Source organism: Protopterus annectens, chromosome 2.part0, assembly GCF_019279795.1.
Source record: "Protopterus annectens isolate FY-2018-M chromosome 2.part0, PAN1.0, whole genome shotgun sequence".
In the NCBI taxonomy this organism is placed as follows: domain Eukaryota; kingdom Metazoa; phylum Chordata; order Ceratodontiformes; family Protopteridae; genus Protopterus; species Protopterus annectens.
The window spans coordinates 1,987,545,902-1,987,690,080 of NC_056728.1; positions in this window are offsets into that span (position 1 = coordinate 1,987,545,902).

Sequence of the window (144,179 nt, forward strand, 5' to 3'; positions counted from 1 at the left end):
GACAGCTGCATGAAGCCATTTCTACGGTTGACTTTATTAGGTTCATAGGTTCATAGGTTCATACTAGGCTATCTGCCCTAGGGCATTTATAAGCCTAGCCAGAATGTGTTTGGCTTTCGCCACCCATTTTAAATTTATTTTGCTATACCCTTTTTCGAGGTTAGTATACTGTGCCTCTGTCTAACAGTGACACAGAAGTGATACCCGAGGTAAACCTACGATCTCCCATCCACTCATCAAGATTCCTCTTCAAGAGAGTCAATGAGGGACTCTGCCTAACCTGGACTGGGATTTTATTCCAGAGTGAAAGGAGCCTCTGGGTTATGAATCTGTCCCTCCAGCATGTCCTATTTATTTCAGTGCTGAGGTTCAAGTCTCTCGAGTGCGTGCTTCATTTATCCATGGAATATGATTTTTTTTTGGAGGTGAGCTAGTAGTAAAGTATCTACTGAAAGGATATGGACATATCCAAAGTGACACACTGACTAACTTTGAAATTAGATCATGTCTGATATTCTCTTTCCTCAAAAACTGCCCTTGTTTCTTGGAGAAATGCATTAATATAAAGGGACATTGCAAAGGCTAGGAATATGTAAATAACTAAACAATGATATGTTAGTTATTCCACTGGTTATATCTTAGTTTAGTATTTGTAATTCAAAAGTGGTAACTAGCTTGAAGGAAGGTTCCACCAATTCATGCTAATGACAAGTAAGAAATAAAAACAAATTGAATGGCACTTATTTGATTTCCACCCATTTAGAAAATTGATATAGTCTCATTGTTTTCCTAAATCAAGTATTTGTGCTACTCATTCTAGACTAAGAAATATAACTGCAAGTAACCAATTCAAAGAAATCTTGTTGCACATAAGAAAGTAATCCCATTGTTGGAAATGATTATTGTATCATGCAGTCTTATTTCCCATATTTTCAGCATCTTCCTGATTCCATGTTCCAGTGACTGAATGTAAATAACAATGTAAAAGTTTTATGCCTGACTCTATTAGGAGGAAGAATACTGGAGTAAAACATTACCTGCAATACTTGTTTGAACCTCTTAAGTTAAATAGACAGTTCTAATAAGAAGCTGGCATACAGTTTTTTTGTAAATAAATGTCCTTTAATTTGCAGTTATAAAAATCAGAGCACAGAAGAGTACGATTAGAGCAAAATTATAGCCTGCTAATAACCCCAAATCAATTAGCGACAGCAAACCATAAATGACTACTCACGTATATTTTATTTATCACTTATCCTTTCATGTAAAGTCACTTATTGCAGTAAAATTCCTTCTATCTTTTTATTATTAACAGTCTTTTTGCACTTAGGTTTATATTTTACTTCTAGAACCATTAGATTTTGTCATTTGGGGGATTTATTAAACTGTGATGCTTGCATCCCTTCTATTACACAGCACTCTGTTAATGGAAAATGCATGTTGTGATATTTTATCAGGTTATGGTGGTAGAAAATACAACACTTCCTAATAGGCAATAAAACTTCTTTGCTTTATGTTACTAAATTGAAAATACTGATTACTTCCATATCCCTCTAGAGACAAAAAAATAAAAAAGAAACGGAGAACTTTTTAAAGAATGCAAACAGAAGTTATTCAAAAGTACCACCCACTTGCTAGTAGAAAAATGTTTAACATTCTTTGTACCAGCATCAGTTAGGAGATGCACTTCTGTTCCTATTTTCTGTTTCAGTTTGTGTAGTTAGATGAAGTTCTAAGCCGAAGCTTATGTAGTAAGAAATGGTAAAGTGCGGTCAGTGCTTTCATTTGAAAGAAAGGGAGAAAAATTGCCATACGAGTGCTTGGAAGAGACACATACATAAATAATTTAATGCCTCTTTTTCAGTGATATTTGCACATGAATGCATTAAGGTAAATGCCAGAAGCAATGAACAGTTCATTGATTATGATCACTGGACCCAGAAATATATTTACATGTCATCCTTACAAACAATGCTTTGCTTGCTAATGTAGATTTTCTGTCAGTTAGAGGCAGCACAAGCACTCTGTTTTGGTAAAATAAATGAAATTAGAAAAAAAATCCTGTGAATGTTTTCTCAAGATTTTTGGGCAGAGCCAATAATAATGTGAGTGAGGTGATGGTGGGGCGAACAAAGACCCCAAAACATTGAACAAGACAAAACAGCAAACTTCTACTCCTGGATGACACTTCAGGAGGGAAAAGGGAAAATTCCTTGATCCTGATTGTGCCACAATCTCCATACAAAAGTTTCAGCATTTTGGAAAGTCAATCATATGGTCTCGACCATATGAAATTTGACTTTCTGGATCTTCAGTCTTGTGAAGGGGACCTAAAATATGTAGGTACCAAAACACGAACCTGTTACAGAACCTCACAAAATCAGAAGGAGGAATGACAAACTTAGTCTGATAAACAGAAATGCATTCAGTTTAATACATTAGCATTTGGTACAGTTATGTTTTAAAACTGATGATAATTATGGCAGATTATGACAGGTCCACATTGACACCCTGATAGTATATGTGGCAAAGGCTGAGGTAGCTAGTAGGGGTCTGGTCAATTTAAACAATGAGTGCTTTATATCATACTAGCCACCCTAGACTTTTGCCATTAAGAATCTTTATATAATAAGGCATCAGCATTAGTGGAATGGTCATTCACGTTGTGTAGTATTAAATCTCTACCAAGGTAGAACAAGAGAGAATGTCATTAACACTGAATAGTAATGGAAAAGCCCACATAAAGAGTGGGATGCCTGGGGGGGGGGTTAATCAGGTAATGTAATTAATTTTAGAGATGGTTCTAATTTCTGACAACTAAGATTTCTGTAAACTGTATATTGTGATTAGCATTGAGCTATGGAAGGGATTCACAGCAGGGAACTAATAATTCTCAGGTGGAACATAGTTCGTTCATAGATGTCAGTTTGGTCAACAGTGGTTCTGTAGCTGTAAATAAACTGAATACAGTTTCAGTGGCTTACTTACATGCTGATTTATTTATTAATGGAAACTATTGGCTGATTTATAAGTTACATATATTTACTGGGGTTAGTAGAGTTTTGCATGTTATGTATTTGTGTTGTGCCTGCAGTTCTACTTCACTTTTTTTAGAAATCATAGTTCTGCAGCTGGCAACAGTACAGATGTTACATGTGGGTAATCTTTTCCCCTTCTGTGTGGCTGTACAATCACAGAGTTAGTATAGTTAAGTATAGGGGAATGGGAGCTGCAGGGGGAGAGGGTAAAACCTGCAAAAAAACACAATCTTTCTGAACTGTAAGTCTTTCATTGAAACCTACTTTATTGTATGTGTTTGCTTCTTTCAGTTATTAGGTATCAGCATGTGCTCCCCAAGCTACATCCAAGGAGTCTGTATTGAGATTATAATAGGTTGGGATTTTCTGAAAGGCAAAGTCCCTCACTGACTTGTAGCTGAGCTATCCTCCATGCCTTTCTGATACAAGGGAGGACATATATGTTGGTCATTTTAGTTTGGGTGTGCTGACACCACTTATTTCTGAAATATCACTGGAATTTCCTTCTGTGTAGCCTGGCTAATGGCACCATCAGCATGCAAGAGGCCATGTAACTCAACACTTTGTGGAATTTTCTTGATTATATTGATTCTGCAAAGATCCTTTTGAAAGTAAAGGATCAGATAAGAGACCATGTCCTTTGGAAGGTAGAGTGTGTGGAGTTTCATTTCTAGGTCTACTCCTGGGAAGACCAAGTTCTCTGAAGCGGTCACATGTGATTTCATAAGGATGATGGTAAGGCCCAGGTTCATGAGTCAGTTCAGGATGAAGTACAGAGTCTTACATATTTTCTGCTTGGATGAGATAGTTATGCAGATAAGAGTGGATATGGATGCCCCTTATCCTGAAAAGCCAATTAATGGAGCCAGTCAAAGACTGTGGGTGCAGCAGAAAAAACAATGGGCAAGATATTAAAATGGAGATATTAACCTTTCTGAAAAACTTAGCTATGGAACTATGAAGGCATGTAATTTTTACGTCTAAGGTGACCATTAGCACCTAAGCTGGTAGCAAGGATAAAAAAAGCTTTGGAGAGTATCCATTTTAAACTTTGGAGAAAAAGAAAAACAGAAAATAGCTTTCAGAAAAAAAATAGGATAGGTCTAGAATGAATCTCCACAGGCCTCCTTTTCTTTCCATCAGTGATAGACTGGGATAGAACCCCATGCCTTCCTACCTAGACAGAACTTTCTATAAAGGCCCTTAACTGCAACTTTTCTCATAAAAGAGTAGGCATAAGATCTGACTGGTCTTCCGGTTCTCTGTATTTTGAGACTTTGTTGAACTGCAACATGTAACCTTGGTGAAGGATGTTCAGGACCCAATTGTCCAATGTGATGTTTTCCAAGTTTTTCATTTTTTTTTATTTATTTTTTTTTGTAATGCTAAACTACTTCTGACAGTCAATGAGACAGGAGTAGGAGGATGTCTGAGAGGAAGAGAGAGAGAGAGAGAGAGAGGAGAGCTGGCTATGCATAGGGATTGGGAGAGAGGGAGTACCTTGCTGGCTCATGACTATTCCCTCAGGAAATCATGGCCCTCATGCTTCTACTTTGGATTTCTTTGACATTATGTTCCCTTTTTATTTTACGTGACTTGCTCTTGATTTCTTTAGGATATAGGGGCCAAGATTATGCTGGGTAGTTCCTGATAAATTTAAGAGCTTGGGCCTGAAAAAAACTGCTTGACAGACTAAATTTTCCACTTCTTTTCTGGTGTTGTAAACTCGTTCAGCAAGAGGCATTGAGAAGATGCAAGGATGCATTAAGGAGCTCCATCTTTAAATGGTCTTGAAGGTGCTGAGTCCTAATCAAGGAGTCTCTGAATCTTGTATTCCTTCTGCTTTAGCCCTTCTCTTCTTCTTCAGTAGGGATTACTGAAAGATAAGCATGTGGTTTGGCATTTCAAAGCTCTGAAGGACAGGGTGGCAGAATTGTATACCATTTTCTCAAATGTGTCAATTCTCTCATTGACATTGGGACTAAGATTCTTGAATGGATGGAGCTGAAAAAGGGCCCTTGATAGAATATTTGAGTACCTCAGATAGATCAGCAAGAGTCTCTTGTAAAGGAAGTTATGGATTCCCTTTACTGGGATTTGGGGGTGGGTGGGAAACTTGCTCCATAGATGAAGGGTGAACATAGACTCTGGGACATCTATGACTCGGGTAACAGCAAGTAACATCAATTCAGGAAGGCAATGAGAAAGTTCTATACCTGACCTAGGCCTTTGAGTATTCTTTTAATTTCCTTTGGCATGCCTTCATTTTTGTGAAGAGTGTCCACAAAGGAAAAATCCTTTGGCAGAGATGTACAGGATAGGGTGGCCACAGTATCATATTCATAAGCAGCTGTTTAACATATTGTATGAGAATATTTATGGGCTACTGTGAGTTAGTACTTTTACTTTGCAAAATATGTATTGAAGTTTGATATCTAGATAAGGATGCTGCATTTTTGCAAATATTTAATTTTATCAGTGTAACCCTTTCCAAGTATTGTCATCAGATATTTTTATTTATGAACACTATGACATTCTCAATTAATATTTCCTTGTCTATTTTATGCAGATGGTATTTTTGTTTCAATTCATGTTCAAAACACCACTTGGTTTCAACCCTTTTTGATCAACTATTGGATTTAGCATACTTTCTAAACCTTATATTAATATTTTAAAATCATATGCTTTATTACTGAATTCTCATTTATAAAAGAAAGGTCTTTATTTGTTAACATGAACTGCTAAAACAAAGACCATAAAATATTAAGGTGTCAATTTATTTTGTTAATAATGCTGTTACTCAAAACCAATTACATCTATCCTTTAATGAAAAAGACTGTTAACTACTTGGAAAGTTGGAATGGCAAAAAGTTTTCTCATGAAGCTAAATGTTGTTTAAATGATCTTACTGCAAAAAATTCTTTATCCTGTATCATCACAAACTATTTTAGCACTTAACTCCTCATTGGTTCATTATCAGAAAAGAAATAGTGATATTTTAGCATTAGCACATTGAACCAAAAGTAACTATTACTATATTATTGTAAAGCAATGTTGCTTGTGAGACTCAGTTCCTTGATGTTTAATTTAATGGATTTGGTAGATTTGCTGTTTGCTTAAACTGCTTATTCATCACTGCTAATCATTGTTAACAACTTAATAGTGCAAAGCCATGGAAAGAATTATCATGAAGATAATCAATAGAGATATAGTAAACCTCCAGACACTGGACCCAACCCAGTTTGGTTTCGTCAAGGGCAGATCGTGCCTACTCAACCTGGTAGACTTCTTTGAGAAGGTCACCAAAGCAATGGATGAGGGCAAAATCATTCATGCTGCCTACCCTGACCTGGCCAAGGCATTTGATACATACCCAACTCTGTTGTAAGAGGTTAGGTACAAACCTGTATGTCACCCGGTGGATAGCCAACTGGTTCACAGGATCCAGGAAGTTAGAACTGGGGAGTCCACCTCTACACAGAGACAAGTCACAAGTGGAGTCCCTCAGGGATCAGTGCTTGGACTGCTCCTTTCTGGCATTTACTTCTCAGACGTCAAGGCCAATGTTAGTGGTCTCTGGCTTACTAAATTTGCAGATGATTGCAAATTAGGAGATGACATTGAATCTGACACTGACACAAATGTTCTCGAGGAGGGGCTGACACAGACATACAACTAGTGTCAGAGTCATGGACTAAAACTAAATGCCAAGAAATGCATAATAGTATCCTTTGAGAAGTCATCCATCCTTGGTAACTATCATATTGACAAGACACCCTTAGAGTTGACCCAGTAGTCAGGGCCTTAGGGACAAACATAGGTAGTAATCTAGCCTTTGGTCATCACTTGTCTACACTGGTGAGGAAATCTTTCTATGTTGCATAACTTATAAACAAAGGTATGGCATCTAAGTCCAAGGAAGTCATTGTTCCACTGTATTAAGCATTCATCAGTCCTGTCATTGAGTACAGTGCCCCCTTTGGTATGTACCTAACCAGGCATATCCGACAATTGGAATGGCCACAGAGGTCCCTCACTAAAAGAATACAGGGTGTAAGTAAAATGTCCTATGCAGACCGTCTCAAGGCTCTATCCCTGTATTCTGTCTCATACAGGCTTTTGAGGGAAGATCTATGCCTGGCATACAGGGCATTGTCAGACCCCACTGTGATGAGCCTCCTGCATATCCTCAAAACAAACAGCACCATAACTACCCTTTCTAAAGACTTAAACCTTGCCTGTGATATAAATAGGACCTGCTGTAGAGATAGGTATGTATCCCAGAGACTAGCCTGTCTATGAAACAGGCTCCCCATCCATGTCAAGCAGAGTTCCTCCCTAACCCAATCCAAGTGCAACTTGGACAATTGGATGAGAAAACAGAAATTTATCCCTGGTTTGGCACCTGTGTCTCTAATGGACACAGGCAACCTGTAAATTGTTCATCTCCCAGGCCCGTGCTTACACTTATCAAGGGTATCAGGACTTGTCAGAGATTTGGGAGGCATGACTAGGCTTAAAAAGGCCCTTGCAGTCATTACCCTAGTAAACATCTATGAGCCTGTGAACCTATAAGCGAGATGAGCTATAAGCTGAATATAATTAATGTGATATCCAGATTCATTAATGACTGTACTAAGTGTACACTAAGTGTACACAATCTGTATTGAAGAGCATCCCTACCACATTTTGTCTGCTTTCTAGTCATTCAGAAAGATTACACTAAGTGCACATGTGGTATACTCTTTGTGGTAACCTTTATGAATCCCCCCTGATATTTAAAGCTGCAAGAAAATCAGTAGAAAAACTGAAATTAGGAGGAAGAGGGTGTGAGTTATGCTTTTGTTCTCTCTTCACTCAGAATAGTGTAGGTATTAATGAATTCCAGGTATATATTTTTGAATGCTACTTTTACCTAGGCAGATAGTTAGTAAGGCCATTAAATGCCATACTCTTATTAAGGTGATGATAGATTATCTGATTAATTTTCAGTTCAAAAAATGAAACTGAAATTGTTAAGAAAATAAAAGATTTAGAGTACAGTAAATGGGAATATTTTAGGGTATTCCAATCTAAAACTGTGAATAATTATCAATTTAAGCATTTTTATTTAACTTGTTTGACTCTTTTTTTTTTTTAATTTTATTTTCCAACAGAAAGCTCAAAATATATGCAGTGTGTTTTTTTGTATATTCTCTTAAGGAAATTTGTTGGTAATTGGTAGTGAATTATGCAAATGATTAATAGCTAGGCATCTGTAATTTCATGCATGTATAATTTGGTCTATATCACATGATCGAATAACAAATAAGTGAATGCTTCTTTGTCGAACACCTATTCAGCAAACACACTGATCATCAAACTAAGTTTTCAGTGAAGTTTCCCAGGGCAAACATATGGTTGGCCACCATCTGGAATTTGCCTTTCCCCCCACTGTAGTACAACCTCAGAGTTGGAATATTTAGTTAGGGAGGGTGTGGGGGGTATACTCCCCATTTGTGTAGGTATTAGGTTTTATGGTTCTGTTTATGGTCACTATGGCCATCAGTTTGCCCTAGGAACTTTTCATTGAAAACTAAGTTTAATGATTAGTATGTTTGGTGACTAGGTGTTCGACGAAGAGGCACTTTCTTATTTGTGATTCAACAATGTGATATAGACCCATATAATTTACTAATAAATTTTGTCTATAAATTATCTGAATCCTTTTTAGGAAAAATAAATGCTGATTATTCTCGTTCAATACCTTTGAGGATTTTAACCGAGGTTTGTATGCATATGAAACTCTTTACATGAAAAACTTTACATATCAGCTTTTTGAAGCTTAACAAACAATATTGTTCCTGTAGTTTTTGAAGATGCTAGTGATGTAATGTCTGGGTATATATTATGGTGGCACATCAAAAACTGATACGAACATAGCAACAATGCTGGGCAAATGATCATGGGGACCATAAGATACCTACTGAAATATAGCTATTAAGTAGGTGATAATTTTCAAGAACTTAATAGTGCTCACCTCCCAAAGTGATCAGAGCTGTACATGGTAATCTTGGAGTAAATTTAGGTCTACACATACAATCATTAAGACTTGCCTTACAGATATGCAAAGCAATATTTTGTTTGACCTGGACTGGTAGTAGCTTATTCCACAGAGTGGGAATAGATTTGATAGGAAGCTGCCTTACTAGTGAGTCTTGCTTATTTTTAGAGGAGATGTATGTCTCCAGTGCTGGGTTTAGTAGAGCCACAGCTTCTATGAAAAAGTAAAAGGTCAATAAGGGTTGGGTTTTAATTGCTCAAATAGTAACATATAAGTCATACTAGGGTAGCCAGTAGGCTGCTAAGCATAAGCAGAGTCATGCTATTTGTTGAGATAGTTGAGTACTTTAATTTTCCTGGTTATGTCAGAATCCATTTGAGCAATATGCTTAGGTCTGTACACACTAAAGGATGAGCTGAATTTGAAGTAGGGTCTCATAAGGGAAGAGTGAAATGGTAGGATAACTTCTATGGATCTTCAATATAGGGCCTTGTGAAATTAGTTGGAACAGCAGATTTCCTGACTACAATGGAAAAATGATAGAATGAGAGGAAGTTCACCTCATGACTACCAAAAAGTGAATCTAGTATTTCCCAATACTGAGCTCCTTGTCTCTATACTTATTGTGAATAGAAACACAAAGATGTGTGTAATCTCAATGTACATATCGCCAGGTAATACATGTAATATTAATTAAGGCTGTGTCATACGCGAACTCTAAAAGGAATTAACCCCGCATCTTAATACTCTGTTCAGTCTCAGCCTCTCCACAGGATATGTGCCCATAGAATGGCGCATGGCAATGGTGGTCCCACTACACAAGGGTGGGGTCACAATTGACCCTGGGAACTACCGACCAATAAGCCTGACCAGTCTGATCTGTAAGGCTATGGAGCGAATCATTATGGAACTCATAAATGGAGAGATTGGGAACCTCCAGTCGCTGGACCCCATGCAGTTCGGCTTCATCAAGGGCAGATCATGCCTCCTGAACCTGGTGGATTTCTTTGAGACAGTTACTCAGGCTATAGATAAGGGAAAGGAGGTACACATGGCTTACCTTGACCTTGCTAAAGCATTTGACTCCATTCCCCATTCAGGTATTATTGATAAGCTCACCAGCCTGGGCATAAACCCTTATGTCACAAGATGGATCGCACACTGGCTCTCAGACAGATCCCATAAAGTAAGAGTAGTGGGATCTATGTCTGAATCCAGACCAGTAATGAGTGGTGTGCCTCAGGGCTCTGTCCTGGGGCCCCTCCTGTTTGGCATATACTTCTCAGAAGTACAGGCAAGCACGGAAGGGCTGTGGCTGACTAAGTAGATAGTCAGCTTTCCTTTGATAACCATGTTGCCAAAGTGGTTAGAAAATCCTTCTATGTGACCCATCTGATCACGAAAGGGTTTGCATCAAGATCTAAGGATGTAATGGTGCCCCTCTATTCTTCCCTCATCAGACCCATTATTGAGTACAATGCATCAATTGGAATGTACCTGGCTAGACATCTCCAGCAGCTGGAGAGACCACAAAGGTACCTAACCTAGAGGATTACTGGCCTCAAACAGTTGCCTTATGCAGCACGATTGAAAAAGCTAAGACTGTTCTCTGTTGCATACCGCTTTCTCAGAGGTGATCTCTGTCTAACGTACAGAGCCATGTCCAACCCAGAATTGTTGAACATGCTCCATCTTAGCAAAACCAAATCTACTCGAGCTACACGCTCTAGGGATATAAAGCTCAATACAACAATGAATAGAACATGCTGGAGGGATAGATTCCCTTCGCAGAGACTTCCCTTACTATGGAACAGGGTCCCGATCTACATAAGACAGAGCCCCTCACTATCACTCTTCAAGAGGAACCTTGATGAGTGGATGGGTAACAGAAAGTTCACACCGGGGATCACACCAACAGCACTACTAGATAGGGGCCAAGGGTACTAGCTGCTATTACAAGGGTCTAGGGAACTACCAAAGGGGCGGTGAATACCGCACAACGTGGCTGGGCTAATATATGCCTTCGGGCTGATAGCCCAGTACCAACCTATGAGCCTATGAACCTATAATGGATGATGTTCTATCCTGGGTCTCTACCAGATTAACTTATTAACACTTATGTGGTGTGGAATATCACACTTTTTGCAGCCTACACACATCTTGCATGTCAGAGCATTTTCTGAAAAATCAAATTGAAAAGTATAAGAAAAATAAATGTAAATAATTTGTGTATAATAAAAGCTATTAATCCATTAATTCCTATGTGGCTTGGAATGTTACACCTCAAGCAGGCTACTCACAGCTTGCATTCCTGAGCATTTTTCAGAAAAATAAACTTAAAAAGCATAAGATAAACAGAAATATTTCGTGAACAATAAAAGCTATTAAACTGTACAGATAACAATGTTATCAGTAAGATGTATTATCTACAGTGGTAATAGTGCAATCATAGTCTTTCCATAAATATTATAATGTATTATAATGTACACAACCCCCAGATTATACCTTTTGCTAAACATTCACAAACCAATTCTTATATCTTGGAAACTGTACTATCTAGACATAGATTGTTAAAAATACTTTTGTTATACAAACATACGTTTTCGCATGATAAGAAATTTCTCAATGAATGCAGAGATATTTACAGAAATAAGAAAACATATGCTTTATTGTATAATTAACAATAAAAAGCACTGAATAGCTCTGAAGATCTGAAACTTACAGTGCAAATTTCAACAATAGTTTTCTTCAACAACATCTAATGTTTCACCTGATGTCATGCAAGAGTTTGTAAGTTACTTGTTTTTTTAAGTGTGGTGCTGTGGTAGCACTGTCGCCTCACAGTTAGACGTTGCCCATTCGATTCTCAGAGCGTCTTCTGTGTGGCAACATGTGTGAATGGGCTTTCCTTCATTGAAGGTTGTGTGTTAGGCCTGGCAAGCCAGCACGTAAAAAAAAAATCTACTGCCAATCATTAGCGGACCGGAGTTCCGCTGTGGCGACCCCTAACCGGGAAAAGCCGAAAGACACAAACAATTTACATATGAAAATGTTTATTTTCTTAATCAGTAACATACAACTTGCAATATTTCAGGTATGTTGTGATATAAATTGACATTGACAATAAAGTTCCCTGGCTACTACCATCATACCATACTACTCAATAACATGTAGGGCTCGCAATTTTGAAAACATGAACATTTGAATAATAAGTAACAAATAGTTATTCATTTCTTTACTGCAGCATATCATAGATTAACAGTCTTTGGGTCATTTTGTTAATAGCTTTTTGCACTTTCTAATATTTCATATTATTAGCTGCTAAGATGCTTAGTTAAATAAGCCAGAGCCAAAAAAAACTTCTGGATGTCATACAGAGTTATGGGTGTGAACTGGAAATATACAAAAAGGTGTTTTATGCTTGAATGAGTTGAAACTATATAAAAAAAAACAGTGTTATCAGTAAGAAATGTCCTTTACAGTGATGATAATCAGTGCATTCATGGTATTTCAATAAATACTATAATATAGTAATAATTCACACTAACACAGAATTATATTTTTGCTAAACTTTCACAAACTGTTATATCTTGGAAAATGCACATCTTAGGCATGTATGGCTAGAAAACTTTGAATAACCTAACATATGCTTTCTCATGACCGCAAGGAATTGCTATCTGAGTGTTTATTGAGATATTTACTGAAATATGAAAACATTTGCTTAATTGTTTAATTAGCAGTACAAATAACACTGTCTCTCAAGATATGCAGCTTAGGGTGTAAATATCAAAGGAGTTTTTTTCAACGTAATCTTAGGTTTTACCTTATGCCATGCAATAGTTGTTAGACACTTGTTATTTGAAATACTAAGTACATATGAAAATATTTCTAATTTTCATAATTACTAACAAACAACTAACAATATTTCCAGTATAGTGCGATAGAAAAGAACATTAACAATAGATTTTCCTGTCTTCCACTATGGTATTTGATACCATACCCCCTCAATAGCATGTAGGTCTCTCAGCTGTGAAAAATGATCATAAATATGAAAATATGAATAATAAGTGGCAAACAGTGATAACTTTCTCCACTGCAGGATATCACATATTAACAATCTTCATTTTAGCTGCAACTAAATTCTTCCTGTTTCTAATACTGACAATTATTAATTGGCAAGTTACTTAGTTAAAGACGCCAGACCCCAAAAAGATCTGGATGCCATAAGAAGCTATGTGGGTTAACTGGAAGTATATAAAAAGGCACTATAGGCTTGTTTGAGTTAACTTATGAAAGTCTAATAACAGGAAACAATATTAAATGGTGCTCCTGCAATCCTTCTGAGTACTCCTTACAAACAAAAAACGTGCGTAACCCATGTCAGTTATTCTCTTTCATCCAAATAATAAACACCATAAATCAGCTCTAACAAACCTGCAAACCTGCAACCATCTTTAACTGGATCCTTAGAAATGACCCTAACAATCACTTTAAGTGACCATCACTTCACAGTTGTCATTTGTACACACACTACTACCAGCATTATATACATATACATCATTTTTTTCTAATTTCAGCAAATGTACTTTCATAGATACTCTACCTCAATATATAGCACTAAAACTCTATCCTTGCATGATGGCATTCAGTACTTTAATCAAATATGTTTAACTATTCTAAATGCACAGGCACTCACTACAAAAAAGGTGTGTAAAACCCATCCCTGCTGTTTGGCTATCACTATCTACCAAACAACTAATGAAACAAAGAAATGAAGCCTGGTATGCTAACAAAACCCTCAACTCTCAACAAACCTATCCCACTTTAAAAAACACTATAAAAGCACAAGTTATACAAGGCAATAAAAACTTTCACTAGCTGTCAGAATCGTCATATATGCTCCCCACAAAAACTGTGGCCAGGACTATCACTCATCCTCAGAGCCAGAAAACTCTTCAAACCCTGCCCATACCTCATGGAATCTGACTATACTATTGTCTGTGCTTTCAAAATGAATTTCATAAACTCTCTTACTGCACTCACTAATTCCAGTCCCACACCTGATACACAATATATTCCAACAACCTGCAGCATTTCTACTCCTCCTTTATTCAACCTGTTCCAATATCAACAATTCAGCCATATGTTTCTAAGTTATGTCCCACTACACAAGATCCAGATAAACTACTCACTAAGTACCACAAACTAGCTGTTAAGGCCACTGCAATATTATCTTCATCAATACATCAACTCATAAAATTTGTTCTAAACATCTGGAAACAATCCCATATCTTTCCACTTCACAAAGGCAGCTCCTCTAATGAGCACAATGAGTTCATACCCATTGCTATCCTACTTCCGTTTCCAAGTTACTAGAAACGTGCATCCATCCCCAGCCACTGCACTTTCTCCTAACAAATTCTGTACTCTACCCACCCCAGCAAAATTTCAGACCACCACACAGAACAGACTCTGCTCTTTTATTATATATTTATTTTTTGCATTTTTTTTCTCAACCTGGATTCATCTTAACAATAGTCACATTTTCCCACATCCATGTTGTGGTCTACTGGTTATTCTAATTTATCCATGGTCAATTACCAAATCTGATGCTGGGAACAGCACGGATCCTAAGGGTGTCATTGGAGGTTGGTGCTGTCCAGTCCTCTCTGCTTATTTTCACTGATTCTATCATGTTTTATCTACATTCCACTCATAGCATATACTTGTGAACATTTATGTGTTGTTCATTTACTTAAAAAACTTCAGGTTAATCCGGAGGTGGTAATCATATTAATTAAGAAGAATTTCACTAGGGCATCAGAGAACATCCCCTACTCTTGGTAGTCGGGGAAGGTTTTGTGTGTTATACATCCTGACTTCCTGTTTCTTGCCCAGATGTGGCGGCAGTCAGGAGGAGCAGGGAGAAAACATGGCTGATTCAGCTTTAGCTGAAAATAGAGTGAAAGTTGCTGAAAATGTAGTTGAAATGGTAGAATCACTTCCCAAAGATTTTTCTGATAATGTAAGTGCAGAAAAAAGTGACATTGGATGAAATGGAAATTGTAGCTGTAACTGAGATGGATTCAGAGGAAAACTTTCAGAGGATTTTGTTTGAAGGAGAGATAGTTACTTCTGAAAAATGCATAATTACAGCCCTCCAATCAGGGTGGGGGTGGGGTTGCAGGATGATTATTTGGAAGAAATGATAAACCAAAGTGAAACAGTAAGTGGAGCAGCCAATTCATGGGTGACAGCATGGAAAAACAGAAGAAGAGACTATGTCAGTAAAAGTTCCAGAGGGAAAAAAAAACTTATGCACAAACTGTTGGAGAAGGAGAAAAGAAAAAAGAAGAAATAAAAGAAATAAAAAGAAGTATACAGTATGTGTGAGCAGTAGTAAAGTAGAAAGTTTGGACAGGTATGAGGTTTTGGACTCTGTCATAGCACCTCTGCATGTCAAAGCAAAAGAGATAAGAGCATTTATTTGAATTAATAGACTTTTTGTGACTTGATATTTGAGACTGGGTAGGCCATGAAACTGTTTGGGTGCATATGAACAAAAGAAAATATTTATCCATGTCAGAATATGCGGTGCAAGCTTTTTATAAACAAAAAAAAAGGAAAGAATAATGAAGTTAAAGCAAAAGAACTGAAAGAAGATCTGTTAACTATATGTAAAGAATATATAGTATGCATATATAGTATGTAAGTATGGGATTAGATGCTTAATTACATATAGTCATGATGTACAGAGAATATGTACTATCACAGAGAACAACTGGAAAATCCTAACTTTGGACGAGGCAGTGAAAAATATAGTAGGAGAAAAAATGAGTTTTTGTTTTAAAAATAAACAGAATTTAAGCAACTGTTATGATGTGAACACGACAAAGTGCAAAAAGATGAGACTAATTAAAGAAAGGGAACACGTAAATGTGGGAGATGTAAGGCATGTAATTGCATAGATATAAGAAATAATTTAAACATCCAATCACCAAGAAATGCTATCAGTTTTATACTTATGCTGACTGTAATATGAAAAATGTAGTTTACATTGCTACCTGTAAATTATGGTCTAGTTTCTATGTGGGAAAAATGTACTGTCCATTTAAAGTTTGGATTTTGAGACATCTAAGTGACATCAAATTTAAAAACAGAGAGAATGCTCTGTATCAACAGCTTGATAGTTAAGTGGGACACCAATTTTATTTCAAAGTAATAGAAGTTATAATTGCTAACTCTAGGAGAGGAGATTTGGTTAATGCTACTGAGTTAGCTGAAAGTCACTGGATCACTGAACTGCAAGCAGATAAAACACCAGGGCTGAATGGTGTCTTTCCTTTAAGACCATCTTTATTGGGATGTAGACTTAAGAAGCATGTCTCTTTGGTCACTCCCCCTACAATTTTATCAATGGAGGCTACCACAAATATATGATTGGTTACACCTTTTTGCCTTCATCAATGGAAGTTAATTTTGATTGGTCCATTCTCTTTTTTTAAATGAAATACCTGTTAATGAGCTTTACGAGATCAGAAGAAGGTGAATAGCCAAAAGCGCTCATCTTTTGTTTTTATATAGAGTTTTATTGATATTATTTAAGTGCATTAAAGTTCTTAAGTTTTATGTTGTTTTATAATTGATAGTGACAATGTCCTATATTCTGCAGTTCCATGGTGCTATACTTGAGGTCTCTCTATGTAAGTATAAGTAAAGAGAAAAATAAAGTATTTTGTTTTGAAGGTATGATAGAGAGGTATTGAGTTCAAAGAAAAATGTATAGCTATATTGGGAATAATATTTGGAAGGAATGAATACAGACAACAACAATGGGATAATGTACTCAAGGAAGTAAAGGATATGTCTAATTTTTGGAAATCATATAGGTTTCCATATAGAAAAAACACACTTGTTGAACACCATGGTAATAGAAAAATTTGCTTATGTCGCTAACATCTATATGAGTACTATTAAGTATGAAAAGGAACTAATGATGATTATATTTTCTTTTATATGGGGTTCTAGACTGAATTCAGTCAAGAGAGGGATTCTATATATGAAAGGAGAGCAAGGAGTCTTGGGTTTACATGCAGCATCTTTAAATGTGTATAAGGTATTAAAAGGAATTATGAAGGAAAGTAAAAACTTGATAGAAATGATACTATATTATAAATTTAAAGAACTATGGGAAGTAATGGAAGTTAAAAAAGAAGTAAAAGCATTGTGAATGAAGAACTGAAAGAGTATAAAAACAAAATTGTGTTATGGAATATAAAAAAGAATATATATGAGAAAAATAGAAAGGAATGGTACTTAAGTATTATAAATGCATTTCATTGCATTGATCCATGGAAAGATTTAGAAATATATAAGAAAAAATCCATAATAATGAGATATAACTATAAAAAGATTAGGGAATGTAATGATTTTTATGGAGATTGTTTATTAGAGAATTGCGGTTAAGGCAAATATGCCATGCAAAAAAAAGCAAGATAGAATATGTAATAATTGTGGAGAGTTTGAGACTACTGAACATGTGTTTTTGACATGTGAAAGAGTTAATTTGTGGAAAGAAATATGTAATATTTTGAATGTAATATGTTGAAAATTCTGTTAAAATTTGAAGAAATAAATATGGACATAATAGAATTTGGTTATTATGTTGCACAAAAACAAGAAGAAGTTAAGAAAATGGACAAAGTAATATTTTATGCTTCATGGACTGTGTGGAACAAGAGACTAAATGAAGTGAAATACAATGGAAAATGGACTTTGGCAAAGATTTTGGAGAAAATAATGTTTTGGTTGTGGAAAAATGAGTGGGAAGGGAATTCTTACACTGAAGTTGATAATGTATGGAGATTTGTAAATAGATGTAAATAATGTAAACATGTAAATATGTAAATAAGTAATGTATATATCAATAAAAACACCTACTCATTATTGTTGAAAGACAGACCGATTTTGGGTTCTTTCAAAGCAGTCTTGGAGGGCTTCCATAGCCTCCTCGGGTCATACCCTGATTTGTTTTTTTGTGGGTTTCTCTCTAACCAGTACAGGTTTGTAAGCTGGTGATAGCAAGATGGTATAATAGTCAGAGTTTTCCATTTGTGGAAGTTGCACTGCCTTATAAGCTTTCTTTAAGTTTATGTACACTTTGTCCAGGATATTACCGCTTCTTGTAGGAATATCTGCATACGGATGGTAGTGTGAGAGTACTTCTTTCAGATCTGCTTTATTAAACTCACCAGCTGCCATGTGTACATGTCAGGATATTTGCTTTGCAGCTCACCCATGTGATTGCATAGTTTATTTAAATCCTCAGTGTATTAGTACTTGGTGGGATATACACCACTGTTATACCAATCCCATTCAGCTCCCTGGGCATGTAACATGCTTTACATTTAATGGACAGGACCTCTAAGTTCTCATAGCAGTGCGATAGTATGATTTCACAGTTGCTGCACCATCTTTTGTTAACATAGATGCAGACTCCACATCCTCTGGCATTTCCACATAGTGCATGTTTTCTGTCTGCATGAAACAGCATAACATTCTCATATTTACTGTACTATCATTTATCTTGTCATGCAGCCACGTCTCAGTAATTGTAATTTGTGATTGTAATTCTGTGAGAAAAATAGAAAGAGAAAAGCTTTACATGTACCAAGCCTGGTAAAGGTGGAAGGGAACAGGGGAGTTGTAAAATACTGGGGACAATCCAAAACATGCTTTTTGTAGAAAAGAAGGACATTTGATAAGTAATTGTTATGAAAATATGTGAAGGCTGCCAGCCTAGCTAGATAGAATTTTGTAGATAATTCTGTCATTTATAAATATTAATATAAGCCATGGGCTTGTTCTCTTAACTATGAAAAGACTGCATTGGATGTTGGACTGCAAAAATGTAACAACCATGCACTCTGCTTTAAGAAGGCTGATAAGTCAAGCATGTTATGACTGTTTTTGATCACAGGGCTCAGAGCCATGGTGTGTGAATCAGCAGCATCTTTCTTTTGTTTTGAGACTACAGTTGATTGCTAGATTTTACATATATAATGTCTTTAATTACTGTGGTTTCCTGATGAGGTGTAAGATCAAAGCAATGTAAATGCAGAGTTTCTGTTAGCCCGGGTACCAGAGAAAAAATTATGTAATCTGAAATCAGTCAGTAGTACTATGTTATCAATTTAAGGACAGAGAGACTCAGAGCATTTTGCATTTATTTTCAGAACTGACATCACCAGCACTGCTTTGTTCTATGTTGTTGTTGTTTGTCTTTTGGCCTTTCCCGGTTAGGGGTCGCCACAGTGGGTCTCCTGTCCGCTAATGATTGGCAGTTGGTTTTTATGGTGTCGAGTTGCCAGCCTGATGCATTGCTCTATATGTAAGTTTATTTTAGAACTGCGTTTGCTCTTTGATATAGATAGAAAATAGGAAGTCTAGTCTAGCTGTTTTTCTGTACTGATTTCAGAACTATTCTGCTGTATTATTTTAAGCATCTTCCTGTGATCTCTGAACTCTTAACTAGCACTGTGTAGTAAGAAGTATTGTCTTGTGTTTTTATTATTTATTATTAAATAGTTTTAAACCTTTCAACTGTGGTTGTTTTATATAGCGATAATTTAAGCTCTAGCGTACATCGCATGTATATAGTGATACTGTAGTAAGCCACTGCAAATAAGCCTTGCACTTCAGTTACACTTACCATTTGGATAATAATATTGCACAGTAAATATTAGACACCCTTTGATAAGGGCCTTATTAGTAGCTGATATTTGGGTCCTGGTGGCAGTGATTACTACCTTATATCCTGGAGAGAAGGGGCACAGCTAGTGAACCTGTGCCAACCTTCCCCAGAAGTGGCTGTGTGGTTGTATATAAATCATATCTCAAAGTGTGTGTGTGTGTGTGTGTGTGTGTGTGTGTGTGTGTGTGTGTGTGTGTGTGTGTGTGTGTGTGTGTGTGTGAGTGCCAGCTACTTGGTCAGGGACATGAAGCACTGCTTGGACAGAGAGAGTGGTAGGAGAGAACCCACTCTATAGCTGTGCCAGTGGGGAGTCTTATTGGGGATCTGGAGAGAAAGGGAGAAACTAGCCTCAGACTGACTGTGATCTCTGTGTGCTGTTAAGGGAAACTGTACATTACTGTGTGTGTATTTGTTATCCTTCCCAATGTGGATGTCCCTAACTGGTGTTAGTGGTGAAGATTGAGGCTCCTTGATTGCTGGGACAGTTTACAGGTGTCACATATTAATTGGTGGCAGTGGTGGGATAGTGAATTCCTGTATCTTGTGTACAGACATCACTGAAGGTGTTTTTGTACTCTAAATCAGCCACACAGTGAATATTCAAAGTTCAGATCACAATTGTTTTATTTCTTTTGTGAACTTAGTCAGGGAGTGCAGGCAAGCATGTCAGCAGAGGAGTATGGAAAGCTGACATGGAGCCAGTCGGCAGAGATGTGCCAGGTTAAAGGACTGCTGCAGTGAAACCTGACTAAGGCAGACATGATTGCAACTTTGGTCATAGCTGCATCAGAAAATAGCAAACAGGAAGATGATCAGACTGGCCGTGGAAATGTACAACACTCAGGGAATTGACAGCTCAACCTTTGAACAGAGGACTTAAAAATCCATCTGGAGCTAAAGAGACTTGAGTTTGAGGCCAGCCATTTGGAAATGGAAGCTGTGCAAAAGGAGTGGCAGGGGCAGCATGAAAAGAAAATGCTGACTGTTCACCAGAGTCATGGAGATATAAGAAAGGGAGTAACTGGACCCCATAAGCACAAAAGATCAGTAATTTTTTTTCTGCAGTTTACAGAGAAGGATACTTTTGATAGTTTCATTCATATGTTTGAGAGGGTATGTAAACAGTATGATGTTGACCAAAGGCTCTGTGTATGGTTCCTGACCCCCTTACTCCATGGTAAAGCTAACTATTTTGTCCAGAATGTCTGACATTGACTGTTTTGATTTTACTGCTGTTAAGAATTGCTTGGTAGAATTTTTTAGGCTAACACCTGAAATTTATAGGAAAAAAGTTTTGGGAGCATAAATGCAAGGCAGATGAAAGTGTGCATCAATTTGTTGCTGAATTGAGCACTTATTTTCATAGGTAGGTGAGTTAATGTCAGGTCACCACTTTTGAAGGGCTGGCAGACCTTTTGGTGAAGGAACAAGCCCTTAACACTTTGCCTGAGGACATGAGGATCTGGTTAGCTGATAGACAATGTGCTACTTCAGTGAGGTTGGAGAAGAAGGGAGACCTATACCTAGCAAGCAGGGCATTCCTGTACAGGAAAGGGACCCCCAGTACTGCTCATGGGTCTAAAGGAACCCATAGTGGGCAGACCAGACTGCCCCAACAGAATCTACCAGTAGCAAGGGAAGCCACTAGTCCAGGTACACGTCCAGGACCTAGGGTTAAATATTTTGAATGCAACCAGTGGGGCCATGTGGCATATAGATGTCCAATGAGGCAAGGTAGGGAACAAAAGATGAGTGATCCAGTAAGTGGGAAAGAGAAAATGTCAATAGTAGGTTGTGTTGAGGCAACAGGGGTACTGAACTACCATCCTGCAGATGTCCTGATAGGGAAGGATTTGGATGAGGCAGTATCATGTGCTTATTCAGTTATAAGCAGTCAAGCTAGGTCTGGTAGCCTGAGGGAGACCCAGACAGACCATATACTTGCAGCCAGGACTGGTGAGGTGGTTACTTCAGAGTGGGAGCTACTCTGTATTAGTGAGACTGAAGGTGAGCCACAGGTGCTTGTGGGTAGTGATGTTCCCTTGGACAGAGTGACTGCAAAGGTAGAGGTGAGTAATAGTACCAAGGCTGACAGTGAGGCACTGTTGTCAGAGGATGCCAGATTTCCTGTGGAAGGGGAGGTGGGGAGAGTTACAAAGAGAGAGTTGAGACAAGCTCAGCTCTCAGACCCTACATTGCAAGGCCTGAGAGAGGTAGGCAGTGAGGGATATGATTCTCAAGGGAAGGGGAAATCTGTATACTGGGACAAAAGGTTACTGTATAGAAAGTGGACCCCTGAGGGAGGGCTAGAAGGTGAGAGAATACAGCAGTTGGTAGTGCCTAGAGCATACCTTTTGGTACTTCTAGCCATAGCCCATGATATTCCCTTTGCAGGTCATATGGGTATAAAACATACATAGATATGTATTATGCAAAACTTCTATTGGCCTGGAATTTCCAGAGATGTAACGGTACTGCAGGACCTGTGAGCAGTGCCAAAAGGTAGGGAAGGCAGTAGACAGGGTGAGAGCTCCTTTTCTGCCTTTGCCTGTGATTGAGGACCCACTTCAGATGGTAGCAATGGATATTGTGGGGCCTCTGAGAACCCCATATTCCACAGGTAAAAAGTATATCTTACTGGTGGTAGATTATGCTACAAGATACCTTGAGGTACTGGCGTTGTCCTCCATTGAGGCAGAAAAAGTGGTAGATGCTTTGTTAGAGATTTTCAGCAGGGTAGGTTTCCCAAAAAAAAAATACTGACAGACAGATGTGCCAGTTGAGAGGTTAAACTCTACAATCAAGTCCATGCTATGGGCATTTGCAGACCAGTTTAAGAGGGAGTGGCACAAATATTTTCCCCATCTCTTGTTTGCTTTCAGAAAGGTTCACCAGGAATCCACAGGTTTTTCACCTTTGAGTTGTTGTGTGGCCATAGGGTGAGGGGACCTCTAGATTTAATTCATGATGAGTGGGAAGGTGAGTGTGAACCTCACAAGGAGTCTGTTGTGGCATAAGTCCTAAACCTTAGGACAAGGCTCAGGGAACTCATGGGCTTTGCCCAGGAGAACTTGGCTGAAGCCCAACAACAGAAAAAGGTCTGGTATGACCAGAATGCTCGAGCCAGAGATATGCTGTAGGGCAGCAGGTAATGGTTCTCATTCCTGTCAGACACAACAAGCTGCAAGCAACTTGGGAAGGACCTGACAAGGTGGTAAGAAAGGTAAGTGATGTTAACTACATGGTGGAACTGCTAGGCAGGAGGAAAGAGCACAAATTGTACCATGTTAACATGATGAAACCTTACCATGATAAGGAGGCCACTGTGCTAAGTATTTGCAGTGGACTGCAGGAGGAGTCTGAATGAGATCTGGTACCTGATCTCCTCAGTGAGGTTCAAACTTGACATCTCAGTGGAAGGGGTAGCAATGTCCCAGCAGCTCTCCCCTATCCAGGTTCGAGAAATCTGAGCAGTGTTACAGGAGCTTGGGGACATGTTCACTGGGAAACCAGGGTGCACCCACCTGGTGCAGCACCAAGTGGATACAGGACCCCAAAGGCCTATTAGGCAGGCCTCTTATATGGTTCCTGAGAAAGTCAAACAGACTCTGAGGGAGGAGATACAGGAGATGTTGGAACTAGGAGTAATTCAAGAGTCCAACATTTCCTGGACCTCCCCAGTGATGCTGGTGCCAAAGAAGGATTTCAGCACCAGGTTATGTGTGGACTACAGAAATTGAAATAGTCACACAGAGTCAGATGCATATCCCATGCCTAGGACAGGTGAGGCCCTAGAGCATCTGGGTGGGGCTAAGTATCTTACCTCCATTGATCTTACCAAGGGTTACTGGCAGGTGACCTTGACTCCCAGCGCTAAAGAGAAGTCAGAATTTGTGACTTATTTTGTCTTGTATGAGTTCACAAGATGACTTTTGGGATGAAAAATGCCCCAGCATCTTTCCAGAGGCTGGTAGATCATATCCTAATAGTAGCAAAAGGGTTTGCTTTTGCTTACCTAGATGATATTGCCATCTACAGCCATTCCTGGCAGGAACACCTTCAACATGTCAAGGAGGTGCTGGGCATACTACAGAGGGCAGAGTTGACCATTAAGCCCAGGAAATGTCAGATGGGAATGGCAGAGTTCTCCTACCTGGAACATAGAGTGGGGAGAGGTAAGATCAGGCCAGAACCTGCCAATGTAGAGCCATTCAGGCATGGCCTGCACCTGTCTCCAAAAAGCAGGTGAGGACACTCTTAGGGACAGCAGGGTACTAGACAAAATTTGTCCCCAGTTATAGTACCATAGCCACTCCCCTCACAGACCTGACATGGAAAAACAGGCCAGATAAGGTAGTGTGGACCCCAGTATGTGAGCAGGCATTCCAGAAGCTTAAAGAAGCTTTGGGAAAACCTCCTGTGTTAGCCAGTCCAAATTACAGTAAATAATTTGTTGTGCAGGTGGATGTTTCGAGCCATGGGGTGGGGGCTGTACTTAGCCAGATTTCTTCAGAAGAAGAAGAGCACCCAGTGGTTTATCTCAGTTGTAGACTCAAACCCAGGAAGGAATGCTATGCAGATGTAGAAAAGAAATGTCTAGCCATAATGTGGGCACTGCAGAAACATCAGCCTTATCTGTATGGAAGCAAATTTGCTGTAGTGACAGATCACAACCCCTAACATGGTTAAATAGAGCCAGCCAGCAAAATGCCAAGTTTCTAAATGGAGCCTAGGGTTGCAAGCATATGATATGTCAGTGCAGCACTGCAGTGGGAGTAGCAATGCCAATGCAGATGGCATCTCAAGACAGGGAATGGGGTAAGGTATACTCAGAACTCACCCTCTCAAGCAACGTTTCTCAAGGGTCACTTGAAAAACTAGCTTGATTTCCCCAGGGGAAGGATATGTGAAGATATGTGAAGGCTGCCAGCCTAGCTAGATAGAATTTGTAGATAATTCTGTCATTTGTAAATATTAATATAAGCCACAGGCTTGTTCTCTTAAATGTGAAAAGACTGTACTGGATGCTGAACTGCAAACATGTAACAACAGTGCACTGTGCTGTAAGAAAGCAGATAAGTCAAGCATTTTATGACTGTTTTTGATCTCAGGGCTCAGAGCCATGGTGCCTGAACCAGAGGATTCTTTCTTTTGTTTTGAGACCAGAGTTAATTGCTAGATTTTATATATATAATTTCTTTAATTACTGTGGTTTCCTGGCCAGATGCCAGATCAAAGCAATGTAAATGCAGAGTTTCTGTTAGCCTAGGAACCAAAGAAAAAATGATGTAATCTGAAATGAGTCAGTAGTACTGTGTTATCAATTTAAGGGCAGAGAGACTCAGAGCATTTTGCATTTGTTTTCAGAACTGACAACATCACCAGCACTGCTTTGCTCTATATGTAATGTAAGTTTATTTTAGAACTGTGCTTGCTCTTAGATATAGATAGGAAATAGGAAGTCTAGTCTAGCTGTTTCTCTATATTGATGTCTGAACTATTCTACTGTATTATTTTAAGCATCTTCCTGTGATCTCTGAACTCTTGACTAGCACTGTGTAGTAAGAAGTTTTGTCTTATGTTTTTATTATTTATTGTTAAATATTTGTAAACCTTTCAACTGTGGCTATTTTATGTAGATATAGTTTAAGCCCATTGCATGTATATAGTGACACTGTAGTAAGCCACTCCAAATAAGCCTTGCTGTTCAGTTACACTTACAATTTGGATAATATTGCACAGTAATAATTGGGCACCCTTGGATAAGGGCCTTATGAGTAGCTGACATTAGGGTCCTGGTGGCAGTGATTACTACCTTATAGCCTTAACAGAAGGGGCACAGCTAGTGAACCTGGGACCGCCTTCCCCAGGAGTGTCTGTGTGGTTGTATATAAATCATATCTCAAAGTGTATGCGTGTGTGTGTGTGTGTGTGTGTGTGTGTGTGTGTGTGTGTGTGTGTGTGTCAGCTACTTTAGCAGGGGCATGAAGCACTGGTTGGACAGAGAGAGTGCTAGGAGGACTTGGCTTGGGACCCTGACTAAGGACCCCACTTTATAACTGTACCAGTAGGGTGTCTTATTAGAGCTCTTTAGAGAAAGGGAGAAACAAGACCCAACCTGACTGTGATCTCTGTGTGCTTTTAAGGGAAATTGTACTTTACTGTGTGTGTATTTGTTATCCTTCCCAATGTGGATGCCTCTCACAGGTGTTAGTGGTGAGGACTGAGGCCCCTTAATTGCTTGGCCAGTGCATGGTCATCATGACTGCAGCAAAATAAAATGTTATATTTGTGGGGAAATGGGACATGATGCAAAAAATGTGAATCAAAATGTTCTAAATGTAACAAAATTGAACATTTATGGTTGGCTTGCAAAAATGAAAAAAAGATTAAGGAAAATGAAAAAGAAAGAGAAGCAAATGAAAAAAGAGAAGATATTTTAGAAGTAGTAGAAACAGAAGAAAGATTAGAAAAGAATAATGAAGAGGACATAGAAGAAGGTCCAGAAATAAATGATGAAGAAGGCATAAACTGGGAGGTAGTGAAAGAAAAAATATCGGTAACAGGGTAAAAGACAGAAAAAGAAAGTTTAAAGGGATAAGTGCAAAAGAAAAAAAGAAAGCAAATGGATGAAAAACATATATCCAGCTAATGACTGGAAGTTGGCATAATGGTGAATGTATTTAACTCACAAACACAAGGTACAATTTTTGCTTCTCACCTTTGGGGGGAAATTGGCTAGGCTTAGAATGACCTGTTAAGGAAGTTAGCATAGCAATTAGCTATGAATTTTTGAAATCATGAATCAAAGGAAAGGGGAAAATGAAAAATTTGGAGTGCTTTCTGTAAATGTGAATTGTATTAAGAATATAGTAAGATGAATAGGGATTTTAGAGTGGTGTAGTACATATGATGTATATGTAATTATATTAGAGGACACAAAAGTTTTAACAAGTGAAGAAAGATTACAAACAGAAAAAATACTGGGAGGGAAGATTATCTGCAACTTGGAGAATGAGAGATGTTCTCGAATAACTGTAATTTGCAGAAATACAGTAAATATATATTAGCTGTAACTTTAACAAAAATGGGAAGATTAACCTTTGTAGATTTAAAATTAAAAGAAAACGTATATAGAATTATACTATTATATGCTTATACTAATTGTAAAGAAACGGAAAGGATATTTAATCAGATTTTAGGTTATATAGTAGTAAATATGAATATTATAATAACAGGAGACTTTAACTGTAATTTAAGAGGCAATGTTAAAGAAAGGAAATGATAAAAGAAATATAAGTTATATGATGTGGTGAGTTAAAACTTAGGGACAAAAATAATTGATTTACAAAAGGGGTATTTATTGAATTGAAAGATATTATTTTACAGTATCAATAGTTATAAGAAAAGGGGAGCCAATGGAACAGGATTTTCCTATCATCTTACAATATGGCTAGAGATTAAAAAAAAAACAAGGAATATAATGGATAAGTGAGAAATCATGGAACACAGAAAGTAAGTGATTAGTAATACAGTTATAGAAAGATCATAATTCTAGCAAAACATTTTATAAAAACTAATCTGAATGGTGGATGATATTTAAGGAAAAATATATACTAAAATGTTTTTTACAGTGGCAATATGATGTGAGAAAAGTAGAGAAAGAAAAATATGAAAGAACATATAACAATGCATTGGAAGATTTAGAACATAATGACAGAATGTACTTTGACAAATAAAAAGAATCATATGAAAGAAATCAAGAAAAATACAAGGATTGTTATATAAGCAAAGATATATGTTTACAAGGAAAAAGAGAACTATTGAGTTACTTAAACAGATTACTAAAGAAAGATGGTAGTATATTGACAAAAATAAAACATGTAAAAGGAGAAATAGAAAGAACTCAGGAAAGGATTATGAATGTGATAATATAATATGTACAAGAAATATTTAAAGAAAAGGAGAAGGGAGTATAAAAAACATGGAAAGTAAAAAAGATAACTAAAAAATAAAATAGAGAGCTGGAAAATGAGATTTCTTTAAATGAGCTAAATTAAAGTATTAGGGCAAGTATATATAAATTCAGCTGCAGGACCAGATGGAATAGGGTATGAAATATATAAAAATTTAAAGACTGGCAAAAATATTTTTTAAAGATTTTGAATGAATGGTTAATAAAGGTTTTGTGTATAAAGAATTATGTAGTGCTGTACTTAAATTCATATGGAAGAAGGAAGATAGAAGTCAGTTAATAAAGTGGAGACCAGTAGTATTGAGTAATAATGATTATATGATGTTTATGAAACTAATATTAAAGGGATATGAAACTAAAATGAACAATATTAATTATTAATAAAACAGAAATAGTGATGATATCATGAATAGAAAAAAAGAATTGAAAATCATGATAGGAGATCTTAATAACTCATTAGATACAATTGGACATGAAATCTTATAGATGATAATGAAAAAATATAAGTGAGAAAATTAGGAAATATATTTGTCAGCGTATAATAATAATAAAGTTAAAATACTTGTGAATGGCTGGTTAAGGCTTGAGGTACATATTAAATGTGGTGCAAGGCTGGGATGTCCAATGAGTTGCATACTCTTTACATTAGTTATAAATGTGAAAATATGTGAAATAGATTACAAAATGAAGGAGGCGAGTATATAACACCTGAAGGGTTAAGAATTCCAGTTCTGTAAACATATGCAAATTACATTATAATAATTACAAAAAACAAAACTCGGATAAAAGAAGTAATAATTTTCACAAATGAGAATCCAGAGTGATAGGGGTGATTTTAAATAAAGAGTAAAGTAAAGATTTGGGTGATGTAATAAAGATATGGGGTATTTATTTAACAATGAATGAAATCTCAATTTGGAATAAAGATGCAAGTAGAATTCAATGGGGGTAAAACAATAGCAGAGATAAAACAAACCTGTTTTTTTCTAGAGAATATACTAATTATCATTCAGAAAAAAAGGCACATTTGATAAATTCAGCACTGATAGGGAAAATAGTATACTTGACAAGTGTATTTATGTTGCCAACAGCATTTGTAAAGGAATTATTGCAGATATCGTTTTTATTTATATGGGGTTCTAGATTAAACCCAGTAAAAATAGAAGTTTTATATGTCAATTAAGAAGAAGGAGGTCTAGGGTTAATTAGCCCAGTAGTATATGCTGTTTCATTAAATTTGTACAAAGTGTTAAGGTGGCTAAATGAAAAAAACACAAGAGATTAGTAATAAAACTATATAAATATAAGTATGATAAATTTTGGGATGTGGTTAAAAATAATAAAAGAGAAGAAGAGTGCATAAATGAAGAAATAAGATGTTACCAAGAAAACGTATTTTTGTGGAAAATAAAAACTGATGATATAGAAAAAGATAAAAAAAGTATGGTAAAATAATGCAATGTTAAAACTTTACTATGCAAAATCTTGGGAAAATCTAACAGATGAAAAAAAATAAAGCTATCAAAATAAGACGCAAATGGTGTAATCAGAAATTAGAACTTCATGATTTTTGTGGAGACTGGTATTAGACAAATTGCCAATAAAACAATATATGCCATAAAGAAGAAAAAGTGTTAGAATATGTTTTCGTTGCCAAGAAAAAGAAACTATGGAACATGTGTTTTTTGAAATGTAAACGAGCAACAAAAGTTATGCGGAAAACTATGTAAAGAAGTTTTTTGCAATGGTATACAAGAAGTGGATGAAATAAACAAGGGTATTATTAAATATGGCTATTATAAGAACAGAAATTAAGAATATGTTAAAATAACAGATCCTAAATTATTTTATGTTATATGGGTTATATAAAATGAAAGAATAAATTAAATTATGTTTAATGGTAAATGGATTTTAGCAACAATATTAAGTAAAATCAGATGGTGGTTATGGAAAGGAAGTGGGGAGTCTAATAAGGATAAAAAGTCAAATTGATTGTAAAGAAAATTATGAACATGTGTGCACAGATCTGTATATCTATACAGTTGTATATTTGCAAATATTTGTAAATATGTGCATATTTTGTAAATAAGAGTTCTTTTGTGTGTGTGTGTGTGTGTGTGTTTGTGTGTGTGTGTGTGTGTGTATATATATATATATATATATATATATATATATATATATATATATATATCTATAAAGGACCCCTACTCTTTTTGATAAGTGCAATTGGATCTTTTACATCTACCTGAGCTACAACCAGTTCTAGCAGATGGATCCTCAGTTTATCATCTCATTTAAGGATGGCACACCAAGGGATACAGCACCATGCTTATGCTGCACTGCAGTATTGCAAAATTAATCTAGCTACCCAGGGTTGTAAAAGAAGCCACAATTTTCTGCAACAAAGGTGAGCATGCTGCCTGTTATGTTACTGAGGCTGTAATCTGATGTGTTTTGCAAGGTTATGTGCCATTCTGTGTAAATTTTCTCATCTTATTGCACCTGTTGGAGCTTTTTTCCTGGGTCTCCTCTATAAAGGGGTTTCTTAAGATCAAGTTGGACTTTCCTAGTAAACAAATGTAAAAAAATAAATAAAGCATTAAAAATGAATACAAAATCACTAGTACTATGAAGAATGTGTAATTCAGTATCCTTCACATGAGACATTAAACTGAGTTTCATGCTGCTTGTGATGGTGGCAATTTAGGTGGATATACAAATATCTCACTGTGTATTTTTGAACAGAGAATGGAGATTCTATGCAATCTAGACCACATTACCCCAAGTCAGTATCACCTTCAGTGTCTAGTAAAAATATTCCATATCTAGTGGGTCCAACTCAGTCAACAAAAGCAAGCACATAAATAATAAATACATAAATTAATGTGGCTTTCATTTTAGGCAGATACGTTTTATATATAGGAAAGTTTGCAAAGAATAAATAAAAGTAAACATAATTAATCTTTTATCACAAAAAGATGAAAATGACTTTGAAATGAAAAGGATGAGAGGACATTGTGACGTAGAAAGTTGCTTTGAATGCAAATATCTAAACACTTCAAGTATATAAATATTATACTCTACCTGGTAATTAACAAAATCAAGCAAAGGGCAAAATTTGGTAATCTCATCTTTTCTGTGTAATATGACTGTTGTGCGTCAATGAATTATTTCTCACTATTGAGAGTAATTGCACTGTTAATGAGACATGAGCAGTTACTTAGTATGTCATTCTTTACAATGGTTGCTGACTGACCACTTCATACAATGAATATGGTTGATAATGGATAAGATTTACAGTATAGTATACTTATGAGTAGGTGCAGCAGAGCTGTTTGGGAGAGGTCACAGAGTACTGGGTACATAGCAGTAGAAGCTTTATGTCCATTCATGTGATAGGATCAAGAGATATCTAAACGACATTTTAAATTTAAGAAACACAGCTGTATCAGGTTTGCAGTCATGCTTTCATACAGAAGCAGAAGCAGTGGGTATGACAAGATGTACAGTTAAAAGGCAGACAGAAGAAATAAGGGAAACACCTAGCTGTCTGCATAATTCAGAGCAGAAAAGCAGCAACTGACTGCTGGATTAATTCTGTAGTCTTAATTTTGATTGCTGTTACTTCCGGATTAAAAATAAATGTGTCCGAGCATGTCCCTTAAGCAGACAGTTTTCCCAAATCACTACAAAACAGGCACATATGACCAGTGGGTTTCCAAATATTATGCAATAAATGAAACAAACAAAAAATATGTTGATATGGTGCTGTTAGACATTGTTGCACATGAAAAGCATCCAAGGTCTTGACAGCATTTTCAGAGGGTACATAAGAAGGCAATAGTGTATATTGTCTTATGTGAACAACATGAATTGTGTTTGGGGTGTGCTGTTAGGACAAACAGCAGAGTGTCATTGTGTACTCTTTTGTATAGATGGCACAGAATAAGTATTGCATATATTCCGAAGTTCCACAGCAAGGCAGCACTGTGCACCCTCTTGTGTCTTCTTTTCCTTTCAGCTTTTCCCATTAGGGGTCACCACAGCAGAACGACAGTTCAGAGAACAATCGACAGTGGAATTTTACAGTGTTGAATTGCCAGCCCGGTCCCTAACCTTCCACCAAAGGCAAAAACACACACACACACACACACACACACACACACACACACACACCCACACACACCCACACACACCCACACACACCCACACCCACACACACACACACCTATCTAGGGCCAATTTAGAGTGTCCAATCCACCTTCAGCATGTCTTTGGAATGTGGGAGGAAACTGGATCACCTGGAGGAGGCCCACATGACCTCAGGGAGTACATGCACACTCTACACAGATAGCATTCCAGCCTAGAATCGAACCAACCATCTTCTTGCTGTGAGGTGGCAATGCTAACCACTGTACCATTTCAGCCACCCTCTGCAGCCTCTTGTGTGAATAGCTGAAATTGTGCTTTGGATATATACAGAGGGTACACAGCATGGAATTACTGTGTAAGCTCTTTTATGAATAACACAGAATTTTCTTTCCTTTTCAACTCAGTTTTATTGTAACATAATGAATATATCATACATAAAGAGTTAACAACATAGCCCTTATTCTCACCATAGTTCAACAGGAAGATAAACAAAAAATTAGAAGCATTTTTCATAAATGTCACACTTTCTAGTCATGAACTTTTAACAGTTATTGGGCCGAATATTAGAAAAATGCACCAGTATTCATTTAACAAAAAATAAGTAGAATATTTTTTTGTCAATTACATAACTTTTGATTGTAACATAACCAGATTTTGAGATATGTAGCACACAGGCAATTTCCATTATCTAAAACTGCATGCAGATGGGATCGTAACTATATGTTGGAGCCTAGTACATTCGGCTACTGTCATGGTAGAATTTTCTAAGAATAAGCCTAATAACCAGCACTTGGTGTATTGAAGTGGTGGGTCCTTTCCCTGCAATGCATAAGCTGTTGCATCATATACTTTCTCCTATAATGGCTAGATCATAGGCCAGGGCTATGGTAAATGCACATAATCTGCCCTGTCAATTCTTTATCGCCCATATAACCCATCCCTCTTGCCCCTTTACATAAGTTATAGTGGAGTTAAGTGCCAAAAATGCAGTTTTTTGAAATTTACAGATACCTAATATAGCAAATGCTATCTAGTACTTTGCATTATTGTGATTTGCCATTCCTAGAGTTCTATTACTGTCATTAAGTACCTCTCCCAGTGCTGTCGGTCTTTCTTGAAATTGCCAGAGGGCTGACAGTAAGCAGAGTTTGGGTTCCAATATTAGAAAGTTACCAACTGTCAGCCTATCTAATATATGTAATTTTGCTCATACTGCCTAACTGAAGATGCTGCCACCATCAAAACATGGTCTTTTGGTTTCTGTCTGCTATAACCATGAGTGACAAAGGGGTCCACAAGTCTTACTGGTGTAGATCTCGCCAAAATATTATCCCATATTTTAACCAATGTTTCCAGAAAATGGGTTCAGTGTCTACCACTATTTTTGAATTTGTCTAGATCCACCCCCATAGGCCTGGTGTGCCTTGAGATAGGCATTTCTTGCACAGGGCTTTCCAATGGCCCTCCACCTTCAATCCCCCAGGATTCCAAAGCTTCCATTTTCCTTTTGTTTTACATCCATAAATTCAATCCATATCAAATATAGTTCCACTAGAACCATTACTGGTTTTGGTGAAGTCATGGCAGTTACAGAATGTGTCATATCAGTTGCAACTGCATATCTGGGAAGGTCAGGTAGTCCAAGTTCACTATATTGAAGGGAGGCCATAAGTTTCTTTCTCTCTATTTGGGGGAATTTCTCATCCTACACAAAGTTCATAAGAGTGTTTTGTAACCCCAGGAAACAACTTACAATAAATAGGAATTTGGAGAGTATACACCTTCAGATAGCTGTGATTCTTGCCATTAGAGCAAGTTTTATATCAGCCTATTGGCTGAGATTAACCTTGCAATAAATCAGCAGCTGGATTAAGTTGTGAGAGAGGATCTCCTGGAAAGATTGTATGTGCTGTATACCTAAACAGGTATAAGATTGTCCCCATTTTAGCCCCATTTGTGTCACTCTATCCTTTACTGCTAGGCAGACCTGGTTGAGAGGGAACGCTACTATATTTTCCTAGTTTACTGTTAATTCTGAAATATGACGAAATTCCTCAGTGTAAGTATTTCCTGTAAGTATAACTGTGGGTTGACTACCCGCAACATGCAATTCTCTAGAAACCACGTTAGTCAGAATTTTTCCTGCCAGAACAGGTGTTTTCCAATGATCCCCTTGTTTTTTTTTTTGTAGCAATTTAGTGCTTCCACTGCAAATATAAAGAGAAAGGGAAAAAAGGGGCAACTTTGATGAGCCCCTCTTTATAAATAAAAGGCAGAGGAGATTATTTTGTCAGTTATTACTTGTGCCATAGGCTGTGAGTATAGCAGCTTGCAATACTGTAGCAACTCTCCCTCTGTGTCAAAGTTTTCCATTACTTTCCATATATAATAGTAATACACCAGGATGAATGCTATATTAAAGTCCACAAGTATAACTGCAATGGGCACATTGCATATTGCACCAAATGTATAAAACTCAATATGTCTTGTATTCCTGATATGAACCCCATGCTAAGTATCTTCCACTATAGAGGGCATGACACTGTTCAATCTTGCTGTTAGTATTTTTGTCTAATCTTAGTTTCCACTGGCATTAATGAGTTTGCTCAGTAATTTACTGGTTTCTTCAGATCCTTGCCCTCTTTAGGGAATGTTATGATATTGGCAGTTTGTGCTCGCACCAACTGTATTTCCCTTTACTTTGCTATCTAAAAAATGAGTGCAGTATGGTATTTTTGCTAGATCTAGAGTTTTGTAGATCTCTATTCTTACATCATATGGCCTAGGGGCTCTTTACCTCTTCATTGAGTTCATCAGCACCTTAACTTCAGTCATGGTAAGTGGTGCATTTATTTTCTCTCTTTGTGAGTGGCTGAGGGATGGCCAATCTATCCTGTCTCTAAAAGATTCCAGTTTTTTGTTCTAGTTGTATAATGCTGTCCAAAGCAACCCCTCATTATATCATTTATTCATTGTGCAGAATAGCTTAGAGTCCACCTCTCATTTTCTCATACTAGGATTGTATGCTTCTGCTTACACTTCCTAAGTGATCATGCAAGAAGCTTGGGCAAACTTATTGACTTTTCCCAGTGTAATTCCCATATTTTCCCCATTTGCAGTGCTACCTTTCAAAATAAAGTTGTTTTATTTCCTTCTTTACTGCCCAAAGTTTCTGTTTAATTCCCAAATCTCTGCATCATTTTCAGTTTAGTTTTTTGTAAGTGTTGTTATGCACCTCTGGTATTTACCTAGAATGGCTTGTACTGACTATTTCACATGGGTGCCCCAGTAGCTCAGATAATTCAGTAATTGGATTATAAATGTTCCACAAAATGCTATAATATTTTCTGGTTTCCCTCTGTAATTTACCAGGATATTTGAGACCAGTTTTTATGTTCCTCATAATTTCTATGCTTTTCAGTATTAATGGGCCAAACCATTTTGCTTTGGTGGGTAAACCAGTTACCATAACGATATTCCTTCCTTACCAAGCAATGATCAGACTTTACATTATCTACTTGGTGATGACTGAGTAAATATCTTCCAATCAACCCTGTCTTGAGCTGTATGTGGATGGGAAAAAAATATCTTATATCAACCAAATACATTGTATATATCCCCTCTTTTACTTGACCCCTATGTTTGGATAATCTAGGTTTTGTTTTAGCTATTTTGTCTACCTCATAACCTAAAACCACATTCAAATTCCCCACGATGACAACAATTAAATAAGACCCCCCTATTTCCAATAATCTTTCATGGAAGTTCATAAAAGGTCTTCTTCTTCTTTTTCTACTTCTTCTTCTTACATTTTTCTGTAGAACGTGCCAATTAATATTTTACTCTGACCAGCCTGCATCTCTGTTAGCACCCATCTGCCTTCCCTGTCAGATCTAACATCTAGTTTATAATCCAAGATCTTCATTTACTAATGTTAATATACCCCTCAATGCCTTAGTATTGAAGGATCCTTCATGACATCTTTTCCCATTTGCCCATTCTGAAGTATGTTTCCTTTTAAATTAACTTGGCTTTCTGCAGGCAAAGAGCATCAGATTTAAACTTTTGTATATACTGCATTGTGAATGAAGCTTTAACATGGGCATTTAAGCCTTTTACATTCCATGTTATGATCCTAACCTGGACTAAAAATGTTGTCATAATCCATTTACTAGACTGTTGCAGACTAACTGATGTTAATAGAAATTTCCCAGTAGCCCCTTACAATATTTGTGTAACTTAGTAATTTAGTCATCTATTGCAATGAGACACAACTCATCACAGACTGAGCCCAACCATGAATAACATTATCCTAGTCATGTACTCTGCTCAAATTTATGTTGCACTACCACAGACATTTCTATCTGACTATAGTGTTTATTTACCTTCCAGCTAAAACACACTCTCTGCCCCATAACACCCAGTATTATCAACTGTTATGGGGCACTATAGTTGCCTATGTATCATAATTATGGTGTTGTTCAGTAGTTAAAAGGAAGAGCAAATTAAAACATTACCACATTGACAAACAGATAAAACATAGTATAATCTTTCAAACACATAAATCAGTCTATTAGTATTAGTCAACTCCCGACATCACTTAGGATGGGGGTAGATAACTATATTGCACATAGAATCTTAGTCCCCAAGTTCTCTGATGAGTTAAGTCACCCTTGCATGGCTTTTAGGAGGTCAAGTCACAGCTGCATGTAAATCATGTTTGTGCCAGTACAGACCTTGCATCTACTATGCATATTGTGATGAAAGAAAAAACTGCCAAACACAGCTAGCTGGAATTTTGTAAATAATTATATATCATTTGTGAATATCAACATGATCTATATAAGATGCTTGTTTTACAAATGTATTAGAACTGTATGTCATGTGTATATCAAACTGGTCTGTACAGACATATGTGTTAAAAAGGTATTTTGCAAAGTACTGAGCTTAAAGATGTATCCACAGTGTGCCCTGCTGGAAGAGAACAGCAATGTACATACTCAGTTATAACTGTTTAAATGTATATATTTTAATAGTGGAAAATGGAAGACAGAAGGTTTACTTCAGAAAAATAGCTGAAATTAAATTACTTTATGACAGCTAGAGACAGAATGTCTATACTGCATTGTCTTTAAGGTGAAATAATTACTAGTTTGGAATGTGAAGGAATGCAAATGAATTATGACTTACAGCATCTGCTAAAGATCTGAGGTCTATGTATTTTTAGAGGTACCAAGCAAAAACTAAACGGAAACCTCGATAAGACCAATAAGTGTACGATTTCACTTAAAACTTCCAAGCAGAACAGATTTATTGATAAAAATACAAACTGGATGTTAAGCGCTTTCACTCATAAAACAGAGCTTCATCAGAACATCCTTTCATTGGTAAGAAACATTGTTTAAATACAAGAATTGGCACCAAAAAATACATTAACTGCTACTCCTTCCTTAAAGAAATACTGCTACATTTCGTAACTTCTTCATATTTCACTACGTGAATAAATGTTACTCATAATAAATTACATACAATAACCTAATGAAAAAATTGATGACTATGTAAAAATTGGTAAAATAAATAAATAAATACCATAATACTAATATGCCAAGGACATAAAATATATATTTGTTGAACAATCAAAACCTAAAATTAAAATTAAAATTGTCTGTGTACGACATAACCATTTTGTGCATAATGTAAATGAAATAAAACTTGTTCAAAATCTATTACAGTACTAATAAATCAAAACTGTATCTATATATGTATATTATATTGTTAAATAAATGAATTTATATAACAGTTTTGATGACAATTTTGATAAAAAATATAAACAAGTGAAGAAATAGATGTATGTAATAAAGAAAATAAATATGAATATAAATATAAATGTATATAAACTGACTGGAATTGCAATTAATTACATTTATCTGAGATCAAATTCAAGGATGGGTTTATATGAAACAAATTCATTTAAACCTGGAAAGTTTGCTGCATTAAGGTAAAGTTGCCACCAAACTTCCTTGAAACTTAATAGTTTCTTTGGGTCCCCTCCTTTGGGATTGTTGTAGATAATATCCAAAATCCTGAATTTGAACTCGTGTTCAGCCCCCATTTTTTCCACATGTCTAGATAGTGCATTGGTACCATCTTTTCTAGATATACTATAAATATGATCATAAATTCTCTTTTTAAAATTCCTTTCTGTTTTTCCAATGTAATAGCTAGGGCATCCTCCACATTTGGCGATATAGATCACCATTCTGGTGTTGCAATTCTCATTTTTCAACTTAATTATTGTAGTAGAATTGTTGAAAATGCTTAATTTGTGTGCATCTAAAATGTGTTTCCACTGATTACACATGCCACACTTCCTGGTACCATCCAAAATGTGGTTCCTCATTTTATGATTCCTAAAATTCTGCTGGTCATAAAAATTATGCTCAAGAAGTTTCTTGATGTTATCTCCCATTTTATATACCACCCCTGGTCTTTTTCCTACTATTTTCTCCAAGTTAGGTTCAGAATCTAATAAAAACCAAAACTTGTTAATAGTTTCCACAATTTTGTCGGACATTGGGTTGTATGTTAAAATGAATGATTTTTGATGTATGCTTCTATCATTTTTCTTAGAAATGGAATTTGATTCCTTATTGCTGACTACTCCTGTTCCTAATATGGGTTTGTATTTCAAACTCCATTCGTTTACCACATATTTTCCTACATTATGCAACATTGAAGGGGGATAACCTCTGTCCCTAAACAATTTTGTAATAAATTTGATTTCTTCCTGCATTACCAGATAATCTGAGTTCATACGAGTGGCACGGATGCATTGTCCCTTAAATATCTTCTTCTTCTTCTTTCGGCTTTTCCCGGTTAGGGGTCGCCACAGCGGATCACCTTGTCTGCACATTGATTGGCAGTGGAGTTTTACAGTGTCGAGTTGCCAGCCCGGCACCCAACCTTCCGCAGAAGGCACACTCACACACACACCTAGGGCCAATTTAGAGTGTCCAATCCACCTGCAGCATGTCTTTGGGATGTGGGAGGAAACCAGAGCACCCAGAGGAAACCCACGTGACCACAGGGAGGACACGCAGACTCTGCACAGAAGGCACCCCAGCCAAGGATCGAACCGGAGAACCTCTTGCTGTGAGGTGGCAATGCTAACCACTGCACCACCGTGGCCGCCCATGCATTGTCCCTTAAATATATTCTGTTTTAATTTGGTAGGATGAAAACTGTCATATGCCAAATAGTCGTTAGAAAATGTCTTTTTCCTATGTATTCTGGATCTTAGATTGCCATTGTGTACATATATATAAGTGTCCAAGTAGGCTATTCCCTCATTACTCATATTATATGTGAATTTCAAAAAATTACTACTCTTGTTAAGAAATTCAATAAAGGTGTCCAATTCTTCGTTGGTACCACTCCATAAAATATAGATATCATCCAAAAATCTCGAGTAATGGAGGATTTTGCTGAAATGTGTGCTGGGGAATAGATGAGATTCCTCCCAGTCAACCATGACCAAGTTAGCGAATATGGGAGCACAAGCTGCTCCCATTGCTAAACCTCGTGTCTGTTTAAAATGTTCTCCCTCAAAGGATATGAAGTTATTATCCAAAACCATAGTCATAAGTTCCATAATGAGACAAGTCTCATCCCATGTCAAACTCGTATGGTTGTTTATGCTATTACAAAATGCTTCCAGTCCCTCATTTTTGGGAATGCTAGAGAACAAATCAATCACATCAATGGTGATGAAATAATGATCCTTCTTCCATTTGTTTACAGGGTATTTACTTAAAAATTCCCAAGAATCTTTCACCATGTAAGGGATGTTATCGTATACTGACTTGAGTTTGATATCTATGTATTTCCCTATGTAATATGTTTTTGAATATTTATCGGACACAATAGGTCTAAATGGGGGGTCAGAAGTACTCTTGTGGATTTTGGGTATTCCTATAAAACTAGCCAAAGATGGAAACTTGACTTAGATATTCTTCCATCTATCAGAAATTCTTCTAAATAAGAATCAATTCTTCGATGGAAAATATTCACTTCATTGATTGAAATAGATTCATAATTTCCTGAATCATGAAGTATGTCATACATTTTCATAATATATTGAATCTTGTCATAAATAACCACCCCACCCCCTTTGTAAGGTTTCATGACTCTGACCTGAGAATTTGTCTTTAAGGCTTCTAATGTTTCTCTCTCCTGGTCAGTTAGATTGTTGTCAACCTCAGACTTCATTCTATCTTGATGTAAAGTATATATTTCTTTAGCCACAATCTTCTCAAAAACATCAACTCTGGGGTGGAATGGTGGAATAAATGTACTTTGGATTTTAAAATCACTATCCTTGATCTGATTGTCACCTCCCTCTTTGTTTGTGGGCTCGTTTGAAACTAGTTTGTTGTTGAAAAATATACTTAGATTGATTTTCCTTGTGAATTTTTTGAGCTCACATAAACAATCAACTAGATTGAACCTGGGAGTAGGTATAAATTTCATACCTTTGACTAGCAGCTTGAAGTAACTGCTGTTGATTTCCAAGTTCGTAAAATTATATATTTTGAAATTGTCGTAAGTGTGTATATTGTCTTCCACTATAATACCATTATTGTTGTTTCTCTCTATAATGGTTTGAAAACCATGGAATGTATCTGGTTCAATTAATTTCTGTTCCAATTCCCCCCCCAATTTCCCTTGTGATTCCTCCCATACCATCCCTGCTGTTTCCTTACTGTATTCTGATATGGTTGGCCCTGTGTGTTCCGTTCCATGTGAAAATGGGGCCCTTCAGAATCATAATGTGTTCTGTAATATGCTTTGTTGTTCTCATGATAATTGTCCCTACCCTGTGTCCAGTTCCTATCATGTTCCAACCAAATGTATGCTTCACCCTTCTTATATTGCTGTATATCTCTAATCAATTTTTTCCTTTTCCTTTCCTTTATATTGATTATCCACTTCTCTGCTAACCTGAATTGTTTAGAATATAACTCTTCCCATTCTTTGAACAACAAATTATTGGAAATGTTCAAATCCAATTCCTCTGCTTCCTGAATCAAACTACTTAATTTAGCATCATTGTGTTCAATGAGAATGTTTATGAATTTCAACCCACACTCATCAAAAAACTTGTTAAAGTCAAATATGGAATTTTCATCAAGAGCAATACCCATAGGTTTCTTAAACAACCTTAAACCTTGTGGAACAATCTTCATTTCAACACATTTCTGCAAATACACATTGTCAATTTTCAAGCCATTGATTTGTTTTAACATTTTACCTAATGCAAAAATCATTTCCTTTAAACTGCCTATACGAAATGTAGCAGTATTTCTTTAAGGAAGGAGTAGCAGTTAATGTATTTTTTGGAGCCAATTCTTGTATTTAAACAATGTTTCTTACCAATGAAAGAATGTTCTGATGAAGCTCTGTTTTATGAGTGAAAGCGCTTAGCATCCAGTTTGTATTTTTATCAATAAATCTGTTCTGCTTGGAAGTTTTAAGTGAAATCATACACACTTATTGGTCTTATCGAGGTTTCCGTTTAGTTTTTGTTTGGTATTGATTGTTGCACATTTTCGATTATTTTTAGAGGTAGATGCTAAGTACTACTAGCTTCCAGCAGTGGGGGTTTCACCTGGGATAGAGTCAAATGATGTCATTCTGCAAGATAACCCAGCATTAATATTTGAGATATTAATTTGAAAAGTCTCCTAGAGAGACACAGCATTCTGTATTTCATCTTGGACCTGACATGAACCATTCACCACAAATCTGCCTTGTTTTGATGTGGTAAGTTTCTTGGGAATAGTATAATTCTCTTGGATATAATCAGGGATATAGCAAAACTTAGTTCAGCTATTTTTCTTTATTTATTTGAGACTGTCCTGCAATGTTGTTTTAAATATTCCTGTGATTTTGAACTCTGATGTTACTATGAACGTATACTGAGTATTTTCTTGTTATTTTATTATTTATTATTAAATATATTTAAACCTTTCATTGTGGCTGATCTTTGTGAGACATATTTAAGTTTTGAAAGTACTTGCGTATTTATTTGGTGACACTGTGCACCACTCCTAATAGCCTTGCTCTTGTTCAGACTACCATTTGTAATATTAATACTGTACAATAAGACTGGGCACCCTTTGCTAAGGTCATTAAAGTAGATGATAAGGAGTTGTCTGGTGGCAGTGATAACCTACCTTATAGTCTGGGCAAAAGGGGTCATAGCTAGTAAACCTGTGCCAGCCTTTCCCAGTTGTGTGCATGTGTGTGGGGTGTGTGTTTGTGTGTGTGTATGTGTGTGTGTGTGTGTGTGTGTGTGTGTGTGTGTGTGTGTGTGTGTGCGTGTGTGTGTGTGTGTGTGTGTGTGTGTGTGTGTGTGTGTGTGTGTGTGTGTGTGTGTGTTTGTGTGTGCGTGTGTGTGCATGTGTAAATCAAACCTCAGAGAGTGTGTCTGTCAGCTCATTAGGCAGGTCCACAAAGCACTGATTGGACAGAGAGGGTGCTGGAGGTCATAGCTTGGCCACTCAGCTGAGATCTCAACTCCATGTGTGCTCTTAAAGGAAATTGCACTTGATTCAGAAAGCTGCATTGTGTCAATCTTGTCATCCTGTCAGTGTTCATCCCCCATGAGGATTAAGGCTCCTTGGTTACTGGTGCAGTGGTGGGTCATCACACCTATAAACACTCTGGTATTATATCTTTAATGCTCTACATGCCATACCTTCTCTGGGGCTGGATAGGGCCCTGTGAAATCCACGTCCTGTTTTGTTTCCTCCTCTACCAAATTTATTAGAGGTAAATATCTGTTAGTAGTGTTGCGAATCTGTGATCCTGTCAAAGCAGCTGCAACAAAATACAAGGACTTTTATACTTCTCCTGTGGTATTTGGGGCTTTGTCATGAGTTTTCGTTTTGCCTGATGACACCATTGTATCTTCCAGAGATATATGACCTTGCTCTTTATGTCACCTCCCATGCCATCTTTTTTGTGCATATTGACTCTCCTCAATGGAACATGCTTCAGGTGCTCCACTGCTTCCTCCAGGATGTTGGAAAACAGTGATAGATGTTCATTATGACAAGATCATGGGATCATAGGATCATAGGATCATAGGAAGTTACTAGGCTAATGGCCCCAGGGCCCTTACAAGCCTAGCTAAGTTTAACCTGTGTTGCCAGGGGTGTCTGGTTCAAGCAGATACTAAAATCAGCACCTATTGCCCCTGTTCAAGATAGAGACAGGTGGAACCCCTATGGTGAATTTCCAGTTACCTATCCAATCATCCACATTACACTTAAATAGAGCCAATGTGGGGCTTTGTTTAACATGAATGGGAAGCTTGTTCCAAAGGTAGGGCAACCTGTGTGAGACAGATCTGTCTCTTCGGCAAGTTCTGTTGATGTTGCATACCAGGTTAAGGTTCTTTGAGCGAGTGACTCATGTGCCATTTGACTTGCGAATATGCATTTCTATTAAAGCCTGTCCAGAGATTGCTCTATATACAAGGCACAGATCATCTCTGAGCAGTCTGTACGACAATGAGTAAAGTGGCAATGATTTTGAAGACCCTGAATTTTCTTTGTAAGGAAGGTTTGTGGTCTCTCCAGTTGCTACAGGTGTTTGGAAAGGAACATACCAAAGGGAGCCTTGTACTCTTTTATTGGCCTGATGAAGGAAGAGTGCAGGGGTTATAACCTCCTTTTTTCTGGAGGCAATGCCCTTACTTGTGAGATGAGCAATATAAAATGCCCTTATTACCACTGTGGAGACATGGTGATTGAAGCTAATGTTGCTGTCAACCTGTGTGCCCAGATCTCTAACCAATGAATGTGTGCTTAAGGTGTTGCTATTGATGTGGTAGTTTGCAGGAACATCACCCTTGCAGAAGGGGGTGGTAATGCTTTTTTTGCATTAAGTTTAAGACCATGACTTTGGCACCAGTCATTACTCTGTGTAAGACCTTCTTGAAGGATGTTGGTATCACTAGGTGTTTCAATGATTGCTCCCAGTTTGCAGTCATCATCAGACTTTGTCCAGCCACAGTCCTTTAGCTTTAGCCTGTACTTTGAAAAAGTAGGTTCCAAACAGTATGGGTCCCAGAACCAAACCCTGTAGAACACCACTGGTCATGAGTCTGCTGGAGGAGGTGGATTCCTCTATTTTGACTGTATCGGTTCTATCAGTGAGCCACTTTGCAACTCAGCTGACAATATACGGGTTGATACCCAGATGGGTGAGTTTATCAATGATGCCTGAGTGGGGGACTGTGTCAAAGGCCCTGGCTAAGTCTAGGTTGGCTGTATGCACAGATTTCCCCTCATCTAGGTCTTTGGTGCCTGTCTCAAAGAAGTACACCAAGTTTAACAGGCATGATCTCCCCTTGACAAAGGCTAACTGGGTGGGGCTGAGTGTTTGGAGATTTCCTGTACCTTTGTTAATAAGGTCCATGATGATTCATTCCATGGCTTCACAGATAACGTTGGTCAGGCTGTTGGGTCTACAGCTTCCATGGTATGTGGATGCACCCCCCTTTGCGCAAAGGGATGACAGTAGCTATTTTCCATTCCACTGGGATGAATCCAGTGCTTAAGCTGTGATTGAAAAGCATGCCCAATGGTGATGCTAATTCCTGTATTATCCCATGTAGAAAACAGCCTGGGATGTTGTCTGGTCAAATGAGGCTGTGTTTTTGACCTTGGAGAGGGCGTTTAAGACTTGCTCCTTGTAGATACTAGGTGAGGGACAGGTGTTAGGGATGATTTAAGGGATATGTGACGAGGAGAGGGGAGTGAAGTTTTCACTGAACCTGTTAGCCAGCAGGTTTGCTATATCCATAGTTTTTGTATATGTAGCACCATTAACTATGAGTTCAGCACAAATCTGGGCCTTACCTTTGAGTTTACAGATGTAACTAAAGAATGCCTTGTGGTTTCTCCTTGGCTAGGGAAGCTTATTTGGATTCATAGTTAGCTTTGGAGGACTTCACTAGAAATCTTATTTGCTTGTTTAAGTTGAGGAGAGAGTGTTTTCAGTTTTGAGACCATTCCTTCCTACTCTACAACAGTTTCTTTCTCCTATTGTATAGCTGATAAATGGCATTCACTGGGAATTGCAATTGCACTTGAAAGCCTTGATCCACAAATTTCTTTAGCACAGGAACAAAAGCTTTCTGTTTGTGAAAGGAGGCACTGTGGTCTCGTGTATATCTCATTGCTTCCCCAGAGATCAGCCAATTTGTTCCTAGTTCTTTTGCCAGCTGAAGCACTTGTTCCCTGCCCTCATAGTTCAAAAATTTTATAAGGTGCTAGGGCAGGTTTGTGGCTGTTTGTGTTGATATTCTATGTGTTCACTGCATGGGTGGTAGACCCACTTTTTTACTAATCTGGACAGTTCTTATTTCATGAACTTTGCTGGACTTTCTCCCATTGGCACTACTATTAGTCACAGGTTGTTCTGGCCTGACCAGTTTTTAAGATCATCAGGCTTCATGGATAGCTTTTTGTGTGAATCAGCCAGTAACCTTATTTGTTGCATATGAGTGTTCAACAGTTTATGATGCACCAGCATAGTAAGAACACACAATCACCCAATTAAAAGACCCCATTGAAGAAGGAGAGAGCAAAAAACATTTATTCCATTAAGCACTTTTGTCCAAAACAGGACTTTGTCAGAATAAAATACAACAAAACTTCACAGTATTTAAACTGCAACCAACCAATCACAAAACATCAACAATTAAGCAATTAAGTCCTTTTTCACATTAAAAAAAAAACAACTTCATGAAGCTTATTATAATAAATCATTTATTTAACACAATTACTATCTTTTAGCAAACATTTAATATTAACACTTTCATTCAGCCCACAAAGTTTATCTGCCTACAATTTTATTTTGCATAAAGTTTCTTTCTTTTCAAGGTTGTTATTATAGCAAACCCCCTGTAATCCAAAGCACCACCTTCCGATACAGTAGAATAAAAATTCCTAAAAAAAGAACATACACACCTGGGTGTGGATAAATAAAGCATTATTTTCATCTTTTCATTTAATAGAATACAAATGTTCTTTAATCATTTTATATAGCTTGTGAGTAGTCATATATACATAAAAAAGCTTCACATTGTTAACAAATAGCAATATAAACAAGTCTTATGGAATTACAGTTAAAATGTTCTCCAATCTTAATTGAAAATACACATCTAAACATGCCATTTTCTTTAGTGGTATAAAGTGCATGCACTTTGGTATTCTCAAACTGTAAGTTTTGCTTAATAGCCCTAGACTTTTGTAAATAAAACAAGGACCAGAGCTGGTGATTTTATACACCTGTTTTTCACCTTGAAAATGTTCCATTTAGCAAGAACAATATTCTTAATGCCCAAATCATCTACCATCATTTGCAAGGCAAAAATATTTTTTGTAATTATTAATAACAATATTAGTAGACTTAATAGGGACACACGCCAACAGCATAGGGGGAAAAACTCTTTCTTTTTTGTATAATTTATTGGCTGTAGACTCTAATTTACTGCACTTATAACCTCTTATACAAAACATGTCTTAAATCATTGATACAATCCAAAAATATGTTCTTTACTAGTTAGTCTTAAAAACCTAGTCATCCTCCACAAGGTATATTACTTTAATAAAACTAGGGTGAGCATTGATATAATGTATATAATCATTAGAAAAAAACATGGTTTTCTAAACATCTTACTTGAAAATCTGCCATTAACAAAATCACAACTAACTAATTCATCTAAATATGGCACATTTTGACCCACTTGTCCCAATATAAAAACTGAAAAATTAGTACTGTTATTCAACTCAATAACAAACTGTTCAATATCTCCCTTAGAACCAAAAGTAATAAAAAATAAATCATCAACAAACCTCTTTTCTGCTTTAAAAAAGTTATACTACTTAAAATTTGAGATTCCCACCCTCCCAGTAGTAAATTAGCAAAGGAGGGTGCTACGGTCATCCTCGTGGCAAAACCGCTGAACTGCTGATGATACTTACCATTTAAAATGAAAAATGATTTTCCAACATCACTTCCCTAAGTAAACAAGTATTAATCATATTATAAGAAATATTAGTCATACCAGACAAAAAATTCTAATATATTCAAGCCATTATTAATAGGAATACTCATAGAAAGGGACTTAACACCAAGAGTAAATAATGTAAACTGAGTGGTTCCAAACCTAAAAGGCATTAGAGAATTTAAAAAATCCCATGAATCCTTAATGTAACTATCCAATTTTTGTACCCAATGATTAAATATAGAATCCAAAAAAGTTGATAACCCTTCAATAATACTACACGAAACTGAAACAATCTAAAAGGTAGAGGAAACTGTTTATAATGTAACTTAGGTATACCAATATGCATGGCTATCTCACGAAATTCCACTCTCATGAACTCATAAATATCAACAGCAATATGTTCATTAGCCAGCAACTATAACAATATAGCAGTAATATATGATGAATATCTGCTAATGAGACTAACTTATACTCACATGAATTGTCTAACATTTTTTCCATATCAATAACGTAATCAGTATGATACATTATAACTATTCTACTACCCTTGTCAGCTTTCATGAACCTTAAATTATTGCTCTTGGTTAATTCCCTTAGCATATACTTTTCTTTATTAGGAAAGTTAAAATATCTATTCCTAGATTTCATATTACACATACTAATAATATCCCTTTCACTGGAATAATGAAAAGCCTTGATAGTGGACTGTAAGGGTGGATTAAATGTTGTAGGGTTTCTGAATGTCTTTATATAATTTAGCACAGACTCTTTAAAAGGTGATGGCAAATTCAGCTTCCTAAAGAACAACTTCAAATCTAAAAGTGTCCCAGATAAATTTGCATGATTGCTAGGCATAAAAGGCACCCCTTTTTTCAATAAACTAACTTGATCTTTATTGAAAATTTTATTAGCAAAATTGTAGATATTGTCAGCCATAAGAACATATTTGTCTAAAAAACTTAACACTGTATTACAGTCTATTTGTCATGTCTTCAATCCCTTCCTCTTCATGTGTTGGACCATATACATTGCAGGTATTGCGAGCTGGTGATTTTATATAACTTTACTTTGCCCTTGAAAATTTTCCAGTTATCAAGAACAATATTCTTAATGCCAAAATCATCCACTATCATTTGCAAGGCAAAAATAGTTTTGTAATTATTACTAACAACATTAGTAAACTTAATAGAGACATGCACTAACAATATATATGGAAAAACTCTTTCATTTTTGTATAGTTTATTGTCTGTAGACTTTAATTTACCACACTTACAACCTCCTATACAAAACATGTCAATTAATTCATTGATACCATCCAAAAACATGTTCTTCAGTAGTTAGTCTTGAAAGCCTAATCATCATCCACAAGGTATATTACTTTAATAAATCTAGGGTGAGCACTGTTATAATGTAAATAACTATTAGAAAAAACATGCTTTTCTTAAAATCTTTCTTGAAAATCTGCCATTATCAAAATCATAACTACCTAATACATCTAAATATGGTACACTTTGACCCACTTGTCCCAATATAAAAACTGAAAAAGTAGTACTGTTATTCAACTCAGTAACAAACTGTTCAATATCTACCTTAGAACAAACAGTAATAAAAAATAAATCATCAACAAACATATTTGCTGCTTTAAAAAAAATTATATTACTTAAGATCTGAGACTCCCACCATCCCATTAGTAAATTAGCAAAGGGGGTACTATGGTCATCCTCATAGCAATACCTCTGAACAGCTGATAATACTTTCCATTAAAAGGAAAAATTATTTTTCAATGTCACTTTTGTAAGTAAACACGTATTAATCATATTATACAAAATATTAGTCATACCAGACAACAATTATAAGATATTCAAGCCATTATTAATAGGAATACTCATGTAAAGGGACTTAACATCAAGAGTAAATAATGTAAACTGAGTGGTTCCAAACTTAAAAGGTCTTAGAGAATTCAAAAAAGTCCCATGAATCCTTAATGTAACTATCTAATTTTGTACCTAACGATTAAATATAGAATGCAAAAAAATGATAACCCTTCAGTAATACTACATGAAACTGAAACAATCAGTCTGAAAGGTAGAGGAAACTGTCAAAAAAGTAACTTAGGTATACAAAAATGTATGGCTACCTTACGACATTCCACTCACATGAACTCATAAATATCAACAGTAATATGTTCATTAACCAACAAATCTAACAATATATCAGTAAAATATCCATATTTATGATGAATATCTGCTAATGAACTAACTTATACTCACATAAATTGTCTAACATTTTTCCATATCAATAACGTAATCAGTATGATAGATTATAACTATTCCACTACCTTTGTCAACTTTCATGAACCTTAAATCATTGCTCTTGGTTAATTCCCTTAGCATATATCTTTCATTATTAGGGAGGATAAAATATCTATTTCTATATTTCATATTACACAAACTAATAATATCCCTTTTACAGGAATCATGAAAAGCCTGGATAGTGGACTGAAAGGGTGGATTAAATGTTGTAGGTTTTCTGAATTTGTTTATATTCTTTAGCACAAACTCATTAAAAGTGGATTGCAAATTCAGTTTCCTACAGAACAACTTCAAATCTAATCATGTCCCAGATAAATTTGGATGCTTGTTAGGTATAAAAGACACCCTTTTTTTCAATAAACCAACTTGATCATTATTGAAAATTCCATTAGCAAAATTATAGATATTGTCATCCATAAGAACATATTTGTCTAAAAAATAATTAATGCTCTATTACAGTCTATTTGTCATGTTTCCAATGCCTTCCTCTTTCTGTGATGGACCATCTACTTTGCGGATATTGTGGTCGCTGATCCTCCTGAAACAATTCTAAAGGCCACAGGGTATTGGGCTGCTTATTTTCTAGTCACTCTGATCTCCTCAGTTGATCCACTGATAAAAAATTGTTATCCCTATCACTTTCTAAATTTCTAACAGTTCCATAGCCTGAGGGGTAGGAACTCCATTTCAAAATAATTTATCAACCAGTGCTTTAATACGTTGAGTATTGCCTCAAGAACTAAAACAGGAAGCCGATAGATGGTTCTTTCCTTATGCACTGTAGTATCCCTAACTAACTTCCTTTTTTTTATTTCTGTCTCTTATAGTGAAAGCCTCTCTAGGAATTTTCATGAAAACACCATTGTAATCAGATGTAACCTGATCTTGATACAAAAACTCGAAAATACGTTGATCCAAATCTTTCAATTTAAAATTTTATATTTGAATAAACTGCTCATTATAATCAATAAGCATTTTAGTAGTTCTAAACCTGAACTGTTGAAAAATCCAGCAATTCTTGCAAAACAGGTCTTGTAAGTCTAAAACATTAGGAAACTTGTAGACTCTAAGACCCTTAGGAACAATTTTCAAAGCAATATATTCACGAAAATAGTGGTTCTCATAAATAAGATTTTGAAACTTAAAAAGTTTTTTTCTCAAAATCTTTTAAATGGTCTTTAATACAAGCAGTCTCATTGCTAATACTTTCAAACTGATTAATGGAACTACAGTTAGCAAAAGGATTTGACATATTGGCAAAAAATGTCCTAAACCAGTACTCACATCTCCTGATAACTTAGACAATTTGGAAGATGAAAGTAACACATTATATGATCTCTTCCTGTGGACCATGACTCCGGGAACAAATATTGAGAATGAAAAGTATTACACTGTTGACTGAGTTGACCAGAAAATATAGAAATTAATGATTTCAAACATTCAAGATTCAACTGCATGCTTGCAAACGTGGAATACATCTCTTCTGGGACTGAATGCATAGTCAACATAGCATCCAGATCCCCTTCTTTGCAACACGCTATAAACCAAATCTCCAGCCAAAACTATATGGCAGGTAACTCAAATGTCAAGAAAAGATAGGCTGAATTAAAACCAAACTTAAATAAAACGCGGATACAAAGCAACCACCACTGGTAAAAAGCACAATCCATGGCCAAAGAATCACCAGGACCAGGGAACAGTTGATTCAATAAAATGAGAAAATTTAATGAAACATCCACAGTTGAAAATAAATCAAGGGCTTTCGCCCGGGCTCTCCCAGGCTTTCTCAAGATATTGAGAAAGCCTGGGAGAGCCTGGGCGAAAGCGCTTGATTTATTTTCAACTATGGATGTTTCTTTAAATTTTCTCATTTTATTGAATCAACTGTTCCCTGGTCCTGGTGATTCTTTGGCCGTGGATTGTGCTTTTTACCAGTGGTCAATTAAAACCAAAACTAAAAACACAAAATATTCCAAATAAAACATGCCACTAAAGAAAGAGAAAGAAAGAAAATTATATTCCATTACGCACTTTCATCTAAAGTAGGAATTCATCAGAATAAACTACAATAAATATTCACAGTCTTTAAGCTACAACCAACCAATCTAAAAGATTGACAATTAAACAATTAACTCAATCTTTTCACATTTTAAAAAACAACTTCATAAAACTTAGTATTCTGTGACCCTTTGACTGCCCCCAAACTCATATACAAATTAACTATCATTATTCCTATAATCATAGACGCACAACCATTTCTTTCCCCTTTCACAAAAAACTTCTCTGTTCTAGTTCTATTCCTTATCCTATCCCAAACAGAAAATGTTAAGGTTTCATAGGTAAATAACCTGGTGTAAGGCTAATTGCCTTTACATGGCATTTTAAGCCTAGTCAGTTTCCTTTCAAAGGTAAACAATCAAGCCCTGTATCTTTTTTCTGTGAAGTAAACACCTTAACCATCATGGTAACCCCTAGCAATCCTTTGTATCTTGCCCAACTTTTAACTTGAGTTGAGTCTATATATATATATATATATATATATATATATATATATATATATATATATATATATATATATATATATACATATATATTACAATAAAATAATATAATGAGAAAATTATCATTCTATCCACCTTTATTTAAGGTTCTTCATTCTCATAGGCCACGCATACAATAATCTGTCCAGTTACTTTCCATTATTTCATTACTAGATGGGTAAATCATGAATAGTAAATATTAAACTCTACCTTCAGACAATGACAGGCATCCCTTCCATTATCTTGATCAATTTCTGCCCAAAAAATATGACAGTTTTAACAGGGTGATGGCACAGTCCTATTTCTGATACAGAATAACTATTAAATTGAGAAATAAAGTCTCAACAACTTTTCACAATCCTATATAGTCATCATCAAATAATTCCAGACTGTTTTTTACTAGCTTCCTATGTTTTACTTATAAAGAAAAAAAAACATCCTCAATATCTATGCCTACAAAACCAAAACAAACAGATATGGGACAGCAAACTCCCCTGCTTGTCACTCTTAACATACATTCCTTCTCTGAAGCCTGACTACCCCCCCCCAACACTGATATACACAGTAATCAATGCATAAGGTCTTCACTGCATTCATATGGCAGCCCTCCCTTCCCATTTGCTCAGCATTGCTCACCAAAGTTCAGTCTGTAGTATCTAAAGTGTTCTTTTTCTTTTTTTTTTCAAAATGGTCGCCAGCTAGAAATCAAGTAGTCCAGAGAGCTCCTAAATGAAACTGTTAATCTAACCAAATCAGGGGGTCGGCATTACAAAATAAAACTCCATTAAGCAATATTCTAGATATTAAATAAATAACAATCAGTGGAAATACAGGATTTCAAATAGGAATCAAATACTTACCTCTTTAGAACCATGGAGGTTGCTGCACAAGGGGACTGACATATGCATCTGGGCCTGCCAGCTATAACAGAAGTACACTACAATAAACATAAAAGGAACACAGCTAAAAACAAAGAAATGGATCAAATAGAAACCCAATCTACAAAGATTAGATTATCACTATTAACATCACAAGACAAAGAGGTATCCACAAAAAGATTGAAAATTACTAAACAACAAGCTGACCCACAAAAACAAAATAATAAAAAAACAAGCCTGAACAACCCCTTATCATGGATGAATTAAAAGCTGCTCTAATACCACTTCAAATGGAGATTTAGTCATTCTCCTCAAAACTAAATGAGTTCGGAAACAACCTGGAACAAATCCTAACCAGACTGGAGAGAAACGAAGCAAAAACTTTAAGCGACGAAATAAAAATAGATGAAATACAGAAATCTGCTTACAACATGGAGAAATTGTTTACAGAAATCCAACAGAAGCAGATCGACCTCGAGGCAAGATCAAGGAGAAACAATGTCCTGATCAGAAGTATCCCTGAGAAATTTGACCAAACACAATTACCCTCTGTAATCAAAGAAATCTTTGAAATGCTTTTAGAAGATGATAACCTGTCCCAATAAATCATAAAAGAAAGGGTCCATCGTGCACTGAGGAAATTGCAGATAGCAAGGGCTCCTAGACAGATCTATCTAAGAGTAATGAATGCTTCCCATGCACACTTAATCATACAGGCAGTGAAAAATAAAAAATACATAGTTTGGAGAGGTCACAACTAACCATTGCTCAAGACCTACCTCTACCTATTAAACAGTAGCGACAAGCACTATCTTCATATTGTGCCTACTTGATTAACAAAAAAATCAAGTTTCAAATGAGATACCCAGCTACATTAATTTTTCAAAGCAATGGTAACTCTTTTTACAGTTACAGTGCCGACGAAGCAAAAGCTACTTTTTTAAAAGCATTCAGTGAGTTGCCCAACAAGTGATGGTTCAGTATCTACAATGTTCACCACCATCTCCCTTGCCCCCCCCCCTCAGCTAGGGTCAAACAAAAAACTCCAGAGCTGATTACAACCTCCTGAGAGAAGGTATAAACAGCTTCACAGACCCCTCCCTCTCCACAGAAACTGGCACATATGTCCAAACTTACACCAAAGTACTAAATGAGCATTTATATAGCTGCATGCAATCAGGAATACCAAACAGGATGATATCATCCTCCTCAAGGAAGAGTAAACCAATCTGGTGGACATCTACAATAAATAAACTCTATAATAAAAGGAAAAAATTGCTGTCCAGGACCAAGAAGAAGCAGGTGTCTAATTGGAAGAAATATCTCCTTAGTCTGAACAAGCAAAGCAGAACATTAGTGAAATCCTCCAAAGCAAACTTTGAGTCCAAACTGGCCACATCTACTAAAGACAATCATAAGGCTTTCTTCACATAGTCTGCAATCTCAAGGGAAGCACCCAGATCTGCTCAGAACTGGTGGTTAAGGACACCACATACACAAACCCTGTAGATATAGCCAGCCTGCTGGCAGACAGATTCAGTAAAAACTTCACTCCTCTGCCTCTCAATCAGTAAAACAGGACATCCCCAGTACTTGCCCCCTCACCTTATCTCTAAAGAGCAAGTCATCACTGCCCTCTCAAAGGCAAAAAATACAGCCTCCGTGAGACCTGATAACATCCCAGGCTGCATCTTACATGAACTCAGGCAGGAATGTGCAGCAACATTAGGCACCCTATTCAACCAAATCCTGGGTACCAGCTCCATCCCAGATGAGTGGAGAACAGCTGCTGTCATCCCTTTGCACAAAGGTGGAGCATCCACCAATCCAGGAAATTGTAGACCCATCAGCCTAACTCACCTGATCTGCAAGACCATGGAGTGGATTATCATTGATCTCATTAACAAGGACATTGGCAACCTCCATTCTCTTGATCCCACACAGCTTGGTTTTGTCAAAGAGAGGTCATGCCTGTTAAATTTGGTTGACTTCTTTGAGACAGTCACCAAGGCCATAGATAAGGGGAAGATGGTGCACACCACCTACCTTGACCTGGCCAAGGCCCTCAATGCTACTCCCCACTCAGGTATATAGATAAACTCTCTCAACTAGACATCGATCCATATGTTACCAGATGGGTAGCAAACTTGATCACTAATAGAACCCACCTAGTCTATCCTACACAGATAGGCTAAAAGCCCTGTCTGTCTACTCAGTCTACTACAGACTCCTCAGAGGTGATCTCTGTCTGGCATACAAAGCAATCTCAGTCTCCGCCCTGATGGGACTGCTGCATATCCTGAAGTCAAGCTCTACTCAAGTAACGCACAAGCGAGACCTCAACCTGGTCTGCGACATCAATAGGACTTGGTGGGACAGATTTGTGTCCCAGAGACTCCCCATGTTGTGGAATAGAGTCACTCTCCATGTAAAGCAGAGTATCTCATTAAAGCTTTTTTAAGCACAACCAGGATAATTGGATGGGGAACAGAAAATACACCCCTGGGATTCCACCTATGTCTGTGCTGGACAGTGGAATAGTGTGCTGACTTGTTGGAACATGGGCTAAATTCTTGGCTAGGCTTGTAAGGACCTCAGTGCCAATAGCCTAGTAACTTCATATGATCCTTCCTATGATCCTGTGAGAAAAAGAGACAGAAAATAAAAAAAAAAACATTTACCCTCTTCTGTGTCGGTTTATCTCAACAGAAGTGCTTTATTAGGCTTGGCTCAGGGTCTTGCATAGGCTATTGACCCTTCTTGTAAGGTAGCTTCTGGTAGAAAAATGAAAAAAAAGACTCTTCTTTTCCTAAAGAGGTTCAATGTGTAGAATCTGTAGGGGAATGTGAAGGAACAGATATAGTTCTCTTGCTTTAGGTTTCTGATTCAAATTCTGAGGAGAGTATGATATCTTAATCTTGCCATGAGGGATGCTATGTCTCTGAGTCTATTCCCTGGATAAGCCAGTGTTTTCAGTGGGAGAGTACTGAGGTTTTTTAGTCCCTCAGAAAATACTACAAATTGTTACAACTGGAATTTTCAGATCCCTCACCCCCCCCCCCACCCCCAGTGTAGTCATCATTGGAGAATGTGTTTGTCACAGCCTGTAGTTTCCCTGGCAGCCATAACTCTCATCCTCTTAGAGAAAGAAATCTGGACAAAGTCATAAATAAAAGTGGGACAAAGGCCAAAATATAGGACTAGTTTTTTAAATATTGCTCTTACAGACTTAGAAAGTTTATAGAATTACATGTTTGTAATAGCATACATTTTTTGAAAGGTAAAACTCAAATGTCTATTATTTTCTAACTTCAATCTTTAAAGATTTGCCACTAATTTGCCAGAAAACCACAATTTTCTGAAAAATGGGCCAAAAATATGAGGCAAAAATTTGAACATTCTGCAAAAATCTGTACAGTTGAGCAGTAGGACAGCCTACATGCTACTCCTAAGTAGGGAGAAAGTACAAAGTTCCTCAGTCTTTCAAGTTTTTTAATATACTAATCCCAGACCTGATAAAATAGCTATAGCTTTAGTTATTCCAACTGCTGGCAAGAATTTTCTTAATTCTAATTTTCCTTCTTTTGAAAATGATGGTAAAGCTATTGATACATTTGGGGAAAAGTGTTCTGAATTGTCAGGCTTACATGTTAAAGTTTACACAGAATAATTGTGAAAGTATGAGGAATGTTTTGGTTACAGTTTCCTCTTGTGAGGAAAAATCTGCTTTGTGCAGTCTAATTTCTTCTACGTCACAGGTCACTATTCATTGTTTGAATTGTGTTTTGACTTTGTAGATGCACCTTCTAAGACTGTTGCCCCTAGTGCTGTTTTGAGGAGTTTCACCTGGCTGTTTTCTCAGAATATCCCAGAAGATTTTAAAATGAGATTATTAATTCTCCTTTGGATAGAGATGTAGGTTTAAGTTTCGCTGCTGCAGAGGTTATCAAAAAGTATAATGAGAGAGGTAAACTAATTCAGGGGAATCTCTCAGATTTTTCAGCTTTTCTCTAAATTGTCCAAGGGATTTTTTTTTTTTTTTTGCTTCCTAGTTCAATTTTAGCAAGAAATAAAATAAATACTCTCAGCAAGTGAATTACTTATAAGTAATGGCATGGCATCCAGGTCCAAGGAAGTCATAGTGCCATTTATTCAACCCTTCTTAGACCAATTATTGAGTATAATGTCCCCTTTGACATGTACCAGACCAGACATATGCCACAGTTGGAATGTACAAAGGTTCCTTACCAGGATAATCCAGTGTATAAACACATTGCCCATATGGATGGCCGTAAAGCCATATTTCTATACTCTGTCTCCTACACACTATTGAGAGATGCTCTATGCAAGGTAAAAAAAAAAAAAAAATATATATATATATATATATATATATATATATATATATATATATATATATTCTAAGCTTGTTTCCTGCCTTTCCTATACATTGTCTAGTCCAGATACAGATTTGTTGTATCCAGGACTATTTGTAAGCTTCTGGGCCCCCAAGCCTTTCTGTGTTGGAGGGAAGCCTTCTAGTTTAATTTTGTTTCTTAGAACTAGCCAGTTTTCTAGTTTTAGCACTCAAATCTGTTTCTTTGAGCTCAGCCCTTGTTCAGAACTCATTGTAAGCACTAAATAAGCTACAAATTACTACAGCACTCAACATTCCCCACTTGTCTGGAGGAAAACAGTTTTTAGTACTTAATAAATAAGCACCTATCCAGGCATGTCTAAGGGTCAGCTCCCACTGTTTTCTCCTGTCTACCTGATGAGTTTGGGCATCTTGGGGCAATGCAGCAAATGCCTCTTGTACACAGACAACCCTCTCCTCCTACCACCCAAGACTACAACCTGTGAGAGATGCACTTATATAACCAAACTGAAAGCAAATCTCTCTTCACCCAAGACTGGACTAGACAGTCAAGAGGAGAAGGTAAACACTTGCACCACATCACACTCATCACATAGTCCCTCAAAACCTACACCACCAAAGCATGCACATAGAAACACAAAACACACACCTACATTCACGGAGGCTCTCAAAAAAAATCTAGCCAAGCAACAGGGACCTCCAAAGCAGAAACGCAAGCAACCCCCCCAACACAACCCAAATGACACATAGCCCACGAACTCAGTGTGCCACTCAACCACAGCCCATAAGGCATAACAATGTACCCAACACTCTAGTCATAGGTGACTCTATAGTCAGGTACACAGATGTGCCACTCACCAGGCTAAAAAAGGAGAAAGTTACTGTCAGCTGCCTGTCAGGTACCAGGATCCTCCACATAACACATGCACTCAGGTCACTCCACAGCAAGTACAAATATGACTCTGTCATTGTCCATGCTGGTGTGAATGACCTGAGACGTACCTCCCTGGACTACATGAAAAGAGACATTGAGGAGCTTTCTGATCTTGTAGCCCAGGCAGGTATGACCCTAGCACAGAGTAGCATCATGCCATCACCCAGAATGATACCACAGTACAAGGACAAAATGATTGACTTCAACAATTGGCTAATCTTCTGGTGTCATTCTAAGGGGATCCAGTATCTGTCTGCCTGAGATGGCATGATCGAGAAACCATGATGCTTTGCCAGAGATGGGCTGCACCTGTTGCCCTTGAGATTCCAGATACTGGCTAAGGCTCTTGCCACCCCTATAGTGCCTTTTTTAGGCAAGATTCAAATGACAAATTCACCACCGTAACAGGTAAAAGCAAGCAAAATCTGATGGTAATGCTACTTAATGCTAAAAGTCTAAACCTCAAAATGCACTAACTCTAGGCACTCCTCAAAATGGAGAACATCGACATCTGTGCAGTGACAGAGACCTGATTCAAGGCTCCAGAGAGCACCCCTGCATTACCAGGCTATAATTCATACCACACCTTTTGGCCACTTAACCTGGACCGAAGCACTAAAGGCGGAGGTGTGCTCATATTCATTAAGGATATCCACACCTCCAGGCTAGTTGCTCAGCATAATGCATGTGAGATTATCCAAGTGCAACAAACTCTGGATAAGACCGCAATGCAAATTGTAGCTTGCTACAGATACCCCACCATGCTCCAGGATTCCCACTCCTCATTTCTTGATACACTGGAAAAGATTAGGATACAACCTAACACCCTGATAATGGGCAATTTCAACTACCCCACCATTAACTGGAAAAAACTACTCATGTACCAACTCTTGTGCTCAAAGTTTTCTGGAATTCATAAATTCCAATGCCTTGGATCAACTTATCCACACCCCCACCAGGGGCAGCAATATCCTAGACCTGGTCATTACCAACATGGGCAACCGGTGTTCCACACCAGAGGTCAATTCCTCATTAGTCAGATCCGACCACAAGCAAATCACCCTAGACATCCACATCCCACCCCCACCCCCATTAGGGAAGCCACCGTAAAAAATTACTCCAAAGCCAACTTCGTGCTTCTTAAGACAGAAGTGACAAACTTCACAACACCCATGCTGATGGACAATAGAGATATGACTGCTGAATCCTATACAATTGCACTTTATAAGCACTTACACGAGTGCATGGATCGTGCAATCCCTAACAGAACCAAGATGCTATCCTTCAAAAAAAGGAAGCCAATCTGGTAGTCCCCTGCTATAAACAAACTCTACAACAGAAGAAAGAAACTGTTCAAAAAAGAGTAAAATCCCATAATTGGAGGAACTGCGTGGTCAGTCTCAGTAAGAAGCTGAGATCCCTGATAAAATCCTCCAAAGCTAGTTACGAAAACAAAATTGCCACTGATTCTAAAGACAACCACAAAGCATTCTATAGCTATGTTAAGAATCTCAATGGCAACACTCAGATCAATGGCACTAAATATACAGAACCATCTGATATTGCCAACATCCTGGCAGATCGGTTCAGTGCTACCTTTACCCCTCTCTCATCCCCTAAAGGGCCTATCTCTATACCAAAAGAATGCAAAGTACCTGTAATCACGGCTGATCAGGTAAAAAATACACTCTCCAAAGCCAAGAACACAGCATCCATGGGACCTGACAACATCCCAAGCTGCGTTCTACATGAACTACAGAATGAACTGGCACCCCACCTAAGTACCATGTTCAATCATAGCCTCACCTCAGGCTTTGTGCCCACTGAATGGTGCACAGCAACGGTTATCCCACTCCACAAAGGGAGAGCCACCACGGACCCCGGGAACTACCACCCCATTAGCCTGACTAGCCTGGTCTGCAAGGCTATGGAGCATATTATCATGGAACTTATAAACAATGACATTGGCAATCTCCAAACTCTGGACCCTACTCAGTTCAAGTTTGTAAAAGGCAGATCATGTCTCCTAAATCTGATAGACTTCTTTGAAGCGGTCACCAAAGCCGTAGATGAGGGTAAGGTGGTACACACAGCCTATCTAGATCTCGCTAAGGCTTTTGACACCCTCCTCCATTCTGGAATTATAGACAAACTCACTAAACTAGGTATAAATCCCTATGCCACATTGTGAAAGTAGCAGACTCTAAATCCAACTTCAGACCAGTGACAAGTGGAGTACCACAGGGTTCAATCCTAGGTACTCTCCTGTTTGGTATCTACTTCTCTGAAGTACAGGCTAACACAGAAGGTCTTTGGCTAACAAAGTTCGAAGATGACTGCAAACTAGGAGCCATAATCAAAACTCCTAATGATGTGGACATCCTACAAAAGTGCCTCACTGAGACAGATGCCTGGTGTCAAAGCCATGGCCTCAAGCTCAATGCCAAAAAAGTGCATTGTCATCCCTTTTGGTAAAAACTCTGTACCCGTGAACTACCACATAGGCGATAATCTACTTAACAACGAAAGTATGATAAGAGACCTTGGTACACAGGTGGACAGTAGTCTCTCCTTTGATAATCACATCACCACAGTAGTCAGGAAATCCTTCTACGTGGCACACCTCATCACAAAAGGTTTCTCATCCAGGAAAAAAGAGGTCATTGTTTCCCTCTACTCATCACTCATTAGACCTATTGTAGAGTACAATGCCTCTTTTGGTATGTACCTCACAAGACATCTACAACAACTGGAAAGTCCACAGAAATACTGGCCTCAAACAGATGCCCTACGCAGACCAGCTCAAAAACCTCCAGCTTTACTCTGTCGCATACAGCCTACTCAGAGGTGATCTCTGTCTAACATACAAAGTTATGTCAAACCCAGAGCTGTTGGACATGCTCCATGTAAAGAAATCCCAATTCCTCTGAGCTACATGCTCTAGGGACCTAAACCTTGTCACCACAATAAACAGAACATGCTGGAGGGATAGATGCCTGTCTCAGAGACTTCCCATACTCTGGAACAAACTACCTATCTATATCAAACAAAGCTCCTCATTAGCACTCTTCAAGAAAAATCTTGATGATTTGATGGGAGATAGGAAATTCACACCGGAGATCCCTTCTGTGGCTCTGCTTGACAGGGGCACAGGAAAATAATTTTCTTGGGTGGCGAAAGCCAGGGTACCATTTGGCTAGGCTTATATAGGCCTTAGGGCCAATAGCCTAGTACCTACCTATGAACCTATGAACCTATACAAGGCATCCTCAGGTCCAGCTCTGATGGACCTTTTGTACATCCACAAAATGAACATCATCAGAACCAATAGATCAATGGATTTAAATTTTGCTTGTGACATAAATATAACATGTTGGTGAGACAGATTTGTGCCCCAGAGGATCCCCATGGTCTAAAACAGGATTTCTATCCATATAGAGTCCAACCCTAACCCTATTTAACCATAGTCTTGAGCAATGGCTGGGAAGTCAGAACTTCACACAAAACAAAATAGGAGCCACACAAACATAGAAGCTGAATTCACTTTATAAGTATCTGGTACCTCGACATTTCACTTTGAAAGATAAATTATAATCACATTACAGCTCCTTTTGTAAAACAATGAACCCCAGTGATTGGTTGAACTACAGACATTTCAAATACATTCTTCATTAAGAACATATAAATATTACAAAGTCGACATAAATACTTTATAACATTCACATGTTAAAACATTTTTATACTCCCTTATACAAAAACCTTTTACAAAACCTTTTATGCCTGCTTACTGACACATTCAATTATTGCAATTTTATCCCATTGTGCAGTTTAAATTCACTGGTTCTACATTCACATTTACCTCAAGGTTAGTTATAGTGAACAATACGTGTTTAAACAGTCTGATAATGGGGAAACTGGGTGTTTTTACCTAAGGCAAGTATAATGTCATGGTTAGGAATTTATTGGTAAATGAGGAAGAATATGCCAAATTGTCTAATAATCCAATTAAGCACTTTAATGCATAATTGCTGGAACTCTTGGAGGGGGGAAAGACTTGTTTTTTTTTAATCTTGCTGATGTTAAGAGTTTTATGTTGTCCTTGTTGTAATCCATATGTTTGTCCTTGTTCTAATCCTGACTAGCACCCCCACCCTTACCTTCCCCCGACCTAGACTCTTAACCCAACTATACTACCGCCACTACTAACCACAGTCAGAAATAGCTAGTTGTCTTTACATACTTTAAAATCTTGTCTGACAACTTTGTTACTAATATTATAAAAGACAAGAAACTATCTTAACTTGCAACATTTACTGTATATACTGTTGATAATCAATATCTTGTTATTGTATTAAATCCAACAACCTGTAATGTTGTTTACTATTGCTGCTACTTTGTATCTCTATCATGTACATGATGTGGAGCTTTTCTCCCCGGGCATCTGCTGAAAAAGGACCTGCGTCCAGTCGGAATTTCCCGGTAAACAAATGTAAAGAAATAAAGAAATAAATACATATGTTGCTAAGTCTGTTGATCCAATATTATATGCCATCCTCAAGGTGCATAAACGTTTATCTGACCCACCTTGAAGACCCATAGTGTCAGGGGGTAAACTTATATTTGGAGAATGTTGGCATTTTTCTTGACTCTTTTCTTAAAAAATACTAATGTATGGTGCCTGCACATGTGAAAAATACCCAGGAAGTAAGCCAGTTGGTGACTGAGGTGGAATGACAGAATGATTATTATTGGGCTGTTGTGGATGTAAATGCTTCATATACCAACATCAGTATTAAATAGGGTTTAGAGGTTATTTGGAATATAATGGGTGAAGGTCCGTGGACTGCCTTTGTGGTCAGACTTTTGGAATTTTGTTTGAGGCATAATTATTTTTTGTTTGAAAGTGAAATTTTCTTGCAATAGAGAGGAACTGTTAGGGGTGCACCATATCCTCCATCCTATGCAATTCTATGTATGGGGGACTTTGAGAAAAGGTTCCTCTATAATACTGATTTTTTTAGAAAATAAGTCATCTTATATAAAAGGTATATTGATGATTTGTTTTTTGTTTGCTGAGGACCTATGGGTGAATTTACATTGGGCAGGATTCACAAAGCCTCCGTGTAAGAGATACAAGGCTTACACGGAGGCTGCAGTTAAACGGTGTGACGTCAGCATGTCATGCATATGCATGAGGGCATGCTGAATCACACCTGAGGCTAACATGGTCTGTGGAAGACAGTAGGGGCGTGTCCGTAGGCCGAGCCCTGCAAGAGGATACGCCCCCAGAAGAGTAAAAGTGCCCAAAGTGAACCCCCATGACAGAGTACATGGAAATGTGAATAAACACAACACATGCCCCCACAGACTATGAACATAAAATTATATAAATGAACATGTTATATTTTTTTTTAATTGTAAAGATGTTTGCCTGTGAGTGCGCTCATTTGTGCGGGCATGCCCATAGCTCAGCCACAGTTAGCAGTAAGTGGAAAAGCATATAAGAACTAACTATGCAAAGTAAGCCAAAAAGCAATAGCGTAGCGGTAGAGATGTCGGCTGAAAAGCAGGCAGTCATGGTTCGAGCCCCCACAACATCAATTGTTATTTTTAGTGAAATAAGCACGAAACAAGTCCCTGACATATATGTACACATATAAAATTACATTTTATGTAAAATGTAATGAAATAGGCCATTTATTTTGAAGAAATGTGAGATAAAAAAAATAATAAAAAATGCCAGATGTGCTCATAGCTGAGCTATAGTTTAACAAATTGAGTGCATCTACCCGTAGGTTAGCAGTGGTTTAACAGGTGCAAATTGAGTGCCCGTAGGTGAGCAATGGTTCAACAGGTGCAAAATGAGTGCCCGTAGGTGAGCCGTGGTTTAACACACTGAAATTGTGTGCCCCTAGCTGAGCTGTGCGTAATATGCGTGCTGACAGCCAAATGAAGCATAAACCAGCATAACCCATTTGCGCGGAGCTGCGCACCGTGCCAACAAGCTAACTTATGGGCAACATTGAGCAAGCTGTAACAAAACTGCCTTTACACAGACACACCCCCTAGCCTGTCTAGACAGTCATAAAATATAAAAAGCAGTGGACAGGTTCGAACCCAGGATACCATGCACCATAGTCAAAGTACTGAACCACTAAGCCATGACAGCTGTACTTAGAAATGCAGTAATAGCAAATATATAGGAATGAATAGAAAGAGGAGAATGACAAAGCAGGATTTGTGAAGCTGATACAATTCCAAAATGGCCGATCACAGATAAGTGCGAGAAAAACGGCATATATAAGCCCCATAGGCGGGAATACACAGCATAACCGATTGTAGAACTAACTTGCAGCCAGAATGTCAGGAGTAGGTGAGGGTAGTTGCTTCCGAGCACAGAGTTGGGGCCTTGAGGAGTCCAGATATATGGTCTGGCTCCTTGTCCACAATTATGAGGCCCAACTCATGCAGGGCCAGGTCCTGTGGGGAGCATATAGGGCTGAGGCGTGGGACTGGTTGGCTCATGATCTCACCAGTGCCACAGGGATTCCAAGGACTGTTGAGCAGGTCTGTCACCTCCATGCAGACCTGAAGAGACGTAAGCAGGACCAACTGAACCTTTGGATCCAGGAGGCCTGGCAAATGCCCAACGCCCCACTACTGAGTAAGTTACATTTAACCAAAGGGAAGGGAAGGCACACAGTCGTGGTTAAGTAGCTGAAGACTATTTAATCCACAGTAAATCCAATGTATCGTAAAAAATACAAATAATCCAAGGTCAATAATACGCTCCAAATTGTAGTTTATTTATGAACAAACATTACAAACATTACACAACTTGCGTCGACCTAGGTTTCGTCCGTCTCCACGGACTTCTTCAGAACACAAGTTACAACTTCAAAACATGCCGCTTAAATATACACACATAATTGTTTGACTGATCAATTAATGAATCAATTCAACAACCGTTTAAAATGATATGTATTTTTTACCAAAATTTCCCTATTTTATATACCCTGATATGTAATATATTATATTAAATTAAATGATGTGCATTGTAGTGTGTTATGTATATCCAACAAATACATATGTAGTGATATAAATATATGTATGTAAATAATGTGTATATAATATATAAAAAATATATATGTTGATGAACATCCTAGGGTTTCATAACCAAAATATGTGTATTTTTTATGAATTAATTTCTCCACGATAAGCATTAAGTTATTGGTATATTTGGTTCCTGGTTTAAGTTACATTTAATTATGTATGTAAGAAATTAACCTAGCTGATATTATGGAGATGTGTATTCCAATATTACTTTATTTATATTACAGCTGCAGGTGTCCGTTCTGTGAACCGCAGTGCCTATGGCGATAGGCTGGTGCGGTTGCGCCACCAGGCAGGTCAGTAATCCTCTCCCTGTAACTGTAAATAAATATAAAAGTATGGCAGTTAGCAAGAGTGTAGTGTAGTCACTAAGTAATAAAATGTGCAAGTAACAGTTTAAGAGTGTTTGCAAGTATTGCTTGATTACAAAAGTGTGTTGCAGTCTGTAATCCAAACAGAAAAATGAAAATGTCTGAAATAAAGTCTGAAATAAAGATGCCCCACCTGTAATATAATAGTACACAACCTGCAGCAGGCTGAAAAGTACAGCTGCAGAAGATGAGCAAATCACATCTCTGAAATATATCCCTGTTGAAATACTGAAACATGACAGAAGTGAGACTGTTGAAAAGGATTGTAATAAAGCCTAGAAGTAAGTACCATCCTGAATTGTAAAATTAAAACAAGTGAGAGAGTGTGAGAAAGAGTTATGAATCCACCAATAAAGTAGTAATAACCCCTGAATAAAGTATACTGCAGTTAGTACAGAATGAAATGAGTGTGACAAGCAGAACCAAACTGCGAAATGTGTTCAAAATGTTCCTGCAGCTGGAATGTGTATCCCAAAATCTGGATATGTTGCTCTCAGTCTGCAATATGCAGATAGTATGAATGTCTGAAATACCAAACATCCATATTTGTCTATAGCTATATAAAGCAAATGTAGCAGGATGATGTAGCTGAACAAAGCCAGATATGAACATGTATGAATAACAATAAAATGTGTATTGATGTAGCAGTAACAGTCCTATCACCAACTTGAAGTAGTTATCACATAGGAAGCGGTAGGTAGAACAGTAGTGTGTATATATCTGCAGCTATTAGAAATGTACAGCATATGTATTGGTATTTGAAGGTGTTAATTATATTTTCTTCACCCTACCCTATAACCACATATAATTCATTCCACGTGAAATTGGTATGTGCAATCACAATTAACACCCCTGGACATTTGTCCTGTTGGGTCATACATATTTGCATGTACGTTGATGCATCTGCCCTGTTCATACATCCAAACCTGATGGCCTGTTGCCATCAATCAACCCGGCATGTTGTTGGACTGTGTATTGCTGTTCAAATTATGCATGTGTTATGCTCGCTGTTCAATGGTGTGAATATCTGGGTGTTTGGTTAATGGGAATACTAATGCATGCTGTTACAACTAATTGTGAATGGTATTGTATGTTACTAACCCAAACTGTCATGACATAATGCAAAACATAGGATGACAGGGAAGGCGGGTTCCAGCGGACCCACCTCTCCCACCTCAACTGCCGAGTGCACCTGGCAGTAGTGCCCAGTCCGGACCCTCCTCCGGTGGCCCTGTGCCACCTGTGGGTGGAAGCGCTGCAGGGGATGGGGCTCGACCCCCTCTTGCAAGTGTGGCCGGAGGAGAACCACCACTCACCCTCCGTAGCATCCAGACTGTGGTGCGTAGGGAGATCCAGGAATCTGTTCTTTGGCCCCTACGCCAGCTTGAGGCACAGGTGGCATAACTTACGGGCATGCCTGTTGCCCAGCCTACACAGCCCCCAGCACAGCCCCATCCTGGGCAGTGAAGGTACAGTGGCAACTGCCCATGGGTGGGGATATCAGTTCCACTGTTGCCATCTGTGGGCTCATGGGCTCTGGATATCCAAACATCCGTCCCCATCAATTGTGTAACCCCCCCCACACGTGTCATACACTGCCCCTGTATGCGTCTTGTTTGTCTTGTCTGTTGACCTACTCAACCTACCTCCCCAGCTATACCGACTTCCTTTACCTGACATACCACTCTCACCTGAAAAAAAAAAAAAAAAAAAGGGCACTCTGTACCCACAAAAAAAATACGCCCCGTACATAGCTGCCCATTTTGCACACATGTCTGCTGGACATGGAAACTGTCAATTACAATTGGCTGTACAACAAGTATTATTTTTGTCCTTACACCTCTCTCAGGGGTGGAAGGTATCAAATGTCACACCAAATTACAAACATATGCACAGCTGTCATTGATGAAGAAATGGGCAGCTATGGGCCTTACTTACATCCTTCCTGCAAAACCCAAGCTTGTTTCCCTCTTTGTGACTCCTTTATCACCACTTTCCTGTCTCCCCATTTTCATTTCTTTCAAAGAAAATAGTGAGGGTGTGCGCACGAGTAAGCACTTTTAAGTGGTTGTAAGCGGGTGTGCGCGGAGCTGAACACAAGTGCGCATGCGGGAGCTCCGCACAAACCAGGGCTAACCTGGTTACAATTGCTTAAAAGTGCCTTAGTCACTCTGAATGACATGTCCTGTAGTCAGTTCAAAAGCAAAATAAAATCCTACTGTCAGTCCCGAACCCAGGAAACAGTAGTCTGCATGACTTACCACTAAGCCATGACTGTTATATAAGAACATTGTGCTACAATAAATATATCATGTAATAGTAGGAATGAATGTAAAGGGAATATAGGATGTGTAGTACAGAAAGCACGTCATGTATATTTACTGTCAAATCTAGTGGATTTCTATAATAGTAGTGTGTGAACAGAAACAGCCATGCTAGTTGGTAGCTAGTAGGTAATAATGTCAGTTATTATATATAGATAAATATATGTATATATATATATATATATATATATATATATATATATATATATATATATAGTTGTAGGTGTCAGTGTACATACACACTTAGTACAGGAAACAGGAGAGATGAATGGAGAAATGTTAATCTACAACACAGCCTGAATTATGAGAGAGATACTAATCTTTACACTCACAGAACAGTGTCCACAGCATACCAGCATGGTCCCCGCCCTTACAATCTGAAAGGGCAATGCCTATCTCACATACCCTTTTATAGCACTGTCCTGAAATCACAGTAAGAACTGCAATCAGTACACAACTGGCTGCATGCAATCAGCAAATGCTGGCTAACAATTGGTGCAGAGGCCATCACATGGACATAGGCAGATACCTACAAAAGCATCCTGTACTCCCAGTCGACGCATGCAATACTTTCATTGCACCATCTGGAGGCAGAGAGAGAGAGAGAGAGAGAGAGAGAGAGAGAGAGAAAGAAAAAAAGGAAATAAAAACACAAACAAAAACTACACTTAAGAAAAACTAAGTTGAAGCTGTCATCAGTGACAGTATCAAGCTGGGCTAGCAGCAGCAGGAACCTATACTAACGGTAACGCAACCAGCTGTGACAAACACAGGTAATGTAAAGTAACAATTTAATAGTCTACATACTGTGAACCCTCCATATGTGTTATTGGTCTGTATCTATATGTATGTCTATGTGATAAGTTGTGTGTACGTTGTTTTACCCAAAGGGGATGACTATACATTTCATGCCATTCAGTGTTAGGCCATGATTCTGGCACCAGTTGTCCGTTTCAGTGAGGCCTGTCTATAGGATGTGTGTGCCAGCTGGTGTATCGACTATGGTGCCTAGTATGCAGTCATCTGGGAACTTTGTCATCCACAACCCGCCCATGTTTGCTTTCACAGCTGAGAAGTAAATGCCATACAAGAGGGGTCCTAGGACAGAGGCCTGTGGGATACCACTTGTGACTGGCTTTGAGTCTGACATGTCTCCTGCAATGTTGACTTTATGGATTCTGTTGTTCAACCAGTTTGCAACCCATCATGTGACATATGCATTAACATTTAAGCTGATGAGCTTGTCTATGATGCCTGAGTGGAGTATTGTGTTGAAGGCCTTAGTCAAGTCCAGGTAGGCTGTATGGATTGCTTTGCCCTCATCAATGGCTGTAGTGACTGTTTTGAAAAAGTCAACCAGGTTCAAAAGGCAGGATCAGACCTTCACAAAGTCAAACTGGGTGGGATCAAGTGTCTGTAGGTCCCCAATATTGCTGTATATGAGTTCCATAATGAATCTTTCCATAGCTTTGCAGACCAGGCTGGTTAAGCTTATGGGGCGGTAGTTCCCAGGGTCAGTGGAGGTGCCTCCTTTGTGGAGTGGGACCACTGTTGCTGTATGCTAGGGTTCAGATACATATCCCGTAGTAAGGCTAAGGTTAAATATCAGTTTTATATGCGGTTGTAGCTCCTCTTGAAGTTCACGTAGCACACATCCAGGGATACCAGCAGGTCACATTGATGCTGTGTGTTCTGCTTTGCTGAGGGTGGCCCTCACCTGGACATCTGAGATGACAGGGAGGTTACATTCAGCTGTGATAAGTATTTCTTCTTTTGGGGGAGAGGGAGGGGGGATATTTGCACTGAACCTGTCTGCCAGAATTTTGCCAATATCTGTGGGTTCAGTGAATTATATGTAGTTGTGTACAAACTCTGAGCATATCTGAGGCTTTTGGTCCATGTTTCTAACAAAACTGAAGAAGGCCTTGTGGTTATATTTAGTGTCCTTGGCCATGTCTCTCTCAGAGTTGGCCTTGGATGTTGTTATGAGAGAACTTAGCTTATTACTAGTGCCGACCACAGATGCCTTCCCTTTATGTGATTCTGCTCTGTCCTGCAGTAGCCTCCTTCTATCGTTATACAATATGTCTTTGGCTGGGGTCCACCAGCCAGGATGCTTAACCTTTGTGCATAGGGTCTGGGTTAGAATTGTGTGTGCATGTTCCATGCATTCTTGGGGATGTCCGTGGTAAGCATTTGCAAAGGGGTCAGCATTGTGGGTTGCGGCTTCCACTGGCCCAGTGGGCTGCATGGATACCATCTCAGTCCTAACAAGTGAAGATCTGTCTATTCACATATAGTCCAAAGTAGTCTACTGTGCTGGTGGTGGTGGTGGGAAATGTATATCCAGGCCGAGTATTTTGTGTCCAGATCACACTAGTGGATGACGTTCCACATACAGTACCTTGTTATGAACCCCTAGAGTGAGGTGGTGCATTGGACCTGTCTCAGTGTGCTGACTGATGGGGCTTGGTACTATGTTGTATGGAATGTGGCAGGTATTGTTGCACAGGTGTCGGCTGAGCACTGATATCTGGCCATGTACATGTGTATCCACCAAGAGACACACACGTGCTACATATGGGAGTAGTAGTATATCACTACAGTTGAGTATCATGTATAGTATGTGTGTCATATTTTGCTGACATAGTTTGCTGATATCCTGTTTGTGTTCTCTTTCAGGGACATGGCGTGTCAGCGAAATCCTGCCTACTCTGCTGCAGAAGATGAAGAGATACACCAGCGCCTGGTGCGGGATTATGACATACTGTTTTCCTGCACCAGCCAGAATCAGCAGGAGAGGGCTACACTGTGGCAAGACCTTGTCCATAGGGTAAATGACATTGGCACGCATAATAGGACATATGAGCAGGTACAACATCACTGCAGTGATTTAATCAGAAATGTCCATCAGCGTGCGTCGGATATCCACAGGCAACAGATCGCCACAGGAGGTGGGGTGGCCACACATCCCCCCTTCACCAGCCTGGAGGGGCTACTCCTAAGTGTTGTGGCTCCAGCCCAGGAACATCAACAGCAACACACCTGCATTATGATGGAGGCTGCAGCCACACAGCAACACGACATGGAACATGCAGGTAATATGCCATATGTACACTTGACTGTTCTGCACACTGTTACTTTATGCATGTGTAAGGTGTGTCCTTGGTATGTAGCTGTCAACATAGTATGTTATTGTGCAGGTGTGATATTGCCAATATCAGCAGCTGACATGTGAAAGGCAACTGTTGTACTACTGAACTGTATCATACACAGTATCAATGGCACAGTTGTGCCCACTGACACTAATCCCCTCATTTCTGCAGGTCTCTCCGGTGTTACAGCAAGGCAGCCCAGCCATGCTGGTGAGTGTGTTTTAACAATACCTATAATAGTCCTGATAGTGCTAGTAATAATAGTGTACCTCAGTAGTGCTCTGTGTGTATACTGCGGGTTGTGCATGTGTGCATGTGTGCATGTGTCCACGTGTGCATGTGTGCATCACTGGCAACATTGTGTAGACATTGTAAACTGTGTTTCTTGTCTTCCTCCCACAGGTTCTGGTGCTGCTCTGGTGTCCTGCAGCAGGGAACCTGAATCTGGTGCCACAGGTACTGATAATGATGATATCTGTGTAATGGCACAGGAAGGTGTGTCAGGGTCCGTCATTGGTCAGCCAATTGACAGTACACAGCTGTCAACCCCATCATTGCGCACAGTCATCCTGCCAGTACATTCTATGTCACCAATGTCCCTAGGTGATGGACAGGATTCAGTGGGCATTGACCAGGGTAATGTGGTATCTGTGGCACATGCTTCCCCACACAGCAGCCATGGGCAGGGTCCTGAGATGGTACCACAAAGACAGTTGCCCATGGGTTCACGTGGGAGCATCCGTGGGCGTACTGCTTCTGGCACACATGCCCAAAGAGGTCTGTCAACTTCAGCTATGTTTCGGGCTGTCATGCAGGCACAGTCACGTATGGAAAGGTACACCAGACAGGGTCTGAGGGAGCTGAGAGCATGTCGCACATCCATGACTGACAGTATGCGTGACATCGCGGATGCTATCCGTAATTTCACCGATGTCATAGACAGACATTGTGGGGACATATTACAGCAGTTCCACAACTACATGTCCATGAGCCAGGGCAATGGTGGATGGTTGCGGCATCGATGTGGCCATATGCCAGCAACAGCAGCAGTTGGCAGTCGGCACAGACGACAACAGGCACGCGAATGCCCCCATAGTGCCAGCAGCAGCTCCAGCAATGCTGGGTCTGTGCTGTCATCAGACCACCCCAGGAGACCACGTGCATGTGGCTCTGGACAGTCCCAACAGGGACCTGTGTCCAGTCAATGAACACCCGCTTCTGATGACAGTACCCAGTCTGGCTTAGTACTGGATATGGTCCGTAGCACCCCTGCCAGGCACAGGTACTGTGTCCGTGGCCACAGACACTGATCTGTATGACTTGCCAGGTGCAGTCTGTGGCTGTCCACAAACTCCAATATATGGCAGCCATGAGGTGGAACTGTGTGCATGCATACACACATGCGAAATGTTAACACCTAGGGCTCCCACATACACGGACACACCACCAACAGTGCCCCACCCTGTACTGCTGTCCCTCACCAACACACATACACATACATATCAATTGGTGGTATCAGTGGCAGACTCAAGCATGCCTAGTTCACACCCTGTGCATATGATGAAACTGTGCCACCTCCTGCAATCTCCAACATCAGTGCAGGAACAGATTAACATGTTGCTGATGCACAGGGTGACTACATAGAAGTGTATTACTACTATCATGTTGGTAACAGTACGGTGTCCTGATATGATTGTGTGTATATCCCAGCATGCCTGATGCAGTAACTGTATGGCAGACCTGAATTGTTATCTACACCCATAGTAAGTACCATAGTGTAACAGCTGCACATTATTGCATACCGGTGGTAAGGATGTCAACAGATAGCCACATACATAGGTAGCACAGGGGAGAAGGTGATGCAAGTAGTGATACGCAATGATGGACATGTACACTAATGGTGGCATGTTGCCCACAATGACTATGCAATGTGGATGTTTGTGCATGTTGATATGTGTGCAGTACCAATTTAATGTAAATTAAATTAAATATTAAATAATATCAGTTTTACCATGGACATCTGAGCTGTGCATCCCTGGGTACATGTTTATAGTGCCTGCATATTTGCACTGTTACCTACTGGAAGTGGTATCCCTTCTTTGTTGTACAATGGACTACTTCCAGCCCTGCTTACTGTAGCTTTGTTTGCATGCATGTTTGCTTGAGGTTCCCTGGAACACTGATTCCACCTGCAATGCAGATTTACAGAGCTTCAGTGGATTCCTAGTGACATCTGCATAGCGTACTATACTTATGTCAATTTTCCACTTGACAGAACGTCACTGTCTGTCCTGTTCGCATGTACGTTGCCTGTGACACATTGCATATGACTTACCTGGCATTTACCCACATGTGCAGTCATAAATGCCAGCGCTATGAAATCAGTAGCAGTACACCCACACATACTCACCTTCAGTATGTTGTTCCCCATTGGCCCTATGTGTTGGTAATCACCATGGCAATCACACTACTATGGTAGTATGTGCAAAGATAACCTGTGAATCACCTCTATGGTCCAGTTGTGGTTTATGTGAGTCATGTGGCAATGTCACAGCTGCCACATGTATGCAGTCAACCCTCTCCCCTGGCCAGGAACGTACAACACATGTGTGGGATGCAACCACATAGCCAATTTGGGGACTGAGCACTCTGAACCCAGTACTGCCATACCCTGTCAGATGGCATGACATACTACAGTGACTACAATACCAGTCTGACATAGATCTGCACTGACAGCAATTTGAACACACTGGGGCATACTTGGAGCCTCAGAATAGCATCCTGCCTGAGCATCACACACCTCCGCAGCTGGCACACAGGCATACGTTAAGTCGGAACAGAGCACATTCCACACATAGCACACACATCCTGTGTGCCACACACTCACAGCCTGTAGGGCTACACAACACACCTGCTACAGATGTGTCAGGTACCTCTCTTGGCCAGTGTAGTGGGGTCCCGCTCAACAGGCTGTACATGGTGAAGGTCACAGTGATATGCCCATGGGGCACTATGGTCCACCACATAACACATGCATACAGGTCAGTCAGAGGCATGGACACATATGACTCAGTCATTGTCCATACCACTATGGATGACCTGAGATGTACCTCCCTGGACTACATGATAGGGAACATAGAAGGGCTCTCTCAGCATGTGGCACGGGCTGGTATGAGCCTGACCTTGGTTGCCATCATACCTTCACCAGGTATGCTACCACAATATGTAGGAAGGGTGTTCTATGTCTACATTCTGCTCAATCTCCAATGTCATTCATAGGGTATCCAATGGCTGTCAGCTTGTGCTTACATGCTAGGGAAGCCACAATGATTTGCGAGGGGCAGCTTGCACGTGTCACCCATGGGCCATTGTATATTGGTGAAGCCCCTTGATACACACATAGTGCCTTTTGCTGCAGGGCACAGATTACATAGCCACCTCCGCGGGTATCACACGGGATAGGACACTAACAGTAATGCTACACAACACCAGCAGTGTACACCACAAGATGCATGCACTGGACACTGTCCTCAGCATGGTAAACTGCAATATCTGTGCAGTAACAGATTCTTGGTTCATGGCTCACAGGTGCAACCCATCACTGCCAGGTTATACCTCATACCATGCCTGTCGTCCCCTACACATGTACCACACATGAACAGAGGGGTGGTATCTCCAGGCACCACAGATACACACACCTCCAGGTTGTTGGCACAGCACAAAGCATCAGGGCTTATCCATGTGCAGCTAACAGTGTGTTGGACTGCCTTCTGGTTCATAGCCTGGCACACACAACCCTCCCATACACAGGAAACCCACCTGTCCTCCCTAAACACACTGGGAATATGACGGTCTCTAGATATGTCTTTATATGGCTGGACTGCATCCAGCCGAACATTGTGTGTGAGCATTACTGTAGCTACAACACACTAGCTGAAAGGTTGCCAGCATGTAGTCACTGAATTGCAGTGGAACAACATGTTACTAATCCCACAACAGGTGGGAATATGCAGCACCTGTTCATCGACTACATGTAGACTATATGGCCCAGACCAGATGTGTATCCCCCGCTGTTAGGATGATACCATATATAACTCACACTGTATATACACATACCGCATGCAGCCCCTGCACAGTAAGACACAGTCATAATGTTATGCAGTGCAAATACCATTTAGTCACTTGAGGCACGTGTCAGACATGGTAACTATTGAAGGTCACAGGTATATATGTGCATGTGTCACACACATACATCATGTGTGCATTGCCATTGCTGGTTTAAGCAATGTCATGCATTGTTATGAACAACAACCCACACATGGTCATTTTGTGTGACACAAACACACGTGGCAGTTGTGGGTTTCCAAAACATACCTATCTGTGCTCTGACAGTAGTAATAGACCCAGTAGCGGAGCACACTATTGGCATTACTGGGCAATTAGCTCTGTTTGGCTGTACTGATAGTGTGGTGACATCACCTGTGTTTTCTGGGGGAATATGCAGCATCTGGTGTATTGTAGTAGATGCCAAAAGGAACTGTTGTCTCACACTTGCAATTACACACACCCCAAGGAACTGTTATCTCACACTTGCAATTACACACACCCTACTACCCCCCCCATGGTAACTATTGAAGGTCACAGGTATATATGTGTATGTGTCACACACATACACCATGTGTGCATTGCCATTGCTGGTTTAAGCAATGTCATGCATTGTTTTGTTATCTCACTCTTGCAATTACACACACCCCAAGGAACTGTTATCTCACACTTGCAATTATACACACCCTACTACCCCCCACCCCACCACACCACACCACACCACCACACCACACACTTGCAGGATTCATACCCCTACCTAATTATGTTATGACACGTGAGAGAGACACATTAGCGAAGCACACTATTCGGGTTACTGGGAGGTTCCTCTTCTCTGGCTGTACTTATAGGGTGCTTATAGGGTGCTGACATCATCAGTGTTTGGAAAGGGTAATGTTCATCATGTAGTGTGTTCTCCTAATTGCCAAAAATCACATATTTTTCATACAGACTTGCAGGCACACAAACTCCTCTCATCCACACTTGCCATTTGCAGGATTCAAACTCCTACTCCTGTAGTGTGTTCTCCTAGTTGCCAAAAGGGACATTCTTTTCATACAGACTTGCACACACACTAACCCCCTTCCACACACACTGGGCATTTGGAGAATTCAAACCCCTACCTAACTATGTAATGACACTCGAAACGGACGCATTAGCGGAGCACGCTATTCGCATTACTAAAAGGTTTCTCTTCTCCTGCTGTGCTTATAGGGTGCTGACATCATCAGTATTTAGAAAGGGGAATGTGCATCCTGTAGTGTGTATGGACGCATTAGCGGAGCACGCTATTTGCATTACTAAGAGGTTTCTCTTCTCCTGCTGTGCTTATAGGGTGCTGACATCATCAGTATTTAGAAAGGGGAATGTGCATCCTGTAGTGTGTTCTCCTAGTTGCCAAAAGGGACATTCCTTTCATACAGACTTCCACACACACGACCCCCCCCTCCACACAATAGGGGTATTTGCAGGATTCAAACCCCTAACTAACTATGTTATGACACTTGAGACGGACGCATTAGCAGAGCACGCTATTTGATTACTGGGAGATTTAACTTCCCCTGCTGTACTTATAGGGTGCTGACATCATCAGTGTTTAGAAAGGGGAATGTGCATCCTGTAGTGTGTTTTTCCAGTTGCCAAAAGGGACATTTCCCTCACACAGACTTGCACACACAACAACCCCGCTCACCCACACACACTGAGCATTTGCATACCTAACTATATTATGACACTTGAGGGAGACGCATTAGCAGAGCGCGCTATCCGAATTACTGGGCATCTGTTCTGCACCTGCAGTATTTATAGGGTGCTGACATCTTTATTTCTACAGAGGTATGTACATCTAGTACTACCTGTCAGGTGGGGGATAGCATATATATGCATTTGCAGCAACCTACTTCTGGGTCAGATATGCACATCGCACTGGCAGGTTATGTTCTATACCATGCTTCATGACCACAAGACCTGTAACACACAACACAACCAGTCCAGAACACCCCTCCCACATTCAGGACACACACTTTGCTTCCCTGGGAACAGTGCCAGGATATGCAGGTGTTCACATACACCATTCCAGTTGTTAACATCAGGTACAGGCATATTGTGTGTGGGAACTACTCAGGCCTCTACAACATTACCCTACAGCCACTACATTTTGTGGGTCCATGTGCTATGGCAGAACCACTCACCACAGCCACATGGGGGAATACATATTGCACCTGACCATCTGCAACATGGGTACTCACTGTTCCACACCAGAGGTAGACCACCATTGTTGATATCTGACCATACCCACCTTTCCCTGGACATCCATATCCCATCCCCACCCCCAGGCAAGGTTGTCACTGCAAACAAACTGTATTTATCACAAGCAGACTTTACACTTGTGAAGACTGGGGTGGAAGACTTCAAAGGACCCATGCTGGGGGACTATACTGGTCACTCTGCATAATCCTTGACAATTGCATTCTATGAGCATGTGGACGGTTTGCATTGATCATGCTATCTCAAATATACCCATGACTGCTCCACAACAGGACACCTGTCAGGTGTACACCAGCCATATATGAGCTGTCCAACAGACAGAGTGAGCTAATACATTGCAGAGCTGTAGCCCACAGAGGGAGGACATCTCTGAACAATACCAGCATGACACTTCAATCCCACATAATCATCACGACACAGTGTTGACAGTGAAATTGTCCAGACAATGCAGATAAGGCTACCCTCAGTCTTATTGATGCCCACTTACTGTTAGAGGTCCTCAGCAACCCTCTTCCAGCACACACCAACAACATGGATGTGGCTTAGCACATTCAAACCCTGGGATCTCCACTGTGTCCCTGCTTGACAGAGGCACAGCACACTAGCCTCACACGATGCCTTATGTGACCTACTTTACAGTGGCACAGTAGCCTACTGTACTGGGGAGGCAGACGCCAAGCACACTCTGGCTAAGCTGTCATTCCCTAGGGCAAACAGCCTAGTGTTGACCTCTACACCCATATGTTTAATTGTCAGATGCACATTATTTGTTGCTGATAGACTGTTTGCAGGTCTTTATTGCCATAGCATTCCCTGTTTGTATGAACAATGTGTGTATCTGTGGAAGATGTTTGCATATGGGAGGGATCCACTATATCACGTATGTCTCTGTAGTCATTTAACTGTGTGCACTGGGCAGATTGCTGTAATGTGGTTGGTTCCTGGAATAACATGTACACATACCAGATATGTGTGGCCAACTGCTAAACTGTGATTTGGCCTAAGTGTGTGCGCATGCCCAGTTCAGCCTTCCCATGGCATGTTGTCTGACATATGTCTCATTTATCAAAGTGTGCGAGCATGCCCAGTGTGTGCTTTCCATATGTTTAACTCTGCAGCCCACCACATTTGTGGATGTGTGTGAACTTCAACAATATCTCCCGTTTATGGTTGTGTGTTGTGTATCATGTTGTGTAGTTACTGTCCAACTGCTTTGTGTGTGAACACAACAGGGATTTTACTGTGCCTGCAGGGTTTGCATGGGATACTTTGCATACAGTTGTCAACATCCTTTCATACTGACCTAACACTGTAGTACCGTATAGTGTACTGGTTCAGTACTTTCACTGTGGTGGACAGTATACTGGGCTTTAGTCCTATCACTGCTTTACATTTCCATAGTGAGCACAACAGCCTGGTTAGGGGCCAGTTGTGCACATCTGACCATGTTGCATTATGTTCAGATATGAACTACTGATACCAGGCTTGTCCAACATTGGTAGTGTATACCATAACATAGGTGTACATTGGCAAACAGTAGTCATGTGCCCTAGGCCATATCTAATGCTAGTCAGAGAGTGCGTTTGTCCTTTGACACACATTGTAAGTGGAGTTTGCCATAACATATGTCATGGTTAGTATACTGTGCATCCGTCTACCTGTGACATAACAGTGATACCCAGGGTAAACCTACCATCTCCCATCCACTCATCATGATTCCTCTTGAGGTGAATCGATGAATGACTCTATGGATAACCTGTACTGGGAGTTTACTTATGAGTGGGGTTGGCTTCTGTGTTATGGATCATGCAGTACAGCTTGTCCTATGTATGTCAGTGCTGGGGTTCAGGTCTCTCATGTGCATAGCTCACTGCCATTCAAATTGTACATGGTGCAGCATGTTCATTGATTCCAGCTTGGACATGGCTTTATACATCAGGCACAGCTTGCCTCTGGGTGGGCAGTATGGCAGTGTGTGGAGCTGCAGTTTGTTTAATCAGGCAACACATTGCATCTGTTCAAGCTCTTTGCTACTCCTGGTGAGGTACTGTTGGGGACTTTACAGTTGATGGAGGTGTCTGCTGAGGTACATCCCACAGGGGCTATTGTAGTCAATTGTAACGCTGATGAAGGATGACTGCAGAGCCACAATGACCTCCCCTTATCTAGAACTGACAACCTGCATGATTAGGTGGGTATATGGTATGTTTCTGTGAACACTACAGCCACATGTTTGTCCAATGCAGGATATCTATCACCTTGTGTCCCCAGGTCTCTCATTACATGTTAGGTACATAATGGGTTAACACCTATGTGGTAATTGGTGGGCACTTACTGTATATCCACGGGGTTGACTATACACTTTTCTGCAATTAGCTTGCTGACATGGCTATGGCACCAGTTGTCTGTTTCTATGTGGCCCTTTTGTGGGATGCTTGTGTCAGCTGGGGGTCAGATATGGTGGGCAGTTTGTAGTCCTCTGCATACATGTTCAGACACAGTCCTTCCATGTTGGCCTGTACCTATGGGACATATATACCAAACGAGGGAGGTCCCAGGACCAAGCCTTGTGGGATGCCACTTATATCTGGTTTGTAGTCTGACATGGCTGCAGCATGTCTGACCATGTCAGTTCTGTCCTTGGTCTGGTTTGCAACCCCTCTACTGACATAGGGGTTTATATTTAAGCTGGTGAGCATATCTATACTGAACACCTAGGGTATTGTATGGAAGCATTTGCAAGGTCCAGCTACGCTGTACGGACCACATTGCCCTCATCAATGACCTTAATGACCATTTCAAATGGGTCAAACATGTTTAGGGGCAGGATCTGCACTTAAGAAAGCCACCCTGGGTAGGGTCCAGTGTCAGTAGGTCCCCAATATCTTTATGTCTGCGGTACATGCTGATCCTTTCCATAGCTGTGCAGACCAAGCATGTCAGGATTCTGGGGTGGTAGTTTGCAGTATCCATTCAGGCAACACCTTTGTTGAGAAGGACCACTGTTGTTGTACACTGCTCTTTGGGTACATATCCTGTGGTAAGGCTGACATTGAGCAGTAGTGTGATTTGGCATTCCATTCTTCTTGGAGTCCATGTTGGACTCAGCCCAGGACACCATCTCATACCATTGCTGCTGTGTGTTTTGCTTTGTAGATGCTGGCTGTTACCTCAGCATCTGCAATGTCAGGGGGGCAGCAGTCTGCTGGGATATATATTTTGCATTCTGGGGGGGGGGGTGCACTGCACCTGTCAGGTTGTATGTTGGCAATATGTGTGTGTGTTTGGTATGTTGTTTGTAATATTTCTGTGATTCAGAGCATATCTGTGAATTCCCAACATGGTTCCTACCATCAGTTGAGTAAGCCTTTGGATTATCCTTAGTGTCCTGTACAATTTGTATCTTCATAGGTTCATAGGTTCATACTAGGCTATCCACCCTAGGGCATTTGTAAGCCTAGCCAGAGTGTGTGTGTCTTTCGCCGCCCCTTGCTATGTGAATATTATGGCCATTTATGATTTACTTTACTATGCCTCTGTCTGGACGTGACACAGTGAAGACCCCCAGTGTACATCTACGATCATCCATCCACTTGGCAATATTCCTGTTGAAGAGTGTCAGTGAGGGGCTCTCCCTAACATGGAGTGGGATCCTGTTCCAGGGTGTGGGGAGCCTCTGGGTTATGTATCTGTCCCTCCAGCACATCCTATTTTATTATGTGTTGAGGTTGACATCTGTCACTCTCACAGCTCCAATGGCTTTGATTTTTCTGGGGTGGAGCATGTCCATTACTCCTGTGTTGGACATGGCCTTGTACAACAGACATACAATGCCTCTGTGTAGGCAGTATGTGACTGCATTCAGCTGGGGTGTCTACAGCCAGGCAGCATATGACATATATTTGAGACCCTTTATCCTCTTGGTGAGGTACCTTTGAGGTCTTTCTAACCGCTGCAGGTGTCAGGTAAGGTACATCCCAAATGAGGCATTGTACTAGATTATGGGTCTGATAAGAGAACAGTACAGGGGCACAATGACCTCTGTTGACGTAGATTGGTCTTTCATGATACGCTGTCCAATATAGACAGTCTTCCTAGCCACATTGGCAATGTGAGTGTCACATAACAGGTTACTTTCCACTTGTGTCCCTAGGTCCCTGATTACTCCTTCCATACATAATGGTTTACCACCTATGTGGTAATTTGTGAGTACCTTGTTTGGTATTTGGTGGGACATTCATACTGTCCAGTGCCTTCAGGACATCTGGGTGGGGTTCCTGTGTTGAGAGTGTGGTCTGTAGCATGCTACAGGCTGTACAGCAGTTTTGACTATGGTTAGGTGCACATGGGTGGTCTCCGATGCTTCGTGCATTGTTAGTTACCTGGATGTATGGGTGTCTGTGCTGCATATGGATACTCCCCCTCCTTTTATGTTTTGGTCCAGGTTTTGGGGCCATAACGCATGATATGAGGTATAACCTGGTAGTGCTGGTGTGCTGTCGGTTTGCTTGCAGCAGGTTTCTGTCACTGCACAGACATCGATGTTCTCCATACTGGGGAGGGCCTCAGGAGCATGCATATTGCGGTTTACACGTCTGGCATTGGTCAGCATTACCCTTATGTTTTTTACCACTTATGTTTTCTAGGGTGGTGGGTTAGTCTTTTCAGCCTTGCCTACGTACGGCTCTATGGAGGTGACAAAAGGCTTATCCGATATCCAGACACCCAGGGGTAACAGGTGCAAGCCATCCCTGGAACAGCAGCATGGCTTGTCATGCATGACATCCCAAGCAGACAGACATTAGATCCTCTTGGACTGACAGCTGTAATTGTGCCACCTGTTAAAGCTGATCATTCTGTGTTTGTACTGTGGCATCATTCTTGGTGAGGGTAGGATGCTGCAAACGGCCAGTGTCATATCGGCCTGGAGTACATACTCAGAGAGCTCATCCATGTCTCTTTTCATGTAGTCCAGGGAGGTACATCTCAGGTCATTCACACCAGCATGGACAATGACTGCATCATATTTCTACTTGCTTTGGGGTGACCTGCGTACTTGTGTTATGTGGCGTATTGTAGCAGCCTACAGGCAGCTTACTGTACCCTTTCCCTTTTTCAGTCTGGTGAGTGGGACAGCAGTGTGTCTGCCTATAGAGTCACCTATTACAACTGTATCAGGCATGTTGTTTCTCCTTCTGGCCTGTGACTGTTTGGCACACCAGCTTTGTGTAGTATGTGTTGCATGTGCTATGTTTGGAGGTTGTGGTTGCTTGGGGGTCTGCTTTGGAGGCCTCTGTTGGTGTGGTGTGTTTGTAATTAGTGCCTCCGGGAATGTTTTTCTGTGTTTATGTGTTTGGTTTACAGTTGTGATAGGTCTATGTGGGACTGGGTCTGTGGTGTGTGTGGTTACCTTCTCCTCCTGACTAGTTTTGACAGTACTGAGTTGAGGGAGCTCAGCCTCCAGTTTGGATAAATGGTTGCATCTCTCACATATATTTGTATTTATTGAGGGGAGTTGAGGGTTGTCTGTGTACTTGGGGCAGGTGTAACATTGCCTCAGGATTCACAGATTCTACTTGTTGTAGCTGGCCTTAGTGGATTGTATGTGTGGACATATTTTATTGCCATACTACTGATCAGTGATTACTTCCCTTTTTATGTTTGCTCTATCATATAGTAGCTTCCTCATTCTCTTACATGGTTTGGTAATGGCTGGAGTCCAGCATGCCAGATGCCTGTATGTATGGCATTGTGTCGTGTTGTTATTTGTGATTGCATAATCCAAGCATTCCTGGCTGTGTTCATGGAATGCCTGTATAACAGGTTCTGCGGTGTGTCCCATATGTTGCACCTGCACAGGGCCTTTAATGGATTGCACATCAGTTTGGAGGGGTGCAACTTATGCTTTACACATGTTTTTCACTGTGGTTTTCTGGCCAGGGACTGTGGTCAGGATGTGTATATCTGGTGTGATTACTCTATGGTCTGGTCTTACCAGTGAGGGATACACTTCTCATCTTGCCATCCAGTACCCATGTTGCTGATTATCACATCCAGTATGCTTACCCCTCTTGTGGGTGTGGTACGTTGTTCCTGGGCATTTTGGTTTATGGATTCTAGGAACTTTTCTCCTACAGTGTTGGTGCTAGTATAATGCTCCCAGTGTATGTCTGGGTATTTTCAGTCAACCAATATAATGTGGTTTGGGGGGCTTGATATATTCATGTATTCCAACATAGGCCAAGTGCAGTTCCTGGTGTTAGGATGGTAGTCTGTAGCAGGCTATAAACTGGGAAGCAGTTTTAGCCACTGTTACTTGACCATGGCTAGTCCATGCTGCTTCTTGTTGTGGTTCCAACATGGGGGTGTGGTTATCCTTGACAATTATTGCTATTCACCCTCCTTTTGTAGCTTGTTCCATGTTTGGGCTGTGCAGCACAGTATGAGGTGTAACCTGGTAGTGTTAGGGTGTTGTTGTGAGCCTTTACCCAGTTTTCTGTTACAGGACAGATATCAACATTCTCCATAATGGATGCGTTTACACTGCACGCATCTTGCTGTTTAGACTTCTGGCATTGGGTAGCATTACATCTAGGTTCTTATCCCTTGTGGTACCTATGGAGGTGGGTTTGTGTTTTGAGCTTTACCTATTCAGGGCATGCTGTGGGTAATGACAGCCTTTGCCAGTATCCATGAGGCCTGGACTGATAGGTGCACGCCAACCCTAGCAGGTGGAGCATCATGTCATGCTCAGCATGTCATCCCAGGCTGGCATACATTGGCTTCCCTTTGACTAACTGCATTATGTCAGCCAATTATTGCAATTGATCATCCCATCGTCATATTGTGGCATCATGCTTGGTGAGGGTAGGATGTTAGTCAGGGTCCTCAAGTGTGCATATAGTACATGGTGTTACATTACTTAACACATGGCATTCATGCCTCAGGTGGTGCTGCAGGGCTGCCTCTGTCGGATGCACATATTACACTCCCTGTACATGTTTGAGAGCAGGTTATGTCATTTTAGGCATCCATGTTATTATATGAGTGAGTCAGACAGGGGTATCATTCCCAAGGTTCCTACTGAGCCAGTGTATGTGCTATGCGTTGCCTCTTTGCCAAGGCCAGGGCATACTGGGCACGCCTCCTTCTGCCTACTGGGGCAGGCTCAGGTTGTTCCTCCTCTGAGTCACGCTCTGCCTGTGATGGCCTTGGCAATGGTGGGGGGCTGTTTGGCCCGGCCCTATGCTGGTCCTGCTGCAGCTGTTTTCGCAAGATCATATTATGTAGCATAGCACATACCATGACAATTTGGGTACATGTAGTTGGTGAGTACTGCTAGGCTCTACCAGATGTGCCCAGACACCGGAACAGTGATTTGAGCAGCCCAAACACACGCTCTATTACATTACATGTTTGTGCGTGTGCCTCATTATGGCGTTCCTGTTCAGGTGTATGTGTGTTTCTGATGGGTGTCATCAGCCACGGCTCCAGTGCATAACCTGCATCCCCCACTAGGTGTCTATGTGGGATGTCCCCATTGGCAAATGTCTGGTACAGCTGTGTCAACTGCCAGATATGGGAATCATGGTAGCTCCCAGGGTACCCACACACACATTCATTATTATGCCCTGGGCATCACACACAACCTGGCAGTTGATGGAGGGGAAGACCTTCCAGTTAATGTAGCCCCTACCCCGCTCACCGGCTGGTGCTTTGATGCGTATGTGCGTGCAGTCTATTGCATCCACTACCTCAGGGTATTCCGCTATTTGCTGGAAGAGACGCATATTGCTGGCCAATACCTCGCGGGCATTGGGGAAATATACATGATCACCGACATGTGCTGACATGGCATCCAGGAACTGGTGCAGTACCCTGGAGGCTGATGCCTGTGATATCCCCATCATATCACCAGTTGGTCTCTGGAAGGTACCTGTTGCTAGTATTCTTAGGCCAACACATACCTTGGTTTCCACTGGGATGGGTTCCCACTGTTGGTTCTGTGTGTGAGGCGTGGCCTGCACAGCTCGACAATTTGCTGCAGGAGGTCTCTGTCCACTCTATAGTGCTCTACTATCTCCAGCTCATGTAACCCGTGGTAGGTGACCCTGGGCCTGTAGACTCTTCTCCGTCTCCTCACTGTGGGTTGTCTGGCACCATCTGCATTGTCACCACCCTCAGCAAGTCGCCTATGTCTCCTTATGACAGCTATGGCAGCCCCTAGCATTTCTGCTCTGAGTTCAGCTTTTTCAGTTTTCACTTCTAATAGCTTACTCCTGTCTTGCAGTGTCTCTTGAGAGATACATCCTGCACTGCTGTTTGCAAAGTTTTACGTGCTTGGCTGAGCTACTATTCTGCCTGTGTAATTGCCTGCTTCTAATTGTTTTCACCTGCTAGCTCCAGCAGTATTCCCTGCTAGCTTCCTACTAATTCTGTTACTTCCTTTTTCCTTTCTGTTTCCTCAGGGGGGAGCAACGTGCATACCAGCAAAAACACGCTCACAGTGGCTTATACACGCGCACACATGCTTACACAGTTCAGAATCTGCTTATTTGGGTTAAAACGCACGCACACCAGCACAAACAGTGTTACAAGTCTGCCAACAGGCTCCCACATGCTCAGTCTGCCCTACACGTGCACACACTAGCGCAAACAGTCTTACAAGTCTACCAACACACTCCCACATACATCATATGCATTCTCAGGGGTAATAGAAGCTCTTTCTCCTTCCCATCTTGGGAAAGGATTTTATTCAGGAATACCTTCAGTGCTAAAGAAAGAAAATTCTCATAGACCAGTTTTGTATCTGTCTTTTCTGAATTAGTTTGGTGATAGTGTACAAGTTCAAAATGCTTTCACTTCACAATCTGTTACCCTTTCTTCCTCACTTGAGTATTTTAGTAACCTTAGATTTAAAAGATGGTTATCATCATATTTCTATTCATCCAGATTTCAGACATTCCTTAAGGCTTTGTGTATCTGGATCGCATTATCAGTTGTCTTACCCTTTCTGCTATCCATGGTTCCAAGAATGTTCACAAAGTGTCTAGCTCCTTTCATAGCCCACCATTGTATGGCATCAACATCTTTACATATTTAGATGCTTGTTTATCTTTGCAGAATCTTTTTCAAAGTGACAGCAATCTCTCACTTCGGTAACAGATCTCCTGCACAGGTTGGGATACCAAGTGAACATTCAAAAAACATTTTTTTTTGACTTGTTCACACAGGATTGTGTTTCCTGGGTGCCTGCTAAACACCTCACAACAAAGAGCTTTTCTTCCATGGGAAAAAAATAGATCTATATTTGCATCTATGCTAGGGGGTTTCCACTCAAACTTCTGTCTCCGTGAGGAAATATGTCAGGATTCCGGGTCTCATGGCATCCATGATTCTCATGATACCTCGTGCAAGACTCCACTTGACAAAGGTACAATGGTATCTGGAGTCTGTTTGATCCCCGCATCAACAACCATTGACTTTTCCAATTCCAGTTCTGGAGTTTTTTAAAAATTTAAACCACTTGGTGGAGACATCAAATATATCTGACTACAGAACTCCCATTCAACTCTCCTACTCCAAAGCAGTCAGTCACTACAGACATCTTGGCCTTTGCTTGGGGAGCAGTGTTGAGGTGAATAAAAGTGCAAGGTCACTGGGATAAGAAAGATAGACAAAATTACATAAACATAAAACAGATGCTTTCTCTTATAAAGACTGTCAACTGTCTGAGTCATCTGTAATTCCCAGGACCTCTTCAAGTAGTTTGAGACAATGCCAAAGTAATGTGGTAGCTAAATAAGCAAGGGGGGACCAGATCTTACCCCCTCTTAAGACTAACCATGATAGTATGGGGTATTGCTTCCCTGTACAATCTTACTCTATGGGCATCCTACATTCTGTTAGAGCAAAACTGTGTGGCAGACAGACTGAGCAGGACAAAGGCAGACCCTCACAAAAGTAAACTGCATCAAGGGATCTTCCAAGTTTAGAGCCATCTGTGGCAATTCCTCAAGTAAACCTTTTTACCTCCACTGTAAACAATCACCTGGCAAAATTCATTCTCCATGACTCCATAGAAGAACACCTCAAAAACAGATGTTGATTCTTTTGCTTGGATATGAATGTTCATTTATGCTTTTCTCCTCTTTCCACTAATCCACTGATATTCAGGGTAATTCTGAAGATTCAAAAGGACTCCCCAAAGATCATTATGATGACACTTCTGGTCCAGGCAACAGTACTTCTATCTTCTCAACACCAAATAACTATAACTGACTGTAGCTCTTAATAAGCTTGATACACTTGTTTTCTGAGGACCTGCAACAGGTAGTAATTGATGCAAGAAAGCCTGCTAAGAGAAAATCATATATAAGCAAATAGAAAAGGTTTTCTGGTCAGCACTAACAAAACAACCAGCATCCATTCAGGGCTAGTGTTTCTCTGGTTTCAAAGTATTTGTGTGAGTTACTATTCTATGGCCTGGCCTAATCTTACATCAAGGTTCATTTGTCAGTCATTTCAGCATGTCTGCACATGGATCCCCCTTTTTCAATGCAATCTTATTAGCAAATGTTTTTGAAAGGGATGCTACATAAAAGCCTCCCAGAAAACGAGTGGCTCCTCTTCGGGATCTTAATTTTATGTTAGAGAAGTGAACACTTGCTCCATTTGAACTAGCTCATCAGGATGACTTGAGTTTCTTAATATGGAAAACTGTTTTCTTGATTGTTGTGATCTCTATAAGAAGAGTATCTGAGTTGAAGTGCTTATGGTCGGTCTGCCTTATCTCATCTTCTACATTAGAAAAACACAACCAGCCACAGCTGAAGATTTCAAAAGTAAAACACCACAAACAGCAGCAGTTGTTTATAAAATAATTTTAGTCGCACCAAAACACCATCTGGTACATCAGCCTTTCACCTTCAAGGATCAGGATCTTGAAGGTGAAAGGCTGAGGTACCAGATAATGTTTTGGTGTGACTAAAATTATTTTGCAAACAACTGCTGCTGTTTGTGGTGTTATTATTTTATTGACTTAGTTTGTTTTTCCTGTTTTCTTTTAGCAGCTGGCCTAGTACAGTTTTTCTAACTCACAACCTTGTATTACTTTGTGTCTACCCCTCTCTCCCGCCTTGAACCTGCTCAACTCCCTACCACTCCTGCTTAACTACAGAGGTATCTTCCTTTTACTGTTCTGTTCTGGCTAGCCCTATAAATGGCTTCTGCAGTCTTGAGGACTGGTGTAGCCCCACTCTGTTCACCTCGCTATGCTCGGCTCACTCCGGTCCCATACCCAGCTCCCATTTCCCATCGCCCCCACTACCTCTGCATTTACTCTAACCCCAGATCACCTGACCAGACCCTCCTCCAATCAAAGACCTCTTATACACACTGTCTATCAAATTTCTGCCTTATAAAGGTACGTAGTATCTACTTGCCATGCATTCACACTCAAACCCATACTTGAACCCCAAAACCACTAAGATCCAACCACTACTCCCTCATAAAATACCATTAATCCTAGGATTTCTCTTTCAAACCCTCACATACCTAACAAAGATCACATCATTATATACAAACACATCACTAGAAAACACATCATTCCACATAACACTTTCTTAAACAAATATACACTCACACATTTTCTTTCCTAGCTCTTCTACATTATTTAAATACAGCTTAATACTGCACATTCATAAGTCTCACATAACACCATCTTTCACTAGAAAAACATCATTTGGATCCAACATAGACATAGTGCACACAATTAAACACATGCTGTTTATCACTAAAATCTACTTATATCTGGAGACTTGCACCCAAACCCTGGACCACAAAACTCTCTACTCTCTGCTAGGCAAATCTCTGAGCTGTTGATTCTGAATGTCAGCATCAGAAGTATCTCTAACAAACTTTCTGACCTACACACATTTATAGCTCACTACTCCCCTGACATACTAACCATTACTGAGATGTGGCTAAAACCTAGTACCCAAAATGAAGAAATTCTCCCATCAGGATATAATATCCTAAGACTGGATAGAGTGGGAAAAAAGGGAGGTGGAGTTGTATCCTCTACAAAAATACAGTCAACATCAAACCTCTACAAAGCCCCATACCTAAATTTCAAAATGCCTAAACCTTAGGTTCAACCCTAAGCATAAATGGCACATAAACTATCATCATTCTCTGGTGTTATATTCCCTCAAGTAATAACTATCCCATCATTGAAGAAATGTTAAAATGGGCCACAGATAATCTCCCCCAAGAAACCATGTTACTAGTTGACCTGAAAACTGATTGGTCAGCATGGCCTCTAACAACTCCACTAACCATATTAATCTTTACAGTTTTACCCAACTTATCCAAGAACTCACTAGAATCGACAAAAAAACCCACAAACAGTCTATTCTAGAGTGGACACTAGTTAACTGCTCCAAAGAAAACAATCAGACAGGATGCCTTCCTGATGGTCTTAGTGACCATCTCCCCACCTTCCTCCTGCGGAAATGTACCAACATAGGCAAACCCATTGTTTTTAGACAAGTCCGAGATGATTGTAAACTAAATATACAAGAACTATACAGTATTCTAAAACATAGTAACTGGAAACCACTACAAACCCTAAATCTAGACCAAGCCATTGACTACTTCAACAATATTCTCATCAATATCCTTGATAGACTCCCACCAATTAGAAGTATAAGATCCAAGGCAAACTATGCATCATGGCTAACTAGGGAAACTAGAGCCCTTCTAAAGTCAAGGGATAAGGCTTGGAAAATTTGGAAGAAAGATAATACTAACCTAGCCAAACAATGGTACCTACAACTTAGAAATCAGGCCAAGAGACAAACTAAACTCAGTAGACAAAATTACTTCCTCAATATCCAAAACAAACATTGAAAAGATCCCCAAAAGTTTTGGCATGCCATTAACTCTCACATATAACCAGGCAAAACTACCACTCCCACTCCTAACTCCATGAATGATAACAAGGACATTGCCTCCCAATTCAATCACCACTTCACAGAATCCATCTTAGCACTATCCTCCCAACTATCCAAAAACAGCCCTACATATAACCCAACCAAATGCCCTGACAACATCCCATCCTTTACGCTCTCACCCATTCCCACCTCAACAATTAAAAAATACCTCCTAAAACTGAAATCTATCACCCTTGCCGCTGACAGTCTACCAGCCAATTTCCTAAAAATAGCTGCTGAATCCTTATCCTACCCTATTTCTATTCTTATCAATCGCTACATACAAGAAGCATATGTCCCACAGCTATGGAAGGTATCATACATTATTCCACTACATAAAGGCGGAAACTCTTATGAATGCTCAAATACTCAAATTATCATCCCATTGTCATTCTATCCTCCTTATCTAAAATACTAGAAAAAGTTATACATTCAAAGGTAACACAATTCCTAAACTCACACCATCTCCTCTCCCCCACACAGCATGGCTTCTGACAATACCATAGCACAACCACCGCTCTGCTGTCTTTCACCAATCTGATCAACCAACACAGAAATAATAATAACTTTGTAATTGCAATATTTCTAGATCTCTCTAAAGCATTTGACATGGTTTCAAATTCCTTACTACTAGACACCCTGGCATCCCTATCCTTTGCCCCTTCTGCTATAGCCTGGTTTAAAAGCTATCTGTCAAACAGGCAACAATCTGTCCAATAGCAAAGTGCATTATCCCCCTTACTCCCAACTACCATATGTGTACCACAAGGCTCCATATTAGGCCCACTTCTTTTCTCCATATTTACCAATAATCTCCATACCACCACACAACATGCTTCACTTATACAATACGCTGACAATTCAGCTCTTATCTGTTCAGCTCCATCACTTTCTACCCCTACAGCAACTCACCCAGGAATCCTTTAGCTCTGTGGAAAGTTGGATCACTCAGATCCAACTTATCCTAAACCCTAATAAAAAGAAATTACTACTTTAAACCCCCAACAAAACCATTTCCACCTCTCTATCCTTTACTATCTCCTCCAAAAATGACACTGTTATCTCTCCTGACCATACCAAACTCCTAGGCATTGAAATTGATAAAAATCTACACTTAGGCATCCACATTTCACAAACTATCAAAAAAGTCGATAAAAAATGGGAACACTATATAGGCACAGGAAATCCCACTCGAAACAATCACAGATTACTCTAGCCCAAACTCACTTCTTGTCTGTCCTAATGTATGCTGCTCCAGTTCTTATCCAGGTTAGAAAACTTGACTCAAATCATGTTATAATAAAATTGCCAAGTTTGCAAACAACTCTACCTTTAGAACCCACCATTGCCAGGCTCTAAGGGAACTGCAATAGCTGAAACTGCCCCAGTTACTAATCTATCACCAATTAGTCATTGCCTATAATGTGGTAACACATTCAGAAAAAACCCTGCACTAGGCCAACTTCTCACACACTATAATACAAATCGTCCTCTCTGATCTTCCGACAAACCTGTCCACTGTATCTCTAGGGCTAACAATACTGCAGGAAAAGCACTGTTCTCCCACTCCATAGTTAGAACCTGGAATAATCTCCCTCCTGTTCTGATTTCTGCCCCTACCTCTTTTCACTTTAAAAACTCACTTAGAACACACTTAAAGAATAAGTGGCTATGCCCATGTATTACATAAGTTCTCAAATTATTCCACTTATATACCTCACTTCCTAATATACCTAGTGTAATATATATTGCAGTCTAGACCCAGGATTTACTAATCTTCCATGTAAGACTAGATTAGTCTTTCATGGAAGTGCCAGTCTAAGAGTATGATGGCAGCGCACCATACATATTAATGAGGGCATGCTGCCTCAACCCTAAAGCTTATACAGAGCATGGACGAGTGTAGGGGGCATGTCGGACTGCCGAGCAGTCCAAAAATCCATGCCCCTGCAATGAATTAATGCCACAATTTCAAGTTACATGAGCGAGTCCGCTCACATGTGCACAATGTAACACTACACTCCCCCATATGTTAAACAACTGACAAAATTAAAAATAGAAAGATTTTGTTTAATTTTTTTTTATTTCATCCAATATAGCTGCCTGTATTTGCGTGTGTTTGCGCGGGTTTGCCCATTGCTTAGCTGCAGTTAGCAGCTTAGACACCAGAAGAGGATAATAAAAAAATATATGCAAATTAAGCAAAATAGTGATAGCGTACTGGTTAGAGCCTTCGCACAAAGCGGAGGCATTCACGGTTCGCGTCCCAGTACTGCACGTTCCATTTTCTTTTGGAAATCTGTATACAAAAATATTTCCTGACATTTTTATGTATAAGTATTGTAATAAACATTGAAAAGTTAAAAGTAGTAGTGAACAAATTATATATATATGTATGAAGGTAAAATGGTTATGCATTCTGAGGCATGAGTACCCTATTTTAAGCAATATAAAGTACTGCTAAGCACATTTTACCAGTATTGAGCATATTTAAATCCAATTGTGCATAACTGCACACACGTTAACCAGCGCAATGTCTTTGCCCGTAGCTGCGCACCACGCTAACCAGTGCAATCACAACATATTTGCGGGTAGCTGCGCACTGCGCTAACCAGCGCAATGTCGGGCAACATCGAGCAACTTCAAGCAATGTTGAGCAATGTCAAGCAATGTTGAGCAACATTGGGCAAAGTCGGGCAAAGTTGAATAAAGTCAGTTAAACATGGTCACACCTCCTTTACTGTACCTTAACCAGTCAGGTCTGCCCAGTAGGAAAATAAAAAGCAGTGACAGGGCTCGAACTCAGGATACTGTGCACTATAGCTACAGTATTTAACCACTAAGCTATGACAGCATTTCATAAACATGCACTTTCAACAGACACATATCTATCAAAGGAAATTTAAACATTGCCAACATCAGATAAGCAGGCATGCCTACAACTGAGTTTTTCCAAAACTGGCTAATCACAAATAAGTGAGGGAAATGAGGCATATTTAAGCTCCACAGGTGGGAATACTTGCAATAACTGGTTGTAGCTTCCTTCTGCAGTCAGCATGGCCAGTGTTGGAGAAGGCACTCGAATTAGTGTGCAAGGCTGGGGCATCCAGGTTTCCAGAGTAATGGTTTGGCTCCTTGTCCACAATCATGAGGAAAGACTCCTGTGGGGCCAGTACCAGGGTACCCAATATAAAATGGAGGCCTAGAACAGTCTTGCCCATGATCACACCAGTGCCACTGGTGTTCCTCGGACTGGTGAGCAGGTCAGGCACCATTATTCTGATCTGAAGTGATGTAGGGAAGATCAACTGGACCAGTGGATCTAGGAATCCTGTGTGATGCCTAATGCCCCAGTACTGAGTAAGTAGCCATTGTATTAAGTAGCTAAGAATTGCTATGTTTGTCTATACTATGGATAGGTATGTCTCAATATCACTGCATTTACTTCACAGCTGCAGGTGTCCGGGCTATGAACCAGCAAGCCCATGAAGATAGGCTGCAAAGGCTGCATCATCAGGCAGGTTAGTAATTATTCTGCATGTACTGTTATATAAAATAAATGAGAGAGCCTTCAAAAAGTGTTTTAACCCAGTAAATAAAGGTGTAATAATCCTTTAATAAATGTATAATTCCTGGAGTGCGTCTGTGTCATTTTCTTTGATATGTTGTACTGTTGCATTCTACAAATATTAGTGTTGTATTAAGCAGTGTCAACCCACACTTGGGTAGGCCCATATAATGTGGATGAAGGGAGTGCCAGTAGCTTTTATGCATATTTACAGCCCTCAACTGTTGGTTCATGCCCAGCATGTACAGGTTAATCTGGCACATGAGTAGTTTGGTATTGTGTTCCCCAGAAATGTCAGTGTGCTGCCAGAAATGTAGGGAGCTGTTAACATATAACTGATACTTTCTGTTAGAGTGCGCTCAACAATATACTAAGGTTGAAAATAACTTTGCTACAAATATGCAACATAAATAAGGAGTAAGATAAAGCTTGCTTAAATGTAGAAATAGAGTTTAGTAACACGTGAATGGCATCCATACTAAATGATTGTGGCTTAAAAAAATTATGAATTTGCTTATGAGTATATTATACACACATCAAGAAAACTGACTTCTTACAGACATGACAAGAATGTAATCTGCTTTCACTGGACAACAGGACATGTTTTTCTAAGAAAGTTTAAAAATATGCTTTTCTAGTTATGTTAGGGGGTATGGTAGGGACACGTTTGTTGTCCTGAGGTAAATGTTATATCTCTCACATCATCTGTACTATATGCGAAGTAAAGTGGAACAGTACTTTAAGCTGCAACGTTACTCTGTTTGGTTTATTATAAAAAGTTATTTGTTATTGCTCTAAAGTTGATGCTGCAAAGTATATTTTCTCATCAATGTATATTCTGCAAGTTTCTGTATGCAACAGACAGTGAATGCAACTATACCCAAACTTTGATTCCAGCCAGCAAGACTGAGTGTCTTAAGAAGACTTCAAATCCCACAGCAAGCAGCAAGTAAGAAGTGCCATATAATTTTTCAATGGCACGCTAGCCTGCATTTGAACCTATAATCTGCATTCAAACACAGGGGGAGTGATGATAAGCCCTGCAGAGGGTTACTTCAGTTAAATTGCAGTAACTAACATTTGTACGTATGTGTAAATCCTAAACAGAAGTATTCCAGTTTATGCAGCTTGCAGTAGTAAAGTTTTTTTAGATGTCTACATCCGGAGTGAGACTGAAGTTCCAGTTGCAGTGTCATAACTTCTCTAACAAAAGGTGGATATCTACTAGCACAGCAGTCCGCTGCCTGTTGTGCTTTCCCAGCTTCTCGAGTGACTTTGAAAAATATCCAGCCATCTGCAACAACAGCCTGATCACCTGTTTTCTTGCTCACTGGTAAGACTTTTTTCTGCGTCACATTTTTTTTTAGTATGGATGCTATCAGGCAGAATTCTAGCAAATGTAAGCCAAGTTTTACTCTTAATGTAGCAGAACAACCAAATACAATATGGAGTAAATTACAATGTTGGTATACACAACACATTAGTAAGTGTAAAACCTTGTTAGGGCAAGTTGGCATACAGGCATTATGTAAGTGGATTATAACATTTGATTGATATTTGCAAAACAAAAATGAAGTATATCATAGTAAATGTTTATTATATGATTCAAGAGAAACTGCATTTTGTATCATATGCCATAAAAAGTCTTGCATGATATTGCTAAAAAAATAGACTGTGCAGACAGATCTGTTCATGATAAAGAATTAATGGGTACACAGTTTTCATTATATCCAGATGTAAAGCAGTTATGTCCTGTCAGTACATTAATTTCTGAATTACAACAGCAGTCAAATCTGTTATTGACAGAGTCCCCTGTAGATCTTGCAACTCCCTTTAAAAATGATGTACAGTCATGGAATGATGCCACGGCTACACATACAGATGAGGACAGAAACAAAGCTTATGATACATTGACAGAAGAATTTAATAAGTTTTTAAAAGAGAAACAAAGTGAGTTTAAAATGTTCAGAAATTACATCCAAGATCTCTGTCAAAAGTGCATAGGAGCCCTGCAGTCAACAGAGGAATCCAATAACAGGTATCACACATCCCTTAAACACTTACAGATAGAAATGACAGACCTTAAACAGCGTCTGAAGGAAAAGGAAGCAGAATTAGATGAATTAACAGAGACTAACCTCCAAAATACTATTTTGATATCCCAGCTTAAGGAAGAGTTAAAAAACACAAAACCAGTCCAAATTATAGAACAGGGACAGGGAACCACTACAGATTTATATACACAGTCTAGATTATTTCAGAGTTTACCACAGTGGAATGATTAAAAAGGCATATTTTATAACATGCTTACATTTGAAGAATGGGTGGCGTATACAGCAGGATCTGATATATGGACAGATGCATTACTTAGATGTTTCTGGATTTTCATTCCCAAATGTTTTAAAACTTTCATTCAATTAAAACAAGATGATTATCAATTAAACACTAAAGTAGGACGTATGACAGCCGTTTTAATGGCATTTACACAAAGGCAGCCTCTCACAGCCAAATTATTAGATCATTTTAAAATTACCATCACAGATAAATTAATGGAACAAAGTGATCATTTTAGACTTGCATTTCAAATCATATATAAAAAAAAACAGACAGAGATATGGGAAAAAGAGACATACAAAAACAGTTAATACATTGCTTCTTAGAACAAGTCAAAGGGGTTCCAGGGGATATTAAATGTATCCACGAAGAAAATTATGATACCCTCAGTGATTTGGTACAAAAACTAATGAGGGGACGGACTATGGCCGATGATGGGACATTATACTCACACCATATCTTTGCATTTGAAGATAATAGTGAGCCATTTGAAGTAATTGGTGAGGTAAAAAACAGGGAAAGGCAAAGGTGGTGTGACCAACCACCAGCAGAAAGAGCTGCAACAGCACCCCCAGCTCCTGCCTCTATGCTTGTAGTACCAGGATCAAGCACAGGTAATGAGCAAAAGGCACCAACATGTTTCTTTTGTAAACAAATGGGACACGTTAAGCAAAATTGTGATCATTACAAAGCCTGGGGCAAAAAGAAGGAAGAACAGGGGGTGTTTCCAAAAAGAGAGCAAACAAATTTACAAGAAAAGTCAGAAAAGCAGGATTATGTACAAAAACCTTACAATATTGGCAAAAACAGTTATAAGAGCCATCAATATACAGGAAAAGGGAAAGTATGCCCGGTAGGTTTTCAAACAGTTTCACCTGTAAATCCGAAATATTTGATAGAATATGCAGAAGGAATAGCTAGGCAACAGTTAATAAAAGAGATTGAAAAACCTAAATATGTAGATCATTCAGATACAGAGGAAGATGACAAACAAAAACATGAGGTGTGTCATATTGCATTTGATAATAAAGGAGAGGATGAGTGGATTTCCTTACAATAGGGATGTGCCCCCCCCTACTCTGGTATCTTTCCTGACTACCTTTAAAAAGGGTCGAGATGGATGACCACTGATTGATATTTGGGTAGAGGGGTCACTGTGGAAAAATGTCTTAATAGACACAGGAGCAGCAGTATCTGTCACAAACAGACAGTTACCAGCAAATCCTATGAAAAAGGTTTGCATTTCAGCATTTAATGGCACAGGATGCTATGCAGTGAGTAGCCAAAATGTGGACATAAAATTTAGTCAGAAGGGACAGATATGGAAGTTTGCATTTTTAATGCATCCATCTTGCACAAATACCATTATTGGTATGGACATTCTAGGACCTTTAGGCATAGTAATTGATTTACCTAATGAAATTCTGTGGATGGGAGACAAACAACAAAGAGAGGAAGAGCAAAATACAGGTTGCTATGCAGTCCCCCTACCTGACAAACCTGAAAAGTCTACAGGCTATGTAAATACAGACAGTGAGGATGTATGGAAGCATTTACAACAGCAATTCCCAAATCTGTGGTCCAAGGGTCCCAGTGATTGTGGGAAACTAGAAAGCCCAGTAGGAGTAGGAAGTGATCAGGACTATATACCACCTTTTCAAAAACAATATCCTATTCCTAGGGAAGCAGAAGAACATATGGAAAAATGTATTGTAGAATGGGAAAAAGAAGGGATTATACAAAAGGGCAACAGTTATACAAATTCACCAATCTGGCCAGTTAAGAAAAAAGATGGTAGTTATCGTCTTGTTATTGATTTACGGAAGATTAATCAGTACACCATTCCTAGAGCACATTTGATTCCAGGAGTCCCAGAGTTGGCTGCACATATTAGGCCACAAAGTAAGTGGTTTACAGTAATAGATTTAGCAAATGGCTTTTTTGCAGTTCCACTCAGGAAAAAAGATTGGCCAATATTTGCCTTTACATTTAAAAAACAGCAATATGTTATGACAAGGTTACCACAAGGGTTTCAAAACAGTCCAGTTATTTTTCATCAGACAGTAGGATCCATTCTACAACATTTGGAAAAGGATGATTCAGTAATACATTACATTGATGATATTTCAATTCAGTCAGAAACAGTAGAGGAGCATGTATAGCTTCTTAAGAGAGTTTTTTATACCCTACAGCAAGCAGGGTTTAAGGTTAAAAGTGAAGAAATTCAGTTTATGACACAAAAAGTTAAGTTTCTAGGTACTATTATAAAACCAACAGGAAGATCTCCTTGCCCTGTATGTGTACAAGGCATTTTACAAATGGAAAAGCCACTGACTATAGCAGACTTACATAAATTCATGGGAATCATGAATTACAATAGGAAATTTATAGAGGATTATGCAGCCGTGGCTGCTCCCCACTACAAAATGTTACAGGAACAAAAGAACTCCACCTTTTTAAAGTGGGGATCTCATGAAGAGGAGGTATTTTTACAGATAAAAATAAAACTAGCACAAGCTACAGAACTAATAGCACCCACACCAAGGATACCATTTCTGTTACAAGCAGCAGCAGGAAAAAAAACACTGTCTGTGGTACTATTACAGGAATGGCCACATGGTAGTGACAACAGAATGGAAAAAACATTATGCCCAGTCACTTTCTTTAGCAGGAAGATGACTCCAGTGGAATTGGGCTACCATCCATGTATACAGCAGTTATTAGCCATTTGCTGGGGTATTAAACAAACTGAATATTTGACCGTATTTTCCAGCATTATAGTACAAACACCACATCAAGCTGTAAAAGCTTTGACAGACAGTTTTGAAATGAATAAAATTACAGATGGTATTAGTCAGGCAGTCTTTGCAAAATGGATGGCACTTTTTGGAATGAAAACTGTTACTATACAGACAGGGGATAAATATTATTTATCAAACCACATGGGATATGAAGGAAAACAGCATAACTGTTTAGAAGAGATAATGTCACCTGAGGTGCAATTTTTAGCATCTGATTTTGATCACTTTAAGCCATCCATCTTTGTGGATGGAGCACGATATTGGGACCAAGGCAGATACTGGACAGGATTTGCCATAGTTCCAGAGAATCCACAACTGGGTTCTCCTGAACTAATCAAGTTACCAGGGCATATGTCAGCTCAAAGAGCTGAACTGGAGGCAGTACTGTATGTGCTAAAGTATTACAATCCTATTAACATTTTTTCAGATAGTGCTTACATAGTAAATTCTTTGAGATTACATATGGAAACCTGGGTAAGACGAGGATTTGTGGATAGTGTAGATAAACCATTACGACATGTTGAAGTATTAAAAGACATATATAAAGTTATAACAATGTCAAAACAACAAGGACAGTATAGCATCTTAAAAGTAAAAGCACATCAAAAGCCAGCCAGTGAAACTTACAGATTAAATGTGTTGGCTGATACTTTGGCAAAACAAGCAGCACAAAATGGAAAAGAACTTCCAGAATATGAGTATACCAGTGTAGAAGTTAGTGTCTTAAAAGAGTTAGATAAAGAGTCAATAGAGAAAGAACTTGTAAATATACAAAAACAACAGGGTTTAAAAGAAAAAACCCATTAGTGCAGGTTGGCAGGTATACCACCAAAGGAGTACTATGCATACACCACCTCCAAAGGGTTACAGTTGCCATATGTACCATTTCAGTTGGCACACCAGCTGGTCAAGTTAAATCACCAAATACTGGGCCATATAGGAACTGATAAGTTATGGGCAGTTGTAAAAGAAAAGTATTGGAACCCAAATTTAAAAAAGGTCTGCAAACTGATTATAGAATAATGTTTAATCTGTCTACAGGTAAATGCTAAAAGCAAAAGGCCTCAGTTACATCGAGTACAGCCAGTGGATGGGCCATGATATGCAGTTCTAATAGATTATGCAGGTCCATTACCAACAACAAAGGGAGGTTACAGGTATCTACTAGTAGTAGTGGACGTCTTTTCAAAATGGGTAAAATCAATTCCTACCAAAACCATGACAGCAAAGGCAACAGCAGAAGCCTTATGGAAAAATATTTTCTGTCATTGGGGATGGCCACGGGTCATAGAGTCAGACAATGGCCCACAGTTTGTTAGTGATCTCATTAAACAAATGTGTAATTTGTTGGGCATACAGCAAAGGTTTCATGTATCATACCATCCACAATCTAATGGCTTTGTAGAATGTATGAATCGGACGTTAAAAGAACGTCTAAAAAGGCATGCTTGGAAAAGGGCAGTACATGGGTACATCATCTGCCTGGTATTTTAATGGGTATTCGAGCAACACCAAACAGCAAAACAGGTATTTCCCCATATGAAATAATGACAGGCTGCAAAATGCCCATACAATTACCATTTGATCCAGATTTACCTAATGGTAGGCCCATGCTAGAAATCAGCAAACATCAGGAATGGCTAAAACAACTTACTAGTATATGTGACTATAATGCAAGGGAGCAAGCATTCCATCTATGGAAAAAGGTGCCAATATTACCAGCTGAAGAAAACCTTCCATGTGGAACCAAAGTATTGGTAAAAACATTCCAAATAGAAGGACCATGGGCTAGCAATTGGCAAGGCCCTTTTGAAGTAGTGGAACAAATTGGACCATTAGTGTACAAAATCAAAGGAAAAAAGAAAAACAGAACAATGTTGGTACATAAAGATCAACTAAGACTGATCAAAAATAGTGAGCAATGTAAATCTGATTAAAAGTATTCTTTTGTAGGTTTCCAACAGAGAAAACCATAATGAAATTGACATGGTTTAAAGTGCATCCTTTTGGAAATCCAGTTTCGGATAACCAAAGGCAAAATGATTCAACAATGGAATTTCTATTTAAAGGATGTTTTTTTAAATTGATAATAGCTATCATACTAACTATTATTGTATTGCTTAGTATTAAATTATACTTACAACCTGTTAATCAAACTGTAAAGTTACATAATAGAAAGAGTAAAGAAATGTGAAAAAAATGAACAAGACTGGTCACCATCTTTTAACACTTTTTTAGCAAGACAATGTTGGTATGCAAAAAGCATGAATGTTTCTAATTGTTGGGTATGTAGTTTAATACCAAAAATAACAGGGGTAATGCCTTTAATACCTATTCCACTAAATTCTCATAGTAGTTGGAGGGTATTAATAAATGAAACAGGAGATCAAGTTATAAATGTACAATTACATAAAGCAGGAGTACAGTTATCTGCTATAGTGCAGGGGATCACATGTTTTCAACAAAATGGAACTGTTCCAGTGGGTAATAGCAATTGTATTCAAACAATTGAAATGATAAATTTTCACAACCACATACCAGTACGTGGAGTATTTTCTCATGGTTTTCCTTTTTAATACCAATTAAGGGTCAATTAATAATGATAAAAATGAGTGCAAAACCAATATTACATGTTGGAGAAGTAAAACAGATAAAAAACTTTACAGTTGTACATGATAAAACTCCTACTATGGGGCAAGTAAATGGCAGTCTGGTAAATAGCAGTGTTGCTCTATCAGATGGGTTATATTACATCTGTGGTAAATAAGCTTATAAATGGTTACCAAAGGGATGGGATGGCACCTGTTATATAGGATTAGTGGTACCTGCAATGCATCATATAAAGGAATTACCAAAAGGAAACATTAGAAATGCAAAAAAGAAAAGGGATATGTTACCTGTGATTGAAAGTCCAGAAAATCCAGTAGACACCTTAGATACATCACGTATAGATCATCAAAATCTTGATTATATTAAATTAAAAGATATGGATTTAGGAGATGATGTAATCTCTGGAGCAGGTATTTTCCCTTGGTATGGGGTTGCAAAAGCCATCTGGGAGCTGAGAAAACTATCTAAACTAGTTGAGGTATTGGCAAATGCCACTTTTAATGCAGTCCTTGACATTACTGTTGAACTGACAGCAATACGAACTATGATTTTACAAAATCGAATGGCAGATTACAGATTAGCATCCCAAGGGAGTACATGTGCTTTAATAGGAGAATAATGTTGTACATTTATTCCAGACAAAACAGAATCTGTAAAAGCACATTTAGAAGTGATTGCACAAGTGTCTCAACATACTGGAAAAAACTGGAATGATGACTGGAGTGAATGGTTTAGTAATCTATTTACAGGATGGACAGGAAAAGTCATTTTATTGTTACTGTAATGCTTGGTTGTATATTATTTACATGTATTAAAATCTGCTTAGCAAAAGCTAGTCAAGTTACTGAATAATGAAAAAGTATTATCAAATAATGCTGAATTTATTTCTCTAGTTTAAAATAAAAAAAAAGAGGGAATTGTTAGAGTGTGCTCAACAATATACTAAGGTTGAAAATAACTTTTCTACAAATATGCAACATAAATAAGGAATAAGATAAAGATTGCTTAAATGTAGAAATAGAGTTTAGTAACACGTGAATGGCATCCATACTAAATGATTGTGGCTTAAAAAAATAAGGAACTTGCACATGAGTGTATTACACACACATCAAGAAAACTAACTTCTTACAGACATGACAAGAATGTAATCTACTTTCACTGGACAACAAGACATGTTTTTCTAAGAAAGTTTAAAAATATGCTTTTCTAAGAAAGTTAATCCACAAGGGGTTTCCTTGAAGACAGTTTACTTATCAGCATTTGCACAAGAACAGATGTGTCAGCATTTGCGTCATCAAGGCAGTATCTTTCCAAAACCAAGAGGGTGTGTGTTTTACTAAAATATATATAAAGCCTGTATTAAATCTAGTTATGTTAGGGGTATGGTAGGGACACATTTGTTGTCCTGAGGTAAATGTTATATCACTCACATCATCTGTACTATATAAGAAGTAAAGTGGAACAGTACTTTAAGCTGCAACGTTACTCCGTTTGGTTTATTATAAAAAGTTATTTGTTATTGCTCTAAAGTTGATGCTGCAAATTATATTCTCTCATTAGTGTATATTCTGCAAATTTCTGTATGCAACAGACTGTGAATGCAACTATAACCAGACTTTGATTCCAGACAGCAAGACTGAGTGTCTTAAGAAGGCTTCAAATCCCACAGCAAGCAGCAAGTAAGAAGCGCCATATAATTTTTCACTTTCACCTGAACATATCTAGATAATTTTATGAAAGTAGAGCTGTCAGTGTACCATCTTAGCAGTAGTGTATCTGAGCAACTCTCAAAATATGTTGCAGTAACATCTGCATCTTGGACAGTTTGTATTTAAGATACAGCTCATGTATATAATGATCTAGCAAAATCCAACTGCACAATATAAGGACATTGGGTATTGTAATAATACATGAAAGGGACATATAACTGCAGTTAATAGGAATGTAGTGAAAACTAGGATATATAAGTTGTTAATTGAGCTATCTTTTTCCACCCTACTATATGCGCATAAAAAATGCAATTCCACACCTCAATCGGTATGTCTAATCTCAAAACATTTATAGGGACATATACCCTATTGGTTTATAAATATTTGCATTTATTTCTATGCATGTGCCCGGTTTAAATACCACAATATTGGTGGCCTGTTGCCATCAATTCAACCTGCATGCTGTTGTAATGTCCACTATTGTTCTATATATGCATGCGTTATGCTTGCTTTTCAACTGTTGAAAATCTGGTGTGTTGGGTTAATGGGAATACTTCTGCATACTGTTATAACTAATTGGGAATGCTGTTGACTGTTACTAACCCATATCTTTATTAAACTCTCCAAAACATAGTTTGCATGGGAAGGCCGGTCCCAGTGGACCCACCTGTCCCACCTCAGCTGGCCATGGCACCTCTAACCAGCAGATCTAGTGCCCAGACTGGGACCTCCTCCTCCATTGGCCCTGTGCCACCTTTAGGTGGAAGTACTGCAGGGGATGGGGCTCAGCCCCCCCACATGCAAGCGTGGGCAGAGGAGGGCCACCTATCACCCTTCAAATGGTCCAGGCTGTGGCGCATAGAGAGATTAAATGTTCTGTTGCAGAACCTGTACACCAGCTAGAAGCCAGAGTGGCACAACTTCTGGGTCAGCCTGCCCCTCCTACACAGCCCCCAGCACAGCCACCCTCTGGGCTGTGAAGGTGCAGTGGTGACTGCCCATGGGTGGGGCCTCAGTCCCACTGTTTCCATCTGGGGGCTCATAGGCTTGCAATTTCCAGACATCCCTCCCTGTCAAAGGTTAAAGCAAACAAACGGAAACCAGTAAAATGCACAAAAGCAGTCTGGACAAGCACCATAAAGCCCAAAAAAATGTTAAAGTCCTTATTGTGAAGGCTGTTTGCAGTATAAGCTGCAACACTGAAATTGAAATCCACTTGCACGTATAAAGCCACACTGAAGTCGGAAAAAAACTTGGACCTTAACGCACTTTATTATTAAAACAAGCATTTTCGCTGTGGTTAAAACTACAGCTTCATCAGAGGCAGAAGTAGAATGCAGTGTCAGAGTCAGGTTTTTATACAACACATCCTCGCCTTAATTAGTAATGCAATCACAATGAAGGTGTGTTAGCAGCATGTCTTGCACAAGTAAATTCAGGGAATGAAAGCTCTGTTTAGGAGCATTCTCAAAAGTGTGTAGTTTCATACTTTTAAAACAGTTGGAAACCATGAAACATTGATGCATCAGCAGTTTGTTACATTCATACACCAAGAAAATGTGCATTAAAAGCATGAAAGTGTGTAAGAAATATATACACAATAAAAGCAGTCTAAAAACAATGCATAACAGGTCTGCATATAAAAATGTTTATAGAAAAGTGTTTGTAAAAAAGTATCTAGTGAAATCACTACCTGCAACTATAGTTGGAAGCCTTGCTAAGTGTAAGTCTTGAAAGTAGTGAAAAGTATATGTTACTACAAGTTACTATTAAAGTAAAATAAAATGAAGTGAAAAGTGAAGTAAGACAAAAGTAAAGGAGTTATCTTTTATAGCTCCTCATTTTCAGGACACAAGCTATATTGCAATGTTCATTCAAACCTGGGTACGAAAATGAGTCTAGTAATATTTGCCATTCTAGCTCCTTATTCTCCAAAAAGAGAGGTACTGGACCCCCTCTTTCTGTTTTCTTGACCTGGTCAATTGCAATAAAATGAAAGCTATATCCTTGATGTTTCATTACGTGTTTAGCTAAAGCGTTTTCTTTTTTCAGTTTCCTTATGGCATAATGATGTTGGTACAGCCTGTCCCGTAGTCTCCGGTCAGACTTGCCTATGTAAAATGCTTCACAGCAGTTACACTTAGCTAAATAAACTATAGATCTAGAATCACAATTAAGCTTATGTGTAATGTGGTACTTTTTGTTGCGTATTACAAAGGAATTGGAAGCCTTCACAAGATGGCAATAGTTACATGCCCCGCACTGAAAACAGCCTTTTGTTCTAGTCATTAGCTCCGTCTGTTTACTTCTTTCTAGCAAAGTTTTCAAATTATTGCCTCTCCTATATGCTATCAGAGGTTTTGTGCCTAACTTGTCCATGAGTTCCTCATTATTTGTTATGTAATACCAATTTTTCTAAAGTATAATTTGAATATTCCTCGAGTCAATACTGTAATTTGTGATGAAACTATTTACAAACGAGGTCCCTGTTATCTCAGTGTTGGAGGTTGCCCTAAAAAGGGGGTGTTCTCCCCAACCCTCGGATTAGCCTCTAAGTCTTCCTCTTGTCCACTGAAAATTTTGTGTGGAAGTAAGGGTAGAAATTGACCTTCTCTTCTTTTATTATTGATCTCATCCAGTATTTCTTCAAATAAAGTATTTGGGTATCCTCTGTTGGTGAACATTACTTCCAAGATTTTACATTCTTCTTGGAATAGTATCTCATTACTGCACATCCTGGCTGCTCGAATTATCTGTCCCTTTATAATAGCCTTCTTTTTCTTGAATGGGTGGCAGCTGTTGTAATGTAAAAAGGAGTTGCAGTAGGTTGGTTTTCTGTATATCTTTGAAGAATATTCACAATTGTTAACTTCTTTATACAAGTGAATATCAAGGTAGTCAGTGCTTAGCTCTGAGAATTTAGATGTGAATTTTAAAAAGTCAGTTGTGTTATTAATAGAAGAAACAAATTAATTTGCTAGTGTCTCATCGCCATCAAAAAGGATGAAAATATCATCCAGGTATCTTGTGTAGAACTTGATGCGGTTCGTTGTGTTAACGTCCTTAAGAATGTTGTCAACCTCCCAGTAGGCCATAAATAGGTTAGCTACTGTAGCACCACATGGGGACCCCATAGCTACGCCTTGTTTCTGGAGGTAATATTTCCCATTAAAGATGAAGAAGTTGGACGTAAGTATGATGTCTAAAAGTTGGGATACTAAATCAATTTCATTTTTGGGTGCTCCCAAATGATCTAACATTAGTGAAATCCATTCAATAGCCTTCAGGTGAGATATAGACGTGTATAGATCTATGACGTCATAAGTAAGGAAGTTCAGTGAGTCGCTGTAATCAATTTCACTTATCTTTTTTAAAAATGTCCACGAGTCCTTGCAAATGTGTGATATTTTCTTAATATATTTGCTCAGAATAATTTCTACAAGTTGGGCACAGGGGTATGTAAAAGAGACTCGGCTATCAATCAATGCCCGGATTGGTGGATTAACCAAGTTTTTATGAATTTTTGGTATACCAAAAATTACTGGTGTCCTAGGCATTGTGATGTCAATGTAATTGTAGGTGTCAATATCAATGCACCCACTAATAAATAGGTCCCTTAAAAAAACCCTAGTCCTAGAAATTGACATGTTCATCTCATTCAGTGACGATGAACTATAAGCTGGACTATCGAGGACAGTTTCCATTTTACTAATATATAGGAAGTTGTCAAAGATTACAAGCCCACCTCCTTTGTCAGGTTTTACTACCCTGACTGGTGCTTTACATAAGTTTTCCAAGCCTTGTAGTTGTTCTTCTGTGATGTTATAGTCTAACCGGTCATTTTTAGTGTGTGAAATAGTGACCATTTGTCTAAGGTCCAATTCACAAGTTTTTTCAAAAAGTGTTAAAATGTTGTGTAGTGGGGGGTTATAAGTACTAGCTAATTTCAAATTAGTATTCATGTTAGTAACATCATTGTTAAACATTACATGCAAATTCAGTTTCCTGACAAAGCATTTCAAGTCAATCAACATCTTAACAAGGTTACATTTAGTTGTAGGAACAAAAGTGTTCCCGAATGCTAATAGTTCTATCAGGGATGGAGGCACGTGAAAGCTAGAAAAATTATATATTTAAAGTCGGCTTTTTCATTCGTTAAGATACTTAAGTCACCTAACATGTTGTTGTTAGTGATAGGCGTTGAATTGGGAGTAGAGACACCTGTTACTATCATCTGGACCAGTTCTTGTTGTAATAAGGGCGCTGTTTCGGGTTCCCTAAAAAATGCCTTCCCTGATTTTCATACCATTGTTGGTTGTGTTGTTGCCCACTCCTGGTGTTGTGCACTTTCACATAGTTGCCACGTGGAGGTGCACCTGAGTTAAAGTTCGTTCCTGTTTCATCCCAGTCATCACCTCCACTTAGGTTTGGCTCATTGTTTTCATTCCCAGTTTCTGTAATAGTACTGTCAACTTGAATATTAGTTGAAGCCATTAGTTTAGGATAAGCTGTTCCATTAGAATAGCTCAACCTATCCCTTGCCAGTTTTTTATTTTTGTTCACTTTTAACTTATCCACTAAACTGTCAATACTGGAAAAAATACGAGAGTAATCGTATTTGTATCTATCAAAGTGCAAGTTTTGTTTTAAGGAACTGTCCAGTTGGTTGACTTCTTCAATTAATCTCGTAATATGTGTGCTGTAATGTTTAGAGATCAATTCCATAAGCTCAATTCCTTGTTTGTCAAACAATGTCCTTAAGTCAGCACAAAAACCATTATTTTTAAAAATTCCAGTAGGGTTAAAAGAGGACCGCAAGCCTTTTGGAATAATTTTCTCTGAGATACATTGTTGAAAATAAACTGTCTCTAATTGAAGTTTTTTCAGCTTCAATAGTTTATTATCAAAGTCTTTTAGACTGTCTGTTATTGTGTTCTCACTCACCGTAGAGTTAGATAGCCCCATAGCCGGTTGTTCCAGAGGTGTACCAAACCTCAAGTTGTCTGTGTTTTGAATCCAAATCCCAAAGTTCGGAACACCAATAAGCCCTGGTGGCATTGGTAAAGAAACTCCGTTCCTTGATGTTGAAGGACTACCAGTTAGGATGTCCCTAAAGGAATGAACACCATTCGGTGGTTCAATAATGTCCTCGTTGCGGACAGGTTGACCTGGAGGTATGGAATCCAGGTTCAGCAAAGAATTAGTGTCAGAAGGAGTTCCCATCACTCCTCTTTGTAATCCTCTAGCAGGTAAGGCTGGGTGTAGATGATGTGATACGGCGACTTGTTGTGTGGTAAAATTGACGCGCTGGTCCAAAGCGTCAAGTTTGCTGACAAGAGAATCCATTCTTTTGTTTAATGCACAGATTAAACTGGTAAGATCATTACTTTCATCCACAGTTACGTTGTTGGATGCGAATAATCGTGGACTAGTCGGACTGTCAGGGCTGCCAGAAGACATACTGTTAAAGCAAACAAACGGAAACCAGTAAAATGCACAAAAGCAGTTCGGACAAGCACCGTAAAGCCCCAAAAAATGTTAAAGTCCTTATTGTGAAGGTTGTTTGCAGTATAAGCTGCAACACTGAAATTGAAATCCACTTGCACGTATAAAGCCACACTGAAGTCGGAAAAAAACTTGAACCTTAACGCACTTTATTATTAAAACAAGCGTTTTCGCTGTGGTTAAAACTACAGCTTCATCAGAGGCAGAAGTAGAATGCAGTGTCAGAGTCAGGTTTTTATACAACACACCCTCGCCTTAATTAGTAATGCAACCACAATGAAGGTGTGTTAGCAGCATTTCTTGCACAAGTAAATTCAGGGAATGAAAGCTCTGTTTAGGAGCATTCTCAAAAGTGTGTAGTTTCATACTTTTAAAACAGTTGGAAACCATGAAACATCCCTGTCAAAGGTGTTCACCCACCACGTGTCATATACCGTCCCTGTATGAGTCTTGTTTGTCTTGTCTGTTTACCTCCCAAACCTACCTCTCCAAATATACCTACTTCCCCTACCCCACATTCCACTCTCACCTGAAAAAAAAGGGCAATCTGCTCACAAAAAAAAAATTATGCCCCATACATAGCTGCCCATTTTGCACACATGTCCACTGGACACGTGAAATGTTATTTAATTGGCATTACAACATACTTTGTTGTCCTCACCCATCTCTCAGGGGTTGAAAGCTTCATATCTACCTCCAAATTTATTGCATATGCACAGCTGTTGCTGTTGAAGAAATGGGCAGCTATGGACCTTCCCTACACCCATCCTGCACATCCCGAGCTATTTTCCATACTGTCTTTCCCTCTTTGTGCCCCTTTTTCTCCACTTTCCTATCTCCCCATTTTTCTTTTCTTTCAAAGAAATGAGCACGGGGTTAGCGGGAGTAAGCACTATTAAGCAGTAATTAGTGGGTTTGAGCGAGTTTGTGCTTGTTTGCACTTGGCTAAGCAATGCCCAGAGATGCACAAACCCATGCAAACACGCTTACAACTGCTTAAAAGTGCCTTAGTCACTCTGTATATGAGAGCCCTTGTTCTGCTCAGGAGCAAAATAAAACACCTCTGTAAGTCTTGAATACCGGACCTTGCACACACTACATAACATAAAGTACCACTAAGCCATGGTATATATACATCAAGTTGATGCTTAAATAAATATATCATGCATCAGAATGAATGAATGCAAAGTAAAAATAGGATTATCATATGACACAACTTGTCCTGTGGATATTGACCAATAGTTGTTGTGGGATTACATTACATGACTGTGATAAGAGAAGCAGCCATTCTAGCAGGAAATAATGTTACACCATAACTTTACAACCCTACACAGTATCACAGCTGGACAAACACTGGCATATCTGTTTAGGGCAGAGGCCATACTTCCCAAATGTCCCTAATTTTCAGGGATGTCCCTGATTTTGAAACAAATTTTAGCTCCGTCCCTCTGAATCCCTCCAAAAACTACTGACTTTGGCCATAAAGGTGGTGAATTACACTTAATGAATAATGACAATAATTAAGAGTGAGGCACTTCTTTTACTTCAGAAAAGATGTATTAATTCATATGCTCTGATTCTCTCAATGTCTCAACTTAATGGCACTAATATTTTAAAGGTGTCCCTGACTGTCCCTGACTTTTTCTTGACTTTTCCCTGAGTCTGTTCAGATATGTACCTGATTGGTTGAGAGGTCTGGAAGAGGCAGAAACACAGTGGCATATTAGCCTTTCTGCTGTTACACACTGTACAAATAGCTTTGGAAGGAGTTTCGGAAGCATACCCTTATATAGGAATACAACACTGAAAAACAAATGGATGTAGCCATGTACTGGTAGCAACCAACTGTAAAAATGCCATTGCTCTATTGCTGAAAATACCTGTGTGGTGCACAGACAAAAAATAACAGGCTATTCTCTGGCTATCATGTGGATAGGTCTACAGTTGGGAGTTACGCAGACAGACTACTTGCCTTGATAAACTAACATGTACACAGCAACCCTGTAAGTCCAGCAAGATAAAATACACACAATAGTACTTATGCTGTCTGTACTTCTGCAACCCTACCCAAATGTAGAATACACCTGTGTGTGCAGGGTTTACCAAGCATGTAGGTAAGCATACTCACAGTACTGAAACGTGTCCAGTTTTTCTGAGCAGCTTATGCTAATGTCAACACTAAAAAAGCACAAACTGTTTAGAACTGAGTAAATGAATATTCACAGTATAGCAGTTCACAAACAATTCTTGTGCCAAAGGAATACATCTCAATAACTAGCTTTGTATGGCAGTTAATTGTAACAGTTGAAAAGAAAGTATATCTTTACATGTATCTCGGGGTAGCATTTTGAGGGGTGATTGCATTTCTACACTGACAAGTGGGTACTGGAAGCAGCAACATTAGGTCTGAGTACAAAATGTAAATCTCTGGCTACACTCCTGGCTTCTGATATAAGAACTGTACCAACCATCTCTCTTAAACAATGATGTCCACAGCAAACAAGGATGATCTTCATCTTGGAAAGCTGAAAGGGCCATGCCTAGATGAGTCAGCAATTTATAGTACTGGGTTGCTATGACAGTGATTACTGCAATTACTGCCCACCAGACTACATGCAGTTAGCAAATGGTGGCCACTAATTGGTGCACAGGCCATCACATGCTCATGTACAAATTCCAACAAAAGCAGGCTGCAATCTCTGCCAACAAACTCAATCACTCTATTGCAGAGACTGACAGAGAGAGAGACAGAGAGAGAGAAAGAGACAGAGAAAAGGAAAAAGAAAAAGAAATATTACCAAACCATACAAAGGAAAGGTATGTGACACATATGTATTTACTGGCATGTAGTAGATGTTACTGAAGAATAGTCTATATAATGTGAACCATTCATGTCTGGCAGCAGTACGTCTTTCTGCACAGATGTTCTGCTTAACTACTGCTATGGACAATACTGTGTGTACCTGTAGGCAGTGGGACATGTCTGTGAAATGTGTAGCTCAGCATTAAATGTCAAAGATCTGATCCATGTTATCTGTGTTCTGTACAGTAGTGTGGCCAATGGCTGTTGGGGGGGATTAGCGCTGACATTATATAAACATGGGTGTGACAGAACAACAATGCATGATAGTCATATTAAAGTGTAGCTTAGCACTGGCAACTGCTGTAGCAGTCTAGTATGCTTATCTAGCATATGTAGCCATATATACCCCCCTAAAGTTAGTGTGTGTTCATATGTGACACCTGTTTGTGTTGCAGAAAGGCCCAACAGTTCAGCTGTGAGGTCCAGGGACTTACATCAGTGTGGACACATACAGAGAAATATATATGTGTCATATATATTCACATCTGTATATGTGCATAGAGCAGGGGACATATTGCAACTGTTTGTGAATGGTGGAGTTATATATGTTGGTGAAGGTTAGTATGCACATATTTGTATTTAGGTTTTAGTGTGTGACAAACAAGACAGCATACAGTGCTGGTATATGACATGTGGTGGTTAAACACTGTGGGTGGTTTGTTCAGTTTGCAATGTTGAAGCCAGTAAGGCCTGCTAAAGCTACCTGGGCTGTGAATACCTTCAATGCATTTATCCCAAGACTGTGCGATTTTATTACATTACTGTACACCTTACATCATTTGTATAATTGATATTCTCACTATGAAATGTGAAATGTTTATGTGCCTACATATGTAGACCAATGGATGTGTATATGTACATATATATATATATATATATATATATATATATATATATATATATATATATATACTCATGCACACCTACATCTACTTGTTGCAATAGATTCTCTGCACTGTTGACTGACTGTGATGGTCAATATGTTTGTGAATACATCAAAGATATGTATCTGTGGGATAGCTTAGTGGGAAACTGTTTATGTCATGGTATTATGGGTCCTTGCTTTGATCCTAGCAAAAGCTGTGTATTCTGTTGCTAGGCATAACAAGTGCTATTGCATACAGTGTGATTAAGTCCCTTGGTTTTAACTAGGGTCTGTAATTGGAGGCTAAAGCACTACATCTATGATTATTGATTGGTACCGATGTTGAATGCAAATCCTGTGTGTACTGTAGTACTACTTGAAGCTCTGGGCCTGTACAGCAAAGTATGGTGTATGTCCACATTGCTTGCATCAACTGTTTTGTGTGGTCCCTGTATTCATCACAGATTAAATTTCTCAAGATTAAGGTTGTGTAAATACTGACACACAGTACTGTATAGTACACACTGAAGCTTATCTGGGTTGTCATACCTTTGTGTCCTGTAATTATGCATGATGTGTATGTGGGCATGTCTGTAACATCATTTGACATGTGTGGTAAAACATATAACTGCGTATCTAGCAACATTCATAGTGTAGCACAGCAGTATGTAACCTATATTCCCAATTGTGCACATATTTTGGCCATGGGTTTGCCATTAACAAGTTGTGTGGTATAATAGTAATACATTTACTGGACCTTACACTGATTGTGATGGATGATATATTTCTTTACACATCAGCTTGATGTATATCTGCTGTGGCTATGTGGTGCATCGTGTTGCATACAGTGTGCCAGGTACTCTTGTACAGTCTTATATAGTGATTTTATTTTGTTGCTGTGCAGAACATGGTTCATTAGATATAGAGTGAGAAAGACACTTTCAACCAGTTGTGGGGTGAGCAATGATAAGTGGCAGTTACAGTGTTTAACTCTTGGTTAGCTTATAGGTTGCTATATATGGCAGTTCAGTGATATCTGTACTGTATAATGTTAAATGTGCCATATGACTTGCTCAGACATATTTTTGTATTTATGTCTTTCAGGGATCATGGCCCATCGCAGGAACCCCAGTTACAGTAGTGCTGAAGATGATATCATTACTAACAGTATGATTCAGCACTACCATCTCATGTTCTCATGAACCAGCCAGGACCAGCAGGAGTGCACTACAATGTGGCAAGATGTTGTCTGCAGGGTAAATGAGGTAGGCCTGCATAACCGGAAATATGAGCAGGTACGCCACCACTGCAGTGATCTTCTCAGACATGTCCGTCAGCGTGCTGGTGATGTGCGTAGACAACAGCTTGCAACAGGAGGTGGTGTTAATATCCATCCACCCCTCACCAGAGGGGAGGAGCTGCTCCTGAGCCTGGTGGCACTGGCCCAACAACAACAGCAGCAGATATACACCATGATGGAGGTTGGAGCCACCAGCAAGCACACATGGAGCATGCAGGTAGCATTGCATATCTGTAGACTATGGTTATCTGTATTGGTAGATCATGCATATGTGAGATGTGGACTGTGTCGTTCAAAGATGTGGAGCCTGTTGTTGTGCAATACTGATCATTTGGAACATAATCTGTAGCCCTGTGAATGTAAACTGTTGTTGTACTGTAAGATTGCAAACACACAGTAGCAAGGCCACAGTTGTGGCCACTGACAAACTGTCTCATCTCTATGTAGGTCCCTCTGGGGTGACATCAAGGCAGCGGACAGATGCTGGTGAGTGTGTTCTACATTTATTATTGTAAATAAAAAGTGCATGTCATAGTTAAGGTGTAGGCCATGTACACATGTAACACACCTACCCATAATGCATGCTGTGCATGTTTGGTGTAAGAGCACGCACATCTCACTAATGTGATTAGCTGCCTCAAACACATGCAATACCCAGACCATCTCAAACAAATCTGGCTAGACTGTAGTGACCATTGGATAGGCACAGTTGTTACTCAACATGCACATAAGATACATGTCTATGTCATACACAGAGCATTTTAACATGCTACACATAAAGGATTCCCAAACCTTCTGTAAAGACACACGCCAGTATCCAAAATCTCATCCACACATTACACATAATATACCTGAGGGGTAGAGGCCTATCATGGGGCATTTAAACACTCTACAACACACTACACATTCATGTCAAGGAATGTACCTTATTGGCCTCCTTACAAACTCACGTAATAACTGGTTATGAAATGGTGAATTTAGCCAAGGTCATACAGTTCCGGCACAGCATGATTAGTGCTGGTTTGGGAAACATTTGTAGCCTTGAGTGACCACTCGATGCTTCATGATGATGGCCTATGGTACTATACCCCATCCAGTTATTGTAACCACAGTACTACACATAGTTTTCATTGCTATACACCTTAATGTTGCGTGTGTGCACATATATGCACCACTAAAAAGTATGCATATCAATCACCATTTGGACAACTGACACATATATGTCTTGTGATGCAATTGAGTGACTAGGTCATATGACACACATTGGGTATGTGTAGTGTTTAAATATGCAGTTGTGTTTTAGCATGCCATGTCAAGGATGAGACTGGCATGTCCACAATATGATTTACACTCACCATAAGTACTGTACATTGGGTATGTGGCCAAATGGTATTCCATCAATTATCCATGCACCACTGATGATGTGTGAATGCTCATCATGCATGTGCTAAAAATGTGTCCACAATTATTTGCTAAAGACACAGAGGCTGTAATCAGCATTGGATACCTATCTGACATACAGATACTCATCCAGCAATGGTATGTACACCTGTGAGTTATGGTGCACAGTACATTACAGGGTTATAAATACCTGCACAGCAATGTTGCGTCCATGTATGCATTGTGTTCCAGGGGGAGGACCATCACCTAATAACAAAACACATGCATCAAAGCCATGTTTACTGTTAGTAACAAGGACTGACTACACTTGCACTGCATGCTGCTGAGCAACACATGTCCTGCATGCTGACATGTGTGATATGACTGTTTTTCTTGTGATACTGTACCCCACCATCACCTGCAATTGTGTATGTTCTGTGATTGCTGGTGTTGTGTGTATCTGCTTTAGGGAGGAGTGTATATTTGTGTGTGTGCCTGTGTGCATGTGCGCATGTGTGCATGTGCACATGTTTGCATGTGCGCATGTGTGCATGTGTGTATGAGTGCACGTGCACATGTGTGCACATGCGCATGTGGTCTGAAGTCATGTTCAGGTCTTAAAGTGTGTTTCCTGTTTTTCTCTCATAGGTGCCGAGGTGAGGCTGGTTCAGTACAGCAGGGAACCTGATGTCACTGAGACAGACAGTGATGATGAGGATAGGTGTGTTGAGGCACAGGCAGGTTTGTCAGGGTCTGTTGTTTGGCCACCAATTGACAGTACTCAAGTCTCCACCCCATCCAAGCACACAGTCATACTGCCTGTACATCCATCATCACCATTGCCCTTAGCTGAGGGACAGTGTACGGTTGGCACTGGCCAGGACAGTGTGGTATCTATGGCACATGTATCAGCACACAGCAGCCATAGCCAGATGTCTGGAATGGTACCACATAGGCAGATGCCCAGGGGTTCTCGTCAGAGCACTGCTGGTCATCATGCCCCTGGCAGATGTGCCACACCTCTTTCTACCACACGCATGTTCCAGACTGTCATGGAGGCACAGACATGAATGGAGCAGTACACCAGATAGGGACTAAGGCACAGAGGGCTCATAACACCTCTGTAAATGACAGTATCCATGACCTAGAAGGTGCCATACGTAACTACACTGAGGTCATTGATAGACGTTGGGTTGAGACATTGGATGTCCTCCACAATGTCATGTCCATGTGTCAGGACAATGCGGGATGGTTGAGATGTCGATGTGGATGTATGCCAGCAACATCAGCAGCTGGAGGTCACCATGGACGTCCAGGTAGTCACAGCCGCTCCTGTAGTGCCAGTACCAGCCCCAGCAATGTTGGGGGGGGCTGTCCATAGACCGTCCTAGCAGACCACGTGCACGTGGCTCTGGCCACTCCCAGCAGGGACCTGGATCCAGTGGATATATGTCGACCTCTTTAGATAGTACCCAATCTGGATTAGTACCTGATACTGTCTGTAACAACCCTGCCAGGGACAGGTTCCGTATCCGTGGTCAGAGATGGTGATCTGTAAAGCCTGCCAGGTACAGTCTGTAGCTGTCTCACAAATCCCCATATATGGCAGCCACATGATGGAACTGTGTGCATGCAGACACACACGCATAAACCAGAAACCTAGGGCAAACACATACCAGCACACATTACATTAGCACTGGCCCATAACAGTACTCATGGCCCTCACACACACACTCACACACACATGCCGATTGTATGGCTCAGTGTAGGCCTCTGGCAAACCAACAACACACCCTGTACAAATGATGAAACATGTGCCACCTCCTGTCATCTGCAACATTGATGCAGGAACAGGCTAACATGGTGCTGATGCACAGGGTGACTTTAATAAAGTATCGCAATGGTTGGATGTGTAGCATGTTGTCAGCAGTAAAGTGTAATGATATCCTGATATCCTTGAAGGTGTAGCTGAACAGGCATGATGCATTAAAGCTGTAATTAGCAATGTTGTATTGTTTTCACCAGTGTTTATTCCAATTGTGTTTTGTTTGCCCATGTGCCACTTGGCTGATGTGTGTAGTTCTGTCAGCATGTGTTATACAGTGGACAGTAAGTGTGGTGTGTGTGCAACACAGATTTGCAGGTGTCCATTTGTGAACATGGTGGAGGTGCACTGTCTGCATGTACATGCATATTGGACACATGGGCAGGGTGACATGCCCTGTATTGGCCAGTGTTAACACTCCATAGTTTTTATTGGTGGCCAGTATGCATTGTACTACGCACATTTTGTAACTTGAGTACACATGTGTGTGTATGACATGGGTTGACACTGCGCTGTGGGTGATGCTGTTGTTGCTATCTGTCATTGGTTTCCGTTACTAAAGTTAACACCGTCCCAGCTGCATAATCCTTTATTAATGCATACTGTTCACCTACAGGGTTGCATGGACCGTGCTATCACAAACACAAAAAATTCTCACTTATACAGTAAAGGTGCATTAGTCTCATGGACCCCTGCCATAAACTAAATATATAATAGAAAGTGTGAAGTTGTACCAAAAAAGAGTTACATACCAAGAAGGGATAACCTCTCTGGTCAGTATCATTGGGAAAATACAATCCCTCAATAAACATACAAGGCAAGCTTCAAAATACAAAATGGCAAGGATTCCAAAGACAACACTAAAGCTTTCTTTAGTGTTGTGTATAATCTACAGGGGAAATCTCAGATCGGGTCACAGTTTATGTAAATGGTCACAAAGTACACTTATCTGACTGACATTACCAATTTCTTGTCAGACAGTTTGAATGTGGATTTCACCACCCTGTCACTACACAAGGGTCACATTTCCAGACCTGAATAATGTAAAACCTGATGATTCAAAGACACTCTAGTTAAAACATCTCTTTACCAAAGTCCAAACCACAGTGGCAATGCTACTGGACAGTGTCCCTGGCTGTGTCATACAAAAGCTGGCATATGAAGTCACCACTCAGCTAAGCACTCTGTCCAGATGCAGCCTCTATATGGTTAGATACTTGTGGAATGATACATGGTAATGGTGTTCACAGTCCACAAGGGTTGAGCTACAACGTCTTATTCTACTCCTTTTGGATGCTCCCATTAGGGGTCGCCACAGTAGATCATCTGTTTCCATTTCTTCCTGCCCTCTGCATCTTGTGCTGTCACACCATCTACCTGCATGTCCTCTCTCACCAGAGCCATAAACCTCATCTTAGGCATTCCTCTTTTCCTGTTGCCTGGCAGCTTCATCCTTAGCATCTATTTCACAATATACTCAGCACATGTACAATCCAACTTAATCCTGCCTATCTGGCATGGTGTACTAACCTTCAGACCTGGGCTGACTCTCTAATATACTTATTCCTAAACCTGTCAACCCTCATCACACCCAGTGCAAATGTTAACATAAATTGATTAAGGGTAGAACTACAACAGATCCTGGAAACTCTCACCCTATAAGCCAGACAAATGTTATTGGGAAGGCTATGGAGCACAACATTATGGAACCCATTAACAGAGACATTATGAACCTGCAAACACTGCACCATACCCACTTAGGTTATCTAAAGGCCAAATCATGGCTCCTACACCTAGTAGTCTTCAAGCCAGTTAACAAGGCTATCGGTGAGGGAAGGGAGGTCCACACAGCCAAGCTATAGCTCACCAGCAATTCATACTCATCCCACATTCTGGTATTATACATATCCTCAACAGACTGACCATAAACGATTGTTAGATGATGGATTGACAACTGACGCACAGATGTAGGATGCACAATAACATTTGCAACCTCCATGTACAATTCTATGCCAGTAACAAGTGGTATTCCCCTGCACTCAGTCCTGGGACCACTCCTGTTTGGCATATAGCTTTCTTAGGTACAAGCAAACACAGTAGGGATATGTCTGCCCACGTTTGGTGTAAATGCATACTGTGGGCTATACTTTATTCTCCAGATAGGTTCATAGGTTCATACTAGGCTATCTGCCCTAGGGCATTTACAAGCCTAGCCAGAGTGTGTTTGGCTTTCACCACCCCTTGGAATGAGTTTACTGTGCCCTTTTTAAGGTTAGTTTACTGTGCCTCTATCTAGCAGTGACACAGAAGTGACCACGGGGTAAACCTACGATCTCCCATCCACTCGTCAAGATTCCTCTTGAAGAGAGTCAGGAGGGGCTCTGTCTAACATGGACTAGGATTCTATTCATGTTAGACAGAGCCCCTCACTGACTCTTTTCAAGAGGAATCTTGAAGATGACACACACATCCACCAAAAGGGTATCATAGAGACAGATACCTGGTGTCAAACTCATGCTATAAAGCTATAAGCCAAAGAAAGCATAGTTATCCACTTTTAGAAAACAAAGTATCCCCAGAGTACAACATAGGTAGTAGCCCCCAAAATGTGGAACAGGTACTAATGTATACATAGAGCCATGTGTTTAGTCATCTCTCCTTTGTTAATCACATTACCAAAGGGTTTTGGAAATCCCTCTGTGCAGCACATAAGCAATAATGGGTTTGCATGCAGATCAACAGAGGTTGTTGCACACCTATAATGATTAGTCATCTTTGCCAGACTTTGCTTGCTTTGGAACAGGATTCAAATATACCTCAAGCATAAACCCTCACTCACACTCTTCAATAGAAACCATGGTGAGTGGATGTGAAACAGAAGACGTAGCCCAGGGATCACTGCAGTGACTAAGCTTGTCACTAGCATACAGAAGTGACCTAAGGTCTGGAAAGTGCCAGCATGCTCTGGCAAAGATAACAGATACATTCATGGAGAAAGCAGAGTACCCACCTATGAAATAATTGAGGTCACATGTATGTATATGGCTTTGCCCCACAGCTACCTTACATGTGTAATGCACATATAGTTGTCATTGTGATATGTCATATACTAGAAAAATCAAAACCCACTCCACATTGACCAACGGTGTCACACACCTGGGACACACACAGTCAGCAAGTGCAAGAGTCAAACTCCTTCCTAAGTACATTATGATATTACAGCAGTACACATTTACACAATGCACTATACACATTACTAGGGTTTTGCTTTTTCACAGGTATATTTGTAGGATGCTGACATCTTCAGACTTAAAAAGATGAGTATACCACTTTAAAGGGGTGTGAGTAGTCTCCAAGAAGATTGCTCTTTCCCAGAGAGAAACACACACAGCAAGTGCAGGATTCAAACCCCTATCTAACTACATTATGATATTAGAGCAGTATGCATTTACATGACAAGCTATGCACATCACTGGCACTGCTTTTTTCCACAGGTATATTTGTAGGATGGTGACATCCTCAGACTTGACAAAGATGAGTATATCACTTTTAAGGGGTGTGAGTAGTCTCCAAAAAGGTTGATCCTCTCCAGGAAGACACACACACTTAGCAAGTCCTGGATATGAACCCCTGCCTAATTGCATTATGATACGACAGCAGTACACATTTACTCGATGCGCTATAAACATTACTGGGAGTTCTTCTTTCCACAGGTATATTTGTAGGATGGTGACATCATCAGACTTAACAAAGATGAGTATACCACTTTTAAGGGGTGTGAGTAGTCTCCAAAATGGCTGCTCTTCCCCAGAGAGACATACACAGGTGGCAAGTGCAGGATTCAAACTCCTACCTAACGATATTATAATAGCACACATTTACACGATGAGCTATACATATTATTAGGGCTCATCTTTTCCACAGGTATATTTGTAGGATGGTGACATCATCAGACTTGACAAAGATGAGTATACCACTTTTAAGGGGTGTGAGTAGTCTCCAAAAAGGTTGCTCTCTCCCCAGGGAGAGACAGACACACACACACACACACACACACACACACACACACACACACCATACACACACACACACACACACACAGCTGGCAAATGCGGGGTTAATCCAAACTAAGTACGTCTTTACACTTCAGAAAGCAATATGGAGTTACAGGGTGCAATACAGACATTACTTGCTGACAGTTTGCCCAAAGGTTTTTTTCACATTTGCTAACATCAGCAGGCTTATCATACTAGGTGTATTGTAAGTGTATTGTATGCATAGGCCATGACCATATCATATATGGGTTGATGCAACACATGCTGGCACACACAGGATCAAACCAATGGCTAAGCTCTGTCAACCCAAAACTGGACAGTACAGTTAGGAGGAGTAGGGTCATACAACCACAACACCAACTGTCTCACATAGACCTACAATATAAGCACCAGAAAAACACACACATAAATACACATTACCATACTCGGAGAATACAAATATCAATCTGAAAAGAGAGAGTGTCCTCCTAAGCAGACAAGCAAGCAACATGCACCTCCAAGCACATGCCAGAAAACACATAATACACCAAAGCAGTGTGCCTCACAACAGGTCCTAAGGCAAAACAACATACCCAACACACTAGTAATAGGTGACTTCATAGTCAGGCACACAGATGTTCCACTCACTCGGCTGGACAAGGGGAAGGTTACTGTCAGTTGTCTGTCAGGTGCTATGATCTGCCACATAACACAAACACTTACATCACTCCAGAACAGGTGCAAATATGACGTGTTCTTTGTACATGTCAGTGTGAATGATCTGAGAAATACCTCCCAGGACAACATGACACGGGATATATATTAGCTCTATGATCATGTAGCCCAGGCTGGTATAACCCTGACCTTGAGTAGCATCTTACCTTCACCTACATGATACTGCAATATAACAGAAAGACGATAAACTTCAACAATTGGCTGAGCTTCTGGTGTAATTCATAGGGAATCCAGTCTCTGTCTGCCTGTCATGACATGATAGACAAGTCTCGTTGCTTCGCTACAGAGGGTTTGCACCTGTCGCCCCTATGCTTCTGAAGACTGGCCAAGGCACTTGCTGTCCCCATATTACCTTTTTTAGGCAAGGCTCAAAGGTTCATAGGTTCATAGGTAGATACTAAGCTATTGGCCCTGGGGCCTATACAGGCCCAGCCAAAAAGGTACCCTGGCTTTTGTCACCCAAGAAATTTATTTTCCTGTGCCAGTGTCGAGCAGAGACACAGAAGTGATCCCTGTGGGTGAATTTCCTATTTCCCATCCAATCATCACAATTTTTCTTGAAGAGTGCTAATGAGGAGCTTTGTTTGATATAGATAGCTAGTTTATTCCGGAGTATGGGAAGTCTCTGGGACAGGAATCTATCCCTCCGGCATGTTCTGTTTATTGTGGTGACAAGGTTTAGGTCCCTAGGTAGGTTCATAGCTTCATAGGTAGGTACTAGGCTATCTGCCCAAGGGCATTTATAAGCCTAGCCAGAATGTGTTGGATTCACCTCCCTTTTAAATTAGTTTCCTGGGCCTCTGTCTAGCAGGGCCACTGAAGTTATCCCAGGGGTAAATTTACGATTTCCCATCCACTTGTCAAAATTCCTCTTGAAGAGAGTCAGTGAGGGGCTCTGCCTAACATAAACTGGGATTCTATTCCACAGCAAGGGAAGTCTCTGGGACAGGAATCTATCCCTCCAGCACATCCTGTTTATTGCTGTGCTGAGGTTTAATTCACTAGAGCATGTGGCTCAAGAGATTTAGTTTTCTTGAGGTGGAGCATGTCCATTAATTCTGGGTTGGACATGGCCTTATACATCAGGCATAGATCACCTCTGAGCAGGCAGTAAGCAACCGAGTAGAGCTGGAGTTTCTTTAGTCGAGCTGCATAGGGCATCTCTTTGAGGCCCATGATCGTTTTGGTGAGGCAATTCTGTGGTCTTTCCAGCTGTTGCATGTGCTGATTAAGGTACATACCAAATGGGGCATTGTACTCTATTATGGGCCTAATGAGTGATGAGTAGAGGGGCACAATGACCTCTCTTGATCTAGAGGTGAACCCGTTCATGATTAGGTGGGCTACATAGAAGGAATTTCTAATCACTTTGGCAATATGATTATCAAAGGAGAAGTTACTATCTACCTGGGTCCCCAGGTCCCTAATTACATTTTCCGTACCTAGTGGATTACCACCTATGTGGTAATTCGTGGGCACTTTGTTTTTTCCAAATGGGATGACTATGCATTTTTTGGCATTCAGCTTGAGGCCATGGTTTTGACACCAGGTATCTGTCTCTGTAAGACCCTTCTGGAGGATGTCTGTGTCAGCCGGAGAGTCAGTTATGGCCCCCAGTTTGCAGTCATCTGCGAACTTGGTCAGCCATAGTCCTCCTGTGCTTGCCTGTACGTCCGAGAAGTATATACCGAACAGGAGGGGTCCCAGGACCGAGCCCTGTGGGACGCCACTTGTGACTGGTTTAGAGTCGGACATGGCACCCACACCTCTGACCATGTGTGTCCTATCCGTGAGCCATTTGGCCACCCATCTCGTGACATAGGGGTTAATGTTCAAGCTGATAAGCTTGTCTATGATGCCAGAGTGGGGAATGGTGCTGAAGGCCTTAGCGAGGTCCAGGTAGGCTGTGTGGGCTACTTTCCCTTCATCTATGGCCTTGATAACTGTTTCAAGGAAGTCAACTAGGTTTAGGAGGCAGGATCTGCCTTTAACAAAGCCTAATTGGGTATGGTCCAGAGTCTGGAGGTTCCCAATGTCTCTGTTTATGAGTTCCACGATAATTCACTCCATAGATTTGCAGACCAGGCTGGTCAGGCTTATAGGGCGATAGTTCCCAGGTTCTGTTGTGGCACCACCTTTGTGGAGCAGGATAACTGTTGCTGTACTCTATTCTTTGGGAACATAGCCTGTGGTAATACTGAGTCTGAAGAGTGAATTTAGGTGAGGGTTTAGTTCCGTTTGGAGCTCGTGTAAGATGCAGCCTGGGACACCATCCGGTCCCATTGATGCTGTGTTCTTAGCTTTAGAGATGGCTGCTTTTAACTGCATGTCCGTGATGTCTGGGTCTCTGCATTCTTCTGGGATGGATATGGGCCCTTTTGGGGGTGAGGGGGGGGTGAAGTTTGCACTGACCTTGTCCGCCAGGATATTGGCAATGTCAGTTGGTTCAGTGTATTTTTTGCCATTTTGCAGTAGCTCAGAGTATATCTGAGAGTTGCCACCTAAATATTTGATATAGCTAAAGAAGACTTTGTGATTATCTTTAGATTCCTTGGCAATTTTTCTTTAGAAACTGGCCTTGGATTATTTTATGAGCGATTGTAGTTTCTTGCTAATATTGATCAGTGATGCCTTTCCTTTTTGGAATTTTGCTCTATCATGTAGTAGTTTCCTCCTTCTGTTGTATAGCTTATCTATGGCCAAGGACCTCTTTTTGGAGGAGTGAGTCTTGGTTTTACTTGGGATGGCTCGATCCATGCATCACTGTAGATGCTCATAGAATGCACTTGTAAAGGATTCTGTGGATTGGATAGCATTATCCTGTAGCAAGGGGGCTTTGAAACTTTCCAGTTCGGTCTTGAGAAGTGTGAAGTTTGCTTTTGAAAAGTTTTTCACAGTGGTTTCCTTGACTGGGGGTGGGATCGGGATGTGGATGTCTAGTGTGATTACTTTATGATCCGATCTTACCAGCGAGGGGTTTACCTCTGGTGGGGAACACTGATTCCCCCATGTTGGTGATGATCAGGTCCAGTATGTTGTCACCTCTAGTGGGCATTCTGAGCAGCTGTTCCAGGGCATTTGAGTTTATAAACTCTAGGAAGTGTTGGGCAAAGGAGTTTGTACTTGAGCAATTCTCCCAGTCAGTGTTTGGGTAGTTGAAATCTCCTAATATCATGGTCTTTGGTAGGACCTTTATATTTTCCAGTGTTCTCAAGAATGCTGAGTGAGGATCCTGAGACAAGGTAGGTGATCTGTAGCAGGCTACGATCTGATAAACAGCTTTGCCCACTGTTAGTTGCACTTGGATGGTCTCTGAGGCCTCGTGCTGTGCCACTAACCTGGAGGTGTGGGTATCCTTTATGAAAATGGATACACCCCCTCCTTTTGTATTTTGGTCCGGGTTTTGGGACGGAAGCTTGGAGGGACTGTGATTTCTTTAAGTGGAGCATGTCCAACAGCTCTGTGTTTGACATAGCTTTGTATGTTAGGCAGAGATCACCTCTGAGTAGGCGATATGCGACAGAGTAAAGCTGGAGTGTTTTGAGACGGTCTGTGTAGGGCATGTATTTGAGACCAGTAATCCTCTTTGTGAGGTATTTCTGTGGGCTTTCCAGTTGTTGTAGATGTCTTGTGAGGTACAAACCAAAAGGGGTGTTGTACTCTATAATGGATCTAATGAGTGATGAGTAGAGGGGAACAATGACCTCTTTTTTTCTACGAGAAACCTTTTGTGATGAGGTGTGCCACGTAGAAGGATTTCCTGACTACTGTGGCGATGTGATTATCAAAGGAGAGACTACTGTCCACCTGTGTTCCAAGGTCTCTTATCACACTTTCAGTGTTAAGTATACTACCACCTATGTTGTAGTTCATGGGTACAGAGTTTTTACCAAAGGGGATGACAATGCACTTTTTGACATTGAGCTTGAGGCCATGGCTTTGACACCAGGCATCTGTCTCAGTGAGGCCCTTTTGTAGGATGTCCACATTGTTAGTAGTTTTGATTATGGCTCCTAGTTCGCAGTCATCTGGGAACTTCATTAGCCGAAGACCTTCTGTGTTAGCCTGTACTTCAGGGAAACAGGACAGGACACAGGACTAAACCCTGTGGTACTCCACTTGTCACTGGTCTGAAGTCGGATTTGGAGTCTGCTACATTCACAGTGTGGGTTATGTCAGTAAGCCAGTTGGCAACCCATCTTCTGACATAGGGATTTATACCTAGTTTAGTGAGTTTATCTGTAATTCCAGAGTGGGGGATGGGGTTGAAAGCCTTGGCAAGATCTAGATAGGCTGTGTGAACCACCTTACCCTTGTCTATGGCTTTGGTGACTGCTTCAAAGAAGTCTATCAGGTTTAGGAGATATGATCTGCCTTTTACAAACCTGAACTGGTTGTGGTCCAGAGTTTGGAGATTACTAATGTCTTTGTTTATAAGTTCCATGATGATACGTTCCATGGCCTTGCAGACCAGGCTCATCAGGCTAATGGGGCGCTAGTTGCTGGGTCCATGGTGGCTGCCCCTTGTGTAGTGGGATAACCATCTCTGTGTGCCATTCAGCAGGCACAAAGCCTGAGGTGAGGCTATGATTGAACATGGTACTTAGGTGTGGTGCCAGTTCATTCTGTAGTCCATGCAGAAGGCAGCCTGGGATCTTGTCTGGTCCCATGGATGCTGTGTTCCTGGCTTTGGAGAGTATGGTTTTTACCTGTGCAGCCGTGATGAAAGCAACTTTGCATTTTTCCAGTATAGAGATGGGCTCTTTCATGGGTGAGAGGGGGGTAAAGTTAGCACTGATCCTATCTGCAGGACGTTGGCAATATCACTTGGGTCTTTATATTTAGTGCCATTGTGCTGTAACTCAAAGCAGATCTGAGTGTTGCCATTGGTTCATAGGTTCATAGGTTCATAGGTTGGTACTAGGCTATCAGCCCTAGGGCCTATACATCCTTGAGATTCTTGACATAGCTATAGAATGCTTTGTGGTTGTCTTTACAATCAGTGGCAATTTTGTTTTCATAATTAGCTTTGGAAGATTTTATCAGGGATCGCACCTTTTTGCTGAGGCTGACCAGGGAGCTCCTCTACTCATGGGGTTTTACCCTCTTTTGCAACAGTTTCTTCCTTCTGTTGTACAGTTTGTTTATGGCAGGGGACCACCAGATTGGCTTCCTATTCTTGGAGGATAGCGTATTGGTTCTGTTTGGGATAGCATGATCCATGCACTCATGTAAGTGCTTATAAAGTGCAATTGTGCAGTATTCAGTAGTCGTAACTGTATTGTCCATCTGCATGGGTGTCCTGAAGTTCACCACTTCTGTCTTAAGAAGCATGAAGTTGGCTGTGGAGAAATTTTTTAACATGGTTTCCTTAATGGGGGGAGGGGGCAGAATGTGGATATATAGGGTAATTAGCTTATGGTCAAATCAGAGAGTAATGAGGCGTTGACTTCAAGTGTGGAACACTGGTCACTCAAGACAAAGTAAACCCCGTAACCAACACAAATAACCATAAAGTGAGCTAAATGCTACTCATTGCCAGAAGTCTCAGCCTCCAAATATACACACTCGAGGCACTTCTCAGTATGGAGATTATTGATATCTGTGCAGTAACAGAAACCTAGTTCAAGGCTCCAGAGAGCACACCAGCACTACCAGGATACTACTCATTCCATACCTTCCAGCATCAGAACCTGGATCATCGCACATAGGGTGGGGATATATCCATATTCATCAAGGATACCTACACCTCTCTCTACATCCTCTCCACAGGATATGTACCCATAGAATGTTGCACAGCAACATTCTTCCCACTCCACATGGGTGGGGGCACAAAAGACCCTTGGCATTCATGCTCTATGAGCCTGACGAGTCTAATCTGCAAGGCAATGGAGCCAATCTTAATGGAAGTCAACAATAAAGACATTGGGAACCTTCACACAGTTGAGCACACCCAGTTTGGCTTCATCAAATGCAGATCATGCCTCCTGAACTGGGTGGATTTCTTTGAGACAGTTACCCAGGCTACAGATGATTGAAATGAGCTCCACACAGCCTACCTATACCTTGCTAAGGCCTTTGACACCATTCCGTAGTCAGGTATCATAGATGAACTCACCAACTTGGGCATGAATCCATACATCACAAGATGGATTGCAAACTGGCTCACAGATAGATCCCTCAAATTAAAAGTTGCTGGCTACATGTCAGGCTCTACACCGGTAACAACTGGTGTCCCCCAGGGTTCAGTCTTGGGGTCCCTCCTGTTTGGTATAGACTTCTCAAAAGTACATGCCAACACAGGAGGGTTGTGGTTGACTAAGTTTGCTGGGAACTGTAAAGTGTTTGCCATAATAGATTCCTTGGATGACACAAATATTCTCCAGAAGGGATTCTATGGGACAGATGTGTGGTGTCAGAATCATGGCCTCAAGCTCAATGTGAAAGAATGCATAGTAATCCCCTTTGGTGAAAACAAAGTACCCACAAACTACCACATAGGTGTTACCCCCTAAAAACTGACAAGGTAATAAGGGATCTGGAGACTCAAGTAGATAGTCATCTTTCCTTTGAAAACCATGTTGCCAAAGTGATTATTTAATCCTATGTGGCCCATCTAATCAACAAAGGGTTTGCATCAGGATCAAAACAGGTAGCGGTGGCCCTCTACTCTTAAGTCATCAGACCCATCATTGAGTACAATGTGCCATTTTGGATGTACTCGACTAAGCATATCTAGCAGTTGTAGAGACAACAGAGGTACCTCAACAAGAAGATTACTGCCCTCAAACAGTTGTGTTATGCAACACAACTGGTAAAACTAAATTTGTTCTTTGTTGCATACCATCTACTCAGAGGCACACTCTGCCTAACATACAGCGCCATGTCCCAACACATAACTGCTGAACATGCTCCATCTATGGATAACAAAATTGAGTCACACTACACACTCCAGGGATATGAACCTCATCACAACAATGAATATAATATGCTGCTGGGAAAGAGTACCATCCCAGACACTTACCTTACTATGGAACAGAGTCCCAATGTACATCAGACAGAGCCCCTTGCTGACATTCTTCAATAGGAACCTTGATGGGTAGATGGGAAACAGACAATTCACGCCAGGCATCACATCAACAGCCCCACTAGAAAGGAGTTTAGGTTACTAACTATTAGAACTAGGGCTTAGGAGACTACCCAATGGGGTGGTGAAAGCTGCACAACTTACCTAGGCTAATATATGCCTTCATGAAGATAGTCTACTACATACCTATGAACCTATGTGAAAGGTACATGTCTACAGATAGTAGATGTGTACTTCATTGTACAGTCATGTTGTTCAGCAGGCACATGGACCACATACAATGTAATGCTTACAGATACTGGTGGCTATGTACAGTGGGTGAGATGTGCACCTCATGTCTTTGTGCCATTGGGAAGTGTGCTGGGTGGGACAGTCCTGGATGGCTCCCTGTCATGGTCACCCTCTTACACACATCTCTGCCCATCCATCTTTGGCTTATTATACTGTGTTCCCCCTACATATATATAGGTACATTGGTAGGTAATAGGCTATCTGCCTGAAGGCATATATTAGTATGGCCAGAGTGTGCAGCTATCACCACACATGGGGTTAGTTCCCTAGGCCTCTGTGTAGTAGAGCTGATGAAGTGATCCATGGTGTGACAGTTCAGTTTCACATACACTCATCAAGGCTCCTCTGGAAGACTGTCAGTGAGGGACTCAGCATAATGTAGGTTGGGAGCCTGTTCCAAAGCAAGGGAAGTCTGTAAGTTAGTAATGTATCCCTCCAACATGTTCTGTTTATTGTTGTGATGATGATATCCCTAGAGCATGTGGCACAGTGAGCTTGGGTTTACTTCAGATAGCGCATGTACATCAGTTCTGCATTGGACATGGACCTGTCTGTTGGGCAGAGATCGCCTGAGTAGACAGTATGCAACAGAGTGTAGACTGAGTTAAATTCAGTCTTGTTGCATGGGGCAACAGTTTGAGGCCAGTAATCCTCTTGTTGAGGTACTTCAGTGGTCCTTCCAGGTGCTGAAGGTGCCTAGTCAGATTCATCGCAAGTGTGCCATGATACTCTCTGATGGGTCTGATGACTGATGAGTAGAGGGAACCTCCTTTGACCTACATGCAAAGACCTTGGCAATATGTAGGAACACATAGCATGATTTTCTAACCGCTTTGTGAATGTGTTTCGGGAAGTAGAGATGACTATCCACATGTGTCCATAGATCCCTTATTATTACCTCCATATTTAGGGTGTTGGCACCTATGTGGTATTTGTATGACTGCAGCTTGAGGCCATAATTTTGACACCACATCTGTCTGACTGAGACCCTTTTAAGGATGTTGCTGTTGTCCCAAACATCAATTATGACAACCTTTTTGCAGTCATCCACAAACTTTGCTAACCATAGCCCTCATGTGTTTGACTGTATTTCTGAAAAGTATACACCAGACAGGAGGGGTCCCAGGACTGATCCATGGGGGATAGCAGTTGTTACCAGCTTACAGTCCAACAGGGAGACCACAAATCTTACCTTGTGGGATCTATCTGTGCCCCAGTTGGCAATCCATCAGATGACATACATGTTTATGCACAGGTTGTTGATTTTGTGGATACGACATGTGTGTGGGATGTTGGAAAAAGGCTTTTAAAATCTATGTAGGCCATGTATAGCTCATTTCATTGATGTATGTCCTGGGTATCTGCCTTGAAAACTGTCTAGCAGGTTTAGGAACCATGATCTGCCCTTGACCAAACCAAAGTGGGTAGGAGTGGGTGTTTGTAGGCTCCCAATAGCTCTGTTTATGAGTTCCATAATGATGGACTCCATGGCCTTGCAGATCAGGCTTATTAGACTTATAAGACAATAGTTCCCATGGTCTTTTGTGCACCAACACTTGTGGAGTGTGCCAAATGTTGCTGTAACCCATTCAACAGTTTCATATCCTGTACAGAGGGTGAGTCTCAACAGACTTTTCAGGTGCAGGGTCTGTTTGTTTTAGAGTTCACATATGACACAGCTAGGGGAACCATGTTATCCCATAGACACCATGTTTTTAGGTTTGGATAGAGCTGTTTAACCATTGTATATGTGATTTCTCAGTTTTCCCAATCTCCAGGTATGGTAATGGGTCCTTTTGTCAGTGAGAGGGGTAAATATGTATGAACCTGTCTGACAAGTTGTTGGCAATGTCAGTCATGTACATGTAGTCATTTACACTTTGCACTGACTAAGAACATATATGAGTTTACATTGATATTTATGACATAGCGAAAGAAAGCTTCATGGTTCTCTATGCACTCTTTGGCAATATTTTTGCCAGAATATGGTTTGGATAATGTTAGGAGTGCTCATTGTTTCTTGGTAATACTAATCGGATATTTATTGATCTTCTTTGGATTTTCACTTTCGTTAAACAACTTAAGTACTTGTAGTACATAGTTTGATTATGACAGGGTCCAGTATATTATATGGGTCTGTTTTCATATCACTGTGTGCAAGGCAGGATTGGTGAATAGTGACAAGTGTCTGGAGTAAGAACTGAAACTGCCAGATATGTGTGGCCCACTGCTGTACTCAGACATGGCCTAAGTGTGTGAGCATGCCCACTATGGGCATATATACTATATGTGTTAAAAATCAAGTTGGTTTTTACTTCAGGGCTCACCTTTGTGTTGTACATCGACAGGAAGCACGCTGTGCCTGCAGAGCTTCCATAAGTCAATTTGCATAGACTTATCAACATTTCTAAATACAGGGGGGGCAGCTATTATTTGTACATTTCTACCTGGGGGGGGCACACCTGATTACTACTGTGGGTGTACATAGGATGAGGTGTACACCTGACACTAATACACATTTGCTAGGCCTGCACTGCTATGTCAGGTACTCCATTTCAGTCTGTACTCTTGCCTATCATACTGGCTTGAGGCATACCACTCTACTACACACCTTAGCTTCCAATTACACGCATATGAATTTGTGACTTCATAGCCTACCCAACCCACATCACACTGCCTGGCCTGCTGTTATGTGTCTGCATAGGCCTGGGGGGAGGTTACTCATATGCCTGTTCAGAGGCCATGATACAGCATTTGTTTGTGTTTGCATTTGTCTACAATTGTCCTGCTGGCTGTGACTGTTAGCTATGTGACCCCCCCCAACTGGTATGTGTGAGTGACTTAAGTTGTGTCTGTGCCAGTGAAATGCTGTCATGGCTTAGTGGTTCAGTATTGTGACTGTAGTGCACAGTATCCTGAGTTCGCGCCCTGTCACTGCTTTTTATTTTCCTGCTGGGCAGACCTGACTGGTTAAGGAACAGTAAAGCAGGTGTGAGCGCATTTACCTGACTTTTCTCGACTTTGCCCGACTTTGCCCACCATTGCCCAACATTGCCCGATGTTGCCCGACGTTGTGCAGCGCAATTGTATTTAAATATGCTCAATACTGGTAAAATGTGCTTTACAGTGCTTTATATTGCTTAAAATAGGGCACCCATGCCTCAGGTGGTGCTGCATGGCTGTCTATGTCAGATGCACATAGTACACTCCCTATACATGTTTGAAAACAAGTAGTGTCAAATTAGGCATTCCTTTTACTGTATGTGCAAGTCAGAGAGCGGTGTCATTTCCAGGGTTCCTACTGAGTCAGTGTAAGTGCTATGCGTTGCCTCTTTGCCAAGGTCAGGGCATATTGGGCACGCCTCCTTCTGCCTACTGGGGCAGGCTCAGGTTGTTCCTCCTCTGAGTCAGGCTGTGCCTGTGCAGGCCTTGGCAATGGCGGGGGCTGTTTGGCCCAGCCCATGCTGTTCCTGCTGCAGCTGTTTCCGCAGGATCATATTTTGTAGCATGGCATATACCATAACAATTTGTGTACATGTAGTTGGTAAGTACTGCAAGGAGCCATAAGATGTGACGTGGCACCGGAACCATGACTTGAGCATCCCAAACACACACTCAGTTATGTTTCTTGTCTGTGCGTGTGCCTCATTATGGAGTTCTTGTTCAGGTGTGTGTGCATTTCTGATGGGTGTCATCAGCCACGGTTCCAGTGTGTATCCAGCATCCCCCACTAGGTGACCATCAGGGATGTCCCCACTGGCAAATTTATGGTACAGCTGTGTCAGATGCCAGATGTGGGAATTGTGATAGCTTCCAGGGCAGCCAGCACACACATTCATTATTATGCCCAGGGCATCGCACATGATCTGGCAGTTGATGGAGGGGAAGCCCTTACAGTTGATGTAGACCCTACCCCACTCACTGAGTGGTGCTTTGATGTGTATGTGCATGCAGTCTATTGCACCCACTGCCTCAGGGTATTCTGCTATTTGGTGGAAAAGACGCATATTGCTGGCCAATGCCTCATGGGAATTGGGGAAATATACTTGGTCACCGACATGTGCTGACATGGCATCCAGAAACTGGAGGAGTACCCTGGATGCTGATGCCTGTGAAATCCCCATCATATCACCAGTTGGTCTCTGGAAGGTACCTGCAGCTAGTATTCTTATGCCAACACATACCTTGGTATCCACTGGGATGGGTTCCCCTCTGTTGGGTCTGTGTGTGAGGCGTGGCTGGCACAGCTCAACAATTTGCTGCAGGAGGTCTCTGTCCACCCTATGGCAGTCCACTGTCTCCAGCTCATGTAGCCCCTGGTAGGTTACCCTTGGTCTGTACACTCTTCTCCGTCTCGTCACTGTGGGTTGCTCAGCAGCATTCACAACATCACCACCATCAGCACCTTGCACATGTTGGTTTATGATAGCAAGAGCAGCCCCTAACATTTTGTCTGACTTAAGCTTTTTAAGCTTTCCCTCTTTGTATACTGCAGTGTTGCAGAGTTCTTGGGAAAAAAAACAGGGAGGAATGCTGTTTGCAGAGTTTAAAGTGCTGGGCTGGGCTGGGATAGTCTGCTGCCTATGTAATTGGCCAATTCTGGTATATTTCACCTGGCAGCTCTGCTAGTTCTCCTTGGTTAACTTCCTACTACTTCTTTTCCCTTTCTGTTTCCGCCTGGGGCAGTGCCGTGCAAACAAGCGCAAACACGCGCACATGCATGCACATATGAGCACAGGCATGCACACGCACACATGAGCACACATGAGCACACATGAGCGCACACGCTGTGTGCATGTTTGCAAGAAATTTCTGATCTTTTAACAGTGTGCACCTTTGGTTTCAGGTTTTCAAATAGGACAACTGTAGGCACGCCTCTTGCAATCCTGAGCAACTCAGGGCAAACATAAGCCACTGTGCTCCAATTAGCTTACAGTCTTTCTGACACAACCCCTCATGATGTCACCTATATTCTACTCTACTACTCACCTACTCCTACTCTTACACTCTTGGGACATGGCTCACATGCTGGGGAAAATTGGGATTCACTATCCTTATCCTAATTTGCATAGGATTGCCTACTAATGCATGGTTACATCTCTCACACTGAGCTTCCCCCCTTAGCAACCACTATTCAGTGGCCATGTTGTCTTCAGCCTGCCATTCACCTGCATGGCAGGATAAGCTTTTTAGTGAAAATGCCTATTTTTGGCTATTTTAAATTATTTTCTTGCTTTTAAAGCACCGCATGTTTCGCAGTGCTGCGCTATGCTTAAACATCGGAGATCGGGGAAAAGAAAAAGTTAGATTTTAATAATTTTAAACATTTATAAATGCCAATGGCCTTATATTTGGCCATTGGCATGCTTCCTCAACTGTATGCATCCTTTATTTGGTGCTGTCATAGCTCTGTTTAGCTATTTGAAGAATGGTACCGTTACCAGCAGTACATTTCTGCAGATAACACTAATCTTCCACGGACAGTTTAGTGTTTCCTGGATTGCAAATTTACCTCATTTGCATAGCTTTCAGCAGCAAATTAGGTAATTTGCATACCATGATGCTGTCCGTGCAAGAGCAGCTTTAGCAGCTCGTGCACACCCCTGCCGGCTGTTCCTGGATCGCATGGCAGACATATTGCCTGTTTGATGTCTTACACTACTCTACAACTCCATGCAAGCTTTCATAAATCCGGCCCAAGGTCTTCTCCTAATGCTGATTTAATTTGTATACTTATCACGGTATTAACCATGTGTAACTATTTTTTCCTGTATATATATATATATATATATATATATATATATATATATATATATATATATATATATGTCTTGTTATATCTTCTGCTGTATACTGCATTTTAACGTATTGTTTGAAAATTCTCTGTATACTGTATTTTAACATATTGTGTAAAATTTTACTTACTGTGGAGTTTTTCTCCCCAGTCCTCCACTGAAAATGGACCTGTGTCCAGTCAGACCATCCCGGTTAACAAATGTAAAATAAAATAAAATAAATAAATAAAATCTCATCTTCTACAAAGGTATGGTTTCTTAGAGAACAAATCCTTCTTTTATGCTTAAAGTGGTATCTAGATATACTTTAAGCCAGTCTATCCTTCTCCCTGTGCTCTTTCCTGAACCCAGGAATAAGGCAGAAAAGATTCTTCATACCTTGGATGTCTACCGACAACTCAAGTACAATCTTGATAAAACAAAATCTTTCAGAACTTTTGATCAGTTGTTCATGCCTTGTGAATTTGAAAATAGGCAAACTGTGTCAAAGCATACTATTTCCAAATGGTTGTCTCTCAGATTACTTAGTGTTATTCCCACCACAACAAAACTATTCCAAGGTCAAGGCTCATTCTATCTGAGTCTGGGCTTCATCTGTGGCATTTTGGAAAGTGTTGGACTTTAGAAGTATTCGAGAATGAATAAATTGGTCATCTGCATACTTTTGCAAAGCATTACAAACTAGATCCCTTTTCCAGGTCTAGGACAAACTTTGCTAGAAGCATTCCCTAGGGGCTCCCGAAGCCTTCCCCCTTCCACCTCCCAGTTGTTCTAAGCTATATTAATATACCTATATAGCTTAGGCTACTACAGCAGTGATCAATATGAAGAACATAGTATAGATGGGTAAGTAAACTTCCCATAACAGCAGATGTTCAAATAATCACTACTGCAGTAGTCAGTCCCTCCCTCCATCCCCTTGGTTTTATGTGTGTTTTTCATGCCAGGGTGTGGATATGTATTTATTCATTTCCTAGCAATATCCTCTCAGGACTCAGTCTCCCTTTCTCAGCTGGCATGAAAGCTATGAAGATCTTGGCACCCAAATCTCCCTTTTTAGTTATCTTAGCTCAAACGTACTAATGGTTTGTGTGTCTAAAAGATGCCCTCCCTGAAGTTTTTGGAAGCTGAATAGTTGTTAAATCCTTTACAAAGTATGACCCAAGAAGCTTAGACTACTGCCCCAGTGAACATTCAGAGGATAGCGTATTGGTTCTGTTTGGGATAGCATGATCCATGCACTCATGTAAGTGCTTATAAAGTGCAATTGTGCAGTATTCAGTAGTCGTAACTGTATTGTCCATCTGCATGGGTGTCCTGAAGTTCACCACTTCTGTCTTAAGAAGCATGAAGTTGGCTGTGGAGAAATTTTTTAACATGGTTTCCTTAATGGGGGGAGGGGGCAGAATGTGGATATATAGGGTAATTAGCTTATGGTCAAATCAGAGAGTAATGAGGCGTTGACTTCAAGTGTGGAACACTGGTCACTCAAGACAAAGTAAACCCCGTAACCAACACAAATAACCATAAAGTGAGCTAAATGCTACTCATTGCCAGAAGTCTCAGCCTCCAAATATACACACTCGAGGCACTTCTCAGTATGGAGATTATTGATATCTGTGCAGTAACAGAAACCTAGTTCAAGGCTCCAGAGAGCACACCAGCACTACCAGGATACTACTCATTCCATACCTTCCAGCATCAGAACCTGGATCATCGCACATAGGGTGGGGATATATCCATATTCATCAAGGATACCTACACCTCTCTACATCCTCTCCACAGGATATGTACCCATAGAATGTTGCACAGCAACATTCTTCCCACTCCACATGGGTGGGGCACAAAAGACCCTTGGCATTCATGCTCTATGAGCCTGACGAGTCTAATCTGCAAGGCAATGGAGCCAATCTTAATGGAAGTCAACAATAAAGACATTGGGAACCTTCACACAGTTGAGCACACCCAGTTTGGCTTCATCAAATGCAGATCATGCCTCCTGAACTGGGTGGATTTCTTTGAGACAGTTACCCAGGCTACAGATGATTGAAATGAGCTCCACACAGCCTACCTATACCTTGCTAAGGCCTTTGACACCATTCCGTAGTCAGGTATCATAGATGAACTCACCAACTTGGGCATGAATCCATACATCACAAGATGGATTGCAAACTGGCTCACAGATAGATCCCTCAAATTAAAAGTTGCTGGCTACATGTCAGGCTCTACACGGTAACAACTGGTGTCCCCCAGGGTTCAGTCTTGGGGTCCCTCCTGTTTGGTATAGACTTCTCAAAAGTACATGCCAACACAGGAGGGTTGTGGTTGACTAAGTTTGCTGGGAACTGTAAAGTGTTTGCCATAATAGATTCCTTGGATGACACAAATATTCTCCAGAAGGGATTCTATGGGACAGATGTGTGGTGTCAGAATCATGGCCTCAAGCTCAATGTGAAAGAATGCATAGTAATCCCTTGGTGAAAACAAAGTACCCACAAACTACCACATAGGTGTTACCCCCTAAAAACTGACAAGGTAATAAGGGATCTGGAGACTCAAGTAGATAGTCATCTTTCCTTTGAAAACCATGTTGCCAAAGTGATTATTTAATCTATGTGGCCCATCTAATCAACAAAGGGTTTGCATCAGGATCAAAACAGGTAGCGGTGGCCCTCTACTCTTAAGTCATCAGACCCATCATTGAGTACAATGTGCCATTTTGGATGTACTCGACTAAGCATATCTAGCAGTTGTAGAGACAACAGAGGTACCTCAACAAGAAGATTACTGCCCTCAAACAGTTGTGTTATGCAACACAACTGGTAAAATAAATTTGTTCTTTGTTGCATACCATCTACTCAGAGGCACACTCTGCCTAACATACAGCGCCATGTCCCAACACATAACTGCTGAACATGCTCCATCTATGGATAACAAAATTGAGTCACACTACACACTCCAGGGATATGAACCTCATCACAACAATGAATATAATATGCTGCTGGGAAAGAGTACCATCCCAGACACTTACCTTACTATGGAACAGAGTCCCAATGTACATCAGACAGAGCCCCTTGCTGACATTCTTCAATAGGAACCTTGATGGGTAGATGGGAAACAGACAATTCACGCCAGGCATCACATCAACAGCCCCACTAGAAAGGAGTTTAGGTTACTAACTATTAGAACTAGGGCTTAGGAGACTACCCAATGGGGTGGTGAAAGCTGCACAACTTACCTAGGCTAATATATGCCTTCATGAAGATAGTCTACTACATACCTATGAACCTATGTGAAAGGTACATGTCTACAGATAGTAGATGTGTACTTCATTGTACAGTCATGTTGTTCAGCAGGCACATGGACCACATACAATGTAATGCTTACAGATACTGGTGGCTATGTACAGTGGGTGAGATGTGCACCTCATGTCTTTTGTGCCATTGGGAAGTGTGCTGGGTGGGACAGTCCTGGATGGCTCCCTGTCATGGTCACCCTCTTACACACATCTCTGCCCATCCATCTTTGGCTTATTATACTGTGTTCCCCCTACATATATATAGGTACATTGGTAGGTAATAGGCTATCTGCCTGAAGGCATATATTAGTATGGCCAGAGTGTGCAGCTATCACCACACATGGGGTTAGTTCCCTAGGCCTCTGTGTAGTAGAGCTGATGAAGTGATCCATGGTGTGACAGTTCAGTTTCACATACACTCATCAAGGCTCCTCTGGAAGACTGTCAGTGAGGGACTCAGCATAATGTAGGTTGGGAGCCTGTTCCAAAGCAAGGGAAGTCTGTAAGTTAGTAATGTATCCCTCCAACATGTTCTGTTTATTGTTGTGATGATGATATCCCTAGAGCATGTGGCACAGTGAGCTTGGGTTTACTTCAGATAGCGCATGTACATCAGTTCTGCATTGGACATGGACCTGTCTGTTGGGCAGAGATCGCCTGAGTAGACAGTATGCAACAGAGTGTAGACTGAGTTAAATTCAGTCTTGTTGCATGGGGCAACAGTTTGAGGCCAGTAATCCTCTTGTTGAGGTACTTCAGTGGTCCTTCCAGGTGCTGAAGGTGCCTAGTCAGATTCATCGCAAGTGTGCCATGATACTCTCTGATGGGTCTGATGACTGATGAGTAGAGGGAACCTCCTTTGACCTACATGCAAAGACCTTGGCAATATGTAGGAACACATAGCATGATTTTCTAACCGCTTTGTGAATGTGTTTCGGGAAGTAGAGATGACTATCCACATGTGTCCATAGATCCCTTATTATTACCTCCATATTTAGGGTGTTGGCACCTATGTGGTATTTGTATGACTGCAGCTTGAGGCCATAATTTTGACACCACATCTGTCTGACTGAGACCCTTTTTAAGGATGTTGCTGTTGTCCCAAACATCAATTATGACAACCTTTTTGCAGTCATCCACAAACTTTGCTAACCATAGCCCTCATGTGTTTGACTGTATTTCTGAAAAGTATACACCAGACAGGAGGGGTCCCAGGACTGATCCATGGGGGATAGCAGTTGTTACCAGCTTACAGTCCAACAGGGAGACCACAAATCTTACCTTGTGGGATCTATCTGTGCCCCAGTTGGCAATCCATCAGATGACATACATGTTTATGCACAGGTTGTTGATTTTGTGGATACGACATGTGTGTGGGATGTTGGAAAAGGGCTTTTAAAAATCTATGTAGGCCATGTATAGCTCATTTCATTGATGTATGTCCTGGGTATCTGCCTTGAAAACTGTCTAGCAGGTTTAGGAACCATGATCTGCCCTTGACCAAACCAAAATGGGTAGGAGTGGGTGTTTGTAGGCTCCCAATAGCTCTGTTTATGAGTTCCATAATGATGGACTCCATGGCCTTGCAGATCAGGCTTATTAGACTTATAAGACAATAGTTCCCATGGTCTTTTGTGCACCAACACTTGTGGAGTGTGCCAAATGTTGCTGTAACCCATTCAACAGTTTCATATCCTGTACAGAGGGTGAGTCTCAACAGACTTTTCAGGTGCAGGGTCTGTTTGTTTTAGAGTTCACATATGACACAGCTAGGGGAACCATGTTATCCCATAGACACCATGTTTTTAGGTTTGGATAGAGCTGTTTAACCATTGTATATGTGATTTCTCAGTTTTCACAATCTCCAGGTATGGTAATGGGTCCTTTTGTCAGTGAGAGTGGGGTAAATATGTATGAACCTGTCTGACAAGTTGTTGGCAATGTCAGTCATGTACATGTAGTCATTTACACTTTGCACTGACTAAGAACATATATGAGTTTACATTGATATTTATGACATAGCGAAAGAAAGCTTCATGGTTCTCTATGCACTCTTTGGCAATATTTTTGCCAGAATATGGTTTGGATAATGTTAGGAGTGCTCATTGTTTCTTGGTAATACTAATCGGATATTTATTGATCTTCTTTGGATTTTCACTTTCGTTAAACAACTTAAGTACTTGTAGTACATAGTTTGATTATGACAGGGGTCCAGTATATTATATGGGTCTGTTTTCATATCACTGTGTGCGCAAGGCAGGATTGGTGAATAGTGACAAGTGTCTGGAGTAAGAACTGAAACTGCCAGATATGTGTGGCCCACTGCTGTACTCAGACATGGCCTAAGTGTGTGAGCATGCCCACTATGGGCATATATACTATATGTGTGTTAAAAATCAAGTTGGTTTTTACTTCAGGGCTCACCTTTGTGTTGTACATCGACAGGAAGCACGCTGTGCCTGCAGAGCTTCCATAAGTCAATTTGCATAGACTTATCAACATTTCTAAATACAGGGGGGGCAGCTATTATTTGTACATTTCTACCTGGGGGGGGCACACCTGATTACTACTGTGGGTGTACATAGGATGAGGTGTACACCTGACACTAATACACATTTGCTAGGCCTGCACTGCTATGTCAGGTACTCCATTTCAGTCTGTACTCTTGCCTATCATACTGGCTTGAGGCATACCACTCTACTACACACCTTAGCTTCCAATTACACGCATATGAATTTGTGACTTCATAGCCTACCCAACCCACATCACACTGCCTGGCCTGCTGTTATGTGTCTGCATAGGCCTGGGGGGAGGTTACTCATATGCCTGTTCAGAGGCCATGATACAGCATTTGTTTGTGTTTGCATTTGTCTACAATTGTCCTGCTGGCTGTGACTGTTAGCTATGTGACCCCCCCCCAACTGGTATGTGTGAGTGACTTAAGTTGTGTCTGTGCCAGTGAAATGCTGTCATGGCTTAGTGGTTCAGTATTGTGACTGTAGTGCACAGTATCCTGAGTTCGCGCCCTGTCACTGCTTTTTATTTTCCTGCTGGGCAGACCTGACTGGTTAAGGAACAGTAAAGCAGGTGTGAGCGCATTTACCTGACTTTTCTCGACTTTGCCCGACTTTGCCCACCATTGCCCAACATTGCCCGATGTTGCCCGACGTTGTGCAGCGCAATTGTATTTAAATATGCTCAATACTGGTAAAATGTGCTTTACAGTGCTTTATATTGCTTAAAATAGGGCACCCATGCCTCAGGTGGTGCTGCATGGCTGTCTATGTCAGATGCACATAGTACACTCCCTATACATGTTTGAAAACAAGTAGTGTCAAATTAGGCATTCCTTTTACTGTATGTGCAAGTCAGAGAGCGGTGTCATTTCCAGGGTTCCTACTGAGTCAGTGTAAGTGCTATGCGTTGCCTCTTTGCCAAGGTCAGGGCATATTGGGCACGCCTCCTTCTGCCTACTGGGGCAGGCTCAGGTTGTTCCTCCTCTGAGTCAGGCTGTGCCTGTGCAGGCCTTGGCAATGGCGGGGGGCTGTTTGGCCCAGCCCCATGCTGTTCCTGCTGCAGCTGTTTCCGCAGGATCATATTTTGTAGCATGGCATATACCATAACAATTTGTGTACATGTAGTTGGTAAGTACTGCAAGGAGCCATAAGATGTGACGTGGCACCGGAACCATGACTTGAGCATCCCAAACACACACTCAGTTATGTTTCTTGTCTGTGCGTGTGCCTCATTATGGAGTTCTTGTTCAGGTGTGTGTGCATTTCTGATGGGTGTCATCAGCCACGGTTCCAGTGTGTATCCAGCATCCCCCACTAGGTGACCATCAGGGATGTCCCCACTGGCAAATTTCTGGTACAGCTGTGTCAGATGCCAGATGTGGGAATTGTGATAGCTTCCAGGGCAGCCAGCACACATTCATTATTATGCCCAGGGCATCGCACATGATCTGGCAGTTGATGGAGGGAAGCCCTTACAGTTGATGTAGACCCTACCCCACTCACTGAGTGGTGCTTTGATGTGTATGTGCATGCAGTCTATTGCACCCACTGCCTCAGGGTATTCTGCTATTTGGTGGAAAAGACGATATTGCTGGCCAATGCCTCATGGGAATTGGGGAAATATACTTGGTCACCGACATGTGCTGACATGGCATCCAGAAACTGGAGGAGTACCCTGGATGCTGATGCCTGTGAAATCCCCATCATATCACCAGTTGGTCTCTGGAAGGTACCTGCAGCTAGTATTCTTATGCCAACACATACCTTGGTATCCACTGGGATGGGTTCCCCTCTGTTGGGTCTGTGTGTGAGGCGTGGCTGGCACAGCTCAACAATTTGCTGCAGGAGGTCTCTGTCCACCCTATGGCAGTCCACTGTCTCCAGCTCATGTAGCCCCTGGTAGGTTACCCTTGGTCTGTACACTCTTCTCCGTCTCGTCACTGTGGGTTGCTCAGCAGCATTCACAACATCACCACCATCAGCACCTTGCACATGTTGGTTTATGATAGCAAGAGCAGCCCCTAACATTTTGTCTGACTTAAGCTTTTTAAGCTTTCCCTCTTTGTATACTGCAGTGTTGCAGAGTTATTGGGAAAAAAAACAGGGAGGAATGCTGTTTGCAGAGTTTAAAGTGCTGGGCTGGGCTGGGATAGTCTGCTGCCTATGTAATTGGCCAATTCTGGTATATTTCACCTGGCAGCTCTGCTAGTTCTCCTTGGTTAACTTCCTACTACTTCTTTTCCCTTTCTGTTTCCGCCTGGGGCAGTGCCGTGCAAACAAGCGCAAACACGCGCACATGCATGCACATATGAGCACAGGCATGCACACGCACACATGAGCACACATGAGCACACATGAGCGCACACGCTGTGTGCATGTTTGCAAGAAATTTCTGATCTTTTAACAGTGTGCACCTTTGGTTTCAGGTTTTCAAATAGGACAACTGTAGGCACGCCTCTTGCAATCCTGAGCAACTCAGGGCAAACATAAGCCACTGTGCTCCAATTAGCTTACAGTCTTTCTGACACAACCCCTCATGATGTCACCTATATTCTACTCTACTACTCACCTACTCCTACTCTTACACTCTTGGGACATGGCTCACATGCTGGGGAAAATTGGGATTCACTATCCTTATCCTAATTTGCATAGGATTGCCTACTAATGCATGGTTACATCTCTCACACTGAGCTTCCCCCCTTAGCAACCACTATTCAGTGGCCATGTTGTCTTCAGCCTGCCATTCACCTGCATGGCAGGATAAGCTTTTTAGTGAAAATGCCTATTTTTGGCTATTTTTAAATTATTTTCTTGCTTTTAAAGCACCGCATGTTTGCGCAGTGCTGCGCTATGCTTAAACATCGGAGATCGGGGAAAAGAAAAAAGTTAGATTTTAATAATTTTAAACATTTATAAATGCCAATGGCCTTATATTTGGCCATTGGCATGCTTCCTCAACTGTATGCATCCTTTATTTGGTGCTGTCATAGCTCTGTTTAGCTATTTGAAGAATGGTACTTCGTTACCAACGAAGTACATTTCTGCAGATAACACTAATCTTCCACGGACAGTTTAGTGTTTCCTGGATTGCAAATTTACCTCATTTGCATAGCTTTCAGCAGCAAATTAGGTAATTTGCATACCATGATGCTGTCCGTGCAAGAGCAGCTTTAGCAGCTCTCGTGCACACCCCTGCCGGCTGTTCCTGGATCGCATGGCAGACATATTGCCTGTTTGATGTCTTACACTAC